Source organism: Chionomys nivalis, chromosome 1, assembly GCF_950005125.1.
Source record: "Chionomys nivalis chromosome 1, mChiNiv1.1, whole genome shotgun sequence".
Lineage (NCBI taxonomy): Eukaryota > Metazoa > Chordata > Mammalia > Rodentia > Cricetidae > Chionomys > Chionomys nivalis.
In genome coordinates, this window is record NC_080086.1 from 63,097,637 (window position 1) to 63,241,815 (window position 144,179).

The 144,179-nt window shown below is 43.6% G+C and overlaps 2 protein-coding genes across 4 annotated transcripts; both read left to right on the forward strand.

Moving 5' to 3' along the window:
• The first annotated feature begins 5,897 nt into the window (after positions 1-5,897).
• LOC130872863 (uncharacterized protein FLJ43738-like) lies at positions 5,898-25,605 on the forward strand. The gene is made up of 7 exons (XM_057767239.1): positions 5,898-5,915; positions 6,988-7,892; positions 11,435-11,629; positions 17,216-17,513; positions 23,670-23,834; positions 24,946-25,102; positions 25,589-25,605. Exons 1-7 carry the CDS (start codon positions 5,898-5,900, stop codon positions 25,603-25,605), a joined length of 1,755 nt encoding a protein of 584 aa, XP_057623222.1.
• A 25,489-nt stretch (positions 25,606-51,094) lies between these two features.
• On the forward strand, positions 51,095-105,436 carry Aplf (aprataxin and PNKP like factor). 3 transcript variants are annotated; one of them, XM_057771790.1, is made up of 11 exons: positions 51,095-51,389; positions 54,112-54,183; positions 65,526-65,698; positions 70,552-70,699; positions 70,999-71,131; positions 76,451-76,638; positions 87,195-87,547; positions 92,555-92,680; positions 96,691-96,737; positions 101,857-101,887; positions 104,169-104,246. In XM_057771790.1, the coding sequence occupies exons 1-10, from the start codon at positions 51,294-51,296 to the stop codon at positions 101,883-101,885; spliced, it is 1,365 nt and encodes a 454-aa protein (XP_057627773.1). In that variant the 5' UTR covers positions 51,095-51,293; the 3' UTR covers positions 101,886-101,887; positions 104,169-104,246. The 3 variants fall into 3 exon arrangements, with proteins under 3 accessions (XP_057627773.1, XP_057627762.1, XP_057627782.1); XM_057771779.1 differs by lacking the exon at positions 101,857-101,887 and having other exon boundaries at positions 104,169-105,436; XM_057771799.1 differs by lacking the exons at positions 51,095-51,389; positions 101,857-101,887 and adding an exon at positions 52,722-52,774 and having other exon boundaries at positions 104,169-105,436.
• Positions 105,437-144,179: the final 38,743 nt, after the last annotated feature.

Below are 144,179 nucleotides of genomic sequence, written 5' to 3' on the forward strand. Positions count from 1 at the left end.
TCTTTAAGTTTTTTATCTCCTTGAGCCCTGGACTTTTCTCCATTACACTTTCTGGAGTTCTTTTTCTCCTCAAACTGTGTATTTTATATTTCTTCTTGTCTTGTTTGCTCCTTTTCATTGTAGATTTGTATTAAAAGTGACCACTAGCAAAAACATGACACAGTCAATAAATACTAGGTTGTCTTGAAGTCTCCTCTATTAAAGCCATTAATCCAAAACCTTTCAATTTATCTTCAGGACAAGAGCAAAAAAGCAGCCACATTCTTTGCTAAAATATCACAAGAATAGTCTCTAGGCTACTTACTAATATTCTTCCCCTCTGAAACTTCTTGAGCTGAGCTGTTATAATTTACATTATAAATTTACATTATACTGTCTTCTAGGCTCCTACAAGTAAGTACCATTTAAAATGTTCAACTGCTTTTCTAATCTAAAGTCCCTAAGTTCACATTCCACCAACAAGCAGCATGGTCAGGCCTTTCACAGCAGTACCCTGCTCCCTGGTACCAGCTTCTGTGTTGGTACTGTTCTATTGATGTGAAGAGACACCATGACTAAGGCAACTCTTATGAAAAAAGCATTTAATTGGGGGCTTATTTAAGGTTTCAGAGGCTTAGTCCATTATCATCATGGCAAGAAGGATGGTGCTGGAGCAGTAGCCAAGTGCTACATCCTGATCCACAGTGGGAGACAGAGAGAGAGAGAGAGAGAGAGAGAGAGAGAGAGAGAGAGAGAGAGAGAGAAGAGTGAGAGGACAGAAAGATCAAGCTTCCTTCTTCCATGTCCTTATATAGGCTGCCAGTAGAAGGTGTGACCCAGAGTAGAAGTGGATCTTTGCATGTCAAGTGATTTAATTAAGAAAAATAATCTCCCAGAGCTATGCCCAGCCACTTGGGTTTTAGTTAATTCCAGATGCAGTCAAAGTTGACAACCAAGAATGGCAATCTCAAGTCTGTAGGTGGAGTTTCCTGGAAGTTGCTCCCAAATAACCACTCAGAGACTTGTTACTAATTATAAATAGCTCGGTCAATTTTACAAGTTAAATGAACCCACTTTAATCTCTGTGCTTCCTCAAGGCTTTTGACCTCATCTATGAACTTCCCATGTTGCTTCTTCCATGGGTATGGCTCAAGACTCCTCAGACTTTGCCCTTCTTCTTCTTCTTCTTCTTCTTCTTCTTCTTCTTCTTCTTCTTCTTCTTCTTCTTCTTCTTCTTCTTCTTCTTCTTCCTCCTCCTCCTCCTCCTCCTCCTCCTCCTCCTCCTCCTTCTTCCCAGCATTCTCTGTGTTTTGATGTCTGCCTATACCTTCTGCCTACCTACCTCCAGTCAGTTCTTTTATTAAATCAATCAGAAGGTACCTTGGTAAAGTCATCTTCACACTGTACAAAAAGATTATTCCATAACACAAGTCTGCCCCTTGTCAACTTGAAACACAATTATATCTCTTTATGTCATGCTTAATTTCCAGATAAAAGCAATAATTAGGTCATAATTATGTCAAACATCATAAAACTGTTCCATGTACAATTGCAAACACATTATATATATATTGGTTTTTCGAGACAGGATTTCTCTATGGCTTTGGGGCCTGTCCTGGAACTAGCTCTGTAGACCAGGCTGGTCTCGAACTCACAGAGATCCGCCTGCCTCTGCCTCCCGAGTGCTGGGATTAAAGGCGTGCGCCACCATCACCCAACACATTATATATTTAACCATAATTATACCTAATATGATGTAACTATCACATGTACAACTACAAATGCATTATATATTTAATCAGATCATTTTTCTAACTTAATATAACTATCCCATGTACAACTGAAAACGCATTATAAATTTTAAATAGATGGCAATGTCTCTTGAGGGACATTCTTTTAGTATCTCAAACTTACATATGATATCATCTTAATTGATGTTACATTGCATGATAATGAAGTCAAGGGAAGAAAACATAAATATCTGTGTTGTAGGAGACTGCTTGTTCATTTCCCAGCTGTCCAGACTCCCGAAATAATCACACAGAAACTATATTATTTAAATCACTGCTTGGCCAATCACTTAAACATATTGATAGCTAGCTATTTTATCTTTGGTTAACCCATTTCTATTATTTTATATTTTACCATGAGGCTCATGGCCTACCACAAGGTTTTCTCCTTTGGCGACTCTATGGTGCCTCACCACTCCACCTTCTTTCTCCCAGAATTCAGTTTAGTTTTCCCCGCCTACCTCTATTTCCTGCACAGGCCTAAGACAGTTTCTTTATTAACCAATGATATTCACAGCACACAGAGGAGAAGCCCACATCAGAGCTGTACAAGCACATTCTTTACAAAATACATACATGCCCTTTATAATCCTCTTTTCTGCCACTGGCTGTGAGGCCCCAACTGCTATTTATAACTACCTTTCTCTGCTACCCATTCCTCCACCCTCAGCAAACACCTCAGCAGGTCTTAGCTGTTTTTTTGGAAGAGTGGCCCATACCTTCACTCCTGAAGGGTCTTGTCTGTACCCCTTGTCATTCTGCCTGGATTAGGTTGTTGTGGTTTCTCATTTCCAATCCCCATGTCTCATCAAAAGGACATGGTAGCCCTAAAAGATCTGCACTCCAGACATAATCTTTCTGACCTCCACTGTGGAGAAGCAATCCAATTTTCCCTTGGTGATCTGGATCAGTACACTTCCTAACACTGTTATTTCTTTCTTAGCTTGCTGGCTTAAGGCCATTAGAGGCCCAGAGTGGCCTTGGTGGGGGTGTGAGGGTGGTGTCTGAGCTTCCAGTTCAAAGGAATGTTGTGTCTCCTGCCAATCGTGCCAGAATAATGGTATTTCGTCTTATCCTCGCCCCGGGTTATCTAGTCTCAGGTTCTTGGCTACCCAAGTAGCATTAGGTATAGGTTCCATCTCACGGAGTGTACCTTAAATCAGATGTTGGTTGGTTACTTCTCCAAGCTTTGTGCCACTATTGCATTAGCATATCTTACAGGTAGACCACCATTGTAAATCAAAGGTTTTGAAGCTGGGTTGGTGTTTGTGTTTCTCTTCTGGTAGCCTGCAGAGTACCTTCCTGTACCGAAGATGCCAGCTCCCCTTGTAGTTGTGAATGTTCCGTCAGCTCTTGTCAGGTTTCTGATGAGAACCTGCTTCTAACTGTTGTGGGCTAAAGCTGTGTATGTTTCCTTCTAGGCTGGCAAACGGTCATCAGCCGGGGCAGTGAAAAGTCTGCCAACATTTTAGATTGCTTTTTGACTTTAAAAACAGAAGTTCCTATCATGACTGAAGAGCAAAAGCAGGACTTGAACCCCCTGACCATAAAGATCAGGTCTGCTTCCTGCCTTCCCACCCAGCCGGTATCTATTCATGACCTGGAGGTAAGAATGAACCCCTGCCTTTCCCATTAAGAGCACCTCCTTATCCCACCCAGGTGGCTACTGTGTGTCATCACAGTACGACTTCCCATTTCAGATTCTGTCGGGAGACATGAAAGAGACGAGGTTCCTGGGAGTAGGAGCCACCAAACCTGAGGGTTTTCACTTCTCCCCAAGTGTGCTGCAAATAGAGATCGCTGGCCTGCTCAGAAATGTGTGGGCTTCCTCGTCACAGCAGCAGCACCCAGATGTGTACTTGCAGCTATAAACCCTCCAGGCTCTGAGCTACTGTGTATCCTAGGAGTTCCCTCTTTCTTCTCTGGATCATTGTTCCAGGACTGCTTTCCTGTTCTTCTATTTGCTCTTTGGTTTTGCTGAAACGCATCCTTTAGTAGATATTCCCCCCTCCACATTATTTCATGTTCTACAAATATCTGTATTTCATATTCTCATACTTGGAAAACTGGTTGGTGTCTTAGTTTGCTTTCTAGTGCTGTGACAAAACACTGAGTAAATCCAATCTGGGGATGAGGAGGGTTTATTACATCTTATGGTTTAGAGTCCATCATCAAGGGAAACCTGGGAAGGAGCTCAACTAGGAACCTGGAGGCAGGAACCAAAGCAGAGGCCACAGAGGAACACTGCTTGCTGACTTGTTCTCCATGCCTTGCTCAGCCCGATTCCTTTATTGTTTTCTTTTCTTTTATTATGTTTGAGACAGGGTCTCTCTGTGTAGCCCTGGCTGTCCTGGAACTCTCTATGTAGACCAGGAGGTCTCAGCCTGCTTTCTTGTATAACACAGGACCACCCACAATAGGCTTAGATTGGGTCCTCCTGCTCCAATCATCTTGTCCACAGGCCAATCTGATAGAAGAAAGTCCTCAACTGACCTTTCACCTCCCCAGATGACTTCAGTTTGTGTCAAATTGACTGAACCCAAAAGAAACCGAACCAAAACAACTAGCCAACACATTTGGAACTTACTGGTTAAAAATCAATGTTCAGTGTTTTGAAGACATTGTTGCTTTCCTCAAAGCTTGTAGGATCTTTTTGCCTTGTGAAACTATATGTGTAGTGATTTGAATGAATGCCTCCCATAGTCTCAAAAAGTACAGTGCTTGGTTTCTGCTGGGGGTTCTGCTTGAGGAGGCTTGAGAGACATGGAGGAAGTACATGGCTGTGGGTGGGCCAAAGACCCCACGCCATTCCCAGTTCACCCTTCCTGCTTCCTGTTTACGGTTTATATGTGAACTCCCAGCTTGCTGTTTCTGTCACCACGCCTACCTGATGCCGAGCTTCCCTGTCTGTCATGATAACGCTGGGCTCCTGTCCCTCTGGAGCTGTGATCTCTAACCATCCCTTCTAGAAGTTGCCTTACTCATGAGGTTTTATCACAGCAATGGAAAATTGGCACATGCTGTATCTTAGTGTGAGTAAATTCACATATATACATATTCTTCTAAAAAATAAATCCACATACATTATACATTTATTTTGAAATCAGTTTATATAAAATTGTCAGACTAAGTTTAAGAAATAATTTTCACTGAAATAGAGCATGAAAACCACAGGTCTTTCTTTCTTCCTTATTTTTGATGATATTTTTTAGTGAAAATCTTTTTTATTGGTTTTATTGTGCTATACATTTTTCTCTGATTCCCTCTTTACATCCTGTCTTCCTTTTTACCCTCTTCCATGACCCCTATGCTCCCAATTTACTCAGGAGATCTTGTCTTTTTCTCTTTCCTATGTAGATCCATGTATGTCTCTCAGGATCCTCTTTGTTGACTACGTTCTCTGGGATTGTGAACTGTAGGCTGGTTTTTCTTTGCTTTATGTCTAAGAGTGACTTATGAGTGAGTACATATAATATTTGTTTTTCTGGGTCTGGGTTCCCTCACTTAATATGTTATTTTTACAGATCCATCCATTTGCCTGCAAATTTCAAGATGCCATTCTTTTTTTCTTTTTTTCTTTCTTTCTTTCTTTCTTTCTTTCTTTCTTTCTTTTTTTTTTTACTGTTGAGTAGTACTCCATTGTGTAAATGTACATTTTCTTTATTCTTTCTTTGGTTGAGGGGCATTTAGATTGTTTCCGGGTTCTGGCTATTACAAATAATACTGCTATGAACATAGTTGAACACATGTCCTTGTGGTAAGAATGAGCTTCCTTTGGGTATTGCTGGATCTTGAGGTTGATTACTTCCTAATTTTCTGAGAAATCGCCACACTCACAAGCCTTTCTATGCCAGTTGAAATGTCTAACCCTGCCTCATTCTGGGACTTTGTACTCAGCACCAAGTTCCCAGAAAAGACAGATTCATCCTCCATCTTTGTATTTGCTGGGACGTCTTACAGGTGGAAGCTACACTAGTAATCTTTTAAAGCACGGCCACTAGGAACAGATTGTCTTGGTTTTCTTCTCAGTGAACAAGTATCCACTTCATGTCATGCCTGGGATGCATCTACAGTGGTTTAGTATTCTAAGCTGATGATTCCGTCTTTTAGCCTCTCTTCTTGCCCTCCATGACGGCTCGTCTCCTGGTATGACAGGCCTTTTCCTTGCTGCTTTTAAGATGTTCTTGCCCCTTCCTTTTGAAAATAGAAGTAAATAGAGCAAAACAGTTAAGTGAGGATGTGTCTAGATGTGGGCTTTTTGAGTTAAGCCTGATTGGTGGACTGAGTGTCTTGAGCCTGTGAGATTACGCCTTTTTCAAAGCGAGGCAATCTCCGTGCATTCTTCCTTTTGATAGCTTTCTATGTCCTTTCTGCTCTCTTCCCAGGACTCTCATGGTACAAATGTTATTGCAATTGTCTCACGGAATTCTTTCCTTTTCTTTGTCTGTCTTTCATAGTTCTGTGCTCTCTCTTTAAGTTCACCTCTTTCTCCTTTGCTGTCTCCATTTTGTTTTTAAGACTATCTAGTGAAATTTTTATCTCTTGTTTGGTTTCTGTTGTTTCTTCATTGTACTTTCGGCCAAGGCAGGTGACCTTTACAGATGCTCTGAAGAGAGGCCATGGTTACTTCTTGTGGTGTGGCCATAACAGCAGACTTGAAACCCTCACATTTCCAACCTGAGTCATCTTAGAGTTGGCTTCTGTCAATCTTCTCTTTCTTGACTTTTTGTGTGTTGTATAATTCTGCATTGTGTCTTAGAGATTTTTTGAGTGTTATAAGACTCTGGGTCTTGTCTGAGTCTTTGGAGAATACTGGCATTTTTCACTGTTTTATTATAAAATGTTTCTGACTAGAGTCAAGCTGAAAATCCAATTCACCTGCACACAAGTGGAGTGTTCCCTGCTGCCCTTGCTCTCTTGTAGAGTCCAGGCACACAGGTGGTGTGTACCATGCTGCCCCTGCTCCCTCGTGGAGTCTGGGCACACAGGTGGAGTGTTCTCTGCTGCCCCTGCTCCCTTGTGGAGGCTGGGCACATGGTAGAGTGTGCCCTGCGGCCCCGCTCTCTTGTGGCTGGGCACACGGGTGGAGTGCGCCCCGCGGCCCTGCTCCCTTTTGGAGTCTGGGCACACAGGTGGAGTGCGCCCGGCGGCCCTGCTCTCTTGTGGAGGCTGGGCACACAGGTGGAGTGTAACTTATCATTTTCCTGCTCTCTTGTAGAGGCTCTGCACCCCTGTGTACTGCAGATACCAGTTCCACAATACTCCAGTTCATGAGACCAAGGGGGAGCCCCATGGGACTCATATATTTTTCCAGGATATTAATGTCATCTTCCTTGGGGCCATGCACCCTAGTGACCTGAGGGAGTACCTCGAAGGGCCCCCTATGGTGGTTGAAGTCCATGACAGGGACCGGAAGTCAGAGGAGTATACCCGGAAACCTACCCTGTTTGGAGAGGACCCTGTGGATTCGTACTTCAATCTCCAAGCTTTCATCTCTTCCAAAGACACCGAGAATAACCCCTTTGAGTCCCAGAACAAGATATGGGATCCTTATGGGGTTGCCCGGGTCAGTTTTGCTGACCTCCTTCTTGGTCATAAATACTTGAACCTGGTTGTCCCCATCCATAACTGTGAGCCAAAGTCTGCTGGCCGGAGCCAGGATAGCAGGAACAGGAAGTTTGTAGGGTTCCGGGCCCCCATGGATGTCCTCCAGCATAGCTCAATGCCCACAGGCAACTACCTGGAGGCCAACTCTCTACTCAAGCTCCGAGTGGACATTGCCGTGCCCCTGAGTGCTTGGCTCACAGCTCCTGAGCTTGACTTCATGGGGACCCAGTTCGGCCGCATCATTTTTGTGTTCAAAACCAAGAAGCTGGTCCTCCTACAGAACCTGCTGCAGGACATCACCATGATCAATGCCAAAGCCCTGGACTTGGACAGTCATTCCATCCAGAACATCCAGCAAATCCTGTCGGCCTTCAAGGTACGTGTGAAGATCCAAGAGCAGCAGTGCCTGGATGTGCTCACTGGCTTCCATCTGCTGGACGGAAAGATCCACCTTTTTATTCTGGAAGGCTTGGCAGAACACGGCTTGAGGCAACTGTGGGAGAGTTACCAGAGCAGGTAAGTTGACTTTGCCACATTCAAAGTGAAGCCATGGAAAATCATATACAGTTCCTCTGTATGGAGCAGGGGATTCAAAGTCAAGGGCAGATTCAGTGTCCTCTAGACACTGAGAACAGGCAGACCTAGATGTCCTAGAAGAAAGGGGGAATTTGGGATTGGGATGGTAAGATGCCTAGTAATATGTGTATTTTCTGTGCACTCCTGGTGCCCCAGTAAAACCCACAGAACTCACATAAAGGCAAAAGGAATAACGTTGTCCACTGATCTCCATGCGTTGTCATGCCAAGGTGCACACACGTAATAATGCATTAACAGTTCTTTTTTCTTGATTTTTTGAGACAGGGTTACTTTGTGGAACAGTCCTGGCTATCCTGGAACTCACTCTGTTGACCAGGCCGGCCTTGAACTCAGAGCTCCTCCTGCCTCTGCCTTCCAAGTGCTGGGAGTAAAGGTGTGCACCACCACTCCACAATGCTTAAACATTTTTAAAGGAAACAAAATTTAGGGTGATTTAGAATATGGTACATATAGAGGTCTCCCCTAAGTTTAGAGGTTTAGCTTGTTGAAGAATAGGATCCTTATTTAGTGGGAGGGCATATTTCATGGCCCCAAACCTCAATCTCATGTACTAACAGCAGGAGGGCAGAAGTTGTTTCTCTCTACCAAAGAGGGAATTGTACCCCCGTGGGGCCTGTCCTGATGTGCTGACAAGCTGAGAGACACCAGAGAGATGCATGACTTCTTTTTTTAGATGTATATGTAAGACAATCAAAAACTTATATCCACGCCAAGGTCAATCAGTAAATGAATGTATAGTGTATACTAGTCAAAAAATAGAAACCAAATGTCCTTCAACTGATCATCAAAATGTGGACTGTAGTGTGCTATGCAATAAGATATGTAATGTGGTTACAGAGCAAGATTCTATTTTCCACACACACACACACACACACACACACATATATATATATATATATTTGATTTTTATTGAGCTCTACACTTTTCTCTGCTCCCCTCTCTGCCTCCCCCCTTCCCTTCAACCCTCTCCCAAGGTCCCCATGCTCCCAATTTACTCAGGAGATCTTGTCTTTTTCTACTTCCCATGTAGATTAGATTCATGTATGTCTCTCTTAGGGTCCTCATTTTTGCCTAGGTTCTCTGGGATTGTGATTTGTAGGCTGGTGTTTTGTTTTATGTTTAAAAACCACTTATGAGTGAGTTCATATGATAATTGTCTTTCTGGGTCTGGGTTACCTCATTCAAAATGTTTTCTAGATCCCATCCATTTTCCTGCAAATTTCAAGATGTCATTATTTTTTTCTGCTGTGTAGTACTCCATTGTGTAAATGTACCACATTTTCTTTATCCATTCTTTGGTCCAGGGGCATTTAGGTTGTTTCCAGGTTCTGGCTATGACAAACAATGATGCTATGAACATAGCTGAGCTCATGTCCTTGTGGCACAGTTGAGCATCCTTTGTTTATATACTCAAAAGTGGTATTGCTGGGGCAAGACTCTACTTTAAAAAGAAAAAAAATAGATAATTTTTGTCTGTAGTAGACAAAAATAGTAGAAAAGGGTATTTTTCAATAAATGATATTTGGACAAATTTTCCCCCATAGGAAAAAAAAGTAAATCCCTTTCAAGTCATTAATATAAACAAATTCAGCTATTTAAAGAGAAAAACCTAAGATGGGCCATGGTGGCACATGCCTTAATCACAGCACTTGGGAGGTAGAGGCAGGTGGGTCTCTGAGTTTGAGGCCAGCCTGGTCTACAGAGAGAGTTCCAGAATAGCCAAGGCTACACAGAGGAAACTGTCTTGAAAAACAAAAACAATGAACAACAACAGCAAAAACAAACAAGAAAAAATTTTCATATAGTTTTAAAAGATGACTTAATATTTTTATTAAATTTATTTTATTTCATTTTATGTGTACGAGTGTTTTACCTGCATGCCTCTCTATGCACCCTGTGTGTGCAGCGCCCATGGAGGACAGAAGAGGGCGCTGGATCCTTTAGAACTGGAGTTCCCGGTGTTTGAGAGTCAGCATGTGGACTCTGGGAACCAAACTCTCATCCTCTGCAAGATCAGTGAGCGCCTTAACTCCTGAGCCATCTCTCTGACCCCTCTGTGGGTTTTAAACTCTTCCTTTTGCAGTAATTTTATATTAACAAGACACTATAAACTATGCCCAAGAGGTCCTTTGTACCCCCTACAAGCTTCGTTCTGATGGGGTAGCTAACCAGGTTTCTGACAGCGCCATGTGGGCATGCATTGCACCGAAGTCTGTCACACAGGAATTGTGCAACCACCCTCCTGTTGCCATGGCAACCAAGCCTACCCTCTTTAGCTGTCCCTAATTCCCAGCAGCCACAAATGTGCTCTCTCTATACTTTTGTTATTTCGAGAAATCTACACTAAATTTCAGGTGCCAAATATTCTTGGATCATTTACAGAAGCATAACTGATTTTCATAAGCTCATAAATCAACTCATTGAATGAAGGAGTTGTCTTTATCCTGGTAAATTCCTTGGTGTTTTCTACATAGGCTATCATGTAAAGAGAGATGGCTTCTCCCCCTTTTCAGTCTGTGGGATTTTGTTTTCAGGGGTGCTGGGTGGGATCTGTGTGGTACTTTTCTTCTGCGATCGATAAACACAACTAGCTAGACTATCATGGTCTGCTATCTCAAGCATTTTTTTTTCTTAGAGAAAAAGTTTGATTTTGGAACCCAGGCTGTTCTGGAACTCAGTAGCTTAGGCCTGTTTTAGGACTCTGTAAATTTCCTTGCCTCAGCTTTCTGAGTCCAGGGGTTGCAAGTGTAAACCATCATGCTCATATTTTTAAAAATCTATTTTTGAAAAATTTAGATGACATTAGAGTAGAGAAAAATTTCTCCAATAAGACACAAAGAATAGAGAGAATGATACATTTTTGGCTACATTAAAAGGAGTAATGTTTGTTCAACAAAACATTATAAATTTTTGAAGATAAAAGCAACAAACCAAAATATTTACAACGTATGGAACAAAGTTGGCAATATTGACTGCATAAAAGAATCCCACGTTAAGCATGGTGTGCATGTGGTCAGTGGTGCCAGCACTCAGGAGGGGCATGAGGAGGCCATCCTGCCAAGACAGACTGGAAATGTAAGCTCTTTGAGTCAGTATGATAGCAATAACAGCGTCTATGTGGACATCTTGACAAATGACCCAACTGCTTCACAAAAGAGGAACTACAGTGACCAAGGAGAGGTTCCCGAGGGCACAGGAGAATGGGCACAGACCTCACCAGGTTTCAGGGCACTGGTAGCCGGGCTGTATTTAGGAACCCTGCCAGGTTGCTACTGCTGGAGTACCAAGGTCAGGGACGGACAAAGAAGCAGGAATGGGGGCAGCTGGCCTCAGCCACTACAGCTTTCAGGGTCCCAGGCTGGGTCTAGTCTACCAAGAACAAAGGAAAACCCCTGCTGGACAGAGCGAAGGCATGAAGTCTTCTCAGGACCCACAGCAACACTGATGCTCCTTCCTCCTAGGGTTACTACCTCCAATCGTGTAGCGTGCAAGGTGCTGTATGACTCCAGGTTGCTCTTCCGCCATCGCCTGTACGCTGACCTGGAGACCATTCTGTACCATGTACATTTGTTCAGGCCCGTGTCGCTGCTCCTGCGCTACCCAGCGCTCTATGTTCGTGGGGCTGTGCCACGCATGGCCTTTCAGGCACTGACCAGGTGAGTGTGGATGGGACAGGAGGGGCATCCCACTCTCTGGAGGTCAGGTAGGCCATGGGGCAGCAGACAAGAATGCCCTGCATTTCCCAGGGTTCTCCTGAGATGTATGAGCACATGTTAGCGGGAAGAGGACAGGCCTCTAGACTGAGCAGCTCTGCTCAGTCTGCTCCCCTGGGAACATTCTAGAAGGATCTGAGGAGCGAGCAGCCAAAGCATAATTTCCAGTGAGAACCCGGAATGTAGACCGCAACATCAGCTACAACCTTTCCTCTGACCTGATGCTTCCCTTGGTTTCTGTCCTGAGCCCCGTCCTATACTCCCTCTCTACTGCTGAGAAAACCATTGCAGAGTCAGCTCTTGCATTAGGTGTCCATTTGCTAGGTATGCCCTGCCTGTCAGCCTTTGTTCCAGTGTCCTGAGGGTTTCACCCTCCCTCTGTAGACCAGCTTTGGCTGAGAGGTGCTGGAACCTGGCAAGATCCCAGTTCAGAAGGAACTGGGCATGAGGATCAAGTGATGAGGGGTGCTGCATGGGCAGTCCAGTGATACGGGGTGCCATGTGTGCAGTCCAGTGATGCGCGGGTGCTGCATGGGCAGTTCATGATGAGGGGTGCTGCATGGGCAGTCCAGTGACATGGGGTGCCATGTGTGCAGTCCAGTGATGTGGGGTGATGTGTGGGCAATCCAGTGATGCAGGGGTGCTGTGAGGGCAGTCCAGTGATGTGGGGTGCCATGTGGGCAGTCCAGTGATGCAGGGGTGCTGTGAGGGCAGTCCAGTGATGTGGGGTGCCATGTGGGCAGTCCAGTGATGCGGGGTGATGTGTGGGCAATCCAGTGATGTGGGGTGCCATGTGGGCAGTCCAGTGATGCGGTGGTGCTGCATGGGCAGTCCAGTGATGCGGGGTGATGTGTGGACAATCCAGTGATGCGGGGTGATGTGTGGGAAGTCCTTGTGCATCCCTTGAGGCCCAAAAGAGCAGTAGGGCATCAGGGAAGGCAAGACTGATCTTGAGGAGTCCTTGACCGTTACACTGCCAGCCTCTCCCAAGCATGGGGTAGGCTGTTATCCCTATCTTTTTATTTTTAGGAAGATCTGACCTCAGCTAGTGCTGTTGAATTAGTGAGGCAGAAGAAGGGGAATAAAGGGTTAAGGGAGTACAAATTCAGGAAGAAGAGCAATGGGACTGGAACTCAGGACAGAGGAGGCTTTCACCTTCTTCCTTCAGTCAGGGAAGAGTCTGTGATGCTTCAGTATTTGGTATTAGTTGCAAAGGCTAGAGTGTTTATTTTGGTAGGTGATACAATAAAGTTGGGGACTCTATAGTGGAGGGAACCACTGTTCACAAAATACATTTTGTATTAGGTGCTTGTGGTGGTTTGTTTATATATATATATATATATATATATATATTTTTTTTTTTTTTTTTTTTTTTTTTTTTTTTGAGACAGGGTGTCTCTATGTGGTCCTGGCTGTCATCCTGGAACTCACTATGTTTGACCAGTCTGGCCATAAACTCAGAGATCCATTTGTTTCTGCCTTTCAAATGCTAGGATTAAAGGTGTTTGCCATGTGATGGTTGATGTTAATTCTCAACTTTGGTAAACTTTAGAATCACTGTGGAAACACCTCTGGGTGTGCCTAGTTAGGTGTTTTCAGATAGGTTAGCTGATCATGGATGACATGCCCTGAATGTGGCCTGTAGCACCTCATGGGCTATGGGCTCAGAATGGACAGAGACGAGAAAGGTACTGTTGACAGAGTTTTCTGTCCTGCCTGATCCTGCAGCCGTTCAGCCTCAAAGAAACACACAGAGGTCTGCATTAATTATAAACTGGTTGGCCTTTACCTCAGGTTTCTTATTAATTCTTACATCTTAAATTAGCCCATCATTCTTGTCTGTGTTAGCCACATGGCTTGGTACCTTTTATCAGTGAGGCATTATCATTTTGCTTCCTCTGTGTCTGGCTTCCTTTGTGTTGACTGCAGACTGAGACTTTCCTCTTCCCAGAATTTTCCTGTTCTGGTCGCTCTGCCTATACTTCCTGCCTGGCTACTGGCCAATCAGCATTTTATTAAAATACAAGTGAAAAATCCTTACAAAGTACAAGACCATTGTCCCACAGCACCCCCTGTCCCCTGCTTCTTCAAAACAAGAACTCTGAATTGAATCTCTGTTTAGCTTTTTTCCTGACCATTATCCATAACAACTTACAACTAACAATCTAAACAAAGACAAACATACATAATCCAGTTTTTGGGAACGTGGGTATAGTTTTCTAGGCTACTTCCTGCTGATTGGGGGTGCTGATAATTTTATGGGGACCTACAGAAAATTGAGAATTATGATCAAGTCCTGACTGGAGTATTCTTTTTTTTTTTTTTTCTGACTGGAGTATTCTGTGAGTATTCAGCCAGCAGTCTTGAAACTGTTCTGGATGTAGAACTCAGAGGAAACTACAACAGAGGTCCTCTGAAATGTTGGATCATCTGGAACATCCATTCATAACAGAGATTCTTCGGGGGGGGGTATTTCTTGATAAAACCTGATTTTTCTTAACCCAGAATGAATCTTCTCATTTCTTGTGGAAACAAAAACAAAACCTCTTCTCCAAAGTAACATATCTTTTGACTTAAATTTTGAAGTCAAAGCATTTTTAAAATATTGTATGTTGTATTAATTCTGCAGCATTTGTAATCAAATGTCTTTTAGCCGCAGTTGTTCCTTCCTCAGCCATCAAACCATTTAAGGACAACACAATAACATTCAGTATCCAGACTCTCTGTGTATTTTCCATCTTTATGTGGCTTTATTTTAAACTTTATTTTTTCTTTTTAATTTTTGAGTTTTGAGACAGGGTTTCTCTATGTATTTCTGAATGTCATGGCACTCACTCTGTAGACCAGGTTGTCCTTGAACTCACAGACATCTGCCTGCCTCTGCCCCTTAAGTGTTGGGATTAAAGGTGTATGCCATCATACCCAATTACTCTCTTTCTTTCTTTTTAAAGGACTATATTCTTTTTCTTTTTTCTCCCAAGCCTACATATATTTTAAAACACACCGTAAACCATTTAGAGGTTTTCTTTATCTGAATCTATCTTTACTGTATATCTCTCTTGAGGTTGAATTTAAAAAGTGATGGGCTACTTTGATTGACAGAGGAAAACCCAGGATGGGATGGTATCCAGGTTGTGCTGTAGTTACTGCTTCTGTTCTGATTTGGATCAACACTGAGAGAGAGCAACAAGCTGGGCAGAAAGATGAAAACGTGCTGTTCGGTATGGGAAAGGGACTGGCAGGCAGGGTGGCTGAGAAAACAGCTGTAATTATTAACGATTAGCCCCATTACAGAGAAACCCTGTGTTCAATAGGAAAGGTGCCAGAGGGCCAGACCCACCCCCTAGAAGGTCCATCTTGTGAAAATGTAGAGCTGTTTGAAAGGAGGAGGCCTAGTCTGAGAATACCGCTGAAGGGCTGTTCAGGGTAGTGTTGCCCAGCAGCCTCAGCAAATAGAGGCCAATGCAGCTGTGGTCTTGAACTGATGGTAGAACTTGGCAGCAGAACTTGGTTTTGCAGGCACTAAGGACACAAGAGTAACAGAGTCATGGAGGCTTGTACTAAGATTCTTGAAATCCAGCAAGGCCAGAAAGTATGCGGCAGGGTTGGAGTTCCTGCAAGCACATCCTGAAAGGCCACTGCATGAAGCTGTGAAGGTGAGGTCCGAGTTTTGGTGGAGACCTTGGGATGTTGGGGATGTCAAGACCACAGTATGGCAACTAGGAAAGTTCTCGGTGCAGAGTGGACTTGATCCAAGAACGCTAATGTGCCAGAGTGCTTGCTGAGTGCAGGGTTTGGAGCCCAGACGATCTGTCACAAGTTTCAGATGCTGGATATGGAGCCTCAGGCTTTGATGTTTGTCCTACTGGGTTTGGGCTTGCTTTGGTCTGGTCCCATCCTTTGGGGATGGGCATATTCTTCCGTGTCATTATGTATTTGATTCATGTGGCTTCTTTTTTATTGTTAAGGAGCTCAAAGTTGAGAGATTGCCTCACGTCTCAGAAAAGGCTTTGGGTTTTGGACTGTTGAATAATTCTAGGACTGTTAAACACTTTTGTGTTTAATGGAGGCTTTTAGAATTGGACTAAATGTATTTTGGATTATGAGATAAAATAAGACTTTAGAATCAAGAGGTTGGAATGTTATAATTTCTAAGTGATGTGTTTAGTGGTCAAGTTTGAAAGGGTTAGACTTATGATGGTTAATTTTGATTGTCTATGTATTGGTGTTTAGAATCATCAGGTAAACATATCTTTTGGTGTGTTTGTGATGGTCTTTCCCAAAAGATTAACTGAGCAAGGAAGACTTGCCCTGAATGCAGCTGGTACCACCCCATGGAGTGGGATCATGGACTGGCTAAAAAGAAGAGAGAAAGCTTGTGCTATCGTTCATTCCTTTCTGTGTCCTGCCTGTGGATGCAGCATGACCTCCTGCTAGCTATGCCTTCTCAGCCACAGGGACTGTATTCCCTCACACTAAAGGCCAAACCAACTCCTCTGCCTTTAAGTTGCTTCTTGTTAGGTATTTGATAACAGCAACAACACAGTGCTACAACCATAGCAACTGTGCCTTTGCTTTGATTCTGATGGTTGAGGAAGCAGAGATCCAGAAAGGCCAAGCAAGAGGCAGGTCCACAGGTTCAGCCATATACTTCACTTCAGACTTGGGAAACAGTGGGGGCAGTGAGGAGCACACTGAAGTTCCCAGATGGTGTCAGTGTGTATCCTCTGTCCACTGCAGGGCAACATAGATGTGGTCCACTGCCACCAACAGGAAGTCCTGGGGCTGGGGAGGGAGGACTACTCCTCAGACCTCAAACTCTGTGCAGGAGTGAGCTGTGTAGGCATCGTCCTCTCTGGTGCAGAAGGACCCTGAGATCTACCTGCTGAGGGCTAACTAGCATGTTAGCGTGGTTCCCTAGTGGGGTGTGGGGCTGAGGAAGACCATGGACTGTTGAAGGAGCAGCGGGCTGCATTCCTGCCACCCAGCTCCCGGCCGCCTGGCTAGCTGATGCCCCAAAATAACAACACACACACTGTATTCATATAAACACTGCTTGGTCCATTTCTATTAACGTGTGTAGCACCACAAGATGGTGACGTATCAGGGATATCCTAGCCTACATCCATCTTGGGTCGGAGCTTCATCGCGTCTGCCCTGCAGAGGAGAGGCATGGCATCTGCCTCACTTCCTCTTCCTCCCAGCATTCTGTTCTGTTTACTCCACCCACCTATGTTCTAACATATCAGGCCAAGCAGTTTCTTTATTAATTAACCAATGAAAGCAACAGATTGGTATATGACACTCCCACATCAATGAACAGACCCACAGTCACAGAAAAATATCCAGGGTATATCGTGGACAGTCCCTAACTTTAGCAGGCTTGGAGGAAAGGAACATACATCAACAACTTAGCCAACTAAACCAGCTCCGACCCAGCACCTCTGGCCAACCTGAAGTTTCATTTCTGCTGTGAAATGCAGATGGTTATGCAGGTGAGACTGAGTGGCTGGCCGTTCTTCATTTCAGGATCCACGACATCTGCCACAACAGCACCAGGCTCAGGGAGGTGATTATGAGAGACCTGCTCCCCTCCTCCTCCATGGTTAAAGACCTGAGCCAAGAGTTTGGGATACCCATTACCCAGGAAGAACTCACAGATGCAAAACTGTTAGCCACGTCTCCCCAGCCCACTCCCAATGACACGAACATCCAGCGTCAGACTTCTACCCTCCCAGAGGAGATCCAGACCCACCAGGAGAAGTACCTGCAGTGGAGGAACAACATGCTGCTGAAGAATCAAGACCACAGGGATAGCCTTGTCCAGGTGGGCGTTCTTTCTCCCCTCTGTGCTGAGGCTCCCCAATTTCCTGCATCTTCTAGTAACCAGTAAGAGATACAGGCTACTTGCTCTTCTGGTTTGGGACACTGGGGGACAGTTCAGCAGTATGAGAGGCAGGGCTGAATTATGCTGGAGTATTTGTTTCCAGTCCCCTCACCTTGACCATCCTCCTTAAATATGAAACGGAGTGAGCTCAGGCACAGGGCACTTACCACAGTCTTAGTGTTTATCTTAGGAGAAGACTGTTAAGGGGGTAACATCCTGCTTGAAAGGCATGGGTATCCTAAGTTGTCTAAGCAGCATAGAAAGTAAGCTGGCTTGTAGGAGAAACCATGGAGAGGAGACAAAAGAAGATGGAGAAGCTGGTAAGGTGATCAAAGATCAGTGCTGTGTGGCCTGGATGGCCAAGGATATTGCCTTTCCCAAAGTCAGCCGCAATGTCTTGGAAACACAGATATTTAAAGTGTGACTTGAATCTGCTCATGATCTCTCTTTGTGAGGTCCCACCCCATCCCCTGCCTCTGTGCCCCACTTCTAGTCTCCAAGTTCCCCTTCTTCTGTTCTGTGTCATTATTTACTCGTTGGTGGTCATTTGTATCATTTCTTAACTTTTGAAATTTAAAGGTATTCTAACTCTATGCCAAGACATTTTCTGCTAAATTTATGCAGTTGTTTTCTAGGAGATAACACTTAGGATTAGAATTTTTGAATGTTAGTTCTATTGCCTAGATGATATATTATTTTCCAAAATGATTATGCCAATGTAAGCATCCTTATCTTGTGCAGGAAATTCCATTTTGTATATCCATGCTATGTGCTGCAAGTTGGATTTAGAGATATTTAATTCCTGATGTTCAGCAGTTTTTAAGAGAGGCTTTAAGTTTCACTATTTACTGACGAAGCCTGATATATCTTCAGATATTTTTTGATTATTTTGCCCATATTTGGGCAATATTTTATCTTGAAATTCTCAAAACAACCCAGTAGCATTAATTTTGTGTGTGTGTGTTCAAGACAGGGTTTCTCTGTGTTGTCTTGGCTACCCTGGAACTCACTCTGTAGACCAGACTGGCCTTAAACTCACAGAGATCCACCTGCCTCTGCCTCCTGAGTTCTGGGATTAAAGGCGTGTGCCACCACTGCCCAGCTAGTAGCATTAAATTTTAAATTTTGATTTTGATATTTTTTGAAGCAGGATTAACTATGTAGCCCTGACTGCCCTGGAACTCCCTATGTAGACCAGGTTGGCCCCTAGCTCACATCGATTCACCTGTCTCTGCCTCCCAAGTGCTGGGATTGGAGGCGTGTGTCACCACAGTTGGCTCCTCTTCACTCTTTCAAGGCATCTTTAGCAGAAGTTATTTTTAAACTTAGTATTTTTTTGCATTTTTCACATTGTTTTTGCTTTATTTTAGAAACCTTTTTCTACTCCAAGATCATAAATCTATATTCTTCTTTGAAATGTTTGTTTGTTTTGAAGTTGGGGTGTCCTAGAGTCTTGTATATGATAGGCAAGGACTCTACCACTGAACTGCATTCATAATCCTGATTCAGATATTGTATTTTAACTTAAATTGAGCTGGGATTTTTTTCTTTGAGGTAGGTTCTTGCTATACAGTTCCGGCTGACTTGACACCTACTGTTTAGTTGAGGCTAGCCTTTAACTTAGGGGCCGTACTTCTGCCTCTGCCTATTGACTATGGGGTTACAGGTTGGGTCACCACACTCAGTTGGGGTTTATTCCTGCATGAGGGTAGAATCTGATTTCTTTTCCTCCATGGATGATGAGTGGCCCAGTGTTCTTAGTCTATAGTTACCCCCAGTGATTTGTACAATCAAATCAGTCTGACCAAGTAGCCACTGGACCACTTCATGGTGGTTGGGATCATTACTGAAGTCAAATATATACCGTTATTAGTTTCTTCACAAAGCCAGCAATTTGCTTTCTTGGTTTCCATATAATATATTTCTTTGATATCTGATTGTAATTTTTACAATATTTGGGCTTAATTTCTTTTTCTGAATTCAGATGGAAGTTTAGATGACTGGTATTTTATGAAATCATCTTTATGGAATCACATAAAAAATGTACTGTAAACACCAAGCATGTCTCATGATTTTTTTGGATTTATCTATTTTTTAATCTATATCTATTTATTTGTTCATTTATTTATTCTGCATGTATGTGTACATGCATGTGTGTGTCTGAGTGTGTGTGTGTATGTATGCACACATGGGAATGCACTTTATTGAGGTCAGAGGGCAACTTTTTGGAGTTGATTTTCTCCTCCCACCATATGGGTTCCTGGGATTCAATTCAGGTCATCAGTCTTGGCCGCAGGTTACTTTATCCACTGAGCCATCTTGCCTGCTCTGCTCCAGTGGCTTATAAAGTTTATTATTTTTATTTATGTGTGTGTGAGTAGGGGGGATCAGAAGAGGACATCAGGTCTCTTATTGGTGGAGTTCCAGGAAGATGTGTCCTGTGGGATAATGCTCTTGTACACTGCAAAGATTTGTCACTTGGTTTAATAAAATGCTGATTGGCCAGTTGCCAGGCAGGAAGTATAGGTGGGGAAACCAGACTAGGAGAATTCTGGGAAGAGGAAAGGCAGAGATGCAGTCACCAGACAGATGAAGAAGAAGGTGAGAACGCCTCACTGAGAAAAGGTACCAAGCTACATGGCTAAACATAGATAAGAATTATGGGTTAATTTAAGTTATAAGAGCTAGTTAATAATAAATCTGAACTAACAGGCCAAACAATTATAATTTACATAAGCCTCTGTGTTTCTTTGGGACTGAACAACTGCAAGACCAGTTGGCACAGAAACTTCCGTCTACAGATGGGTTCTAAAACCAGACTCAGGTCCTCTGGAAGAGCAGCAAGAACTCTTGATGGCTGAGCCATCTCTCCAGCCCAGAGCATATATTAGTTTTATTTCATGTGTATGGGTCTTGCCTGCAGGTATATTTGTGCACTGTGACTTGGTAGCTGAGGAGGCCAGAAGAGGGCATTGGATCTCCTGGAACTGGAGTACAGATTGTTGTGTGGGCACTGGAATAAAATCCAGGTCCTCTGGAAGAGCAACGAGTGCTCTTGACCTCTGAGCTATCTCTCCAGCCTCTTAAAATATTTTTATAATTTGTGTTTCTCCATATATTCTGGCTATTGGGTTCAACCTTAATTTAACTGACATAAGTGAGTATATTCTGTGTCATTTCCACTGTTGAGACTGGCTTCACAGGTCCGTCTCTTGGCTTTCGGGCATGCTCCAGGGTCTGTGAAAACAACGTGCGTCCTGCAGTTACTTGTCAACTGCTGTGCATGTGTCTGATATGGCAGCTTGGTAATTTGTCAGGTTCCCTACATCCCTACATCTGCTTTTTTTCAAAAGCAGAGTCATAGTTTATTAAAATGGATTTTTAATGCAGATTTAAGTAGGGGGCATTAGTGAGCACACAGGGAAAGAGCCAGACATACCCAAGTGTGGGTAAAAGCTTCTCAAGACAGTTACCTAATTATTTTTTTTTGTTATTTTTTGTTTTTCAAGACAGGTTTTCTCTGTGTAGCCCTGACTGTCCTAGAACTCACTCTGTAGACCAGACTGACCTCAAACTCAGAGATCTACCCGCCTTTGCCTCCTGAGTGCTGGAACTAACTACATGCGTCACCACCACCCGGCTAGACTGATTTATGAAAGAGTCTATGAGACATTCTGCAGGACACAGCAGATAGTGACTGAACTGTCTTTGAAATTTCCTGCTTCACGGAAATGTCTGCTGAATACTATGGCCTGTGGGCTAAAGATGGATGCCCCAATGGTACAAAAGAACTTTGGGTGACTGTCCAGGCAGCGAGATGTCTCTGTCATTTCTAGAGCTTTGGATTTCTTGTTTGCTTAGGTAATATTATATCCTTCTGGAGTCTTTAATGGAGTTGAAAAATGGACACATAGTTGTAGTTTTCCTTAGTTATGATAAAAGATAAAATAGATATAAATATTATAACTATAATTCTTGCTTGATAACTGTTTTGCTATATGTAATCTTACTATGTTAAAGTGAAAGCCTTTCTTTTTTGTTTAAACAGAAAAAGGGGAAATGATGGAAGTGGGTCTTGTATTAATCTGTTGCTTTCATTGGTTAATTAATAAAGAAACTGCCTAGGCCCATTTGATAGGCCAACCCTTAGGTGGGTGGAGTAAACAGAACAGAATGCTGGGAGAAAAAGGCCGAGTGAGTGAGTCGCCATGATTCTCCCACTCCAGACAGACACAGGTTAAGATCTTTCCTGGTAAGGCAGCTCATGGTGCTACACAGAATATTAGAAATGGGTTAGATTAATATGTAAGAGCTAGCCAATAAGAGGCTGGAACTAATGGGCCAGGCAGTGTTCAAAAGAATACAGTTTCCGTGTAATTATTTCAGGGCATAAGCTAGCCATGCGGGCGGCCGGGTGTCGGAGATGCAGCCCCGCCGCTCTTATTACAACATTTTATTTTATTTATTTTATTACTCCTGTAATGTATTTCATGTGCTCATTTTTTATTATTTCAAATATTTTTGTACCCAGTATTTTTCTTTATGTGTGTTTCTGTTACATATATTTTGATATCTTTGCTTCTTTTAAGATTTTTTTTGTATCTACCTTAAAATCTAGCCCATGTCTCCCCATTTTCACCTCCAGATGTTCAGTGTAGGTTTTCTTCTCTTACCTCATGTGTTGCTATTTTGATTGTGAGTCAGATTTTTCCTCAGGTCTTAGAGAATACGAGGTATCCAGAGTACCTGGTGACCAAGGCTTGATTTTTTTCACCAAGAGGCTTTTTTGGTTAGAATGTTGACTTTAGTGTAATGGAAATAGCACAGGCGGATCTGCCTGACTGGGCCATGACCCCCCTGCTCAGGGATGGGAGGAACAGGAAACTGAGGAACACAGATTTAACCTTCTAAGGATAAGAGGGAACAGAAAAATAATGAAATGTTCTGATGTGTGGTCCAAACGGGCCATGACCAGATCCAATGGTGCCTCTAGCACGATCTTGCTGTGTAACAACCCTTGATCTGCCTTGGCTCTGTTGCTCAAAGCCACAGTAACTGTATCTTGACTACATGGGTGCCTTCCTTGTGCATGTGTGTGTGTGTGTGTGTGCAACAATTGCAACCCTTCTTCTCATTGCGTCATGCTCCTCCTCAGGACTCTAGCCAAGCCATCAGTTTATGTTTAGGTAACCATCTGGATCTTAAATATTTTTTTAAGTGAAAGGTAGTTATTTTTCCAAATTCAGGAGGCAAATAAAGGGCAAGGTAACAATGTGGCGTGGCGCCTCTTCTTCAGGTCCCAGCCACGTTATTTCCATTTTATCTTTTATTTCCGTTGCTCAGCCAATCTCCTCTCTTTTTTTTTCTATCTCCTTTTCATTTTTTTTTTCTTGGTGTTCCTACTGATTTAACCCAGGGCCTCACACATACGAGGCAATGACTGTACCACTGAGCTATATACCCAGACCTTGTTTTGTTTTTGCTTTAGATAGGGTCTCTATGTAACTCAGGCTGGCCTTGAATCCACGATCCTCCTGCCTTAGCCTTTCAAGTGATGACTTTGCAGTTATTTTGCTTTTATTCCCCTAGGAAATCCACAAGCAAAGTCCCGTTACTTCTTTAGCATCCTTTCTGAGGAGGGAACAGTCCTCATTTCCTTACTAGGCCTGCTGGAGAATCCCCTACCCCCTGCCGTACCTCATGTAATATAGCGCTGAAAGTCAGCCATGGCTATGATGCCCATCCCTGCTGCCTTAGGACATGGTGTCCCCTATACACACCACGAAAGTGTCTCGCTCTCCTCACCATTTGAACTGTACATTTTATTCTTCGCTACTAGGTAGATGAAAGAATAGTGGCTTGGTGTATGATGTAGTTAGTGTCCTTGGGAAGCCTCAAGATTTCACTCCTTCAAATTCCACTTTGGATAGTGACATCCTGGATTAGATGGCCTTTTGTCATGGCTGTGTGATTATAAACTCTATTGGTATTCAAGAATTTTTTAAATCAGTTTTTACACCATGGCTCTGTGTCAGAGAACATCTACTGCACACAGGAAAGGCCCGGTGTGGGTAACAATTGCCACCCTCTCTTCAGAAAAATATCACAGAAGCCTACCAGCTCACCAAAAAGCCTCTGAAGTCAATGGCGAAGACAATTAGAATTGCCATTCCTGAGAACAAAGCTGTCCACAACTACAGTATCCAGAGCCTGAACTCCACAGAGCTTGCAAAGAAGGAGATGTTCAAAGAGATGGCCAAGGTGAGTGGCAAGGCAGCTGACACCTCTCAGTGACTGTTCTACTGCTGAGGAGAGACACCATGAGCAAGGCAACTCTTAGAAAAGAAGGCATTTAACTGAGGGTGAGAGTTAGTCCATGGTCATCATGGCGAGGGGAGCAGGCAGACGTGGTGCTGGAGCAGTAGCTGAGAGCCTTACATCCTGATCCCCAGGCAGCCTCAGGCAGAGGGAAAGAGTTGTTGAGCTTGGTGTGGTCTTTTGAAACCTCCAAGTACAACTCCCAGTGGCACACATCCTCCAACAAGGCCACACCTCCTTATCCTTCCTAAACATTCAAATATCTGAGCTTATGGGAACCATTTTCATTCAAACCACCACGCATATGAGCTTTTCTTTCTCTGACCAAGAGTAATCAAGGGCCTTGGGTGAAGGGACATCTAGGGACAGGGGACAAGGGATCAGCTGATGGGGGAAGAGTGTGACTTCACCGTGCTCTAGAGAGCCAGAGGTGCTCAGTACATGCTCAGATACATTTGGTTGAGAACAGTGCAGAAGCTGTTCTTCTGGGGAGCATTGTGTTGCTATGGAGACATCTGTTAGCCCTAAGAAAATCCTTGGTTTAGGCTTTTAGCATTCATTACATGTAGAAAATGGATTTCTCTGTCAAAGGAGGCAATGATGTGACGCTTGTAGGGCTGTCTTAATGTTTAGTTACTGTGAGTGCATTATAGTGTCAGGATCCCGTGTCCCCAGATGCTTCTGATACCTGCGTGGAACCCTGAGGGTGACTGGGCCTTATCCAATACTGTTCTTAGCAGATGTGTGTCTCCGCACTTCTAGGAGCCAAGGAAGAGATTCACATATTCCCAGAGATACTTCTCAGCAATGGTGGAGCCTCGGGACCCAAAGGAAGAGGAGAAGAAAGCCCAGAAGAAGTCCCGCCAGGCCTGGCTCACAGCTGGTGGGTTTCAAGTGTGGGGTCTTCAGAGCACCACTGGAAGCTTCCAGCAGGACCTTAGACTGCCACCCATCAGAAAGATAAATGAGGTCTTCAGGAAGGAGTAGGGCCTCATGTGGGGGGGTTCTGAGGGATGGCCTCCCATCTCACTCACTCGCTCCTCTTATTATTTAGGAATGGCAAGAAAACGCTCTGTTCGCTAACGTGCTGAAGCCCGTGTTGGATCGGGATAGGTGGAGCTGGAGCCAGCGACACCTGGACTTTGACCTGTACAAGAAGCCACCACTTTACCTTGAACTGCCCCCTCTTCCAGCTCCTAAGTCTGCAACTGGTAAGATAGCTCCTCCCTGAGCCACGCCTCCGGGTACTGCAGGCAGGCAGAACGCTGGCCGTCTTGGCTCTCTAGCACCATCTGCTGGTTTTGCATCACAGCCGTAAATTCTAGGTTAGGAAAGCAGGGTTCAGGATGGGCCTGGTATACAGCCTGATGTAGGGCTGGAACTCAGGATCCCTGGCTTCTGGGCTAGGTGTGGGTGCTTGTTGCATGCTTTTAGACAAGTCTCTTTGTTCTGGGCTGGTTTCTGGGCTATAAAATGGGGGATTGGAAGGTACTTAGTGGCTTTTGGAGGTTTAGTACTACTGTTACCGAGGGCTAACCTCCTCCACTGCCTGTCCCAGGGCAGAGACCTCATGGGGAATATCTAACTCCATTTTAGCTCTAGTTGCGGCTCGACTTACCTGGGGGAGGTGAGGAGTGTCAGAGGCATACCTCTTGTTTAACCAGTCTCCCCAAGTCCTCTTTTCTCCCCCTTCACAGCTGTTTATGAAGACTAACACATATCTGTTGGTGAAAAGAGGCAGACTTTGTTCAGGGAGAGCACACAAATTTATCTAGCAGCGGGCTTTGTCAGAAAAGAAAAGCCAGAGAAAGCTAGATTCAATAAGTAAGGGGTTCTTGCCTCCTGACTCCTGAGGACAGCTCATTATATGGGAACAGTCTCCCAAAACAGGAATTGCTGGCAACTTGGCTGGCTGTTGTTTCCCCCCCAAGTGTGGATTCTGCTCCTGCACTCCCAGCTAAGCCCCTGTCCTTCTGAGACTGGAGAGAACCTGTGTGCAGTTGCCCCAGGTTCAGAGTCAGTGGTACTGTCGGTAAGGCTCCAGGGGAGTGACCTGTGCAGCCCAGAATGTGAGGCTCGCCTCTGGACTCCACTGCTGGCCTTCCCAGCTGAGCTCCTCTGGTCTGTTTGCCTGTGAAGACAAGAAGCTCAGGTTAGGGCTTAGCTACTCCCATCAAGTTCAAGAAAACCTTGACTATACCGAGGAGGACCAAACTAGTGGCCTCTGGAATCCAAATGGATGAGGGACCGCCTGGTGCAACAGCCCATACAAGCCCACACATCCCACGGGGCTGCTGAGAACAGGGGTCTCCTGGCCTTTCTCAAGTTCCCTTCTGGAGAGTATTTTTCCATGCAGCTTCTTGTTCCTGGTTCTATAAAGGTGTGTACAGTCTGCTTATACAAAGTCCCCCCCTTTGTTAATTTTTAGCCAACTAACTAATATCTGGGAAATTATTTTCTAAGTCACAGCCCTGTTAGGATGCTCAGGTCAGCCTAGCTCTCACAGTGTCCATTTCAAGAATCCAAGATAAGACAGGTGTTGGTGGCACACACCTTTAATCCCAGCACTTGGGAGGCAGGGGCAGGCGAATCTCTGTGAGTTCGAGGCCAGCCTGTTCTACAAGAGCTAGTTCCAGGACAGGCTCCAAAGCTACAGAGAAACCCTGTCTCAAAAAACCAGAAAAAAAAAAAAGAATCCAAGATAAGCAGAGAAATAGAGTTTCATCTCCTGTGCTCCCAAGAGCCCCAAACCAGGCAGAAACTTAAAATCGGGCAATCAAGGAATACTAGGACACTGGGTGACCTGTGTATCAGCAGAGAAGAACCTGGAGAAGACCAGCTTGCCAGTGACACATAGATGCATCTTGTCCTCTGCAACCATGAAGGACAATCCTTGCAGAGAAACGAGAAGCCTTATATGAGAATAGGCACACACAGTCCAAGGTGGTGCTGTTTACCCCCTGGTGGGGAAGCATTACAGATGAGAACGACTGTTGTGAGCATCGGGGCTGGAGGGAGGGCACCATCCATGGGCTCTAGGACCTCATCTCCCATAGTGAGACCAAAGGGCCCAGAAACCATCAACGGGGGTGGGGGATCATGAGTGAAAAGCTGGTTCAGAGGAGTAATGGGACCGGAACATGAAGTCTAAAAGGGACACAATTTTTGATCTTTTATATTCTTTTGTTGATAAGTGGTTCTGACACATGTTGTAAGTGCATTTTGTTTTGAATTCCAGTGAGTAATATGGACAGCGCTATACAGCTATTTCTGATTTTGTGATCTAGTAGAAATGACTGCCCCCGCCTCAGTTCCCTGTGAGCCTTAAATGACAGTATGATAGCTGTAGGGCCTTAGGTCAAAGCTAGCTGCGGCTTCTTAAGGGAGGAGAAAGCCCTTGAGTGCCTGCAAGTGAGAGAAGGTATCCTGGATGGTTCCAAGTTCTCCACTTCATCTTTCTCTTTTTAGTCAGGGTTTCACATTGCCTAGGCTGGCCTTGAACTTGCTGTGTAGCTGAGGCTGACTTTGTACACCTGATCCTCATGCCTCTACCTCTTGAGTGCGGGCATTACAAGCATGGGCCAGTCCCTAGCTGCTTTGTGCAAAGGCTGATGCTACCATGGCCGGGGACAGAGTACAGCGACACCATCCTTCACGTGTCCCATCTAGAGGAAGACACAGATGAGGGTGTGCTTCCAATGGACCGTTTAGGACATGTTTTTTTTCTGCAAGGAAAAAGCAGGTGTGATCTTTCTACACCGCAATCATACACATGGACTGAAGGGGGCGTGTTTTCAACAGTTCCCCGACCCCCATCCCAGCAAGCAGCCTCCAAGTGAACTCTCCTCAAAACCCCAAGATCTTATGAAAGAAGAGGGGGGAAAGCCCTGAACAGTAATTGGACCCTGGAGAGAGAAGCCATTTTGTTATCACCTGTGGCATGACAGAGTCCTCTAGGCAATGTTGTACCTTATCTGGTTTCCAGAGTGGCGGCAAACCACATTTCTCTCTTCTCAGTTGGGCCTGGTACCCTCCCTATTATTACTGACAATAGGGCGGGGCCATGCCGGCCACTAAGTCAAGCAGACCCTGGATACACTTTATAAAATATGGCAAGGGGCTATGGATGAGGAAGAACATTCCAGATAGAGATGTGGTTCCAAAGTCCCATATTCCCCTTGGACAAGACCTGTACCTTCTGCAGAAAGTAGCAAGTTCACATAAACTGCAGTTCAGGGGTTAATGAAGAGGCAAAAGGCCCATCTTCTACCTAACCTCCGCTGGGTAGGCATCAGCAGGGCCTACAGAGGGTGTTTCCATCTGTAGCGCTGGTTCTCAGCATGTGGGTCACGACCCCCAAAACTATTGGAAAACACAGATATTTACATTACGATTCATAACGGTAGCAAAATTACAGTTAATGAAGTAGCAACAAAAGTAATTTTATGGTTGGGGTCACCATGGCTGTGGTGTGCTAAACACGTCTGTGTTAGGGTCACAGCATTAGGAAGGTTGAAAACCACTGGTCTATAGAAGTGGGCTTGAGCTGCTTGGCCTCACTGTGTGGCCACGACTGCTCTCCTGGCAATGAGCTCTGGGAGCAGGTCTGGAGCAACCTCCACAGGTCGTGCCTGGACTGGAGCCCTCTGCCCTCTCGTGTGCCACCTCACTCACACTTGTTTGACTGGGACACAGAGAAGAGATTCTGGAAGCAGCCTTCCCTCTGGACGCGGGCTGAGGTCAGAAAGGATGAGCACTGGGTACTCTGATGATGGCTTCTGAACACAGGGCATGGTTGCTGGGTCAGAGTGCTGGGCTCACAAGATGCACAATACCCCGACAGAGCTTCCTTTGCTTCAAGGAACAAGTTGCTTAACATCTGTGAGACATTTCCTACTCTGAGGTGGGCACCTGTTGGCTCTTCTGGGATGATCCGTGAAGAGCCTGCTCCACCATAGGTGCTAGAGACTACCTGGCCTCCTTGGCAGGGTGAGGAACATACAGACGAGCCATGGGTTTATGTGATTGGTTCATGGGTCCGCCACTCACCCTGTCTTCTCTCAGGTAGGAGACAGAAGGCAAGCATCCAGTCTTCTAAACAGCGCAGATACAGTCAAGACCCAGCAAACTCACCTAGTTCCCATGAAAGTCTCCCTGTGAATCTTCAAGACTTCATCTCTGTCAGTGACCATCATCTGGTACTACGGACCCTGTCTCAGGCAGCCCCTACTTCCCATGAATCTTCGATGGCAGCACATCACGCGAGCTCTTCCTTTCCCAGCCGCTGGCTTCATTAAAGTGTAATATGAAGGAAGGACTTAACCCAGGCGTCACCACCCTGTGCAAATGTACTCTGGTTCCAAGAGCAAGCTGTTCAGTGTGTCTGGCCTGTTTTTTCAGATGGGTCCATATGGGGCTCCCTGGTGATCATGGTTCCAGAGCCCAGAGTGGATGGAGCAACTGGCCTGGGATACACGGCTTTTATGCCCTGTAAGTGGATGAGGACGTTGGTCATCCACTTCAGTACCACCCGTCTCTCCACAGTGATCTGGAGATGCTCAGAGCAGACACCTGCTCCCATCCGTGGCCCTCCCAGACCTACACCTTTGCTGTTTCAGTCACCCTGTGATCTTCAGCAGCTTGGGACCAAGGGCCCCTTTTCCTCGGTGTAGGGGAGTCTCATGTCAGTTGCCTGTTTCCCCTCCTTTATGTGGCAGTTGTCAAGGCAAGACCGAGACCCAGAAATCTGTCTAAAATCCGAGGCCAGCACTCAGCTGGCTCAGTGCTACCTTCAGTAACAAGATCCCTATAAGGCAGCCCCCCTACGTCTAGCTGCTGGGTTTCCTCTTTATTCCAGGGAGCTTTGCTCTACCAGTAGACGTCCACAGAAGCCTCAACCTGCAGGACTCCCATGCAGGTGCTGCAGGTCAGCCGCTCCAAACCACGGCAATCAAGGTTTCTGTTGTAGGTGGGCAGCGAAGGACGTTAGGCACAAATAGTCCTGTGGCTGTTGGTGGGCAGGTGCTGTGGGTACTGTTTCCCAGGCCAGCAGGTCACATTTATTTTCCAAAATGGAATAGCAACTTCTCAACAGTTTGACAAAATTAATACACCTTCACTCCCAGCTTGCTCACACTGTCCTTACAGGACAGAAAACAGTTAGATCTCTCCTACTTCACCCACCTGACACAGCCGGGGCCCTAGGAAGACAGGGAAGAGATGGAGTGGGCACTAAAGTACTCTCCAACTGTCCCTGGTGAAGTCTAGAGGTTAGCCATACCCCCCCCCCATAGTAGAAATACCAGAAGGGAGTCCAAATGTGGGTGGCACGTGTGCTGTGCCTACTCACCCCAAGGTGGAGGTTTACAGAGAAGACTGCCTCTCACTTCAGGCTTGTGATCCATCCTAGCAAGTCCCACAGCCTCCAGGCTATGGTTTCTGGGGTCACTTTGCCTCCTTTAAGCTCACTGCAGGAAGTTCACAGTGCTGTAACTTAAGGCCTGGCAGCATGGAGCTCTGTCTTCGCCTGTGGCTGGGCACGTGGGTTGCTTGTGTGTGGCATGGTTCTCTCGGCCTGTTGGGGAGTGACCAGCCGTGTGGGATATATGGGGCATATCTGGAACAAAAAGCAGTCAATGAGGCCTTCCGCTGGGGAAGCAGCGTTGGGACAAAACCAAGAACACGAGGATGTCTGTCGTTCTATACCAGCTGTTCAGCTCACCCCCCTCTATGTTTGAGTCTCTGACAGCTGCATGCTCCATGACAACTGTCGAATCAGCCCATCTTGTTTCTAGTCCCCGCTCCCAATAGGCATGCCCTAAGTCAAGCCAATTCATGCTTAAAACTCCTGTGGCTTCCCAAAGTCCTGTGTCACTGGAGCTTTTCCTTAGTCTGGTTCTTTTCCTAACTGAACAGCCTCATTCACCTTTTGTGTCTCTGTTCTTACCCTGTTCTGCCAAATGTGCCAGTCCACAAGCAGGCCAGACAGACAAGCCCAGAAAAGGTTCCTTACTCCATTTTGACTTAGTGTTAACCATGGTGTGTAGTTGGGTGACTCACCAACTGCCAGTTAGGGTTAAGGGTTAAGGTCTGAATCATGGACAGGGCTGGGGTAAGAACAAGGGGTTATGGTTAGAGTTCTAGTTAGATTTTTTTTTTTGCCAACTTAAAGTTAGGTTCACCTAGGAAGAGGAAATTTCAATGAGAAAATGCGTCTATCAGATAGACTCACAAGCAAGTCTGTGGAGGTATTTTTTTGATTAGTGATGTATGTGGCTTGCAAGCTGTGAGAACTAAACCAGAAAGCAGCGTTCTTTCATAGCCTCTGCATCAATTCCTGCCTTCATGTATCTGGAGTTCTTGTCCTGACATCCCTTCATGACAGCTACAAATACAAGCTGAGGCAAACCCTTTTGATGGCAAAAGTCACAAAATTATCCCACACTAGTTCATAATTATGAATAATAAAGGGTTATTTATTTAGGGGAGACTTACAGATCACTGTCCTAGACAACAATCCCCGACACAAACAGGGAACAGGAACAGAGTCTAGCAGCTGGAAGCGAGAGCGGCAAGCAAGAGAGCTTGTGCACACTTTACAACTGCTTTTACAGTATAAGAGACCACGCCCAAGTGGGCTGGTATCTTAAAGGCTATTGGCTGAAGGAGCTAAACATACTCCCACAGCATCCTTTCCTTTCCAACTTGATTTTGGCCATGATGTTTCATCACGTCAAGAGAACAGAAATTGGTGCCAGGTTTGTGGGATGCTGTCGTGATAGACCTGACAGCATTGTTTTGGGGAGAGCTGTAACTTTGGGCTGGAAAAAGTGTTGGATGCTTAGAGTATGATAGACTGTTCTGGGAGAACTAGAGGGTAATCCTGAGAGCAGTGCAGATGATGGAGGTCTGACTTAAGTTCACAGGGAAGCAAAGACTATCATGGCAGTTTATGTGCTATTGGGTATTAAGAATCTGTAGTTTATGGTCAATTGGAACTAAAGATCAGTTGTGATTAACAGGAGACCAGTAGCACCAAAGACAAGCCTTTGCATTGCTGGGATAATCAATAATGGTTAGCTGGAGCTAAGATATTAACAGTGAATAAGAAGAGACCAGCATCATTGAGGTCAAGTCTTCTGTGAGAATTCCCTCAGGATCAGCACATGGAAGCTGTGGTTCAGAGGGACCAAAGTTGCATCTCAAGCTGTTAGCTGATGTTGGTAATGTGTAAGAGTTACCCAGATAGTACTGATTTTGAAGTCATGGCGGGATCACAGAGGCAGCAGAGGCCCAATTGGTACTGTGAATGGCTAAGTGAAGCCACTGGGGAAAGTGTAGCTCATTTGCAGTAAAGACCCCTGGCGTAAGTGGCCATGCAGAGAAGCTGAAGTTTCAGGAGAGACCATTGGCGAAAGATTAGGGTTAAGATTAATGTTGGAGTTGCACAAGTACACACACACACACACACACACACAGACACACACCTGCCTGTCAAACCAGTTTCAACAAAAATGCTGCACTGCTACAAACTGTCATTCCTCTGGCTCCAGAAGCTTCATTCCATCAAGACTCAGGAAGTCAGGTAGATTGACAATATTCCTTCCTCCTTGGTATTAACTGACAAGTCTGTCCCACCAGGTCAAGAGAACACTCGTACAGTGTGGGGATGCATACCACATTCATCTTCATATACCACAGTAGCAGCATCTAGAGCCAATTTCTTGGGTGTTTTGTTTGGTTTGTTGTATAGCTAACCCTAACTCTACTTGTCTTAGTTAGCGTTTCTATTGCTGTGAAGAGCCACCATGACCACGGCAACTCATATAAAGGAAAACATTTCACTGAGGTGGTGGCTGACAGTTTCAGAGGCTTAGACCATTATCATCATGGCAGGGAGCACAGCAGCTGGGAGTAAGGAAGCATGCAGGTGGACGTGGTGCTGGAGAAGGAGATGAGAACTCTACATCTTGATCCAAGGCAACATCCACACAAGGTGACCCTAAAGGAGTGGGGGTGGGGACCATCTTCACAAGGTGCATGGAGCAGGCTCAACTGTGTGATACCTAACAAAGTCATTCTGAACCACTGGGGTTGGGTTGAGCATATGAGAACTTAAAGCCCGCCTCTAATGACACACTTCCTGCAACGAGGCTACACCCACTCCAACAAAGCCACACCTCCTAATAGTGTAACTCTCTTTGGGGGGCCGTTTTTTTTCAAACCGTCACACTGCTTCTTTAACTCCCTAACACTAACTCCCCAAATCCTAACCACCACCCTAACTCCCTAACTCCTAAACCTCTAACCCTAACCCTAACCCTGTAACTCCAACTCTTTTCTTTTTCCCAAGACACGGTTTTTATGTGTAGTCTTGACTGTCTTGGAATTTGCTCTGTAGACCAGGCTGGTCCCAAACTCAGACCTGTATCTGCTTTCTGAGTGCTGGGATTAAAGGCTTACGCCACCACTTCCCTTAGTTAACTCTAACTCTTAAGCAGTAAATCCTAACCTTAATCCTAACATTAGCCTCTCATCCTAACCTTAAAACTTTATTTATTTTGGTTTTTTGAGACAGGGTTTCTCTGTAGCTTTGGAACCTGTCCTGGAACTAGCTCTTGTAGACCAGGCTGGCCTCAAACTCACAGAGATCTGCCTGCTTCTGCCTCCCAAGTGCTGGGATTAAAGGCATGCACTACCACCTCCCAGCCCTAAAACCTTACTCTTTTAACCCTGTATTACCCTAACTCTTTTACCCCTAACCCAAGCCATGTCCTGGTCCTAACCCAATAGCTCTTACTCTAAGCCCCTAACCCAGTCCTACACTCCTGCTTAGGCCTCATCCCTAACCATGTTTCTAGCTCTCCAGTCTGAACAGAATGTTCTCATAGTACATTCAGAAGAGAAGTAGATGCATCCAGGACCCATTTCAAAGTCGTCATAGTGGCTTTATAGATTTCTTTGATGGGAAGTGATCTTTACAGTACAGGGGAGTCTTTGGGAACCCTGAATTATCTAATGGGTAGATAACTTGATTTCTTGTTTAGTCTCTAAACCAATAGGTAAAGATGAGAGAATGGAATAACAGACAATGAATTCTGAGTTACTTGAGAACTAACACAGCAAGATTTGTGTTGAGCTGGAGTTCACAGGGAAAACGTGAGTCTTTGTTAGGTTTTAATGACTGACCAGCAGTTTACAAATGATTGAAGAACACAAAGGACAGGAAGGTTCACAAAATCTCCAGTGCACTTTGCTGTGGAGGAAAGAGGTGTTCTGGAATAAGAACCAACCAACTGCTCCTCTGACAGATTGGCCAAGTTTGTCTATGAGTTAGAGCCATATTGTTGCAATTTAAAAATGCCATGAAGAGAAGTCACGCCATACAACAAGGCTCTTGTAGGAGGTTTATTGGAAGAGGAGAGAAAAGGGGCAGAGAAGGGGGCAGAGAAGAGACCAGTCCCTGGGGACAAGAGTGGTGCAAGAGAAAGAAACAGAAAGAGGGAGAGGGAGAGAGAGAGGGAGAGAGAGAGAGAGAGTGAGAGAGAGAGAGAGAGAGAGAGAGAGAGAGAGAGAGAGAGAGAGGAGGAGGTAGCCAAGCCCACCTTTTAAAAGGAGCACAGGAGCTATTCTTAGTGGCTGCAGCTGAGAATGAATCCTTTCAGGACCCTAAGGGCAGGCCAATACAGAGGCCTAAATACCAACACATACATGGTGACCAGAGGCCTCACGTCAGATTACAGATTCACAGTCATACTATCAATGTGCAATGTAAAATACATCATATTTTTGTTCTCATAATCTTGGTGTAAACTGGAGTTGAGGGTGTCTTAGTTCACAGCTACCCCAAAGCACGGGACAACAGTGGGTCAATGTAGAGATAAAACAGCACAGGTAAGTAAGGCTGTGGTGGTCTGGATGGAAACGGCCCCATGGACTCAGCGAGTGGCACTATTGGAGGTGAGGCCTTGTCGGAGGAACTGTATCATAGCGGGTGAGCTTTGAGGTTTCAGATGCTCAAGTCATTCTCTCTTCCTGCTGCCTGCTGATCCAGGTGTAGAACTCTCGGCTCCTTCTCCTGCACCACGTCTGCCTTCATGCCGTCATGATGACAATGGACTAAACCTCTGAACTGTAAAGCCGGCCCCAACTAAATGTTTTCTTTTATAAGACTTGCTGTGGTCATGGTGTCTCTTCACAGCAATAGAAATCCTAAGTAAGACCAAGGACCAAGTTTGTCCTAAGGGTGGGCAATTATCCCATCCACGAGTACTTCTCTACTTCAAGGGAATCGCGGGAATATGGCCAGCCTCTGAGTGTTTCACATATTTAGGAAACATAGAGGACCACTTAAAGGGGATGGGAGATGAACCAAAACAAGGTGCCTCCACAAAAGATTGTCACATACCCTAACTCTAGCCTTAGCCGTAAATACTGGCCCTATCCTCATCCAGTTCCATCCAGGCCACACAACTGTGAAGGTCACCAGTGTGCAAGGCTCTCACTGCAAGCTGGCTTGTGACAGTCTTCTGATGGGAGGAAATGAAAATCCTCCTGCTTCAGGTGTAGCTATCATGCTGCTCAGAGCCAAGACATCTCTCTAGGCCTTCAAGTTTGGAGGTTCTTGCTGGCAGCCAGGCTATAATTTGAGCAATCACAGGAAGCACACATGCATTCTGGGATTGGTAGTTTTTTCATTTGCACATGAGTTTCATGGACTACAAGGTTCAGAGTGCTTTGCCCTAGACTGGCGCTAGGAAGGTATAGGGTGGAGGTGGGGGGGGGGGTTGGAGAGAAGAAGATGGCTTCAGATTGAAAGGGGATGTTCCAGTGTAAGTGCTGGCTGGGACGGAGTCTGTGTGGCAAAAGCCTGGACAGAGGTGATCAAAGAAGAGACTTGGTGCTTGTTTGCTCTTGCATGGACCTGCCCTGGGAGTCTGTAAGTGGCAGCTGTGGGGCATCTCATGACCACAAATGATGCTCAGCCCCTTGTCATGTGAGATTCAAGTTGCAGCAACCATGTGTGACTCCACTGGGTCTGATAGCCAAGAGTATTGTTGGAAGCCTCTTGTTCATCCTGGCTACCCAGACTCAAAATAACCACTCAGAAACTATATTATTTGAATCACTGTTTGACCAATAGCTCAAGCATACTTTTAGCTAGCTCTTATATCCTGAACTAACCCATCTCCATTCATCTGTGTATTGCCACGTGACTGTGGTTTACCAGGTAAAGTTTTGTCCAGCGTTTGTCTCTGGCAGTAACTACATGGCTTCTTGCAACCCCGCCTTCTTCCTCCCAGCATTCAGTTTACTTTTCCCTGCCTAGCTCTACTCTGCCCTATCACAGGCCAAGGAAGCTTCTTTATGTATTAACTATTCATTAACCAATAAAAGCAACACATACAAAAGAACTTCCCACATGACAAGATGTGGGAACTGGCTGCAAGGCCACTATTAGAAATGTGTGTTAACCCATGCTTATGTAATGCAGAACTCTAAAATAACTCTAAAGTCATTTCTGACAACTCTGAGGCCTCTCAGCAGTAGTGCTCCCCCTTCCCTGGGAACCAGGAATCTAACAATTAGTCTTTGTGAATGTTCTCCAGAAACTGGGGCAAGATAACCTTTAAGGTGTTGACTCAGTTCCTGATGTATGTGCCAGGTGGGAGGCCTCCCGGAGACTTGATTTGACTCAGCCCCTGGGAAAGGGGTCAAAGTGACCTTCAGATGTTCCCTCTTACCTGGCAACCGCTCTCCAGCCAATTATTGGTAATAGCCCTTTTGAATAAGCCAATTATAATAGTCAAAGAACAACCCCCAGACACACCCTTGCTTCTTGCTTCCATTAAAAGTAGCCTGTACCAGCTATTCGGGGTCTTTCTGGCCTCTAATGATGAAAGACACTGTCATGACAGAATTAATAAAATCCTCATGTTTTACATCAGCTGTGGTGTGAGAGGTGGTCTCTTGGGGCGACTCCTCCTCAGTGTTTGGACTCTAGGGTCCAACACTTCCAGGCATCTTGACTCCATGACAAGCCAATGATGGTTTCTTGTAAGAATGTTCAGGTTTAGGACAGCACATTTCCCATCAGCTTTGGTTAATTCACATTTCTTTACATGCCCAGGCTGTGTTATCTCCATTATCAACCTGGTTGGCAAACTAGGACCCAACCAAATGTGGTTTTATGTGGGCCCATAAAACTAAGAATGATTCTTCAATTTTGACATGTGAAGTGTAAAAACTATTAGATTTCAGGATGAGTAGTTATACATAGGGTCAAGCCTAAGATAAGATGTAGATGCCCCTTTCTAGAAAAAGTTTGTCAACAAGGTGAGCTTGTTCCTATATTAATTCTTTGTATGCTCTAGCCTCTTATGCAGGGTTAGGTGAGCCCTTGTTTTTACAATGGTATTTCTAATATCAGTAATTAATCACTAAGTAGTATGGGTGGTGAACCAGCTACTGACCCAAGGAGACTTTATTTATTTATTTATTTATTTATTTATTTATTTATTTATTTATGAGACAGGATTTCTCTGTATAGCTTTGGTGTCTGTCCTGGAACTAGCTCTTGTAGACCAGGCTGACCTTGAACTCACAGAGATCCGCCTGCCTCTGTCTCCCTGAATGCTGGGATTAAAGGCGTGAGCCACTGCCACCTCCCAGCCCAATTTAATGCTTTGAAAACCTTGCATCATGAGCTTTTATTATCATTCTTCAGATGAGAAAGTTGGGTCATAAATTCATTATTAAAAATGATACGTATGCCTATGGCCACTAAACTATATTCTCTATCCTCTTTGGGAAGATTACAAATTGGAAAAATTTCAGATTTCACTGAGGAATTGTATAATAATTGTGTTGAGTTGGAGTTCCTAGGGGAAAATTAATAAAAAAGCCAAATGTTGTGTTTGTGAGTCTTTGGAAGGTTTTAAGGCTTGGACAACAAATTCACCAATGAATAGAAGAAACCAAAGATAGAAAGGGTCAAACAATCTCCAGTGAAGCCTCGGCTATGTGGAAAGGAGATATTCTGGGATGGGAACCACCCAAGATGTTCCTCTGATAAGGTGACCAAGGTTGCCTGCAAGTGAGAGCCATACTTGGCCAGGGACATCATGTTGAAGTCCAGACTAATTAGCACCCTATTAATACTTGGGGCTTTGGTGGATACAGAGTTTGAAAGGACTTTAATTCATAACAACCCAAAGTGTCAGGGACAGCTGGCAACAGTGGATAGACACGTGGACAAAACAATACAGCAAAAAGAACCGAACAGACCTAGGAGTGGTCAGTCTCCCAATGAACAGTATAGGGTGCATTGTTTCTCCACGTTGGGAGAACATTCTAGGGGTGGGTGTATCACTGAGACACATCCCACACGCCACCACTGGGGAGTTTCACCTGATGGTGCAAACTGTGAGGGCAGTCATTTGTGAGTGGCAGAAACGGGAACCTGGAAAGCTTCCTCTCCCCAGTAAGGTGGGGAATATTAAACGTCAAGAGTGCCATCAGCTGTGGCAGCTGCATAAAGTGCCAAGGAGTCAGCAAAGGTGGAGTCAGCAAAGGTGGAGTCACTTCCTCACACCAGAAGACTGCCACAAGCCATCTTGCAGTGACAGCCTAGCACACTGGTGACCTTCACAGTTGTGTTCACTGGACTCTGCAGCTTCAACTCCCATAGATGAACTCCACATACATGGGTAAGTGGCCTGGATGAAGCTGGATGGGGACAGGGTCAGTGTCTACGGCTAGGGTTAGAGTTAGTGTTTTGTGACAATCGTTTCTGAAGGCACCTTGTATAGATTCATCTCCCATCTTCTTTAAGTGGACTTCTATGTTTTTTGTTTGTTTGTTTGTTTGTTTTTGATTTCAAACCATTTCAAAAGCCCAGTATAGCCTGTGCAAAAGCCAGGTGGCCCCTAGAGTGTTGGGGACCTTGAGTATCAGCCTCAGCACCCCCACATGGTCCAGCTAAGATTCTCTATGGCAGGCAAAAACTGGCTGGGGAAAGAACAGACTGACTGATTTGGGCACATTCCTCTTGCATGTTTTTTTATTCCCTGGGGGAAGGAAGGGAAGAAAAGAAAAAGGGAAGAAGGACCATTCTCCACAAAGCTCTCAGCTTATATAGGCACACAGACAAGTTGCAACTCCATAGATGGTAACAATAGTATCAATCATGCATTTCCACAGAGTCACAAAAAATAGTGACTCTGACAAGGAGGTGCCTTATGTCTCAGAGGGGGCATTATGTGAAGCTTCCTACCGGATATAGGGAGGATCAATTAAGAATGGGTCTTTGCTTTTGACTCCAGCAGGGTACCCAAGTGAGAATTATTTCTGAAGCTAGTTTTAGTGACTCGGGCCTTTTTCCTGTGTGACAGTTAGTTTTTTTGGGCTATGATCGTATGTTAATTGAACCAAGGTAAAGGATATTAATAGCTCGTGGGTTAGAACGAAGGGCCAGCAGATTACTCTGTCCTGAGTCTGCTGTTAGAGCGAACATACTCCCTCCTATTAATAAAGTTGAGGGGGCCTAGTTTCATGTAAATTTTGGTTATGAGAACAAAGGTTTGGCTGAGTGAATGCTTTCACACCAGGGCTTCACTGTGTGGGGAGGTATCTGGTTGCTATACAGGAAAAGTCAGGCTTATACACTGCTTGGAGACTATAGAAGGGAGAAATGTCATGATTTCACAGGATTACAGAACTGACAATGACTTATCCAGAAGATAGGGTTTCCTCAGCTCTGCCAGACAGGTTTCTCCATGTGAATGTGGATGTCGCACTTCCTGTGGATTAGTCTGACAGATCTGCCAGCTGCGCATTTGCTGTACTCTTGCGGGCTCACCACACTGGAGAATGGCAGTGGATTATGGAGCTAGACAGCTTCTCCCACTTACACCTCTATGTTCAGCATTGTTGTTTTGACTGAACAACTACGTCAGGATTAGGGTCTTTCCATGCTGTATACACCTTGATAATATGTTTTTTTCATATTCTTTTGGATTTTAGATCCTAAGACCAATTGGCATTTACATGAAACAGTCAAGGATGGGCCTTCAGAGTTCTTTCCCAAGGTTCTTCTCATGGTGTTTGTAATGGGATGGTGACCTCGGGCTCTGCTTTTACTTGTTTTGTTGTTTGAGACAGGGTTTCTCTATGTGGCTTTGGACCCTCTCCTGAAACTCGCTCTGTAGACCAGGCTGGCCTCAAACTCATGAAATCTACCTGCCTCTGCATCCTGAGTTCTGGGATTAAAGGCATGTGCCACCGCTGTCCAGTTTGGGCCCTGCTTTCTAAAGGTCTATAGGAAGGTTTCATTAGCTAGATTACATCAAGATAAACCTCAGAGCAGTTTATAGATTTAGATAAGTATCTAAAAACAAATAGATGACCCTAGAGGAATGGAGGTGGGGACCATCCACACAAGGTGACCCTAAAGGAGTGGGGGTGGGGACCATCCACACAAGGTGACCCTAAAGAAGTAGGTGTAGGGACTATCCACACAAGGTGACCTTAAAGGAATGGGGGTGGAAGCCAGTCCACACAAGGTGCGTGGAGCAGGCTCAGCTGTGTGATACCTAACAAAGTCATTTTGAAAAATTGTACAACTTGTGCCTGTAAACTGCCCCAGGTATACTTGGTCTCCTGGGTTACTAGCAAATTTTTACACCCCAGCTCACCCAAATTGTCTGCTGTGTGTATACTTGACCAAGATGGGCTCCATGTCGGGTTTGGATAAAAAGGTTCAAGAAGGTTTTGGACAGGCTAAGCATATCCCATGACACTAATGTCCTTCCATGTTATAAATCAGTAGAAATTCAGAAGCTATGTATCCCAGGGCTGGGGACTATGGCACACAAAAATAAAAATAAAAAATGAGAAAATGGCTCCAGTGGGGTTTTGCTCTTTTTCATGGGAAGGGACAGGAAGTCAGTGTATGTGCTAGGTTAGCAACTGCCCATAACATGGAAAGCATTATAGCAGACAGAATAATCACCGGCCCTACCTCAGTCACAGAAAAGGCAGGATTAAAGGCCTTCAGGCCAAGCCTCTTTCTCTTTCTGGTGTGCACAAAATGAGTCCCTATATGTGACAATCATAGTCACAACAACATGGTGTGATGTCTAAAGGAATTGTCACTATAGTCTCCCAGTGATGCCCTATACAGTATAAATAGCGGCCTGCTCATGTCTCCCCTCACCACATGGGATCCCACAACAACCGCTAGCCATAACCCCAACTCTAACTCCTAACATTAGCCTTAACCTCCGACCCACCCGGTCCCTTCCAACTATGTATCTGTGTGCTCAGGGTGGGTTTACTCCCAGGAACCATCCACATCAGAAAACATAATCGTGCAGGCGACTGGTGCTCAGGGCCATTGCTGGAAGCAGGCTCTGACGGGTCCCAGTCCCCTGTGCTTCCACTGAGAAGAGGAGATTCTCTCCTGCAGGTCCAAAGGTGACTTAAGATCCTTTCATCTGAGCTCCTGAGAGGACTAGAAGGAAGGCTCCCAGGACTCCTAGGCCAGTGCTCCCTGCCCCTGCCCCCTTGGAGCAGTCATTTAGCTTTATGTAGCCTCTGGCCAGGGTGGAAGAACTCAGCACCCGCCTTAGAGGAGAGTTTGGTTCTCCTCACTGAGGTGACTGTGGAAGACCAGCAGGTCTGGAGGTGGGCCGGGTGGCAGGGCATCCCTTGGCGAAGGCTCCCTGCCTGTTCTCAAGCTCTGTCCTGGAGCCCAGGAGAATCTGATTGGCCACAACAGGCGATTAACCCAAGGCTATTGGTGGTCTGCCATGATTGGCTGTGACTGCTGGCTCTCTTGAAGCCAAGGTGGCTCCTAACCACGTTGATCCTGTCAGGATTTTTTGTTTGAAGGAGTACATTTTCAGTTTTAGTTCGCTGATAACATCAGCTTTATGTTGCCCCTAAAAAGTCCTAACTATTATCACTGCCATCTTGGCAGGGCTAAATTCAAGCTGGTTTTGTGTGGGTTAACTATAACCTAAAAGTGTTATTAAACAACAACCATTAGCTTCCATGGCAAATTACTAGGGCTACAGCCTTGGCATACCAAGTCTGACTGTAACAAAATAGCTCTTTACAGAAGGTGGTCAACCCAGGGATCTTACCTCCCTGCTATTTCTTTCTAGTCTCTTCTGCAGAGCTGAGTGAACCTTATTGTTAGGTTTCAAACCCTGGACAAATGGCTGAGGTGTGATGCCTGTTTAACATATCAAAGTGAACCTGGCTTTGAGGTTCCCTCTGCATCCCTCAGTCCCTACCTGTTAAAGGATCCTCCTGGTTGGCATATCTGCCCTTGACCTTACACTCTCTAGCCCAGAGACTTGGCTCCTCTTCCCTATATAATCCAAGTATTTTGGTTACCCGCTCTTTTTGTCTTTTTGTACATTTGGGCCTCCTGGCTGCTACAACTTGTTCTTCTCTCTCTTCCCCTCTCTTCCTCCCAACATGGCTCAGGGTCATGTACAGGCTGGACTTGACCAGAGATCCCTGCCCCTCACTGTATTCTCCTACATATCTGCAATCTATCTTCTCCTCCATCATGTCTAGCAGCAGCTATGTTTGCTTTTCTTTCTTTTTTTTTCACTTTTATTAAAAGTTTTTTCTTTTTCATTGATTTTTTTCATTGATCTTTAAATGATATGATTGTGGTATGATCCTTAAATGGTTGTGGGCCAATAATTTACCTAAGGAAGTGTAGTGGGAGCTGCAGGCTTTGTTCCTGCCGCCCCAGCTCCTGGTAGCCTGGCTAGCTTATGCCCCAAAATAACAACACACAAACTATTCATTTAAACACTGCTTGACCCATTTCTGTTCATGTGTGTAGCACCCCAAGGTGCGCTTACCGGGAAGATTCTAGCCTACGTCCATCCTGGGTTAGGGCTTCATCGCATCTGCTCTGGAGAGGAGAGCATGGCGTCTGTCTCTCAGAGGAGCTGCCCTGCATCTGAGCTCACTTCCTCTTCCTCCCAGCCTTCTGTTCTGTTTACTCCACCCACCTATGTTCTAACCTATGAGGGCCAAGCAGTTTATTTTTAACCAATGACCTTCCTCCATCATTTCCCCTTTTTCTGTTTAAACAAAAAAAAAGGAAGGCTTTAACTTTAACATAGCAAAATTACATATAACAAAACAGTTATCAAGTAAAAATTACAATATCTACATCTATTTTATCTTTATCATAACTAAGGAAAACTATAACTATAACTATCTATTCTTCAACTCCATCAAAGACTCAAGAAGTTTACAATATCACCCAAGCAAACAAAAAATAAGCAACTTTCAAACTCTAGAAATGACAGAGACATCTCGCTGCCTTGACAGTCACCCAAAGTTTCTCTGTACCGTTGGGGCATCCATCTTCGGCCTACAGGCCCATAGTTTTCAGCAGACATTTCCATGAAGCAGGAAATTTCAAAGGCAGTTCAGTCACTATCTGCTGTGTCCTGCAGAATGTCTCGTAGACTCTTTCATGAATCAGGAACCCCGAAAGATAATCTCACCTTTAGGCAAGTTCAGTAGTCCTCTCTCTGTGGGTTCTCTGTGTCCAGTTTATACAATAGTCCAGGCAAGAGCAGTTTCTTGCCCAAATGGCTATCAAACTTCATAAGGTGCCTCTTCGATGCCCATCTTCTTTCTTCTTGAAGTAGATTGGTGCTGCCAGGAGCAGACGTGTCTCATTGTCATGAAAAACCCTAAGTTATTAAAACACTTAAAATGCCATATTTTATAATCTTTGAAAGATATGAAGAATGCCTATCTAAAATATATCTATGTACATCTAGAAAATCTAACTAACATGACTACAAGCTTGACTATTATTGATAATTATCCATTAACAACCTATATACATTACATTTTTAAGTGAACTTCACAATCACAATACCTTAATCAATATCAGAAATACATATACATATAATAAAATTGACCTTAAATTAATATCAGTAAACCAAGATTCATATCAATGCAAATTATTCACATCTATATCATCTCCCCCTTTAAATGTAAAAGAACATTTATAAACAATATATGGGAACATGGGTGCAGTTTTTTCTCTCCAAACTGCTTCCTGCTGAATGGGGGCGCTGTTATTCGGGTCTTTTATGGGATAACCTGTCTGCTAGGTTCATCTCAGTTGGCAGGTGAGCGAAGCAATTTTTTAAGGGTGTTCACAGCAACCCTTCAGGAGGGCGTGGTCTATCATACCATATTGGGATCGAAGAAGCAATCCATAGAGTCTCATTCTCTGTGAAAACAAAAGAAGAATCTCTTTTCCAAAGTATCATATCCTTAGATCCAAATTCTGAAGTCAAGGTATTTTGAAAATATCTATCTTGGATTAGTTCAGCAGCATTTTTTTTTTTTTTTTTTTTTTTTTTTTTTTGGTTTTTCAAGACAGGGTTTCTCTGTGGTTTTGGAGCCTGTCCTGGAACTAGCTCTGTAGACCAGGCTGGTCTCGAACTCACAGAGATCCGCCTGCCTCTGCCTCCCAAGTGCTGGGATTAAAGGCGTGCGCCACCACCGCCCGGCATTTCAGCAGCATTTATAAACAAATATCTTTTAGCATCTGTTGCTCCTTCCTCAGCATTCAAACAATTCAAACAGAGCATAATAGCATATAGTATCAAGATTCTCATTGTATTTTCCATCTTTGTGCGGCTTTATTTTAACCTCTATTTCGTTTACTTTTACTTTTATTTTATATTTTCTGTATATCTTAGTCCTGGAATAACTCTTTAGACCAGACTGTCCTTGAACTCTCAGAGATCCTTCTGTCTCTGCCTTCCAGGCATTGGGATTAAAGGCGTGTGCTACCACACCTTGAAGTCACAGAGGTAAATCTCCCTCTGCCTCCCAAGTGTTGGGATTAAAGGTGTGTACTACCACACCCAACTACTTTCTTTCTTCCTTATTTTTGTTTTTCTTTTTTACTTTTAAGAACTTTAACATTTAGCCTTCATATATTTTTAAGTACACTGTAAATCATTTAAAGGTTTTCTTTGTCTTTGAATCTCTCTTTATTGTATCTCTCTTTCTCTGACCACACGAGCCTTGAAATTACTGAGCAATATGGGTAGGTTTAAAGCTGTGGCTTTGATGACTGGATCCAGCCCATTCCTTAGCTTTCCAGCCTCATGGCTGAGGTACCGGCTGTAGCCATGTTTATCACCACAACTCTGTGGCGTTTCAAGGTCCTTGCCAGCAAACAAGCTACAACACTCAAATGCTCTCTCTGTAGCTGATCTCCTGCCTCAAAGAGTCAGAGTTTGCCCTGGCAGGACAGACCAGAAAACCATCATTTTAAATAAAACAGCACAACTTTTTTCCTGCTACAGCTGAAAACAAACAAGCATGCAGTCAACTTTTATCATACCATTTAAGTGTTTCGTGGCAGGACCTCTTAATGAGCTGCAGGATTTTGCAGCTAAAGCTGAGTCAGGAAGCCTCTCTTAGATGAGAGCGCTTGCTTGCCTCTAGCAAGCAGAGCAAACCCGAGAAATTGTTGCTATCAAGAAAACACGCTTTACTCTATTCTTTCCCAAGCTTTCTCAGGCTTTCTGTGGATGCAGTTATCCACGTGGGTGCCATTCTGTAGTGGGAGCTGCGGGCTGTGTTCCTGCCGCCCCAGCTCCTGGTAGCCTGGCTAGCTTATGCCCCAAAATAACAACACACAAACTATTCATTTAAACACTGCTTGACCCATTTCTGTTCATGTGTGTAGCACCCCAAGGTGTGCTTACCGGGAAGATTCTAGCCTATGTCCATCCTGGGTCAGGGCTTCATCGCATCTGCTCTGGAGAGGAGAGCATGGCGTCTGTCTCTCAGAGGAGCTGCCCTGCATCTGAGCTCACTTCCTCTTCCTCCCAGCATTCTGTTCTGTTTACTCAACCCACCTATGTTCTAACCTATGAGGGCCAAGCAGTTTCTTTATTTTTAACCAATGACCTTCCTCCATCAAGGAAGCTGTATAATTTAATATTTTCAAATTTTTCTCAGATATTCTTTATTATTTTTGTTCACATGAAAACAATCGGACTACAAGCAGACTATTAAAGAATAAAAACCCTGGATGTGGTAGCACATGCCTTTAATCGCAGCACTCAGGACGCAGGCAGATTTCTGTGAGTTTGACGTCAGCCTGGTCTGCATAGTGAGTTTCAGGACATCCAGGACTACAGAGACACTGTTGCTAATCACCACCACCACACCCCATATATCTTCAGCTACTAAACTGTATATTCTCTACCCTTTTCGGGAAGATTAGAAGCTTGAAGATTGGCTGGAGAAATAGCTCAGTGGTTAAGAGTTCTGACTCTTCTCCCAGAGGACCCAGGTTCAAATCTCAGCACCCACATGGTGGCTCACAACTGCCTGTAGCTCTCAGGTTCTCAAGTTCTCCTTAACTCAAGGGAACCTAACACACTCACGTAGACTTACATGCAGGCAAAACATCAATGCACATAAAATAAGATTAAATAAGCTATGTATAAAAAGCAGTTTGAAGATTTTCAGATTTCATTATATAAAGTATTTGTTTATTCCAAAGTACATCTGTGATTGTCTCATCCCCATTCAGCATTTCTGTAGTGTCCACGTACGCCCAGTGTTCTGCAGATGCTAGCTCTGTGGTCCAGAGAGATAAATAAGGCCTGTATCTCACACTGTAAGGATGTTCTTCCTCTTGGACTGGTGGGATAGACTTTCATCAGCTGATACTAAGGGGTAAGGAGTATTAATGGCCATTCTAGTTAATGCCAGAGTCTTTTATTAAAAAAAAAATTCATCTGTTTATTATGTATATAGTGTTTTGCCTGAGTGTATGCCTGAACACCAGAAGAGGGCACCAAATCTCATTATAGGTTGTTGTGTCCCTCCATATAGTTGCTGGGAATTGAACTCAAGTCCTCTGGAATAGCAGCCAGTGCTCTTAACCTCTCAGCCATCTCTCCAGCCCCAAAGTCTTAATGGAACTATTGGTATTAGGATTATGAATCTTTTGGGAGTAAGAAGATTGATAATTTGCAGTAATCTTGTGGAAATTGTCACTCCAGGTGTGTGTGTGTGTGTGTGTGTGTAACCCTAATGCTAGCCTTTCACCAGTGGCTCTCCTGGGCCCATGCCTCAGTTGCTCTTCATGATACCTTAATGCCTTCAAGACTAGCAGTCTGGCTGATAGCATGAGAATCAGCCTTGGCCCTCTCTGGACCACAGCTTCTGTGCGCTGACCCTGAGGAAATACTCCCAGAGTTCACTGTAGGAGGAGGGCCGGCTTCTTTGTTCCAGCCACCCAGCTGGCTTAGCCTCGAAATAACCACATAGAAATTGTATTAATTAAAACACTGCTTGGCCCGTTATCTCTAGCTTCTTACTGGCTAAGTCTTACATCTTAATTTAACCCATTTCTATTAATCTGTGTATCACCACGTGACAATAGCTTACTGGCAAAGCATGCCTATCTCCAATAGCGGATCCATGGGTGTCTCCTCACTCTGCTTTCTTCCTCCCAGAATTCAGTTCTGTCTCCTCTGCCTACCTAAGTTCTGCCCTATCAGGCCAAGGCAGTTTCTTTATTCATTAACCAATATAAGCAACACATAGAGGGGACTCCCACATCAGTTCACCTCAGTGATGCTGGTCTCTTCTTCCTGTTAATGTCTCAGCTCCTGCTAAGCAGCATTGATTGCCCCAGCAAAGCAAAGGCTTCCCTTTAGTGCTGCTGGTTTCCTGTTAATCACAGCTGGTGTTTGGCTCCAGCTGACCATAGACTGCAGATTCTTAATAATATCACATAAACAGCCATGATAGTCTTTGGTTCCCTCTGAAGCTGAGCAAGCCCGGCGCCCCTCAGCTTCAGTGCTCTCAGCATTGTCTCCCAAGTTCCCCCAGAACACCCCAGTAAAGCTCTATACATTCAGCCTTCTTTCAGTCCCATAGCCCAAAGTCTCAAAAACAACATGGTCAGGTCTGTCACTGCAACGTCCCAAGAACCTAGTACCAGTTTCTGTTCTACTTTAGGTTTATATTGCTGTGATAACCCCACAACCAAAGGAAATGTGGGCAGGAGAGGGTTTATGTCAGCTTGACATTGTAATCCATCATAATATAACAGGCCCCCAGACCTTAGTACAACAGATGCTGTGATGGAGTGCCATACAGGCCTCGGAGCCCAGCATGTAGGCAGCAACACCTGCCAAGGCAAGGATGAAGACCTCATCTATCTAAGTCCATAGTGTGGGAAAGTCCTGAAATGGTAAACTTGCTTTTTGGCTTCCATAGTGCTGATTCAGGCTAATGGAAGTATGTCAACCCAGGATGAGTGTTTAAAAATTGTTTTTATTGAGCTATTTATTTTTCCCTGCTCCCCTCCCTTTCTCTCCCCTCTCCTCCTACCCTCTCGCATGATCCCCATGCTCCCAATTTACTCAAAAGATCTTGTTTTTTTCTACTTCCCATGTAGATTAGATCAATGTATGTCTCTCTTAGGGTCCTCTTTGTTGTCTTGCTTCTCTGGGAATGTGAACTGCAGGCTGGCTTTTCTTTACTTTGTCTAAAAGCCACTTATGAGTGAGTACATATGATATTTGTCTTTCTGGGTCTGGGTTATGTCACTCAATATGATGTTTTCTAGATCCATCCATTTGCCCAAAAGTTTCAAGATGTCATTATTTTTTCAATATGAGTTTTTTTTTTTTTTTTTTTTTTTTTTTTTTTTTTTTTTTTTTTTTTTTTTTTTTTTTGTGTGTGTGTGTGTGCTTAAAAAAATCACCCCAACCAAGAAAGGCTCAGGACTGCACTCTGTCCCGATCACCAAGGTGGCCAGTTGGCTAAAAGACTTCCTATCGGCTTGAACCCATGCCCAAGTGGTCTTCTCTGGTGGATCCCTTACACCTCATATGAAGGCACATCAGTGCCAGAACTTGAGGCAAGAACTGAAGCAGAGAGCATGGAGGATCACTCACTCACCGGCTAGCTTGCTCAGCCTTCCTTTTATTTTTTTTTTTTTTGTTGTTGTTGATTTTGAGACAGGTCTCACTATGTAGCTATGGCTGTCCTAGAACTCATGGTGTAGACCAGAGTGGCACCAAATTCCTAAAGCTCCACCTGCTTCTGCATTGTAAGTGCCGGGAAATTCCACTACATGTGACTCAGCCTACTTTCTTCTACAACCATGATCACCTGCGCAGGAGTGGTACTGTATCAGTGGGGGCCTTCCAAAATCAGTCATTAATCAAGAAAATGTCCCACAGGCCAAACTGATAGTGATTTTTATACAAGTAGGAGTTATGGATCTAGTTTCATTCTTCTATGTGCAGGCCATTAGTTTTCCAGGCATCATTTGTTTCAGAGACCAAAGGTTAGGTTCGCTCCACGTTTCCTCCTGGGTCCTCTCTTTTACCCCATTACTCTATGTATGCACTTTTTATACCAATGCCATACTGCTTTTATTACTATAGCTCTGTTGTATAATTTGAAATCAGATACTGTGGTAACACCATTTCTTTCTTTCCTTTAGGATTGCTTTGACCCACTTGGGGGTCTTTTGTGTCTCCATATTAATGTTTAAACTGTTTTTCCTAGTTCTGTGAAAAATTTCATTGGATGTCTGATTAGGAGGAGGGTCAAAGAGCTCCAGTGACCTTCAAGTCCATCTTCAGTTTCCTACTGCAAGGCCAAGGTTTAAATAAAGGGCCAAATATATAAATATCTGAGCAGTCTCCAGTCAAGGTGTGGCCCTGCCCATTACTGGCGGTACTGTAGTTGCTCCAGCAAGGCATTCTGACAAGTTGACCAGACTGTGTGAAATCTTCTCTGAGGGAAAGTCTGTCCTCTGGCTAGTTCAGGCTTTAGGCTATTTCTTATGTTTATTTATTTATTTATTTATTTATTTATTTATTTATTTATTTATTTATTTTGTTTTTGTTTCTGTTTTTCGAGACAGGGTTTCTCTGTAGCTTTGGTTCCTGTCCTGGAACTAGCTCTTGTAGACCAGGTTGGCCTCGAACTCACAAGATCTGCCTGTCTCTGCCTTCTGAGTGCTGGGATTAAAGGCGTGTGCCACCACTGCCCGGGGCTTTCTGTTTCTTCATACAACATGATTTTACTGGGGGAAAATTTCAGTCTCTTAGGGCCTATTGTTCTGATAGCTCAAGCAGAGACACAAGTGTCTCTTTAGATTATCTTCATCCCTATCAAGCAGGTTAGGAGGTGGAGAGAAGACCTTGTGCCTCAGGGATGCATTGGGCATTCTTACTCCAACTCTGTGGCAGGGAGACCTCCTTTGGTAGAGCCCTGCCTGTAGTGCAGGCCGGGATATGGAAGGGAAACCCTCCTGACACAGGGCCTTGCTGAGTCTGCTTCGTCTTAGCCACAAGAAAGGAGAAGATCCTAGCACGGCAATGCCAAACTCTGGCCCAGACTTCCTGCAAAGAGAAAGTTCCCTCTAGCTGGGAGCCCTGAGCTTATATATAGCACATGGTTTCTCCATAGGAAAGATCGCCCCCCCCCCCCATATATTCGCTTCCCCCAAGTAAGGTCTCCCCCGTTTCTTTTTGGTGCCCAGCCAGAGAACAGTCCTCCTCTATTATAGAGAAGGAAGATTCTCCAGCTCCATGGGCCAAGCGCCTAAGCTAGGCTTCTGCCTTAAAGAATAGAAGACCCACTGGCTGCAGATCTCTGACTGAGCATGGGGCTCCTGCACAGCAGAGACAAGACCCTCCTGAGGCTGAACCCTAAAATCTAGTTCAGACATCCTCCTTGGGGTAGGGAAAACACTCTTGCCACTGAGGTCTTATTCTAGCCCAAGCCTCCTCTTTATGTAAAGGAAGGGGAAGAAACACACAGACCACACTCCACTGGGAAAAGAACGTCCCCCTGTCGGGAGGTCACAGGGCCACCAGGTCAGCGCTGTGGCTATTTAAACACTCAGTTGGAACCTCTCCACGGGTCTTGACATCAGGACTACTCCAGCCCAATCCCTCGTCCCACAACTCGAATCTGCACAGGCGCAGAGATGCGCGCGTTACCTTCTGGGTTTGGTAGTTTTTCCATGAGGCCTGAGCTCTGGAACGGAGCGGAAGGGAGGTGTCAGGGACTACAAGACCCAGCATTCCAAGAGTCCTGTGGGAGGAAGGTCCGGGAAGTTGTGGGTGTGAGCCCCAGTTTTAAAGAAGTAGTTTGGCAACGAGCTGACTCGGAATTCCTGCTGGAGTTACTGGCCCACGTGGAGTGGTGATTCCGGAAAGAGAGGAAGCACCCTCACCAGTGAAGGAGCCTCCTGTTTCACACCCCTCCGGGACATGCCCCGAGTGTCTGACGGAGGTGGCTGCGAGGCATCTCCCGGCGAAGGAACCTGCTGTCACCCCCATGTCTTTGGACTTCTTTCTGCAGCCTCTGGACGGCGGTCCCCCAGTGCCCGTGGGACCCGGGCAGACGGTGATAGGCCGCGGGCCTCTGCTGGGAGTAAGTGTGCGAGGTGTCCGGGCAGCCGCAGTTGGCTCGACTGAGGCTGTCTCCTGTCCTAGGGAACTCCACGGCTTGGTTCTGCTTGTCAAGATTTTACAGTTTGGGGGCAGTACGTTTTCAGTCAACGTTAGTCAACTCACAGACATTTCTTTTTGGTGCCCGTAAAAAAGTACTGAGTGTGTTAACATCATTATCATCCTATCCAGCTGACAAACTAGGGTCAAATCCAGGCTGAGCTAAGTTCGATTATGAGATGTAAAATGCAAACAGACCAAAACAAACGAACAAAAAACCTCTATTATCTTTTAAGGGCGAATTGTTACTCTAAGGGTTAGCATATGGCTTGTTGACCTACAAAGCTTACAGTATTTGCTGCACTGTATGGTCCGTTACAGAAAAGGTTGGTCAATCCAGTGCCCCTCCCCCACACCCCAGGTTAATTCTTTTATCCCCTGGTCTCTTACCTGATAATAGCAGTCCTTTGGGTAATATCAGTAGCCAACCCTTAAGTAGTCTGGGTAGCAAATGAGTATGAGTCATTGGCTAAAGAGATATTCTAATTTAATCCTTTCAAAGCTTTTGAGTCAGTCTCTTTTTATTAGCCTGGTTCAGATGAGAAAGCTGGACTATAAACTGGTCATTAAAAGTTGATACACACACACACACACACACACAAATGGCCACTAAGCTCTATATTCTGTACCCTCTTTGGGAAGATTAGGAACCAGACATTTGCAGATTGCACTATGAAGTCGTATTTGGTAGCATTCAACCATTTGGCTGTTGCTGTCTTTCTCCAGCATGTTAGCTAAAGGGTTTTGGAATCTCTGTTTTCTGGTTGTTGATATGTTTTTTTTTTTTTTTTTTTTTTTTTTTTTTTTTTTTTTTCCTTCTAGCTGTTGATCTCTTTGACTTTTTGGAGGATGTGTTTCGAATTTAGGTTATTTCAAATGAATTTGTTTTTAAAGACAGGATCTCACTACATAGCCCAGCCTGCCCTTAAACTTACAATTTTCCTGCCTCACTCCCAAGAGCTGGGGTTACAGGCATGCAGCTCTGTACCCAAAAAAACTTTTTTTAAGCCAAGAGACGTTTGTAATGGAATAAACCATGTGCCCACTAGAGGTCACACTATACTTTTGTATTATTCAAAATAGCCCATTCTTCCTAGAGTTTAGCCTGGAAGATCCGTTCCTGCTGATGGATGGTGTAAAAAGAGGAGCAGCCTTGGTGGATTCCTAGAGGAACCTTCCTTGTGGTTTTCTCACGACATCCCCCCGACAGCTAGAGTCCATCTGTGTGATGAGATCTTGATCCTCACAATAAAAACAGGAAGTAGTTTGCATTGCTGTGACTGCTTCTGAATGTATGATTTTATTTAGGTATTGTCATATGCCATTTTTTCCTCTCATTTTTATTAGTAAGAGTAAGGACTTTGAACACTGCACGCTCTGAGTCTCTTAAAGCCCCTGGCTTTCAGTACCCAGGTAGCAGAGTGAATAAGAGCTTCAGTAGCACACGGCGAGTCCCGGTGTGGAGCCCTGCATGTAGCTTAGCATTTGAACTGCTGCTGGTTCTGTCCACTCGGACACGTCACAAACCATGGCGGAGTCTCTAAACTTCTATTTTTTTTTTTTAATTAGGATATTTGCTTCTTTGAAATAGCCATATTTTAAATGAGGTTTTGGAGATATTTTTCCTAGAGTTTTTTTTAAATGAACTCTTTTCCGGAATAATCACTTGTTGTGGGCCTCACTCTGGCGTGGCCCTGTACGTTCAGAGTCGTGTCATCAGCGTGGAAGTGCTACATGATTTTAAAGAATGAGTACTGATTGGTGACAGTTTGAATGGCTTTGCAGGCTCAATGGGTTTAATTTTATCTATACATTGCTATAGCATGCTCAGAGGGATAATGTTGATCCTGCTATATGTAATGCTAGACCTCAAGTATTTGATAATAGGTAATCTAATCGTAAGACAGGTCATATGATTGTAATGTTGTCTAGTTGTTGCTTAGAATGTTTTTTATCGTGTACCAGTTAGGGATAAACAAGTTATTCTCAACTATTATGTTTACAGTGAGGTGAGAAGGAGGATCATTTGAGCATTTACGATAGAAGTAGTTTTGAACTTTGGTGTGGGTAAATAGTTGTGAGTGTAAATTGACCATTGTTAACTCCAAACAGGAAGTAATTGTACTGAAGACATAGATGCAGATCTCTTCTTCACTGTGAATGTTTGGCTGGGGCTGCTTCCCTTCTGCCTTCTTATTGTTCAACTGCCGCACATGGCCCCAGAACAGGAATGCAGGTTGTCTGATCTGTGTCTGCCTAAATTGTGGCCACACCCTTCACATTTATCACTTAACATATATGACAAGCTGAATTTTTATGTTTGAAATATTTCCTAACTGGTACATTTTTCTTATTTGTTAGATTTTACTGGTAGGAATCCTTTCTAGGTAGGTTTCATGTGTAGGAATTGGGAGGGTTTGGGGATATGTAGATTCCAGGCTTTTTTGGTAGTCATTTACTCTTTCCTGACTTTGCTAAGTCCCTTCTTCTCTTCACTGTTTGTGTTAAATGAGAGCAGGTATCTGACAAGTAGTTATTGAGTTAATAATATATTTGATATCTAGCTTACTGACTTCATAGGTGTTGCTAAGGGTTTTGTTTATCTTTTCAGAAGGTGGCTAAATTTGACATGTTTTTCCTTGTAGATAACAGACAAAAGAGTTTCCAGAAGACATGCCATTCTAGAGGTGGTGGATAATCAGCTTCGAATCAAACCAGTGAGTTTATTGATCCATTTTAACCCTTTGCCTCTTGCCTTCTAACATCTGGTTAGAGATTCCTGTTTAAGGTTTGGAAATAGAGAATTTATGTCAGAACCCATTTGTCTTATACTTGCAAGGGAAATCTAAATAGTAAACTGTGTTTCTCGTAGCACAGAGCTGAATTTGAGTGGTTAGAGTTAATGGAAGATGACTGCCTGTGTGTAAATTGTACTTTTGTTCATAACTGGAGATGCCGAGTAATTCCCATAGAAATACCTGTAACATGAATAATGAGGAACACTTCCTGTGTGAGAGCCTGAGCTCTGATTCCTAGTGCACACCTGAAAGGCTATGTGTGGTGGTTTGAAAGGAAATGGCCCCTAAAAATGGCACTATTAGGAGGTGTGGTCTTGTTGGAGTAGTGTAGTCTTGTTGGAGGAAGTATGTCGCTGCATAGGCAGGCTTTGAGGTCTCATATATGCTCAAGATACCGTTCAGGTCTCAGTCTACGTCCTGTTGCCTGCATATCAACATGTAGCAGCTCCTTTTCCAGCACCATGTCTGCCTGCATGCTACCATGCTCCCCACTACGATGATAATGAATGGAACCTCTGAACTGTAAGCTGCCACCTCAGTTAAATGTTTTCCTTTATAAGAGTTATGATCATGGTGGCCCTTCACAGCAATAGAAAGCCTAACTAAGAGATCATGAATGTCTGTAACCATAGTATACCCGCTGCTTGCTGGCCAGCTGGCCTAGCTAAAAATGCATGAGTCCTAGTGAGAGACTCTATCTCAAGAGAATAGAGAAGAATGTGATAAGACACCTGAGGTCTTCCTCCTGCCTCCAAGGGACGTGTGCAGTATTCCCATCTCCCAAACCAAAGAATGCCTGTAACTATATAATGTGCAGTTATATGGGGACAGAAGAGGTAGTAAGTAAATTCACTCAATGTTAGATGATTTTTATCAACACATTTCTATGGTTCTTTGTATAGAAGTGAGTATTTGTAAATTGTAGAATTTATTCTATTTCATTTGAAGCATTAATCCTTTGCTGTACAGCCTGAGCATCAGTGTTTTGCTGGGGTGATCTTGAGACTCTGTAACTATTCTCTTTCAGTTGCAAACTCCATCATATAGGAGAATGAGTTGCGTGTATGAGGCCCCATTTACTTTGGAGTATTTTATTTGTGGTGAAATAAATATTATGGAATTAAATCCACTGACTTACGACACTTAAGCCATTTTGTATTTTCACCCCCATCTAGCTTGTGCTCTGCTTCTGAGCTATACCCTATCCCTGTGATCTCTGTATTACTGTTGTTGTGTAAGTCATTGCTTCAACTTATACAGGTTTTAAAAAAATACTATTTCCTTCTATTATTCTATGGTGAACTGTTGTGGCAATATTAGCCTTTTAAATTTAGTAATGGGAAAACTTTTAAGTAGAACTGAATTCACCCCATCTCAAACCTGAATAAATAACATTTTAAAGCTTTGCATGTTCTCATGTTGGGCTGAGTGCCATGAGAATGTGTCAGGGTCACAGTCAGCCCTCTGGGGCGCAGCAGTCTTGCGTCTCTGGATCTTTGCTTTCTTATTTTCCTTAGTTGAGATCACTTAAGCTCATTGAATATGAGGAGTTGGACTCACTTTGTGTCTCTGGTATTTACTGTAATGCTGTGTCAGGTTCTTAGCAGAGTTGAATGCATGAGTCAGTGCTGTGATGAGAAATACAATGTGGAATTTCTGGAAATGGATATATCATGGGTTTTTATAAAAGTACTTATTTTTAGTACCCAATTTCTAATGCCCTTTTAATGAACTACCATGACCCAGAATAAAGCAGTTTGCTGTTCCTGAAGCACCTCTAGGGAAGAAGTAAGGGGTATGTTCGTTCCTGTTTCTGTAGAATGTTATTTGTTTAGGTTATTAAAACATCTTAAATGCTATATCCTGTAGATCTCTGAAGTGTTTGAAGACCATCTGTCTAAGATATCTCTGTTTGACCTTAAAAACATACTTAATATGACTATAAGTTAGATTGGTATAGATAGCTAACTGCTAACTGCATTTCTGTATCATCCTAAATTGTTTTTAATAATAGCTTTCAGTGACTAGAACTTTACATTTTTAACTGAGCTGCGTAGGTATAATACCTTAAACAAGAGTAGAAACATATATACAGTATATTGTAACAAAATAACCTTAAATTTCTATCAATATACAAAAACACATTAAGAGTAGAAGCATAGTATAGCATGTCGTGACAAAAATAACAAATTTATATCAATATACCAAAATCCATACCAGTATAAAATATTTACGATTAATAGTTGTTTATTAATTTAAAAGTAGATTCAGTAATCTGCCCTTTTATCTTATCGTTCCTATATCCCCCTTTTAAAACCTTCTAGAAAGAGATCCCTTAATCTGACTTCCTTGCTTTAGTTTCCTTCCTTTCCAATAACAACTTGTAACCAACCCCCCAAACAGCGATCCATAATCCACTGAATGGCCGAAAACCACCCACCCCACCTCTTGGGAATGTGGGCATCATGTTCTTAGAATTACTTCCTATGGTCTGGGGCGGGGGAATGTCTGTGTGACAGCATCTTTGGAGGACCCTGAGAAACTGAGGTAATGGAAGTCCTGGGAGAGCTAGCTGCTGTCCAGTCCCAGTGTGATGGGAAAGTGCAGGGCTTCCATTGAGAGGTCAGCACATCTTTGAAATAAATTGGTTGATTTAGTTCAGCAGACTTTTCCATTATCCAATGTCTTTCTGCTGCTGTCGTTCCTTTCTCATTAGCATTAAGAAAATTCAAGGTCAATAAAGCATTATGTAATCTATTTCTGGGGGTATTTTCGGTCCCATCCTTTATAGTATGATTTGATCTTTCTATAACTGTCTGACCTGTAGGATTATTTGGTATACCTGTAATGTGTTTTATATTATAATAAGCAAAAAAGCGTTTCATTTTCTTAGATACATATGCTGGACCATTGTCTGTCTTTATTTGTGCAGGTATTCCCATGATGGCCATAACTTCCAATAGATGTGTGATTACTGAATCAGCCTTTTCTGAGCTCAGGGCAGTAGCCCATTGAAAACCTGAATACGTGTCTATGGTGTGGTGTACATATTTTAATTTACCAAATTCCATAAAGTGGAACACATCCATCTGCCAGATTTCATTTCTCTTAGTACCCTTTGGGTTACTCCCTGCAGGCAACGGTGTTTGATTATAGAAAGAACAAGTAGGACATCTCTTTATAATGTCCTTAGCTTGTTGCCATGTAATGGAAAATTCTTTCTTTAGGCCTTTACTATTGACATGATGCTTCTTATGAAATTCTGAGGCCTGCAACACACTCCCAATCAATAATTGATCAATCTCAGCATTGCCTTGTGCTAGAGGACCAGGCAGACCTGTATGGGACCAGATGTGTGTTATGTACATCGGACAAAGCCTGTTCCTGATTATGTCTTGTACCTGGATAAACAATGAAGTCAACTCTGTGTCATCTGGTATAAATTCAGTGGTTTCAATATGCAAGATAACTCTTTCTGCATATTGTGAATCTGTACTATATTAAGACGTTCTTTAAAATCCCTTAGCATCATAAGAATGGGATATAATTCTGCCTTCTGGACAGAATTATAAGGGCTTTGTTCTACCTTACTCAATTCATCTGACTTATAACCTGCTTTCCCTGATTTATTTGCATCATTATAGAACTTATGGGCTCCAGTTATTGGAGCATCATGTACAATTCTAGGAAGAATCCAAGAAGTTCTCTTTATGAGGTTAAGTCTACCACTTTTGGGTTAGTTGCTATTAATTTCTCCCAAAAAATTAGCACAAGCTCTTTGCCATGGTTCATTGTCTTCCCATAACTTTTTTATTTCTTCAGTAGTAAAAGGCACTATAATTTCTGCTGGGTCTATACCTGCTAGTTGACGAAGTCTCAGCTTACCTTTTATAATTAATTCAGAGACTTTTTCCACATAAGTTTTTAATTTTTTACTTGGTTTATTAGGTATAAATATCCACTCTAAAATAATATCTTCCCTCTGCATTAGAATCCCTGTAGGAGAAATTCTGGAAGGCAATATGACTAGGATGCAGCTAAGATTTGGGTTCACCCTATCCACATGTGCCTCCTGTAATTTTTCCTCAATCATTGTCAGTTCCTTTTCTGCTTCAGCTGTCAGTTTTCTTGGATATTCAAATCTTTATCACCATCTAAGGTTTTGTTTAAATGAACTATTAGATCAGGTGTTATCCCAACAGCTGGTCGTAGACTGGAAATGTCTCCTAACAATCTTTGGAAGTCATTAAGAGTCTTTAACCGGTCTCACCTAATTTGTGCCTTTTGCGTTTTAATTTTCTCTAACCCTATTCTGTAACCTAGGTAATTAATAGAATTTCCTCTTTGAATCTTTTCAGGGGCAATTCGTAATCCCCACCTAGGCAAGACTTTCTTTACTTCTTCAAACATCCTTTCTAAAGTATCTTTATTTGAATCAGATAACAAGATGTCATCCATGTAATGATAATTATGGACTTGGGGAATTGTTTACGAATTATTTCCAATGGCTTACTTACAAAATATTGGCACAATGTAGGACTATTGAGCATACCCTGTGGGAGGATAGTCCATTGATATCTCCTATTAGGCTGAGAATTATTATAAGTAGGCACTGTGAAGGCAAATTTTTCTCTATCCTTTTCTTGTAACGGTATAGTGAAAAAAACAATCTTTCAAATCAATAACTATAAGAGGCCATCCTTTTGGTAATAGAGAAGGCAAAAGAATTCCAGATTGTAGTGGGCCCATAGGTTGAATTACCTTGTTGACAGCTCTTAAATCTGTCACCATTCTCCATTTACCAGATTTCTTTTTTACAACAAACACAGGAGAATTCCAAGGGCTGGTTGATTCTTCAATATGGTGAGCATCTAGTTGCTCTTGCACCAGCTGTTCCAATGCCTGTAATTTATCTTCAGCTAGAGGCCACTGTTTGATCCATATTGGTTTCTCAGTTAGCCATTTTAAAGGTAGGGCTGTTGGTACCTCTAAAGGTTTGGTATTTGCTGTATGTTCTTGTACAGCCTGAATGGCTGGTGACCTTTTTCCGTAATATCTCATTATATCCTTCCCAGAATTATGAGTTCCTGGAACTACAGGAATGTTAATCTGGGTATTCCATTGCTGTAGCAGGTCACGGCCCCATAAATTTATTGCAATATTGGCAATATATGGCCTTAGTCTTCCTATTTGCCCTTCATGCCCTATGCATTCAACCCATCTTGTACTTTGTTTTACACGAGATAGGGTTCCAATTCTCAGGAACTGAACATCTACCTCTTGAAGAGGTTAATTCGGATGCCAAGATTCTGGAGTAATGATACTTACATCCGCACCTGTGTCTAATAAGCCTTCAATAAAAGTGCCATTTATACAGACTCTTAGCTTTGGTCTTTGATCATTAATAGAAGTCTGCCAAAATATACGTTTACTCTGTCCTACTGGGTTTTTTGACTCATCCTCCATGCGTAATTCATCATTTAGACCAGTAATATTTTTTACAGCAGAAATTGGAGCTTTTAATTTTCTTGGTGAGGCACGTTCTCCACTGTGACTGGGAATGACTGGGCCACTGTTGGTTTGGGGACCTGCGAGAGGCCCCTCAAGGAGTTTCCCGATGGTATCGGGTTGCCTTGTCTGTCTGTTGTGGACCTGCATTCGTTGGACCAATGTCGGCCTTTACCGCATCTCCTACATATACCTGAAGGCCGAGGTCTCCTATTTTTGTCATTCCCAGAAGGGATATTTTTCCTAGAAATCCTTTGCCTGCAATCCCTTTTCAGATGTCCTAATTTACCACAATTAAAACATCTGGCATTTTGATGTCTCCTCATTGCTTTGGAAATCGCTTCACCTACCCAAGATTCATCATTATAGCTAAACGTCTCAACATTCATTGTATGCTGAGTCCATTCATCTATAGGTGCTGATCTAAACTTTAAAGGCCCAATTATCTTTTTGCATTCTATGTTTGCATTCTCAAAAGCTAGAGATTCAAGAAGTAGTCGTCTAGCTTCTGGGTCTGTTACCCCTATGACCAGAGCTTTAATTACTCTTTGCAAAAAGTCAATAAAGAGTTCTCTCTGTCCCTGCCTAATTCTGGTATATGATTCAACCCTTTTTGCTGGATCTTGTAGCCTATTCCAAGCATTTAAAGCTGCTTGGTGACATAGACACAGTACTTCATCATCATAAAGAGCTTGGACCTGTGGATCAGCATATTCTCCTGCACCAAGAATATGATCTTGGGAAACCTCCACACCTTTTGCTCTTCCTTGCTGTTCCATATGTTTGGATTCTTCTCTGAAATAGATTCCAAACATCAAGGAAGGTCCATTATCTAAAACTGCAGACACTAACTGATGGAAATCGTGGGGGGTAACTCTAGCATTAGAAGCCCAAGTCCTTATCATTTCCTTAACATATGCAGAGTGCAAGCCAAAGGTAACAATAGCTTGCTTAATTTCTTTTAGATCATTCATTGCTATTGGCATCCATCTAGCTTCTCTGACTCCCTTTGAGCCTTTAGAAGTTGACACTTTGTCAGAATGAATTACAGGGTATGTCGCTAAAACCCTGGGTAAGCCAGTTCTAATAGCTGGTGGTGGCATTGTATCCTGTCCTTGTGCCTTCTTACTCTGTTCACCAGCTCCAATAATTTCTTCAATCATTTCAAGTCTTTTTATTATTGTATCTTTTGAATCCTGAATCTCCTGACCTGCATGAATTTCTAGTAAAGATTGTATGGTTCTTAGGAGTGCCATAATCTTCCTAAATGATAGAATATGCAAAAGAATACTGAAACCTAGTAACCAGTAAATTAATTTATTCCCATAGTAATATAAACCTTGCATGATATAACCCATTGTTTTGGTAACCAAAACAGTAAAATTCGTGTTGGAAACGAAAACTGCCATATTACCTATTTTCCAGCAGGTGGCGCTGTTGCCAACTCGAGACGAAAACGGGGTCCTGTTTCAGTGTCCGCCTAGTATTTGTTAAAAACTGGGAAATGCAAGTTGCTCAACAAAGTAAATGTAATTAAATCAATTCCGTACACGGAACCATAAACCCATAATCCAGGGGTAGAGAAGAGTAACCCGGAAGCCGTGTATGCCTCCACGTGACAGAGTCGTCCCGAGGGGTTGCAGCTTTCGGCAACCGGTAACCGCGTGCTCTGGTTCGCGCCGCTTAAGAGCTGCACTTGCAAGGGAGATTTGAAAACGACTCAGAAAAGAGCAAACCACGCGGGCAGAGACTACATGGGCCTGTGGAGTTTAAATCCATGTAGGGAGGCAAACGATAGGCTGCATGGGGACTTGAAGTCAATCTTAGGTGTCTAAAGGGAAAATATAAAGAACTGCAGCAAGAAAAACCACTGTGTAATGATTTATGTTAAACTGCTGGCTTCATGCACAAGGCACAGGCCGCAAGGCACAGGCCGCGGCCAAACTGGCGGCAGGCAGCCGAGCGGGGGAAGGAGGGGTCCTAAAACCAAACGTTGGGTTCCAGATCAAGGCGTAAGTCATAAACAATCCCACACCAGTCTGGAATTATGATTAATAGGGTGGTATTTATTTAAAGGGGAAAAAACTTACAGATCACCGTCTGCGCAATTAGGAAGAAGTCTAGTCACCGGAACCGGAGCAGGAAGTAAAGAGAGCGAGGAGGGAAGTAGCCGCTTTTTTAAAGGGAAAGAGACCATGCCCCAATGGGCTGGTATCTCAGCGGCTATTGGCTGGAGGAGTGGAAGGACCTCCTGCAACAGAAGTAGAAGATGTTACTGGAAAAATTTTCTCTTTGACTCAAAGAGAAAATTTTTCCAGGACTTATATTTCTGCAAGGATTCATTGATATTCGGTTAAAATGGTTTCCTTTGGAGACTCACTTCACTATCCCTGGGTCATTAATTATACTGTATTCCGATCATAAAGCAACTGTGTGTGACCTTTCTAGTACCTTTAGAACACTAGCCTGTACTAGATACACTAGAAACTAGAACAAGACTTCTCTGGGACCAAGGAGGCAGCTGGTTTGGTAGGTAAATAGTTCAGTGATGTGCACCTGTAATCTGAATGCTTCTGCAGAAAAATGAGAGCAGCCGAAACATGAATACACTGTGCACAAACAAGGAATGCTATCTCAGAAGCTGGAAAGTGGAGCTAACTTCCATGCGTATTGTAGCAATGTCTAACCCTCTCGATACAGGAAATAAAATTTGAAAAATAAAGATTATAGATAGGAAACTCGAGTTTAAAATAGTAAAGCATTTTAATTATAACTATACTTATGTTTATCTTTTAAATTTTACTTAATATATATTTTTAGGAATTTTCCAGTAAATGTGACCCTTAGACCCAGGAGAAAGGAAAGTTTATTTTTACTCTACTCTTGGTATTGTTTTTAGAAACTTGACATTGTGTTTAACAGCTTGCAGTGTCAAGGTTCTTGAAAGGCATGATCTTATATAGACAGCGACTTTTCAAGTAGGAATTAGAGTCTCAGATCTTTTAATCATATGGAGTAATTTTTTCTCCATTTTATCATTTCTGATTTATGATTCTATAACAGGTATTTTCTTTAAAATTGTTGTTTTTTTTGGGGGAGGGTGCTAAAACTGCTGATTTGCCTTAAAGAGTTTTAATGATTTAGTTGAATAAAATTTTAGATTATAAAGAACCTTAGATCCATATATCTAACTTTGATTTAGGACAGAGATGGTATTGTGTATGGGGCAGGGATGCCTCTTACTCTTAGACTCTTTCCCATTCCTCTTTTGCATCGAGCCTTGGGGGTTTGATAAAGGTTTCCATTTAGGACTGAGCCTACGAAGTCTCCCACTTTCTCCATATGGTTCAGCTGTGGATTTTGATAATTACTGTCTACTTCACGAAGAAGCTTCTCCAGTGAGGGTTGAGTGTGCTCTGCTCTGTGGCTGTAGCATATAACATCAGGAATCATTTCCTTGCTGTGTTCCTTTCCTACAGCAGTTCTCACTTCCTAACGCTGTGACTCTTCAGTTCAGTTCCTCATGTTGTGGTGACCCCCAGCCATAAAATTATTTTGTTGCTACTTCATAGTTGTAATTTTGCTACTGTTATAAATTATAATATAAATATCTATCTGATATGCAGTATATCTGATTTGCAACCCCCAAAGGGATCACAACCACTGCTTTAGCAGAATAGTAGCAGTAGGCTCCCCCTGGGCCCACGCTCTCTTTAGTCTCAGGTTCTTGTCTGCTGTAGCAGTGCCAGGCATGAGTTCATCTCATGGAACAGGCCTTAAATCTTATTTTTAAAAAAGTGGTTGGTTTCTCCCATAACATTTATGCCACGTTTTACTGCTTTATCCTGTAGGCCAGTCTTTGCTGTAGGCCCCAGGATTTGTAACTAAGTAAATTGTTCATTATTTTTCTTCTCTGGTCACATGCAAAATACATTTCAGCACCATGAATGTTAGTCAGTATGGGTGAAACTTTTAATTGGGCACCAGCTCCATGTTGCTTATCAAGGAACATTAATTCTCTGTTTTTGTGGGTGGATTTGATAGCTGCTTGATGATTTGATGTTTTAAACCAATCTTTTATAATTCCTTAGAATGTGTTATTGCCTAAAAAATGATATTCTCCGTTCTTAGTTAGTCATATTGATCAATAAAAAATGCTGAGTGATTAAGTTGGTACACTAGGGAAATTGTTGATTTCTCTAGATAAAATAATTTAGTAAATGTAACAGAGGAAAGGTCACAGGGAGAGTTGTTCTGTATTAGAATCTATTGAAAAAAATCACAGATTTTACATTGCTTTGTTTGCATTATCATATATTAAGTTCTTATACAGTAAGGCTTCTTTATTTCAAAACCTAATAGTAATAATAAGAGAAATAGCCAGTTTTACCTTGATTACATTTAAATTTTTTTTATTACTGTTTGTGTGTGTTGTGTGTGTGTGTGTGTGTGTGTGTGTGTGAGAGAGAGAGAGAGAGAGAGAGAGAGAGAGAGAGAGAGAGAGAGAGCGAGCGAGCAGAGGACATCTTGCTGAAATTGGTTCTGGGGATCGAGTTCAGGTCCTCAAGTACAGTGGCAGGCATCTTTACCTGCGAAGACTGTTAACCAGCTCATATCTGCAAACTTTGAAGTTTCTTTTAATAGGTCTTTTAAAAATTACTCTTGAGAAAACTAATTATCTTTGCTAATATGGAGGCAGTCAGTGGAATAATATAATCCAAAATAGTTAATGCAGTAATAGTTTTGTTTTTGATATGTGTTAATTACTTGTGATTTCAATCTAAATGATATTCATGGAAGGGGTTTTATTTAAAAGTAGAATTATTCTTCACTACAGCTAGAAAGAAAGCAGTAGTCCTTGAGATATTTGAACACATCTCCTGCCTCATGGTTTTTCATTTTTAAATTTTGTCAGAAATTATTAGGAAAAATAAATAGCAAAGAAGTGCTGTTGCCAGGGGACAAGTGTGTTTTGGATTAACAATGGGGACCATTCCCATACTGAGAATTATTTTTTTCACCTTTCTTATCCATTGAGCGGTTTATTTAACTAATCAATTGATTTTGCTTGCTATTTTGGATTCCTTTAGGAATGGGAGGTAGAACCTGTTGTGATATTATCTTTGTTCCGTAACAGATAAAGCTTGCCTGAAGATCAGAGAAGCAGAGCAGCCAGCCATTAGTTCTTACCTCTACGACATTCAGACCAAATGGGCTATCCTGTCTCTACAAGTCCTCAGACTGAATGCTGTCTCTATAAAACATCAGACTGAAATCTGTGCTCCTGTCTCTTCCCACCTTATATTTCTCTCTCTGCCCAGCCATCTCACTTACCATCTCTACCTCCCTAGTGCTGGGATTAAAGGTGTGAGCCACCACCTCTTGGCTCTGTTTCTTTTTTAGACTGATTCAACCTCATGTAGCACAGGGTGGCCTTGAACTCACAGAGATCCATCTGCCTCAGTCTCTTGAGTGTTGGGATTAAAGGTGCATGTTGCCACTTCCTGGCCTCTATGGCTAACTAGTGTGGCTAGCTCCCCACTCTGATCCTCAGGTGAGCTTTATTTGTTAGAGCACAAACAAAATATCACAGGAACCTATTTTTCATTTGCAAATGATTATGGTGCTAGGTGCCAGGCTTACTAAACTTTCAAGAGTAATTTTATACTTAATTGTTTTGATACCAAAATTGGGGATCATTTCATATTTAGTTGTATTTTTTCTGTTGCACACTGTGTTCTCTTATTGATTAGATCCATACGAATCCGTGTTTCCAACATTCCTCTGAGGAGAGCCAGCTCTTGCCAATGAAGACACATGTGTGGTGCTGGCTGAATCCTGGGGATAGCTTCTCCTTGTTACTCAACAAGTACTCTTTCCGTGTTTTCTCTACACAAGCTGAAGAGGAACTGGAGTGCACTTTAAGGTGAGTTTTTGAGTAATGGTGTTTGAATCTGATTTCACCACTTCCACAAATGCCTCACTGAAAATCATTCTAGGTTTGAGTCATATTTGGGCTGCAGTAGCCATATAATTTGTGTTTCTGGAAAACATCTGACTTTGGGAATGTATGCCTCATGGTGTGCTCCGGTATGCGCTGTTCTTTACCTTTGTGTTCCTGATGTTTCCACCAGACAAAACTAAGTATATGTTTTCTTGGATTTTTAACTTTATTAAAAATTTTAAGGTATTCTGACTTATATCACTGACTTACCTTATAATGACATCATAAAGTGCAGAGCTGGGGAACTGAAGAAGTTAGGTAGAAGGACGAGAGCATTGAATTTGGTATAGAGTTCACATTCACAACTAGTTTCTGAGCCAGTTGCCAGGCAGAGTTGCTGGGCTTTGTTTCTGCCTCTAACTGGCTGAGTTCAAACACTAGACCTCTAGAACTAATTGGAGATACTGACATATACATTAGACTGTTCTTGATATCATTGAGGTTTTTAGGTATTTTAGAACCACCTCTATTTTACATTGTTTACCACATCAAAAATTTAAGTTTGTTGTTAGTCCCGTGTTCATCTGCTCACACTGGAGGCCAACACATGGTAGAGAAGAGCACACTCAAGAGCAGCCACCCTAAAAAGTAGAGGGAGCTTTCTTCTCCCCAGAAGACCATCTTGGGGAGCTAAGTGCAGAAAGGGCTTTTATAGAGATGAAGAGGAGGTGCACTTCTGTGCTGGACAGGTCTTAAGGCAGCATCTTCATCATTAGCCATGGGCTTTTTCTTTGTCTTGCTCTTCTAACTGGAAACGAGCAGCTCCCAGGGCTAATTCCTTTAGATAAGCAGATTATTTTTCTGCAAGCTGCCCACCCTGGCAGTTCACATGCTTGGTGTTAGTTGATGTTCCAGACACAGGATAAGGAGAGATGTCATGTTTCTAATGTTATCTGAGGGTTGCCAGATGGTCGGGATTTTAAAGAAAGATTGTATAGCAGTTACTCATCTAGGTGTTTGTATAGAAAGTAGAACAGTGAGCAAAGGAAGGGAAGTAAATGGAACTGCCAGACACAGCTCCTAGGAGTAGCCACTGTTCATTATGGCATAAGCTTCATTTTTTGAGCAATGAGACTTCGTAACATTGAGTGGGAGGGATTCACACTACGAATATCTCCATGTTGCAGTCGAAGGAAGACAGAGGTTTGAGACTTGCCTAGTGTTGCATAACAGGTCCAGATTCCAGACCCGAGTCCGCTGTTTCCAGAATAATGTTCTTACAGACCACTACCCAGCACTGCACCAGAATGCCTGCCCTCATACCTGGAGGATGGCAGAATCAACCTGGAATGGTCATGGAATGGGAAGAAAGAGGGAGGGAGAGAGAGAGGGAGAGTGGAGAGAGGGAAAGAGAGAGAGAGGGAGAGAGAGAAAGGGAGAGTGGAGAGAGGGAGAGAGAGAGAGAGAGGGAGGGAGAGAGAGAAAGGGAGAGTGGAGAGAAGGAGGGAGAGAGAGAGAGGGAGAGAGAGAAAGGGAAGGAGAGGGAATGAGGGAGGAAGGGAAGGAGAGAGGAGGGAGAGCCTCATTAAAACCTGGGCAAATCTCTATGATATTGAGGTAAAAATTACAAGTATAAAAAGTATATACCATTTCTATCAAATAATAGATGCATTCATATAATGAAGTTATAAAGACATTATATTCAGTCATTTAGGGATGGAATGGAAGGGAGAGGAACAAATTTGAGTTTGTGTGCTGAGTGAGCTTTGATTGTTTTTAACTGGAGCAAATACGACAAGGTACTCTCATTGAAACAGTGTGCATGTATTAGTATTTGTAGACAGGGAGACAGGGTGTGCTCTCATTGCTGCCTGCTTAGCTCTGTAGTTTAGAGAGATGGGAGAGGATCCTCTCCAGATAGCACTTTGTTGCCGTTGTTAGAGTCTTCTAACGTGTCATATTTTTCTTTCAAGTGATTGGATATTTAAGAAAAGAACCCAAACAACAAAATAACAGTTAAAATAAGAAAACAAAGCCCCTGGTCGGTTCTCATTCTGCTTTTGTGCACATATTTTTCAGTGTCTTAGGATTGTGTAGTGTCATCCACAGCCTACAGTGGGAGCACGTGGCTGCACAGCGCCTCTGAGTTTTCATTTTCACTTGATTTTACATATCTCTGAAATTATTCCGCTAGAAATTCCAGTGCTTACACTTTTCTTTTGAGAAACCATAGAGAAATCCAAATGAGGAAAAATATACCTGGTTTTGTATTTAAATAGTTAAATAATACACACGGGAGAAGGGTGACTTTTTCATTCCTGATGTGTCTCCAGTATGGCATGCAGAGTGCGTGCTGGCTCCTTGGGTCTCAGACTGAGTGATGCTGTCATGGGAGTAGGACCTTGTTTTTATGGCTAAACTTTGTTGTGGATGAGGAGGTCACACAGTTTCACCCCGGGGAGATTTTCTTAAACATTGTCTCAAGGAAACTACCGTAAATTGATGCATGATTCATAAGAACTCAGAGTCAGATGTTGGGATTCCACCTGAAGATCCTGAAGATCCGAAAAGCAAAGCAGCCAGCCTCCAAAAATGTCAGGATGAGACTGAGACCGAGAGCTGTCTCCTCCCGCTTTACAATCCTCCCTAGGGCTGGGATTAAAGGCGTGTGTTACCACTGCCTGGTCTGCAAGGCTGACCGGTTTTACTCTCTGATCTTCAGACAAGCTTTATTTATTAAAATCAAATAAAATGCCACCACAGTAAACTTATTTTTTTCCAAACTATCATAGTTCTTAACACTTAGGTTCTGTGTAAATAGCTGCTAGTTTCAAGCACTAACTCTGAACAAAGCAATACAGTGTTGAAAATCTCATTATAATGTGACAGCAAATAACTTTAAAACTCATTTGTGATTCCAGAAAGGGTGTGGAGCTGGATGGGAAAGGAACTGGGAGGCTTTTGGAGGAGTTGGGGAGGAGAACCATAATCATATATATTGCATGAAAAAAACTCTTTTTAATAAAAGAAAAATGAAAGGAAAATTAGAAATTTCATTTGTAATTATTTCTGTCAGCTCATTTGTATTAGTAGTATATTTTATATTAAAAATATAAAAATAGGTAACATATTTGAATATAACTTAGACTATATTTTGAGCCCTTAAGGGTAACTTAACTGCTCAAACAATCTTAAATATGAAGAATATTACTATAGAACTCACATCTCCCAATTTTAAAACCTGCCATGAAGCACAGTCATCAAGACAGTGTGGTCCTGGCAGAAGGACAGAAACGAGTCCTTACATTTACGGTCTTTACTGTTGATAGGGCCCCCAATACTGGTTAAACAGGGTAAAGTCAAATGTCAGAAAGTACTGGAACAGCTAATATCCACAGGGAAAATGTGGAGTTAGGCTTTTGCTTTATATCACGTAAGACTCAAAATGGATCAGAGACCTAACTGTAAAGAGGGTGAGCATAGGTGTAAATCTTTACCACCCTGCTTCAGGTATAACTTTACGAGTCTAACATCAAAGCACAGCACAGACAGGAGCTCTGGAGAAATTGGGTTTTCTCCCATATGAAGATATGTATGCTTATAAGAGCACAGTCCAGAAACACACAGGACAAGTGAATGACAGAAATTTGTACATCACGTATGTCTATAACATACTTACAGATTATATAAGCAGTTATAATTCAACAACATAAGGTCAACCCGTTTTAAAATGCACAACTGATTAGAAAAATATTTTCTTATAATAACATGAAAAGATAGCATCATTAGTCATTGGGATTTAAGTCAAATCTATAATGAGAAACTTTTAATGATTTGAAACAAATGCTCATGAAGCTACCAGGCAGCCGTAAGCAAAGACATTAGTGAATGTTGTTATTAGCGTACGGAGAAACCATAGCTCCCATATACTGTGTGCTATTATGAAACAGTACATTCTCCTTGGAATGCCCATATTCTGATAAGCTTTTAGACATTTAGAAATATAAACAGCTGTGTGCCCTGGCACTCTCCCTCTTGGGTTTATGCCCCCAAATTGAAAACATATTCACACGAAGCCTTATACATGCAATCACAGGTAACATTATTCATAATAGTCCAAGTGGGGAAAGATGCCCACCAGCTTCTGAGTTAGTAAACAAATATAGAGTAATCTTGTATGGAATATAGTTCCTGCCGTTTATTATGATTCCTGCCATTGAACTTCAAGTCTCCTTGAAAGAGATAATTCTTTATTTTAAAGCCACTAAAAGAACATTTCAAAACTGCGAGTCGGCCTCTTCAGCTGCCCATTTCTGAAATCCCTTATCTTCATTTTTAAAGGTGTATTCATTTTTATTTTATATGTGTGCATGTTTGCTTGGATGTGTGTGTGTGTGTGTGTGTGTGTGTGTGTAATTGCACCATATATATGCCTCTGACCACAGAGGCCAGAAGAGGGCATTGGATCTGGAGTAACAGACGGTTGTGAGCCTTCTGTGGGTACTGGGTCCTAAACCTAGGTCTACAGCAAGTGCTCTCAACCGCTGCTCCGTCTCTCAGGCCTCGCCCATGAGTTCGAAAGACGAGTGCACGCTGTGATAATATATTATATATATAAAATATATGATATATGTGATAATATATGTGGCCAGAGGTAAAAACCAAACAGAAACAACCCTTCTACTATAGTAGAAACTGTGTTTTTAGTTTTTTTAACCTTGACAGAGGAGCCCAGTACCGCAGTGAGAGTCCTCAGAGGTGCAGAACTGACCAGCGTCAGGTACCACCAGAAGTGTTGTAAATGATAGAAAACCAAGTTCTGTTTTATTTTCTAGGAACAGTCAAACTCTTGATGAAGAGGATGTGTTGAGTGACATGCAGAAGTCCCCTGTGATTAATCCACCCGATAAGACAGCTGGTGCTTCGCAGCTGCAAGGAAGCCCTGGAATACCCAAGACCAAGTGTACTGCCCTAGAGCCTATGGTGAGAGACTTAAGAAGCCCCTTCCTAACATGGTCTTTATCTCACGGAAAGACAGCTGAAATCATGCATATGTTAACACCTGCAGCATTGATCTGCATCCATTGTTTTTAAGTCTGTAGAGAATGTCACACTAGGCTGACAAAACCAATAGGAATGAATTTCCTGTTGGAAATTTGACTAATTTAGTCTACAGTAGTGGGTCGCTCTGTTAGTGGTAATTTTCTCCAAAGTAAATCATTTTACGAATTCACTAAGGATGCATGACACCTTTAGGAATTAGTTCATGGATATTCTTTTAGTCCTCCTCAGATGCTCCGAGTGGTGTCAGTGAGCACCATCCACACCCTGCCCAGAGGAAAAGAATCCTCCCAGCTTGGATGTTAGCAGAAGATTTAAGTGGTCAAAGCCTTGCAGTTCCTGTCAAGGGTGGAGGTAGGTTTTTGTTTTTGCTGATGTTGAGTTTCAAGGAAGCATTAAAGACAATTAAGAAGTTTCTCTGAACAAATAGGTATAGAGTTGTGGTCACACATGGTATGGGTTAACCTGAGACTTTAAATTCTATTCTATTCTGTTTATTTTGAGACATGATCTTATACTTGTCTCCTGAGTGCTGGGGTTGCAGTTACGGGCTGCTATGCCCGCTAAACTGAAATTTACTTTTAGATGTGTGTGGAATATAATTCAAAACATAAACTATTGCTTTATGGCTTTTCTCAAACAGCATTCTATCTATTGATACCTTGTTGAGCATGTGATATTCCTCTTATTGTTAGAAATACTTTGATATATACATATATATATGTGTATATATATATATACATATAGTCTCAGGTGAGCATGTTGGTGTCATATCTGAGATGAAAGAACACCACAACCAAAATATTTAAAAATAATTAGATAAAATAATGCCATGTTCACAATGTGTGTGCTACGAGATTCAAGAACACTTGGCTCTTGTCCTGACTCAGCTTACTGTCATGGCAGACACCTCAGTGATTTATATCTTTCTGCTGGGCATCCATTGCTTCATCATTGTTTGTTTGTGTGTCTGTTTTCCTCCCATATACTACATCCCTACTGAAGTTCCCCCTCCCTCCACCCCCCCCCCTTCTCCTCTCCTATAGTTCCACTGTGTTTCCTTTCAGAAAAGGGCAGGCCTCCCAGTGATATCAACCAAACATAGCATATCAAGTTGCAATAAGATTAGGCCCCTCCCCTCATATTAAGGCTGGATGAGAAAACCCAATAGAAGGAAAGGGTCCCAAAAGTAGGCAAAAGAGTCAGACAGCTCTCACTCCACTGTACGAACCCCACAAGAGGACCAAGCTGCACAGCCATGACATATGCAGAGGGCCTGGTCAGACCCATGCAGACTCCCTGACTGTCAGTTCAGTCTCTGTGAGCCCCTATGAACCCAGGTTAGTGATTCTGTGTGTTTTTTTATTTTATTTTATGTTATTTGTGGTGTCCTTTGTAGTGGGAGCTGCGGACTGTGTTTTTGCCACCCCAGCTTCTGGTTGCCTGGCTAGCTTATGCCCCGAAATAACAACTCACAAGCTGTATTCTTTTAAACACTGCCTGGCCCATTTCTATTCATGTGTGTAGCACCTTGAGGTGCGCTTACCAGGAAGATTCTAGCCTACGTCCATCCTGGGCTGGAGCTTCATCGTGTCTGCTCTGGAGCACAGCGGCATGGCGTCTGCCCCAGAGAGAAGAGGAAATGGCGTCTGAGCCTACTTCCTCTTCCTCCCAGCATTCTGTTCTGTTTACTCCACCTACCTATGTTCTAACCTATGAGGGCCAAGCAGTTTCTTTATTATTTAACCAATGACCTTCCTCCATCAGTCCTTGACCCCTCTGGTTCCTATAATCCTTCCTCCCTCTCTTCCTCAGGATTTCTCGACCTCCACCTAACGTTTGACTGTGGGCCTCTGCATCTGTTCCCATCAGTTGGCTGCAGGAAGCCTCTCTGATGACGATTATGCTACACTCCAGTCTAGGAGTATAGCAGAGTATTATTAGCAATCATTTCATTGACTTTTTTCTTTTGCTGGTCATGTTTGGCTCTAGCCTAGTTCTTTTCTGTCTGTGATTTTTCTTAAGGTTTTTGTTTAGCAAATTTTAAGAGTTAAGTGTCGTTCCTATACATCAGTAGGATTTGATATCAAATGCCTTTCCTGTGCATTGTGGGATTTTATACTAAATCAGCCTTGCATTCTTTTTTTTTTTGGTTTTTCGAGACAGGGTTTCTCTGTGGTTTTGGTGCCTGTCCCGGAACTAGCTCTTGTAGACCAGGCTGGCCTCGAACTCCCAGAGATCCGCCTGCCTCTGCCTCTCGAGTGCTGGGATTAAAGGCGTGCGCCACCACCGCCCGGCCAGCCTTGCATTCTTAATAAACCTCTTTGACTCTTGGGTTCTTTTGTTTACTTTTAAATTCTGGGAATCGAACTTAGGGCCTCACTTGCTGAACAAAGTCTACCTCAGCTGATTTTTTCTCTTTTTTATGTCTCTTTTAGTTTTTAAGGAATTTTAAATGATTGTTTTAAGTGGTGTTGGGCTATGATTTTATTTTAGTGTAAAGTGTTGTGAGGGGTTTTAATGTAATGGCTGGCCTGGTAAAACGCATTGAGAAGTTTATGCCTCTCTGTTATCTGAGAAAGGTTACCCTAGTTCTGCCCACTGTAACAGGGTACGGTAGCCTAAATGTCCTATGTGATGTTTACTTTCTCACAGTTCTGGAGGCCAGAGATCCAATGCCAAGGTTTCAGCATTGATAGTGGTCTTCTCTATGTATTCTCTCTCTCTCTCTCTCTCTCTCTCTCTCTCTCTCTCTCTCTCTCTCTCCCCCCACCCTTGCCCCTTCTCTCTTCCCCCCCTCTCTTGCCCCCCCTTGCCTTCTCTCTCTTGCCCCCTTGCTCCCCCCCCATACATACACTCACACACACGAATGATTTTGAGATGTTGCAAACATTCCATTTGCAGCAATTTTCCAGTGTCTCTATTCTGTGCTTTGGAGACATTTGGATAAATAATGCTTGCTTGACTGCAAGCGCTGCAGCACAGCAGCTGGTCTAATAAGGAAGACACACTAGTCTGAGTGTGCTAGAGACTTCTGTTTACAAAAGGAACAGTGCGGCGAACTCCCTGACCAGCAGGAAAAGACAATCACCAGACGAGGATTCTTCCCAAATCACGCTTTATTGGAGCCTCTTGGTTGAAGGGAGAGCGGAAGCGAGGGGCCCCGAGCGCCAAACGGCAGCTGCTTATATAGGGGGTAAGGGAACGAGTCGTGCCTGGATTGGCCGATGCGCGCCTGCCGATGCTCCTGGCCACGGGATTGGCCCTAAGCACATCATCGTCACTGCACATACAAGAGGCACGGTTCCACTGCATTGCCTAATATGGAGCTGTCCAGCAAGCAAGGCCGGGGCCAAGCGCCATCTTGTAATGGCGGCCACTCGAATCGGCTCCCAGCAGAACAGGATCGTGAGATCCATTGTACTACTTAGAAGAACATGCACTTTAAATGGATGAACTCTATTTCTGGAACTTTCCATGATTGACAGTAATGAAACGGGGAAATGACTGAATGAAAGGTGACAACTCTGTATTACTCCTGCTTTGGTGCAATGGATAGTTCTGTTGATATGTAGACAGTTGTTGAATGCTGCACACCTCAGGGATGAACCTGACTGGGATGGTGAGGAAAAATGAAGAAAATATAAACACATGGAAACAGAAACACAGAAAATCCCAGATTGAGTAGACTGGGCTCTCAGATGGAAAAACTGCAGCACCCTGGAAACTCAGCATGCCTTTGTGTGTGTGTGTGTGTGTATGCAGCTGAGTGTATATATATAGTTTAACAGGACAAGGAGTCAGGGTCATTGTATACAGCTGAACAGGAGGCCGGTTTATAATGTATAGCTAAACAAGGAGGCAGGCTTAGTCAATCTCAGTAGGAACTGTCTCTATGGCAGTGGTCTTCAGGCCATAAATGTCCTTGGGGAGGGAGCTGTGGTGGATATTTTCTGCACACATTGTCAGCATCTACACTCAGACTCCTGTGGAAGGTTATCCCGTGGGGCTGAGACATTGCAGTTCTCAACATGGCTGTGCCCATGTCAACAGCACATTTGTTTGCTGAGCGCTTCCTCTGCTCTCCACAGCCATGCTCCAGTGGAGTTTATTCCCTGAACTGCTCTAGACCCTTTGGGTGTCCTTCAGAATAAGGCTAAGTGACTGATGCCCATAGGCCAGATGTGGCCACTGCCCTTTTTTGTGAGTAAACTTGTACTGGAGTGCAGTGGTGCTCACCAGTCTATCTGATGACGCCTTCTGTTGAGAAGGCAGCGTTGAATGGCTGCAGCGGTGCTCACCAGTCTATCTGATGACGCCCTCTGTTGGGAAGGCAGAGCTGAGTGACTGCAGTGGTGCTCACCAGTCTATCTGATGATGCCCTCTGTTGGGAAGGCAGAGCTGAGTGGCTGCAGCCGACATCCTGTAGCCCTCTACAGAACTTCATATTCTTTGTCTTTTTCTAGAAGAATGTTACTAAACTCTGTCTTAGAATGACAGCGACTACAGATGGTTTACACACCTCCATCCTAGCTCTCCAGGGAATCTTCAGACACTTTGTGGTTATATTCATAATTCACTCAGTCAAAAATCTTGAGCACTAGTTTTATCTGAGGCACATTTCTGGTCCTGCAGACCTTCCCCGAGGGGAGAATAGGAAGCAAGGTCCATGGAGTCTTTGCCCTCGGGAGCTCCCGCTGCAGAGTAGAGGACACAATTAACCATGCATGTTTTTCTCCCGCAGTACACAGACTGGTTCATCTTTTCTGATTAGATGATTATGAATTTGTTAACAAATGGGATCCTGACTAAGGTTCACCAACTATATTGAACTTTGGATAATATATGGGATACAGTGACCATTGTTATGAGATTTCTTTACAGTCTACAGAGGGTGTTCTCTTTCTGGGGTTTTGGAGGTTTTTTTTACATATATCTTAATAATTTAGGCTGGATTTCTAACTTGCTGGTAGGCTTTCAGGACATAAAATTCATCGTGCTATTCTGTCAGCTTTTCTCAGAGAAAATTATTGCTAGAATTTAAGAAACTGTAGCAGATATGTCAGATTCTCTCTTATTTCATTTACTTCTAATGACTCCACGAGTTCTTACGATTGCCGCTTTGCGGATGCAAACGAAAGACGGAGTTGGAGTGAACTGTTAAAGTGCCCAGTGTCTCTGAGCCTGCTGCTCTCAGGGTTGGAGTTCTTGGCCACTGTGCCGCTAATGCTGTCTGAGATGTGTGACTAAGTATTTCCCCGTGGACTTTACTGCAGTGAAGTCTGGATTCTGCTGGTGACCATCTCTATTACTCTGGGCCGTAACCCCTCAAGATAGGATCTCTCTCACCAGATCTGGAGCGTGGTGGGGTTTGGCTCCACTGGCCAGCATCAACCCAACTGATCTTTAACTTTGTTGCCCGCCCCCCAAGTGTTGGGGTTACAGGCCCACAGAACTCTACTCCCGCCTTTTTTTTTCTTTTTCTCGTGTTGGTGCTGGATATCCAAACTCAGATTTTTTAGTTTGCACAGCAATTATCTTACCCACTGAGCCACAGCCTGTGAGTCATTGCTATTTTATCCTCTTTAGTCATATGGAGTATTGACCTTTGAAGATACAGGAAGTCATTTTCTTCTTGTTCTTTGTATGTGTCTGTTTGTGTGTGTGTGTTAGATAAGGATGCTGCCGTCCAGAGGAGTGGAAAAGAAGGAGCCTGCAAAGATAAAGCCCCAGTAAACATAACGTGCCATGGGAGAAAGCGATTAATTCCGCCAGGAAATTCAGAAAGTGTGTCAGCAGAACAGGATCCCGGGAAAAAATGTAAAAGTTCTGATCAAGAAGGACCAGTTGTTTCATCTGAGGTGATTAAAACGTGTATTGTTTATTTTCTTTGTCTGATATTTGAGACAGTAATTAGTTCCTTTCAGCCATTTGGATAAGATCAAGTGATGGTAATGAATTATGTGCTGATTTACCAAACTAAGCTGCCCCCTTCTTTGAGTTTATATAGATTAAAAACTTGCGCTCTCTCTCTCTCTCTCTCTCTCTCTCTCTCTCTCTATATATATATATATATATATATATATATATAAAATATAAATATGTATATATATTTTAAAGAGGGCACCAGATTCCCCTGGAAGTGTAGTTACAGACCCTCGTGAGCTGACATGTGGGTGCTGGGAGTTGAACCTGGGTCCTCTGGAAGAACAAGCAGTCAGTGTTCTTAACTGCTGAGCCATCTCTCCTACCCCTATTTTTTGCTTTATTAAAATTAATTGTTAATGTAGAGGGAGAATTTGCATTGTAGAATATATCTCAGAGTAGAAAGGGTAGAGACCACTTGGTTCTGGTCTTAGTTTGGCCTTTGTTCTGAGCGCCTGGCTGCTGTCGTGTGTGGACCTCATGTAACCACTGTGACCGAGGCCGACGAGAAGAGCGAATGGTGGGTCGGGTGTCACAGTGCCCAAGGGTCACTCTGCTATGGCTCTTCAGGGATTGCAGACCTTTGGTTCCTCTTCCTGTTTGTACCAATCCTCCAGAATGGTTTGGCTGAATTGACATTTCTTGATGGTGGATATTTAAAATAAATGAGGCCTGTTTATTACATGAAGTTTTCATTATTTTAACTTGGAAGTTGTAACATATTAACATAAGCCAGACTTTTAAAAAAGAAATCAATAATTGTATTTATTCTTTGGGAATTTTGTATCCCTCAACTCCTCCCATAATCACATTCTCCACTCTTCTACTTCCGCCTGCATAGCTGAGTTTTCTCTCCCGCAGTCCATCAGGTCCGCTTCGTGTCGTCTCAGGAGTGAAGGCTGCCTGGATGTGTGACTGATTTGCCAGGGGTCACATCCTTGACCAAAACGGCCCCCTTTCCCAGCAGTTAGCAGATGCTGTGAGCGCCTCAGTTAGTGGGAAATCATGCTTACCTGTTCCTTCTAGCTGGATTCTCTGGAGCCTGAGCTTGCATGGGGCTTGTGCATCCTGAGGCATCTTAACAGGCATCAATAGCAGTGGCCCCAGGCCTTTTTCCTTTGCCGGTGGTTGCTGAAGGTGACAGTTTTCCTGGCCCTGCAGGCTCTGGCTGAGCTCTTCTGTGGGCCTCTTACTCTCAGGAAGCCAGGCAGGTCCTGCCCTGGTGGAGAGTACACTGGGTCAGTGAAATGTCACCAGCTTCCCAGAGGTCAGACTCATACAGCACCTTCCCTAGGGAGAGAGCAGACTCTCCCTAGCCACTTTCCCCGCCAGAGAAGTGGATCTGTTCTCTAAGACTCAAGGTCTTTGTTTACTAACGGAGTCAAGTGTAAGAAATCAAAACAAGGTGAATTCTGGCTCATATATATTTGCTGTTAAATCTTCTAAAATGCAGCTTGTCTTATATAAACTTTTAGTATTCATATATTTTGAACAGTGAGCATACCAATTCACTTTTCCTATTTTACGAGAAATATTTAGATTCAAAGAGATGTTTTAATATGTTTCATACTGACTAAGTTTGATAATTATAAGAAAACCTTAAGAAATATCTTGTTAGCTAATAAGCAGTAAGCAGATCCCAGTTAGTTAAGGCGTTTGTGAGGTTTTGATGACATCAAGAGCGCATAATAGATACAAGAGGAACTGTAAGCTCTACAGTTGTTCTTCCTGTGAGGGTCCTGAGGGAGCTTTACTTTCTTTGTTTAGTAGAGAAGAGGCCCAAACTGTCATAACCTCTGTGCTGGGCTCTAGTAAAGTTGAGCCAGAGGACAAGGCTGAAGCTGAAGACCCAAGCCAGACTTGGCCAAGCTCACCCTCTATGTGTGCCCTGTTTCTGTCTTAGTTCTTAGCCCTGGGGAGCATCCAATCTTGATGGGCTAGCACAGTGAAGAACAGGGAGACAAGTTCATCGTGAGAAAACAAAAGGTTGGCTGGCCCGTCTAGTCTATGCGGAGCTGCCTTACAAGATCACAGTCCAGAACTGAAGACATTTCCCCAAGGAAGGCTGGAAAATGAAGTGGAGAGAATGGGCAGAAATCCTTCCTGACCCCTTTCCTGAGATCTGACTCATGTAGTCCATGGCCTGTGTATAATTAGTGCTTTACGTGTACTCCTGCGATTTGAACAAGCCCTCAAGGAGAGCTGTTGATGCACCAGCCATCCTTCTGCACCTCGAGGAAACTGAAGCCCAACGTCACGCTGCTCAGGAGCTCTGGCGCCCAAAGTGGATGCTTTTGTGTGCAGTGGGTTTTCCTGCTGTGTGCGTTAGGCTGTGAGCGAGTTTTGTGGCTAGTACTTCTCTCTTCACGACACTAATTGTTTATGGTCCAGGACTTTGTCAGTCCTCATGGGTTTGCTGCATCCTTACAGGCTGTGCATCTGTCCAGCTTATGGCCAGAGTGAGGGATCCTGAGTCAATGAAAAGGACACTGCTATGGTTTGGACCTTATGTCTCCTATAAAATTCTGTATTGATACCTAAATCTAAAAATCGTACTCTCCCTGTGCAGTTGTATTAGCAGGTGCTTGATCAGTAGGCTCCACGCTCGTGAGTGAACTCACATTGCTAGACAAGCCCACAGGAGCCGGTACACTCTCTGCCCTTCTGTCACAAGAGGACGCAAGTGCCCATCCTGCTGTGCCTCCGTCAGAACACATTTGTCCTCCCTTCTCTTCTGTCCTGTGAGGACAGAGTAGGAATTCCCATATCAGATGCCGCAGCTTACCCTGGCCTTCTGGTACTCCAAACCCAGAGAATACATTCTGTGGTTTATACATGGCCTGGGCTGTGACTCTGTTACAAAAGCACAGACACCGAGAGAATACATTCTGTGGTTTATACATGGCCTGGGCTGTGACTCTGTTACAAAAGCACAGACACCGAGAGAATACATTCTGTGGTTTATACATGGTCTGGGCTGAGATACTCTGTCCCAATAGCACAGACACCGAGAGAATACATTCTGTGGTTTATACATGGCCTAGGCTGAGATACTCTGTTCCAATAGCACAGACACCGAGAGAATACATTCTGTGGTTTATACATGGCCTAGGTTGAGATACTCTGTCCCAATAGCACAGACACCGAGAGAATACATTCTGTGGTTTATACATGGCCTAGGTTGAGATACTCTGTTCCAATAGCACAGACACCGAGAGAATACATTCTGTGGTTTATACATGGCCTGGGCTGAGATACTCTGTCCCAATAGCACAGACACCGAGAGAATACATTCTGTGGTTTATACATGGCCTGGGCTGAGATACTCTGTCCCAATAGCACAGACACCGAGAGAATACATTCTGTGGTTTATACATGGCCTAGGCTGAGATACTCTGTTCCAATAGCACAGACACCGAGAGAATACATTCTGTGGTTTATACATGGCCTAGGTTGAGATACTCTGTCCCAATAGCACAGACACCGAGAGAATACATTCTGTGGTTTATACATGGCCTAGGTTGAGATACTCTGTCCCAATAGCACAGACACCGAGAGAATACATTCTGTGGTTTATACATGGCCTGGGCTGAGATACTCTGTCCCAATAGCACAGACACCGAGAGAATACATTCTGTGGTTTATACATGGCCTGGGCTGAGATACTCTGTCCCAATAGCACAGACACCGAGAGAATACATTCTGTGGTTTATACATGGCCTAGGTTGAGATACTCTGTTCCAATAGCACAGACACCGAGAGAATACATTCTGTGGTTTATACATGGCCTAGGTTGAGATACTCTGTTCCAATAGCACAGACACCGAGAGAATACATTCTGTGGTTTATACATGGCCTAGGTTGAGATACTCTGTTCCAATAGCACAGACACCGAGAGAATACATTCTGTGGTTTATACATGGCCTGGGCTGAGATACTCTGTCCCAATAGCACAGACACCGAGAGAATACATTCTGTGGTTTATACATGGCCTGGGCTGTGACTCTGTCCCAATAGCACAGACACCGAGACAGCAGTGTTTCTTTTATGTTGTCTAATTGGAACTGTCACAAAAGGAAGCACAGCCAAAACAACTTCTGCAAAATACTATCATAAAATTATAAGTTATCTCTTGCTGTAATCAAAGCAAGCCCTACACTTAATCACTTAGCACAATGACTTATTATTTCACACAATTCTGAGTTGGCTGGGCTTGGTGGGACACCTCTTTTATGACACATTTTTAGTATTAGCAGAGGTGGGTTCATTCCAAGTGACCTTGCTGCCCTGAATGGTGCCTCTACAAGGACTGACGGACTATGTGGAAGCTGGCTGGGCCCTCCTCCCTCTAGTTACCATAGGCAGTTGAGACTGAATACCTTTACCTGACAGCTGAATTCCAAGAGGGTAAAATTAAAAGCTGCCAGATCTTTTAAGGCCCAGGGCTAAAATTGGTCATTTTTACTGTACTTTTTGGTCATAGAAAGTTACAAGGTCCCAGGTAGATGACAGGCTAAGTATGAAAGCAAGGAAGAGCAAATACATATTGGAAATCCTTAATCCCAAAGTAAAAAAAAAAATTGAAACTTTTTCCATACTGACAAGATTCTCAACTCACTTGGGACTTCGGATAATTTCAGATATTGATGCTCAACTGTAAATCTTTACAAGTACTTCAAAAACTCAGAAATCTTAAGCATTTCTGGTCTTAAACATTTTGAATAAGGGACAGTCAGACAAATGTTGTCCTCAGAAATTTGGATACAAGGAAGGGCATTCATTGAAAATTGAAGCCAGTAGTAGAGACCTTCACAGCAAGAGGGACTAAAAATGCATTGGCCACTGAGGTCCTTTTAGCTTTCTAGAGAGATATTGGAAGAGGCAGGGTAAAATGACGATTGTATTGACAAGATTAGGAAATGCAGAGACTTTGAGCCACTTAAGGACAGAGAGACATTGCATTGGGAAAGCATCTAGGATGCAGAACTTCAGTGCTCATTGTCTGGACACTGGATCAGGAGAAAGGATGAGGCATGAAAGACAGGTTCCCGTTTCCAGCTGGGATAGATAGATAATGTGTAGGGAGAAAGTACGGTAGAGAGCTCACAGGCAGGATCTCAGTTGTTAGGTTTTCAGTTTCAGGGAATGGACCTTTGGAAGCAGTAGTTCTCTAGTGCTTGAACTCTCAGTCTGAGACTTGGGTATGAGGCTGGGGTTTTTCCATTATTCTCCCAGAAATGTTAATGGGATTGATACAGGACTTTTAGGCACCTTATCAGCACAGACGTTCCTGCCAAGAGCATCTTGGAAACAGCAGCTCAACCCTGCTGGATTTATGTTAGAGGGCAGTTCTTTATCCTACCTCTTACAATACATTAAAGCTTCAGATGACCGAGGGCAGGGAAGTGCTTACTAGACAAGTTGCCGAGCTATTTTAATAATAGTCTTAAATTGAGTCTCTGTCTCTACCTCGATCCATCGCCAGATGAAGGTTCTAAGGTGATATGTAAGATATTCATCAGTATAGGATAGGGTCATTTCAGGTTCCCTCTCCTCAGTTGCCCAAGGTACCAGCTGGGGACATCTCCCTGGACACCTGTGAACCCCTCTAGAGTCAAGTCTCTTGCCAACCCTAAGATGGCTCCCTTAGTTAGGATATATACTTCGCTGCTCCCGTATCCACCCTTCCTATATCCCAACCATCCTATTCCCCCAAGCTCCTCCCATCCTCCCCTTCTCACGTTTCTCATCCCAATTCCCCTTTGCCCCATGCCACCTCACCCGCAAGTTCCCAGTTTTTGCCCTGCAATCTTGTCTACTTCCCCTATCCAGGCAGCTGACTGTACGATTTTCTTTGGGTTCACTTTCTTATTTAGCTTCTCTAGGATCACAAATTCTATGCTCAATGTCCTTTATTTATGGCTAGAAACCGATTATGAGTGAGTACATCCCATGTTCCTCTTTTTGGGTCTGGGATACCTCACTCAATTTGGAGCAACGGTCTGAGCTCTTAAGGTCCAAATGAGGAGCAGAAGGAGGGAGAACATGAGCAAGGAAATCAGGACCACGAGGGGTGCACCCATCCACTGTGACAGTGGAACTGATTTATTGGGAGCCCACCAAGGCCAGCTGGTCTGGGACTGAATAAGCATGGGTTGAAACTGGACTCTCTGAGCATGGCGGGCAATGAAGGCTGATGAGAAGCCAAGGACAATGGCACTAGGTTTTGATCCTAATACATGAACTGGCTTTGTGGGAGCTTAGCTTGTTTAGACGCTCACCTTCCTGGACGTAGATAGAAGACCTTCGTCTTCCCGCAGGGCAGGGAATTTGGACTGCTCTTCAGTATCGAGAGGGAGGAGGAATGGTGTGGGGGGAGAAGAGGAGTGGGGATAGGGGGAGGGGAGTGGGGGGAGGGGCAATATTTGGGAGGAGGGGAGGGAAATGGGAAACGGGGAGCAGGTGGAAATCTTAATTTAAAAAGAATAAAAATAAAAAAAATAAAAAATAAAATAAAAAAAAGTTAAAAAAAATAATAATAGTCTTAAGAGTACATTCTGTCTTCCTCAAAGGACCACTAGCCCCAGGATCTCCAGTCTCAAGCACATAGTCTTTTACTTTGTAGGTGATCTTTCTACTGTTACCATGACTCTCCAGCTTCCCATACCTAATCCTTTACGTGTCCATCAAATCTTAGTGAACAGCGAGGGATGCGAGGTAAAACTGAAGTTCTCATTCTCCTACTTGCCATAGGCGCACCTTCCATTTTTCCTGTTCCCTTACCCCCACCCCCACCCCAGGTACTGTAAGCCCATGAGCTTTGGAATTGGCACATTTCAAATTTATGTATCAGCAGACTTAAAAATTACTGTGTGTAATGGATTTTGGGGATCATTTATAAATAATTGAAACCAAGAATGTTAAATTCTTGAATGCCAAGGCTGCTATATATTAATATTGCATGAGTTCCATAAAGAGCATTACGATTTCCAACTTTCATGTCTCATTTGATTTTTTTGGGGGACGGGGTATCTCGGGTCTCCCCCTATATAACCCTGACTGTCCTATAACTCACAATGTAGATCAGGCTGGCCTCGAATTCAAAGAGATCTGCCTGCCTCTACTTCCCAAGTGCTGGGATTAAAGGTGTATGCCACCATGCCCAGCTATCTTATTTGGAATCCCCTCATTGACAATATTGACACCCGTGATTTTAATGTTCCTTTCTCTCTAAATCAGAACGTGTGCATGTTCCTGGTGAGGAACTAAAGTTTACTTTTCAGTAAAACAGATTCTTCTTTGTTTCTTAGAACTACAGAAAGTTGAACTATATTATACATTTCATTCTCTTTAGTTTTTCATTTTTAAATAGCAGAATAATACATGCTTATTACCAAAATAGAATGTCCAGAAGCATATATATTAAAGATGAAGACTTCCATGTGCCTCGTCCTTCAGTTCTATTGTTGTACTGACTTTTGTAGCCTTACAAAATATTCATCGGGATTTACATAGGCAAATGCTCACACATGCATATATAGAGATGCTGTATTCGTTTCTGACACAGTTTTGCTCTGTAACTTAGCTTGGCTTGTAACTTGGTCCCTCTGCCACAGCCTCCGAGGACTAGGATGACAGGTGTGTGTGACTGCTCTTGGCTAAGAGAATTTTTTTAATTTTAATTTTTTGAGAGTTTAATACTTGAGTACGTATTTCCATCCCTTCCCCCACTCCCACTTAAATTTATGACCCCTTCCTCTTTAATTTTCTTCGTTAAACTCTTAGGCACACACACAACCTACTGAGTCCACCCCATGCTGCCTATGTGTTCATGTGTTTAAGGCTGGCCCTTTGGGACTGGGTGACCTGTCAGAGGACTCATCCTGGAGAAAGCGGAGTCTCCCTCTCTCAGTGGCAGTTGATTGTGGCAGCTCTTTATCTAGGGGTGGGGTCTTGTTAGATGTCCTTCATCTGTGTTGGCATATCAAATGGTGTTTTCATTATACAGATCTCATTTAGACTACATTGTTGAGGTTTGGTGGGTACAGCCTCCCTGCCATGTCTAGAAGACATTGTCTTACAGCAGATGTTTTGGTTTCCTCGCTCTTAAAGGCTTTCTGCCCCCTCTTCCATGGCTTACCCTGAGTCTTCAGGTTAGGAGTGGGGTTTGGGCACCCACTGTCCTTTGCTCTCTGCATTTGACTGACTGTGGATCTCTGGAATAATCATTATCTGCATCAAAATCTTTGATAAGAGGTGGCGTGAGAGAATACGTAAACTTTAAACGTCGTCGTAGAATAACGCTGTTTTTTAGTTAACAGCGTCCTGGGGGCAAGGAAGAAGCCTCAGTGGGTAAGAACACTTACCATGAAAGCACGAGAACCTAAGTTCACATCTCCAGTACCCACATGAAAAGCCAAACACGGCCTCACTTGCCTGTGACCCCAGTATTGGAGGGAGGAGGCAGGCAGATCTGGAAAGTTCTCTGGCCAGCCAGCCTAGTCTATAAGATCCTGTTTTGAGCCCTAGTGTGAAGACTAAGAGAGAACCACATCCTCTATCTTGCTCTGACCTCTGTGTATGTATATGTGGACATGCAAGCACCCCACCTACACTACATAAATAAACCCCTTTAATAGCAGCCCTTAGTCATGCCACTTTCAGGTGAACATCTTTACAATGAACATCTCTACAATGTTTTATAGAAAGGATGTATTCTAATTGATTTTATCACTTTCCAATGTATCTCTTTGTTCTGAAATAAATTGGCTAAGAAAATGAGTAGGATTGTTTTCCCCAAGCTTTGCTGTGGCTGGATGCTGGAACAATACTATGAATATCCCGTGTTTGAAGGAACCCTAGCAGTGAGAATGCCCCTTTCCTGTGGGGCTTGTTGAAAGGTGTGAGAATCATCTGCTCTTTCACCCCCAGGCTTTGCACAAAGATACTTGAGAAGGGAAGTGTGGTGTTTCTGAGGAGTCACGTCCTTCCTTTCTAAGGATGGAAAATGACCTGTAGAGCCTAGAAATACCACAGGAACAATAATCTAACACAGTTTTGGCTATTCGCTCAGCTGGCAGACTCCTCACCCACTGCTGAACAGGAATGAAGGAAATCGGGGAGAGCTGTCGAGTGGGCTGGTAGGATCAGGACTTCTCGGCTCCTGTCCCTGAGTTCCAGCGTTGGCTGTGCCTGTTGGTCCTGTTGGAAGGGGATGGGATTGGGGTGTGGTAGAGAGGCATGGGAACAATGTATGGTGTAGAGGGACGTAGCCTAAACGCCACCCTCCAAGTGCAAGTTACAAGAGACAGCAAGTGACTGCTTTCCCTAGACCGTCTGCTGGTGTGCAGAGCCGTGATAAGACCGCATTCCGTGGAGAACATAGTTAGCCAGAATGGATAATATTTCCAAGTTACAGTTTCTTTTAAAAAATATTGAGCCATTTAAATAAGTAGTCTAAAAGAAGTCATGTGAAAATGTCAAGAAGTTTGAACTATTAGCTATCTATTAGTGCTAAAATGAGCTTCCACCAGATGGCAGCCAACAGACCCCTCCCCTTCCTTAGAAATGGAGGTGAGAACATTCATGTCTGTCTGCTTGTGTTCCTCGTATCTGTGACTTGGCTAACAAGGACACTTGAGTTTAGATTAGCAATGTTTCTACTCCCCAGGAAGAGGAGTACTTAAGTGATTGTTTGCTAAGATGAGGCCTACTCTTCATGCTGGTGGCCAGTACAAGTTAAAAAGGCATACAGGAGTGATTAGAATATCCCCTTGGTGCAGCGTTCCTGTACTTTGGGTGCAGGGACCGTGTGGTAGCTCTCCGTGGGTGCAGCGTTCCTGTACTTTGGGTGCAGGGACCGTGTGGTAGCTCTCCGTGGGTGCAGTGTTCCTGTGCTTTGGGTGCAGGGACCGTGTGGTAGCTCTCCCGTTTAAGGTTGGGCTCTCCACAGTCGCTTATTCTCTGCTTCCTGACCATTTGTAGTTCTCTGTGAAAAGAAGCCGCTTTGCTGAGAGGTGAGGGCACAGTCATCTATGGGTGTAGAAGATCAGTATCAGAGGGCGGCTGTCTGTTTCCTCCTTTAACAAGATGGTGGTTGTCAGATCTCTAGGGCTTACTTGGCTGAACCGACACAAGACCATCTCAAAGGAAAGTTGCCTGCTTTCTCCAATTGGTGATAGCAGACACGAACCAGCTTGACCATTCTGCCATGTGGAAAGTTCCATTATTTAGGGAGAAGTATCACATTTAAGAGCTTTTTGAGTTAGATTATGTGACAGGAAAGAGAATAATATCCTTATAGCTATAAATTGATACTGTAAGAACTACAAATTGTTAAAAAGTTTCTAAACTAAAACCAGAAAATGGTGTCTTCAGTAACTTTTTGTATCGTAGAACTTGTGTTTTCGTCATCTTAAACTTTAATTTTTATATATATATTTTTTAAAGTTCTCTTTTTTTAACTGATGCCTTTTCTGGATTTCTTTTACAGGAAGTCCCAGAGTCATTGTCTTCAGTCACATCAAGTGACACAGATACACATACTGTGAAGACGAACGAACCGAGCAACGCGATCTCGGTAGAGGAACTTGGTGAGGTCTCCAGACACAAAGCCTTCAGCAAAACAGCAGCCAGTGACGAGGGAGAGACATTGAGCCATCCTGAGAGTCACACGAGCGTCCAGAGGAAGGCACTCCCTGAGACGTCGCCAGGACTCCATCCGGAGTCCAGCTCTGCTCCCGGCAGTCCTGGGGCTTCGCACACCATGGCTGCTGACTTTGTAGGCTGCTCAGAAGAAAGCAAGGTCCGGAGGACGTCCTGCATGTACGGGGCTAACTGCTACAGGTACGGGGCAACCTCCAGGGTCATTTCAGCCCAATGCTTCAGTGCTGGTGTGTAAACCGTTGCCTTAGGGTGGGGTGCTTCAGTGCTGGTGTGTAAGAGTTTAGTAAACCCTTGCCTTAGGGTGGGGCGCTTCAGCGCTGGTGTGTAAACCATTGCCGTAGGGTGGGGCGCTTCAGCGGTTGGTGTAAGAGTTTAGTAAACCCTTGCCTTAGGGTGGGGTGCTTCAGTGCTGGTGTAAGAGTTTAGTAAACCCTTGCCTTAGGGTGGGGTGCTTCAGTGCAGTTCTACCGACTTGCACTTTCCCACTGTGCATTCTGGCAAATCCTGCCAGGAGCTTTTAAGATATACAGCGGGGAATTAAATGTTTTATGTGTAGACATGCTGACTAATGCAAGGGCCTGAATACCAGGGAATCCAGACTTAAAAACTGAATCGCACAGACTTAAATACTGCTTATTTAATGTCTTAATTTTAAAGAGATAATTTTAAAATAGTTATTGTACCCATCTACTCAGATAATTTTAGATTGTGTTTAGGCATTGTGTTATATGTCTATTTACATTTTTCTGCAAAGTAGAAAATTTTCTACTTTGAAAATTAGGAAAGTGAAATTTTTATGAGTTCATATTTCATGCATTTAAATTATAATCTTAGTTTTAGACCATGGGTTTATAGCAGCACTTGCTAATCAGTCTGTTTCTGTTGTTAGCCATTCCTCTTGTCAGTCTGTGCCTGTGTACTGCGTCCCCATGCTGTGTGCACAGAGTGCACACACTGCACACTCTGTTCACCTCACACTCTGGTTACTCCTCCTTAAAACACACTGCCATTTTAGCATTAGAGTAACGATATTTTAGCATTAGAGTAATGATATTTTTCAGTTTCAACAGCTCCGAGTTTTAAATTTAGACATGATGTTATTGTCTGTGGGATATCCTTAAGTCTAGAACACAGTGTAAAAATCTACAGCAAAATGCAAGCTATCTATTACTTTGAATTTTGAAAGATACTATTCTGTGCCTGCGTTAGTTGGCTAAGGCAGCCGTAACACAATCCTGCAGACGGGCTTGCTTTAGTAACAGATTTACCTTCTCTCAGTTCTGGACACTAGAAGTGCTAGACTTCAGAGTCTGCAGGCCTGGCTTCTCTTCTTGCTGTGAAGGTGGTTGTTTTCTTGGTGCTTTTTCTCTGTAGGCCGTTTTCCTGGTGGTGTCTCTTCCTCACCTAGGCAGATACCAATCAGTTTGTGTCAGAGCCCAGCATTATGGCCTCACTTAACCTTCCTTATCTCTCTCACAGGGATATCCGAGATTAGTGTAGGAGATTTGAAGGGGACATAATTCAGTGAATGGCAGTATCCAACACTGTCATTTCCTTTCATTAAAAGGAATAATAATTCATTCACTTGTACTTTATAATGGTATGTTAGTTGTAATCACTCAGCTTTAGGCAGTAACTATTAATTTTGAAATAAAGAATGTCTGAAAAATATTTAAATCAAAATATATTTGTAACAGAGAGGAGATGCTTACGTTTATAAAGAAGAGGGAAGAATGGCATAGTGAGTTTGAGATAAACTCACATAGCCACAGATCCATATCTATAAAGTCATCAGAAGTCTAGCTTTTCTTCAGCCTCTTTAACCGCTCCACTCTCTCAAGTGGATAATATGCCAAGTCTCTATATTTTTTAAGTTTTCGTTCCTCTTTGTTTTGTGTTTCAATTTTTAAAATATATGCAAAGTAATGGATTTTATTATAATATTTTCATATATCTGTTAGTATAATTTATTCTAATTTATCCTCTTCTGTTGTCTTCCATGCACTTTTTTTGTTTTTTGAGACAGGATCTCCCTGGATATAGAATAGCCCTGCTTGTCCTGGAACTTGCTATGTAGACCAGCCTGCCCTCAAACTCACAGAGATCCTCCTGCCTCTGTCTCCTGAGTGCTGGAATTAAAGGTGTGTGCCCATGTCTGGCTCTCTGTGTTCCTTTTACACCTTCCCCCAACTGGCTGATTCCCTTTCCTTCCCAAACAACCCATGTCTCACACTCCTCTGGCATTTAGTAAGTTACTGTCTCTCTTTCCCCTTCCCCCTTTGAGATCTAGCGCCCTCTTTCTGCCCTTTGTCATTTAATGACCTCCTCCCTGCCGACTCTAGGACATACAGAGGAGAAAGAGCAGCATTTGTTCCCTGTCCCCACTCTAGGATGCACATAGGAGAAAGGGCAGCATTTGTTCCCTGCCTGACTCTAGGATGCACAGAGGAGAAAGGGCAGCATTTGTTCCCTGCCCAACTCTAGGATGCACAGAGGAGAAAGGGCAGCATTTGTTCCCTGTCCCCACTCTAGGATGCACATAGGAGAAAGGGCAGCATTTGTTCCCTGCCCGACTCTAGGATGCACATAGGAGAAAGGGCAGCATTTGTTCCTCTGGGTCTAGCTCTCTCACTGAACATGGTTTGCAGTTCATCCATTTTTCTGAAATATTACGATATTTAGAATGTAATTATCATAAGCACACAGTAGAGTTCCCTAGAGACCACAGAGCATTGTTGTTACTACTGATCAGATACAGAACAAGGAAGAAAAGCCAGATGCACAAATTTTATATGTGAGCTAAGCAGTTATTTAAGGGTCAGTGAAGGCTAAGGCGTAAGTCACAAACAATCTCACACCAGTTTGGAATTATGATTAATAGAATGGTTATTTATTTAAAAGGGGAAAAACTTACAGATCACCGTCACAGACAACAGCCCTCTGTGCAATCAGGAAGGGAGTCTAGTCGACGGGAGCAGAGCAGGAAGTAAGAGAGCGAGGAGGGAAGTGGCCACTTTTTTAAAGGGAGAGAGACCACGCCCCAATGGGCTGGTATCTCAGCAGCTATTGGCTGGAGGAGCGGAAGGACCTCCCGCAACAGGTCAGTGGGATGTGTCAGTGGCTGTGCTGGATGGTTGTTTATTATTATTATTATTTTGTCAACTTGGCACAAGCTAGAATCATCTGAGAGTAGAGAACCTCAGTTGGAAAAAAAGAAATACTTCCGTGAGGTTGGACTGTAGGCAGGCCTATGGGACATTGTCTTGACTGATTGATGTGGGAAGGCCCAGCACATTGTGGGCAGTGTCAACCCTGAGTAGGTGGTCTTGAGTTGTACAAGAAAGCAGGCTGAGCAAGCCTTGAGGAGTGAGCAACCCAGCAAGAGCGTCCTTCATGGCCTCTAATCCAGGTTCTGCCTCCAGGTTCCTGTCCCAGCCTCACTCAGCGATGGAGTGTAACCTGAGTTGTGAGTGGGAACAAACCCTGTTTTCCCCAGGTTGCTTTTCATCATAGTGGTTGGCCACAGCAACAGAGAGCTAACCAAGACAGTGGGCACAGGCTCTTGCCACCAAGCTTAATGACCTGGTTAGATCCCTAAAACAACACATAGGCAAAGGAAAGAATGAACTCCCACAAGTTGTCCTCTGAGCTCCACATGTGTGCCATTGTTTATACACACACACATACACACAACACACACAAATAAAAATATAAAGGTGAGTTTTTAAAAGCTGTTAAACGATGTTATTTGTAAAACGTGAAAAGGTATATTACTATTGTTTTAAATAAACAAATGTACTTTTCTTGTTTCTCACTTTACATTTCTACCAGGGAGGACACACGTGAAGAGATGGCTCTCCTACTCTGGTAATACATCTAAGAGCAGAGGAGAAGCCTGAACTAAAGAGATCGGCTGCCTTTAGAAGACAGAACAGAATACTTCACGTAGTCAAATGAGATTAATGATTAGAAAGGAAACACGGGTCTCTCTGGAGTGGTGGTAATGCGTTTATCTTAGCAGAGGATTCAGAAACCTTCAAAGGCCATAGATGCTTGTATTTGTTGTATACCTATGTGAATGATGTAATGTTCATAAAATGCCATTTTGTACACGACTTGTCATGTGACACTAGGAACTGATGTTTCCCTGGGAGTCCTGTGCTGACTAGCTGTCACCACTCTAGAGGCCATGGGACCTGGGAGAACAGAGCCAATAAATGAGGTGACATAAAGTCTCGTGCAATAGCCAGCCTTATTCAGAGCCCCAGACAGTCTGTACTCTGAGGGTTAAGAAAGGTCACCTGAGTAAAGTTCCATGCATTCAAGCTGTGTACAGATACAAGGACAAGCCACACATGGAAACACGTTTTCATAGAGGCATAGAAAGGATAGAGTAAACATCTAATTAAATGGCAGCAATAATGAGTAAATTGAAGTAGACTTGCTCCTGTCTGTGCCCCTGGGAGGAACGTGAAAACACATTCCAAGACCAATTCTGTTTTTGAAGAAACTGAAGTCACAAGACTCTTGTCTTGTTTTCTTGGGGTTTTCTCACAAGCACCCAGAATTCTCTTCACAGGACTCCATTCTGTAGGAGGAGCTGCAGGCCGCTTCCTGCCACCCAGCTCCCGGCCGCCTGGCTAGCTTATGCCCCAAAATAACAACACACAAACTGTATTCATATAAACACTGCTTGGCCCATTTCTATTCATGTGTGTAGCACCATGAGGTGATGACTTATCTTGCCTAACCCATATTTAGTAATCTGTGTAGCACCAGTCTTACCGGGAAAGATTCAGCATGTCTGACCTGGCGGCTTGCTTCATCACATCTGCCCTAGAGAAGAGCGGCATGGCATCTGTCTGAGGCGTCTTACCTCACTTCCTCTTCCTCCCAGCATTCTGTTCTGTTCACTCCACCCACCTATGTTCTAACCTACCAGGGCCAAGCAGTTTCTTTATTAATTAACCAATGACCTTCCTCCATCACCATTCCTGGATCATTTCCCAACAACTCTGCCAAGTTGTTCACCCACATGGCATGGAGGTGTCTTCTGTGTTTACATCAGTGCCATAGGCTTTGGTTCCCTTCTGGAATAATCCGGCATTGCTTGGTTTCACTACAGCGACTACAGACCCATAACCTGCTGTGATTTTTTCTTCTGACAGCGTGTTTATCCCCTCACAGGAAGAACCCTCTCCATTTTCAACACTTCAGCCACCCTGGTGATAGTGATTATGGAGACGTCCAAGACACAGATGGGGGTGTAGCTGGTGACAGGCCTGAGTGTCCCTACGGAGCATCTTGTTACAGGTAAGGAAACAGCCTGTGGCCGCCCTCCTCCCTCCTCCCTCAGCGCTTCTCAGCCAGGTGAGACCGAGTGACTGGAACGGCTCTCCGTCTTAAGCCTGCAGCATAGTTTTCATTAAATTTATGTAGAACACAGGTTTTCTTTCTGATAATTCTAAATTGTTATCAATTTTATAAGTAACTGAAGCTTTTCTGTATTTCTGTCTAAAAATACACAGATGTATTTATAAGATACTCCAATACATACTCTGTGAAGAGTCTGAGGTGTGATATATAAGTGGATTGGGGATGTTATCTCTGCTTCTGTCTGCTTCCTCAGCTCCCACTAATCCACCCCTCTTGGCAATGCCCAGAACTCAGTGGCAGCTGAAGAACATGAGAGCCTTCCTTCTGCACATCCACATTGCTGTTCCCCCTCCCCGTGTCAGGCAGAGCCTCCCCCTGCATGTCCACACTGTCTTTCTCCCCCGTGTCAGGAGAGCCTCCCCCTGCATGTCCACACTGTCTTTCTCCCCGTGTCAGGAGAGCCTCCCCCTGCATGTCCACACTGTCTTTCTCCCCGTGTCAGGAGAGCCTCCCCCCCTGCACGTCCACACTGTCTTTCTCCCCCGTGTCAGGCAGAGCCTCCCCCCTGCATGTCCACACTGTCACCCTCCCCCTGTGTCAGGCAGAGCCTCCCCCCTGCATGTCCACACTGTTGCCCTCCCCCTGTGTCAGGCAGAGTAGACCTGTCCATACCACAGTCTGTCTTTATCAGAATGTCTCCCCAACCAGGCAGCAAGCGTATTACATTGACAGAAAAGATTGTTGGTATTTTGAAACCTGGTTTAGTGAGTGAGTAGACTTGAATTTAACTAAAGTACAGAAGAAAGTAATCCCGAACCCAGCGAGCTTTAGTGCTCTGAATGCATGGCCCCTGGAGTTGCCGCCCGTGCCCATTGTTACTGAACACACCAGGGCGCTTGTTTGCATCTGCAGATGCTCCAGCTAGTTCCTCTGTTGTCTGATCATGTGATGTGCTGTCCAGATTGTTTCAGCAACAAAAATTCTTCCGAATTTTTAAACCTCTTAACTTGTATGTTTGTCTTTTTTCTTTAATCCTGTCAGTTTTTTTCTGTCTTAAAAACTTAAGTCTTTCCTCACTGGAAAAGCCCTAAAGTCCGTTTACGTGAGAGCTGTCTGCCTCTCCACACTGGGGCTGTTTCTCACTTTCCACCGCTGCTGTGCGTGGGCTATCTCCCGTCTTCTTTCTCTGCAGGGCCGCTTTTGGTGTGGAAAGCTACTCTTCTTATGTCTGCCAGTTTGCTGAAACTGCCCATTGTGAGTCTTCTGCTGGAGGTGTAGGGCTTCTTAAAGAGAGGCCGTGTCACTTACAAGAGGGGCAGTTTGACTTCTCCTCCCTATGTGTGTCCCATTTATTCCTTTGCTTTACGGCTCCGAGATGTTACAAACGAAATGGACAAGATTTGAGACTGAGCAGCCTTTCTTGTTTCCTCAGTCACCTTGATGTTAGTTACCCTTGGGTCACAGAGGACTCAATACCGAGCGGCCTTCATTTAACCAGACATAGGACTTGGAGCCCACGCAGCATGCAGGTGCCGGGGAAGCCGTCTCCCTGGCAGTGGCTCATGTCCCAGCGCTTAGAGGGGTAGGGTCATTGGAAAGTTTCTGTTTGAGTCTGCGGCTTTAGGAGTCACAGATCCCTGTGCTGTCCTGTCTCCAGGAACCCACTAGAAAAATCAGTGCAGAACCCCTGGGTGTTGGCCTGCAGCATTGGTCAAGCTACCAGAAAAGGAGTTTGTGTTATAACTGCAGAGAGCCCTCTGAAGATAGCCAGGTTGGAGAGGAAACCAAAGCTGCTCCTCAGAGCCAGCAGTAGAGAGGCCCAGGGAAGGGAGGATGGCCGAAGTGACCAGATGCAGGAGAGATTGCGGAGCCACAGTGCTGGTCACTGCACCCTGTCTTATGACCCTGCATCTTCGCCTTCCGTTTGAAAGTGGCAATCCTGTTCACCTCTTGGCCTGCCAGCCCGTGTCAGGCAGCCTGTAGCTTTAGGTTCACCTGTACCACTTGTTGTAAAGCCCAACAGTTACATACTCGGAATTTCTAAGCCGAATGCTGAAGGACACTCAAATGATAAACAACGAAGACTGTGTTTAACTTTCCAGTGATCTTGCTCAACTGTTATTAAGAGGGGAGACGGACTGGACATGTTCATGGAAAAAGAAAAAAAACCCTCCAAGTTTCAAGTGACTCCAGAAAATAATAAAATAATAAGTGATCTATGTAGAAAATAGTACCAGTCAGGGTTGTAGTTCAGTGGTTAGAGTACTTGTCTGGCATGCTCAAGTCCCTGGGCTCGATCCCTAGTACTTCTAAAAAAGATGAAGGGAGGGAGGGAAGGAGAGACAGAGGGGACAGAAGGGGATGATAAGAGAGGAGAGGAATATTTGTCGGTGGCTTATTCTTATTTTAGTAGGATTGAATTTTTTAAAATAAAAACCGGCAGAACTCCTGAGCTGCCAGAATCTCTTTCCCTGATGAAGGAGGAAGCTCTTCGTGTCAGTGCCTTGTTTCCGTTCCTCGTCCCTGATGCTCGGCACTGACTGTCCTTCTAAGGAGAACTGAGTCTACAAGTTGGTCACGTGCGCCAGCGTGCTCAGTGGGGAGGCCCGCTGAGGCTTTGCGTGTATAGCTCCTGGAGCACAGGGCAGTGGTCTCATTCTTCTTTCATCAAGCTTAAACTTTCCATTCCGGCAGAAGGTCAGGTTTAGGTTAATTACCCTAACTACGCGGTCTTGGGGAGACTCGTTTCCAGCCCTCAAGCCTGTGGAGTTTCGGCCCTAATTAGCTGTACAGTCACGCACTTACACTGTTTGATACTCACCTGCAGGAACAGTGTGGAAAGGAGCTATTAGCATCAAGGAAATGGCGCAGACACCTGGCACAGGGCTGGCCTGCAGAGGACTACGCTTCTGCCTGATGCTGGAACTGATCCCGGCAGTGCCTCTCCGCCCTCCAAGCTCAGCTCTGTTGTCAGTCTTCAGACAGGGAAACTGAGGCTTAGGTGGTCAGAGGGTGTGTGGGCCAGGATTCTGAGTGGGTGTTCCTCGTGGTAGTCCCTACCCTTCTTTCAATAGTGACATTCCTGTCTACAGAGGTTTTACTTTTCTTAAGAATCCATAGAGGATGTCTTATGGTGGGAGTTTAAATTGCTCTTGAGTGGGCAGGGTACTGTGTTTTTTTTCTTTTCTTTCTTTTTTTTTTAATTTGTGTTGTTCAATATGCTAGTCAAGTTAGCTATAATTTAACTAAGTGACCTAAAATCAAATAGAACTCATTATAACTTACATGCAATGACATTGTAGTTTTCTAAATCTCATTACTTAATAATGACTTCCAATTGTGTGGAATAAGGAAAATGCTTGGAACAAACATAAAATATTAGGTAATGCTAAAAACCAGGAAACAACTGTTTATAAATCAGATGGTTCCATATAATTAGAAATTATTTATTTTAGTAATTTCAGAGGCACAGAAGAGAAAAATCATAGTCCTTTAAAGATATAACTTTATTATGGAATATTTTTACAAAGTGTACAGGTTTTAGCTGATATAAAAGAACATTTTTACACTGGTGCTATATCTTATAGGTAGAAGATTTAATTATCTGATTATTATAAAGCCCTTAAATCTAGTTTATTACTTTGTCCGCCCTCTCTCTATACTGTCGACTCTTGAGTTCAGAGGTGTTAACCCGGCGTGGGATGCACACAGTAAGTACTGTAATGAAAAGGCAAATCCTGCTGGGCCGAGTGGCGCACGCCTGGTACCGAAGGGGATGGAGGAAGCAGAGGAAAGGGAAGAAGGGAGGAGGGAGCAGGGGATGGCGACACATCCTTTCGTAAGATGCTCTTGGGCCCTAACTTTATCTGCAGGGTACAGGGCATGCTGCTTTATTCTCAGAGCGCTCCCCGTCTCTGGAGAACTCTGTCCTATCTTTTCTGTTTCAGGAAGAACCCCCAGCACAAGATGGAATACAGACACAGTGCACTTCCGGGTGAGTAACTGTGCTTCAGTAAACTCCACAGAGACCTGTGAGTAATTCTGATTGTTGCTGCTTTGGATAATTTCTCTTAGGTTATTTTTTTATGAGTTTTTAGTTGATTTTTTAAAAAATGAACTTTTAGAAGCTGAGTATGTTAACTCATAACTGAAATCCCAACACTTGGGAGGCTGAGGCAGGATCAGCCTGGGCAGCACAGCAATTCCCAATCCCAAATAAATGAAAGAATCACAAGCATATATATAGCAAATGCCTTTCCCGATCATAGCCCAGCAGTATATGGCTTCCCGCGTCTGCCAGGCATCTTTTGTTTTTAAGCATGTGAGGACAGAAGGGCGCAGTGGGCTGAGCAGGGATGAAAGCGTATCGCTGCAGCGGACCGCCTGAACGGGGGCTGGCTGTGGACAGCGCCTACTGTGTTGGCTCCTTATTACTGTGAGTGGTGTTTCCCGTTTCTGTCACCATTCTGTCGTAGAGGGCTCTTCCTTATTAAGCTGGGACAGAATCGGCGCTGACATCTGAGGAAAGAATGAATAACTTTTGACTCACGATTCTTAGAAAGGATGAGTTTCCCTCCTTCAACTAGCCTAGACCAGATTCTCCCCTTTGGACCAATCACTGTAGCTTGTGATTATTCTGAACCAGAGAACTAATCTTTTCCAGTACCACTGGGACTGTGGGCATCCCTATAGTGTAAGCCATCCAGTACCACTGGGACTGTGGGCATCCCTATAGTGTAAGCCATCCAGTACCACTGGGACTGTGGGCATCCCTATAGTGTAAGCCATCCAGTACCACTGGGACTGTGGGCATCCCTATAGTGTAAGCCATCCAGTACCACTGGGACTGTGGGCATCCCTATAGTGTAAGCCATCCAGTACCACTGGGACTGTGGGCATCCCTATAGTGTAAACCATCCAGTACCACCAGGACTGTGGGCATCCCTATAGTGTAAACCTTTAACTGCCCAGTTGATCTTTCTCTTACCTGTTTTTGAGCTCTTTATGAGTTTTCCTAGGAAAAAGAAGAATTTTCCTTTCAGTAAACCTCAGCTTCTTTGGTTGTGTATTTAATCAAAGACCGCATCAGTAAATGCTACCCCTGCCCCGAGGGGAGAGAATAAGGCACTGGCTGTCTGGGATGTGCTAGTACCTGTATCTGCATGTGTAAACAAGCTGAGACAAAGCTGTGAAGATAACTCACAGAGATCAGCAAGAATCGCTTTCTTACTGACCGCTTCAGTGCCTTAGTACTCTAGGCATAAATGGACCCCTTTGTCTTGACTGGCCGGGTCTCGGGGCTGTTACATGACAGAATTCTTTACTGGGTTGGATTTAATGATTTTCTAGCAATAATGCAATGTTTTATTTAAATGTATTTTATTGGGAAATTATGCAGGTATATTATCCCATATAAAGACATTGTTTATCTTTATAGAAATAGGAGCTATTTACCTAAAAGCTGTCAATATGCATCATATAGCATAGTTTAAAATATCTGGGTAGTTTTTACAAAGTTTGTTGGGATTTGTTAAAGTGTTTTCTAAATGAATATACTTTATAACTATGAACTTAAAATATTTTTTAAGATTATAATATAATTACAACATTCAACAGTGAATGTTTAAAGAAGTTTTTTTATACAGGCATCACTTTTTCTTATTAGCAGCACGACATCACATACATGGAGCACTTTTAACCAGGTAGCCTCAGTGTCTCAGTATTGCTTCCCACTGTTCAGTTACAGCAAACGGAAAAGTCCCCAGATAGGTAGCTCATAAGCTTTAACTATTGCTGTTTATTTCATTATTGTTGCTATTAATCCCTTACTGTGCCCAGTTACAAACAGGGTTTTATCCTGGTGTGTGTGTGTGTGTGTGTGTGTGTGTTTGAGAGAGAGAGAGAGAGAGAGAGAGAGAGAGAGAGAGAGAGAGAGAGAGAGAGAGCACGAGCTGGCTTCGGGCTCCCAGTGGAGCTCCTAGAACGGTGTAGTAGGAGCAGCTCTGTGAGCTCTGGGGTCGCTCTGTGTGCTGATGTAATCAGAACATCTTTCCTCCTCCAAAACTTGTAGGTCTGGATACTTTAAATGTTAAATTAAATGTTAGGGTCTCATATTTCCTAATTTAGGTATATCTAAGACAGAATTCTGACAGTTGTTTTTCTCATCTCCCAAATGTTTAATATTTATCATCACCCAGATCCTTATCTCATATTTGTATAGATTCATTTCCTCACATACTCATTTTTTTCCTGTGTCATGTGTCTTCTGTGTGGGAAGGGTCACAGGGATGTGAGAAGTGCCCCAAAGTCAAGAGCTCTTGAGAGAATCGATAGACTTGCCAGCTGATGTGCATGGATGGAGGCCAGCAGGAGGGCTAGGAAACAGCAGTGCCTTGGACGGTGGTTCAGGTGATGAGGAGAATGGAGATGACATCACACATAGGAGAAGCAAGGAGAAAGCCAGGCCCTTGTCGGTTTCTTTGTAAACATGTTGCATTTGAGGTGGACACTCATGCCCACATAAGGTAATACAGTAGCACAGGATCAGTAAGGAGGCAGTCACACTAGACTCTGGGTGTAACTTCTCACTTAGCCCCTCCTGAAATGCAGGCTCCACAGAGTTTTCTACCTGTCGCTGCTAAGGGGTTGCATTGCTTGTTCTCTTACCATTCGCCATGTTTCTTCTCTCTCTAGCTAGCTAGAGCTCTTACTAGCTTTCCACACATTTTCACAGTGTTAGAGCTTTGGCACAAGATAGTGGATGCAAGAGAAATAAGTGCCAGGAAAATTTTGTCGTATACTTTGCTTGCTGTCTGCCCTCTTGATGGCATCTAAAGGCAGTTATTGCCAGCATTCACTTCTGACTAGTGGAGCTGTTCTCTCAAGCTCCTTGCTGTGCAGTATCATCCTTACTATGTGGTATTCATCCTTCCAGGCAACTGATGCTGTTGCAAGAACTCAGAAGGATCATTGAGAACTGCTTTAAAGCTTCTAAATTTCTGCAGTGATGTATACATACTGATATACCCTCCCTTTCCCCCAAGAAACAGAATCTAGATAAGAAAGAAAGTGTTTAAAGAAGAGTAACAAGGCTTACCTGAGATTCAAGCTGCTACTTAGGTGGGAAGAGCTGAGAGAATGCAGGAGTGTGGACTGTCGGAGACCTGATGCAGGAGTGTGGGCTGTCGGAGACCTGATGTAGGAGTGTGGACTGTCGGAGACCTGATGATGCAGGAGTGTGGGCTGTCGGAGACCTGATGATGCAGGAGTGTGGGCTGTCGGAGACCTGATGATGCAGGAGTGTGGGCTGTCGGAGACCTGATGATGCAGGAGTGTGGGCTGTCGGAGACCTGATGATGCAGGAGTGTGGGCTGTCGGAGACCTGATGATGCAGGAGTGTGGGCTGTCGGAGACCTGATGATGCAGGAGTGTGGACTGTCGGAGACCTGATGATGCAGGAGTGTGGGCTGTCGGAGACCTGATGCAGTGGTGGGATACAGTACAGCAGACATTTACAAGCTGCTTTACTACATGTGAAAACCCACTACCATCTTGGTACATTAAAAAGCAAAAGAAAACAAAACAAACTAACCTGGGCAGTAGTAATCCCAGCACTTGGGAGGCAAAGGCAGGAAGACCTCTTGAGTTTGAGACCAGCCTTGTCTACACGGCGAGTTCCAGGATAGCCAGAACTGTTACACAGAGAAACCCTATCTCAGAAAGCAAAAACTAACAAACAATCAAACAAAAAAGAAAAGAAAAAAACTAGTCTTTGGTTGTAAGATGAAACATTCTTAAAAATATTATAGTGTATAATACATTTTCTTTCTCTAGAGGTATTGTACCAAATAATATTTATGGAAAGAAAAAGGAAAATAAAACCTGAAGAGCTAAGCTATTAATCAGCTCTGAGGCACATATAACAGCAGTTTGGAATGATTCTCCTCGGAAACTCACCCAGTAGTTTGTGCTAGGCAAGAGCTCTGCCGCAGAGCTGTGTCCCAGCCCCAGAACTGTCACTCTGCTGTTGTATATAATTCTTATGTTGTGTTGGTCTTACAGCTTCCTCTGCAGAGTTAGAGAAGGCCAGCATGGCCACATCTTAATACTGTGGACAGTAGGTGAGGTCAAACCTCTAGTTTATTGCTTTTTCTAAAAGCTGTTTTCACCACTACGGTAGATAAGTGTTTTCCATCAGTTTGTAAAAATAAATGACAGCTTATTTCTGCAGTTCTGTCTTCAGGTAGCGAAGCTGTCAGGCCGTTTTCACAGTTCACATAGTTACACTTATCTGTAGAGATGTTGAAAAGCCCTATTTTGACTTTAAAATGAATATTTTAGAGTTATAGAGGATCTTTGAGACAACTTAATTGCTTTATAGATAAAAAAATATTTAATTCCATTAGATAAAATTCATCATTGTCTTGGTTAGTTGTATTGTCAGCTTGACACAAACTGAGTCCCCAGGGAAGAGGAATCCATAATTAAGGAATTACCCAAATCAGCCTGGCCAGTGGGCATGTTTGTAGGTCATTTTCTTGACTGTTAATTGATGTAGTGGGGCCTAGCCCAGTATGGGTGGTAACATCCCTAGACATGTAGGTCTGGACTGGAAAAGAAGAAAGGGTAGCTAAGTGTGAAGCAGAGAGCAAGCCAGTAAACAGCCTGAGTTCCTGCCCTGACTTCATTCAATGATAGACTGTAACCGGTCAAATGAAATCAACCCTGCCCTCCCTAGGTTGCTTTGGTCACGGTGTTTATCACAGCAGTAGAAAGCATTGACTTGCTTACAACACAGGTGTCTCGACTCAGATACTTACTGTTTCTCATAAACCATGCCGATTTTTGCAAGACTTTTTTGGGACGGAGTGAATGACCAACCATAAAAATTAGAGTAACTAGTGATAAAACAAACAAACAAGCCTGTAAGCATTATTGGGGAAAGCTGCAAAAGAAAAATAATTTTTATATTCACCTTACTTTGTAGTAAACAAGCTCACTTTGATTTTACAGGTATACTCAGAAATTATGTTTTAAATAAACTGAATCTAATACAAGAAAACACTGTGAGCTCTTAATTTAAAGTATGTTATGCTCTTGAATCCCGTGCACAGCTGCTGGGAGTCACGACTATGAAAACTGAAGGTACCGAATCGTGTGCTGTCACTGATTTCACAAACCGGACATCCACTGCTGGGCGCCTGTCACTTTGCTGCTGCAAGCTTTTCACTGGCGTGGCATTCTCTGCACCGTGCGGAGTCTGGCTTTGGAGTCTGTGGTTTGACCCGAACAGTTTTCCAAATTCTCCAATTGAGAATTCCCTTGTATAAGAAAGTTTCTCTACAGTTCACAAGCAGCGAGTTTTATTCCAAGTTGTATGGAAACTTTCCTGGTTCATCATTTAAATCGAGACACCGCAGTTCCCCTTGAATCACATGTGCAGCAGAGGGCTTCTTGCCGTGTTCTCTAAATCTCTTTGCTTATAAACATTGACTTTTATGGGCAGAGATAACTTATTCCTGGGTTATGTGTGAAGTTTCAATACCTCTGTGGCCCATTCACACAGAAAGACAGAAACCGGCATTTCTGGAAACACCTTCAGAACACTGAAGAACAGTGGAAGCAAAGGAAACGCCAATCTAAATGATGTTTACATTATTTAATACTTAAATTTGCTAATTGAATCTATTGTTAGAGTGTCTATTAATTGGCTCTATAGAGATAGTTGCTTGTCAGGATCAGTAAGATGGTTCAGCACATACAGCTGCTTGCTGGCGGGCCTGATGAGAGAGGTAAGGGAGAAGAACACCAGCTCCCACGATTGTTCCCTAACCTCTGACCTTCTCATGTACACCATTGCACCTATTGCACACACGTGTGCACACACACATACACAACAAACAAATACATAAAACCATTTAAAACCATGTTAACACACGTCTAGCCAGTCTGTAACCTAAGCACTCTGGAGGCTGAAGCAGAAGAATTATACTTTTGAAGCCAGCCTGGGCTACACAGCAAAATCCTGTCTCCCAAGGGGAAAACAAAGTGTCTGCGGGGCACTGTTAGCCACCCTTAGTCTTGAGCTCCAGAGCACAGGGCACTCGTGTGGTGCAGTGACGGCTCCTCAGTCAGAGCGTTAGTAACACACCGTGCCTGGGAGATGTTCTGGTAGGTTCCAGGCCTCCCGGTAAAGAAGCACAAACATGAATGTAGAATGTGAGTGATGTAAACAGTCTTTTTGAGAAAGAAAATAAAATCCTTGTGACGACTATGACTCACTGCCTCAGTAAACCTGAAATAAAGCCCTGCACTTGTGGGGTTTTGCAATGATGGCTAGTGTATGTCTGAACATACGTGCATTATGTGATGTCAGATGCTAGAGCACTAACGGAAAGAGAAGAAAAGTCTGTCTAAGAGCACACATGGGCCTGGGCAAGGGTGCCCGTCCATGACAATGCGAGTCGTGTTCTAATGTCAGGTCTGCAACGGGAGAAAACCGAGTGAGTTCAGAAGCCTACCAGCGGCCATGCTTGGACTCCTCTGGGACCCCACGGCTGGAGAACTGAACAGAGAGACGTTAGCTGTGTGGGATAACTAGCTGCGCGCCTGCGCCCTAGCACTTGTACAGCAAGTTCAGCCAGCCTGGGCTTCCATCATGAGACCTTGCCTTAGGAGAGAGAGCAGAGTGATGTGCACTGAGATCAGAATAACCGACGTCAAAGAGATTGGAGAGTAGTGAAGAGCTGGCAAGCAAAGAGAAGTCAAGATCCAGACAGCAGAAACCCTGAGCCATCCTCTCCAGAGAGTGTGATCTGCTCTGAAAATTAGTCTCTTCTTTGTTAGATCAGTTAGAAAGAGTGAGAACACACTTGATGAATCTGACAGAAAAACATTCCCTATAGCAGGTTGGGGTCCAGGATCAGAGGAAAGGTAGATGGGACCTGGGACAGTCTGGGCAGAACCCAAGTCTGACAGGGCTTTCCTGGGCTCCCATTGCTCAGGGGATTGCCCTCTGCCACCGAGGTTTCCAGAGACAAAGCTTCCCAGCTGTCTCTTGGTTTCCAGGCATCTACTTACAAGTGGTACATGCTGCTGCCACTTCTGTCTTTGACCAGGTTAGCGGGGATGGAAGAGCAGTCCTATCAGGAAGGGACGGGACATAGCATAGCTGGGGTAAAGGGCTGGAGAACATGGTGTTTACTATGGACCATTGCTTTGATGTCATGGACCAGGTTAGTCCAGGGCTCTCCAGTGTGGGGGGAAAATAATAATAAATAAACGATCACTTTAGTGCCTTCTGAAACTTAAAGTAGTAAGCTGTATATCAATTACTTCTTGCTGCAGGGAGACATTTTACAACAGATATCCCTAACCCCGGGTCGAATAGCGATTGATGTGTTGTTTGCAATGTTCTGTTTCTCAGTCAGAGTTGCTCTGGATGAAGATAGTGATGACGCTGGGCACCTCGGTGAGAACGACCCAAATGACAGCTTCCCAGAGGATGAGGATGAGGAAGAGTATGAGCCGACAGATGAGGATTCTGACTGGCAGCCAGGAAAGGACGAGGAAGAGAAGGAAGACGTGGAAGAGCTTTTGAAAGAAGCAAAAAGGTTTATGAAGAGGAAAAAATAGCTTTTCTGCAATAATGTAAAACCCCTGCTTGCGTTTTCCTTACGGGAAACGTCCAGAAACTGAGTGGCACTCCTGTACTCGTTCTCTCCTTTCTGTGGTTCTTTGCACGTGTGACACTGAAGCGCCAGCCTTCAGTGAAATAGGCGAACTCTGCTATTGCCTATTATGGTGCTATTTAATTCTTTGTCAGAGGAAGCAGGCAAAGAGCTTAGGTAGGGCCCGATATTGTTCATGTACTTTCCATACTGCTAAGAAAAGCCATAGGTCATACAGACCTTTGCTCTTTGTAGTGCACTGTGCAAGCTTACAGGATGCTGGGAGGAAGTCGTCTACACTGCTGCCTGAAGAGCCCCTCCTGAAGCTAGACTTGAACAAAATGACAGCCAGCGCAGTGTCTGTTATTTTTCTAATGCATTAGATGTGGCTTTGTGATTCCATTTACTGCCTTTGTCCTTCGAATCCTGGGGAAATTTTTAAGAAACAGACGCTGCAAAAGGTCCTGTTGGTGTATAGAGAAGGGATGCTCTCCTTGCAAGGGAATTTTTTTGCACATCCCACAACTATGGTTGTCTTCACGTCATGCATTTCCTTGATTACCTCACGTGCACTGTGTAGCTTTACACTTAGCATGCAGAGAAGCTTCCAGCCATAGTTTTCTCAGAGGGTCTCCTCAGTGAGAGGCGGGTAAAATTCTCTCCCCTGGCTAGGGTTCTGGCCTCTGAAGAAGCCCCTGCTCCGAGTTAAAGAGGTTCATCTCCTCACTCCTCTTCTTGAACCAGGCTCTCAGTAACTCTCTGTGTTAGGCAGCTTAGAGTTTTTAGGAGCTCAGTGTTCACTGTGTGCATTCTGAGCACTGAGCTGGGTGCATCAGATCATGAAGCAGCAAGCTGGTAGCGCCTTGGCATTCCGTAAGAGGAAAGAAGGGATGCAAGGGTATCACACCTGATTTATCTTAGAACAAAAGGTGTTGACTCTGTTTTCTTATTCTCTCCATGTAATTGTACAGTGTGAAATTTTACTTAAACTGAAGAAAGACAAAATAAATATTTCTCTATACTATTATCAGTTCCTTTGACTTCTTTGCAAAGTTGTTTTCCCCTTTTGTGTTTGGTTCTTTAGAAGAACAGAACGAATAGGAAATATGCTGCAGGGGGATTTATTACATTGGCTGCCATGGTGAGGGTTGGGTAGTCCACATGGCAGTCTTCACCCTGGAGAGACAGAGGACCAGAAGCTGCCTAGTCCATAGGCTGGGTGAGGTCCTCAGCAGTCCGAATCTGGCACCCATGGCCTAGAGGACTCGGGAGAGCCGATGATCCTTGCTGCACTTTGGAAGGCTAAAGAGCGAGGCTCCAGTGTTGGGAAAGGATGCCTGCTGCAGAGGCAGGTAGGGGCTGACCTGCTCACCAGCAGGGGATGGGTGGGTGCCAGAGCAGCATCACTTTTTCCCCACATGGGTAACTTTTGGTTGGCAGCCCCCTGAGGGGAGGATCTCTGTTCCTCTCCCAGATACCCTTGCACGCCTTAGCTAACCCCAGATCCAATCAAGTTGACAAACTAAGATTAACACTCACACCTTCCATTGGCTCTTTGTTCTTGAGGGTCTTGGATATAGCATTTTTTCCCTTCATTCCATGGATATTGGGTTTATAGGTATGTCCCATCACACCTGATTTATGCAGTGCTGGGAATTAAATCCTGGGTCCTATGCAGATATTCTACCAGCTGAGCCACATCCCTAGCTCAAAAGCAATATTTTAAAACTTGGCTTACCTATCCACCTACCTACCTACATATCTTCTATCTATCTGAGACTGAGTCTTTCTATATAACTCTGGCTGTCTCAGAACTCGCTCTGTATACCAGGCTGATCTTGAACTCACAGAGATCTCCCTGCCTTTGCCTTCTAAGTGCTGAAATTAAAGGCGTGCACCACTACTGAAAGGCTAAGACAATTAATTCTTAAAAGCAAAAACTCAAAAAGCTAAAAAGAAAGAAAAAATAGTTGTCCAATGCTCTGTGTTAACAATAACCCTGTGTAATATAATAATTAGTAATAAACTGTGTCCCGGCCTTGATCACAGTAAGAATTGTTTCCTGTGCATGTCACTTAGGTTTAATTTTTGTAAGACCTGGGGAAGCTGGAGATGAGAATATGGGAGATACTTGGGTATTAGAACATTGTCTCTGGGTTTGAGATGGCTTTCTTCATTCAAGATTTTTTCCTAAAGATAGTGATTTCGAGCATTTACTGTAACAGAAACATATAGGTTGTGAGCACAGAATGTCATGCAAAGCTAAGAACAAGCGGATGGCGCCTTTGTTTCCATTAGTCTGCAGAGTGCAGTCTGCACCATGAAGGGGGAGCCACACCTGCAGGCTGCATCCAGCCCTTCTCTATGAATTTCTCCTTGTTGGTTAGGAATCTCATGAGGGAATGAGTTTTTCTGCTACTCCACCAAACCTGTGAAGTTCCACTTCTAAACATGTAGAAAGAAAGGGGATAATGATTGTGATGGTGATGCTAACATTTGCTTTCCTGATGTAATGTGCATAATAAATATCCTACTGTGCTGTGCTGTGTTCTAGACCTTGTCTCCGATGCTAACAGTACGGTAAGAATGCAGCGGTGCTGGTTCTGATGTGTGTACAAGCTTCCTGGATATTCATTCACCTCCTCAAATTTGCCTGAACACCTGATGCCCTCACGAGCCACCCAGTCTAAGTATTCTGCACCCACTACCTGACTCTCCTGATCCCCTCCTTACACTCAGTTTTTCTTTAACACTGATTCTTTCCAAAGTGTGTAATTTATGTTTTCTCCATTAGGATGTGAGCGCCATTAGACAGAGGTTTTTATCCATGTCTACCACTACCAGTATTTAAGAACCTGAAAGACAATGGCGTATGATGTGCTATTTTTTTGAACAGACTTGAAGTTATTGAGACATTAAGGGTCGTGTCAGAAAGTAGTACAGTGTGGACAGGAGCAGGAGGGCAGAGAGTCCAGGATCCAGTGGTGGAGAGAAAACCGAGGCGTTGATTGTGTACTGAGAAGCTCAGAGATAATGAAAGCCGGGGGCGTTTGTCTTGTCGCATTGTGGTGATGAGCAGGGACTGGGGGAAAGGGAGATTTTAAAAGATGTGATTGTCAAGGAATGAGTATTTGTACAGTAGTTAGTATTTATTTAAATTTAATTTTCTCTTAAAATATAATTACATAATTGTGATGGGTTGAATGAGAATGGCCTCATAAGCTCACATGTTTGAATACTTGGTCCTTAGTTGGCGAACTGTTTGGGACAGATGAGAAGGTGTGGTCTTGCTGGAGGAGATCTGTTGCTAGAGGTGGGCTTTGAGGAGGAGATCTGTTGCTAGGGGTGGGCTTTGAGGAGGAGATCTGTTGCTAGGGGTGGGCTTTGAGGCTTCAAAAGCCTTCTGCCATCCCCAGGGTGTTTCCTGCTTCCTGTTTGTGGGTCTGGAGGTGAGTGGTCGGGTGCCTGCTCCCCTGCTCCCTTTCATGGTGGTGATGGACTCTTACCCTCTGGACCATAAGTTCAAATAAACCCTTCCTTCCGTAAACTGCCTTTGTCATTGTGGTGGTTTGACTATAGGAATCCCCCCCCCCCACTCATGGGTTTGAATGCTTGGTCCACAGGGAGTGGCACTGTTAGGAGGTGTGGCCTTGTTGGAGAAGGGCTTTGGGATCTCATGCTCAAGCTAGGCCTAGTGGCTGTCTCCTTTCGCTGCCTGCGGATGGTGATGTAGAACTCAGCTCCTTCTCCAGCATCACAATGGGCTGAAACTCTGAAACTCTGAGCCAGCCTCAATTAAATGTTTTCCTTTCTAAGAGTTGCCATGGTCATTGTGTCTCTTAACAGCAGTAGAAACCTAACTAAGATAGTCATGGTGTTTTTATCATAGCAAGAGAAAAATTCTTAATGTGATTCCCGCCTCCCCCTTTCCCCCTGCAACTCTATGTACTGTGCCCCTGCTCTCTCAAATTCATGACTTTTTAAATTGTTATTATGTATATATTTTAATTTACATTTATTGAAACTGATTTTCAACTTGATTGTACCTTAGAATTCATTCTGAAAATCTTTTATAAAGTAAGTGCTGGGCTTCATCACAGACCTGCTGGCTCAGAATTTCTGAGATGAGCAGCAGTACTAGTGCCAGACAAATAGAACTTCCCACTGTCGTCTGGCAGCAAGGATGAGATGCTGTTGAAGGGGAGAGGGCAGCCAGTGTGAGCCTCTTCTCTGGGTCCCCAGTGAGCAGCCCAGCTCCAGCAGCGAGGACCAGACACCTTAAAGGAAGATGATAGCAAAGCTGAGGACTAGTCTGTGAGACATTCATTTTCATGATAAAGATAGGAACAGTAGCAAATACTCTTTGAAATCAAACTGCAAGTTCAAGGCTTCCATCAGCATCCTATATTAATCTTTATATTTTAAATTCCATTAGGTATGAGCTCAGCTTCTCACACTAAGCTAGCTATGGCCAGAGAGCTCAGACGTGGGGAGGATCAGATCCATGGAGCCATGAGGAAGACCTGTAGTAACACACACCTAGAGGACAAGAAAAATCAACCCAACTGCCTTAATGCCATCTTCTGTTGCTGTGATAAAGTCCTAAGGACACAAGCTACTTAAAAAGAGCAAGGTTTGCTCTGGCTCGCAGTTCCGGAGCACACAGTCCATCATTGCAGAGAAATTGGGGCCGCAGGAGCTGATCTCATTGTATCCACAGGGACTCAAGAAGCAGAAAGTGATGGATGCTTGTCTTACTCTCTCCGTTTCTCCATGGCAGGAGTCCCTGCCTGGGGATGGAAGGCAGGGAGGGAAAGAGGGGAATTCCAGTTTCTCATTAACCACCACCACACTAACAAATGTGAAATTTTAATCTGAATAAAATTGTCTTTGTGGAAAAAATATCAGATGGAGACTAGAAGTTAGAAATAAACAATGATAACATTGTGTGATGTACAGATATATGCTTGGTGAATATTTTGTTTTAAATGTGTAGGGTAAAAGTTTAAAAATATATGAACTAGGTGTTTTACCCTCAAATCCAGACAGAGGTATTTATATAAAACTAGGAAAAGCAGGCTATAATAAAGTAAAAATCTTAAGATGAAGGACTAAAAAAGCAGTAGACTTGATTAATAAAGCAAAAAAATAGTCTGAAATGATCAATAAAACTGAAACTCTTCCCCAGAGAAAGACAGGAATTAGAGATGGGAAGGGTTCCCACTGCAAATATGGACATTTTACATTTTGTAAAGGGGTATGCATAATTTTCTGTCAATTTGCAGATCGGCATGAATATGACTTTAAGAAAAATACAATTTATTAAAATTTACTTCTAGAGAGATTTTTAAATCTTAGTAGATCTGAAGAATAGAAAGTATTCAGAGGTCAACTCCTAGCTCACCAAATCCCTGGCTTTACATGTAAAGTCCACCAAACCTTAATTCATGAAATGACTTTCCTGCTGGAAATCTCAGGATGTGGGAAAACATGGGGCCTTGCAGTTCTTTAAGTCATCTGAAGACAGCGCTGAATAACTTCAAAGCTGATCTCAGTGTGAGCACAGTGAGTCCTAATGGCTGGTTGGTTGCCCCTGCACAAGGGACTTCAGTGCCAGGGATGATCCCTGTACCCCATCATGTAACGACAGGTTTTATATGAAGCCGGATTCCAGCAGTGCCAACAAGCCATGCTTAGGCACCTGTCCCTTTATCCAATTACAGAATTCCAGCAAAAACCAGGAAAAGATTTATTCAGTGTGGCCACACTGGGGAGAGGGACAAAGGGATCCAGTAGCACCAAGTGCAGACATAAGGGAAACCTTTTAGATATAGGCACTTAGAATTTTCCCTGATAAGTACTAATTGGCCAGGTCTTTCTAGAAGTCAATTTAGTCCTAGCTATTAATATCAAAAATCTTTGACTCAGCTATTCCTACTTTAGGAAACTGTCCTCCAGACACATTTGAACCTCACTATGAAGGTGGATATATCAGGACATATGGCTCCATCTGTACCAAGAGGAAAGGAGGGATTGAGAGATGGCTGCTCTGTCTGCTCTTCCAAAGCTCTTGAGTTCAATTCCCAGCAGCCATATGGTCGCTGACAACCATCTGTAATAGGATCTGATGCCCCCTTTTGGCCTGCAGGTGTGTATGCAGAGCTCTTACACATAAAATATAAGTAAGTTTTTTAAAACAAGGAAAGGAAAGCAAGCAAGCAATGAAGTAATACACAGGGAATCAAACCTACAGCATCTTTCAGTGGGGGTGGGGTCAACCTACTGCGTCCTTCAGTGGGGGTGGGAATCAAACTACAGAGTCCTTCAGTGGGGGTGGGGTCAACCTACAGAGTCCTTCAGTGGGGGTGGGGTCAACCTACAGAGTCCTTCAGTGGGGGTGGGGTCAACCTACAGAGTCCTTCAGTGGGGGTGGGGTCAACCTACAGCGTCCTTCAGTGGGGGTGGAGTCAACCTACTGCGTCCTTCAGTGGGGGTGGGGTCAACCTACTGCATCCTTCAGTGGGGTGGGATCAGTTATGTATAAAATGATAGTGCCAACTCATGGCTCTAAGGTGAATAATGAGCCCAGCATAATTACGTGCAGAACAGTTATGTGCATATGTATTTACATATAAATAGAAAATGAAAGACGACATCAGTAACTGCTGTAGTACCATCCTCCAAATAAGAATGACCGTGACCTTAGGAAGGACAGGGTCGTAGAAGTGAGCTGTCAAATTCAGTGTACATCTAGTATTCTGCCTGAATAATATCAAAGATGGGTTTGAGTAACATTTGTGCCACAAATACATGTTTCTGGCCATTGCATTTGATTCTGGGAGTGAAAAGGACAGCAGGTGATCTCAAGATGAAGCCCCTGGAGGCCAGAGAACTGTTAGTGCCAGCTCCACAGAGTTGTTTCTAGCAAACTGTTTTGCTAAGTGGTAACCTTCACCCTAAGCCCCAGCCATTGCCTGTGGAGTTCTGCTAAAATATAAAACAAAAACTGCTTAGCTGCTAGGATTTTAGGAGACTACAGATTCCAGGCATATTCCTTGTTACAGGTTAAACGATGAATGCCCCGGCCCACATTTGATGCCTGGACTTTCCTCATATTCCCCAAATTCTGGAACTTTCATCATAGCCTTGTAAGGCAACAGGGGTGGGGGATAAAAATGAGGTAAAGGATGAGCACATTGAGTTATGACATCTTTACCCAGAAGGCACTGCACCTTCTGGAGATTTGCTGACATTCTGTGCTGATCCGTCCCCATGATGGTACTGACGATCTGGCTTCTCCTGGATGTCTGGGGTAAGGACTCTGCCCCAGTGTTTATGTCGCTGGGTTGGCAGTGGGTATGGAGAGCTGCTCTTCTGTGGAGGATGGCTGGGAAGAGGGTAGGCAGGAGATATCTGAGCTGAAGAACCCGGACTGGTGTGGACCCCGCACCACAGCCTCATCCCGTGCTCAGGTGGGTGGTGCAGAATCGTCTCTAATTGTCTTAACACTGGTTTAACGAAAGGTTATCTTTGGAACTCATCTCTTTGGCTTTAAAAGACAAGTTATTTGTTCCAAAATGGAGATTAAGCAAAACATATACCAAGCATCCTTGATTACCCGTTGGAGAAATTTACCTCTTTCACCTGTGTTGAAAGGTACGTGCTAATTGACAGGAGATAGAATTCAGTTGCTCGGTAGGTCTAATTAGGAGCCCCAGATCATGCCTGACAGTTTTCATAAATCCAGTCCTTGTTCCTAAATAGCAGCTGACAGCTCAAGATGCTGCTAATCACTACGTCTAAACATGAGCCGTGCCACCTGGAAGAGATGGTACTCTCATGGCTTAGCTGGTCTCCATTCTGTAATAAACCAGCATCTGGGTGCTGGCAATCTGGATTGCCTAGCCAGGGTACACGCTTGTTCCTGAGGTAAAGTTAACAGGATCTGACTAAGTCTACGTGATGGTCTGGCTATTTACTGAGACAATGTCTGGGAATTTATATGATTATGCAGGCGCTTTGTCAATATTCTGCCTGAATTCTAGACACATACAGGAACTTCGTAAGGAGAAGTTCCTTGGCTCTCCAGAGCCCTCTGCTCAGCATGCCGCCCAGTGTGTTCAGCTTGTTACAGAGTCCTGTACATCTGGAAGCTGCAGCTGTTCGAGGGGAGTTTTGGATGAAGCCCATTTTGCAAGTAAAGGAAAGCTTGGCTCTGAAGGCAGGAAGCGGAGCAGAGGCTGCACAAGTTACGCTTCTTGGCGAGATGAGCCTTTCTCAAGAGATGGCCTTGATACCTCCAAAAAGACACACGTGGGACAGGCTACGACAGCACACGCTGGCGACAGGACAGTGATTCTGCCCTTCCATCGCTTCCGGTTCCTGTTGCTTCCTTTCTGTCATATGAACTTGGCTCTGCACAAGTCCCCTCCTGGGTTTGTTCTAAACCGACCTAAATTGACAGGGGGTGTCGCTGTCTCTCGCCAGCCTGGGAACTGCTGCTTTTCAACCATGCTGTCTGTAAAGGTGCAGTGATACTCTTGGGCCAGCGCCAGATTCAAACCCTGACACTGGAATTTCTCAGGGTAGACAACTCAGAGGGAGGGTCAAGGGAAGTTCCAAGCAGTGGAGAGAAATGTCTCCACAAATAGTTTGTATGTATGGTATACATGGGAGAATTCAGGTTTTTAGCTGGTCGGTGGTGGCGCACACCTTTAATCCTAGCACGCGGGAGGCAGGGGAAGGCAGATCTCTGTGAGTTGGAGACCAGTTTGGTCTATAGAGTGAGTTCTAGGACAGCTAGGGCTACACAGAGAAACCCTGTCTCAAAAAACAAACAACAACAACAACAAAAAACCAAAAAAAAAACAAAACCTTTTTTTGAAAAAGGAAAGAGATACATTAAAAACAAAAGCAAAAGCAGCCTTGTCTGTTCTCTCTGATGGCAACACAGACATGCAATACAGCTTACCATCAAATGCAGGGAGCCAGCATTTCATCACCCAGCATGGCATGCAGTTTTATGACATCCAGTTTGGATGATGCATAGACTAGGAAGGGAGACAGACCAGGGTGTGATGGGTTAATATTTGCTGTCCACTTGACAGGGTCTAGCATTGCCTAGGAGGTCAGCCTCTAGGCATGCCTGTGAGCGATTATCCTAACTAGAGTAGCTGAGGTGAGAAGACTCACCCTAAATACGGGCAGCAGCATCACCTCGGCTAGTGTTCTAGATCACATAGAAGGAAAAATCATACTGAACACCAGGAGTGCTCTGCTTCTTGACTGAAGATGCAGTGAGGCCCAATAACTCATCTTCTTGATGCTATGACTTCTCTGGCCTAGCAGACTGAACTCTGTGCTATGTGATACTGTTCCAGGGAGACATGAACAATCCCCCCGCCCCCACCACCACCACACACACACACACACAGGGAATCCACAGTGGCCCGAAGTCGGCAAACCATGAGTGAGGGTTTCTCATAGGATCTGGACAATTCTGGCTCACCAGGAGCATACATTAGCAGGAGTGCTTACTTAGCTCACCTAGAACCCTGCACACTGCAGACTTGCAGGCAGCTTGACGGTCCCAAGAGTCTCTTCAACAGTCCTGCTGCTTATATATCCTTGGAGGAGGAGGAGCCTGTGAGTCAGGGAAGATTCCAGAATTTCCTTAGACCAGAGTTATTCTCTTCTTAATGAGTCTCCTTTACCTCAGTGTAGAGAAAATTGGTATGCAAGACCCTGAAGTGTGAACGGAAACGAACCTTTCCTTCCTTAAGCTGCCTTGGACGATTTTGTGTTAAGTAACGGAGTGAATGTTGGTGCTGAGAACGGGGGACAGCACTGTGATGAACCAGACCATGTGGTTCTTAGGCCCTCGGAACTGCTTTGTGGGGAAAGGTGGAAGTGTTTGCAGCTTTGGGTTAGAACAGTTCCTTGATGCTTTAGGCAGAACTTACTGGGTCATTCTGGAGGGGCTTGGAAAACCAGAAGACAGGAAAATGCAGAAGCCAGGTTCATGGGCTTCGGGGGAATCGGGAGCCTATCAGGAACTGGGCTAGAGTCCCAGCTTACTGAGCCCTTGCCTATGGCTGTCTGGGAGCTGCAGGGTTTGCTGCATTCCCGCTGTAGTTCAGTCTTGACTTGGTGTAACCATTCCTTGCTGCGCCTATTCTCCTCTTGGAATGACAATGTTTACTCGGCACTCTTGTGTATTGGAACCATGGGACTTCCCGTTGATGTTAAACATGTTAAGAGATGGCTTTGGGTTGTTAATCACAGTTGCAGTTCTTAAAGGTTACCAGGACTTTTGGAATTAGACTGAATGCATTCTGCTTTTTATGAGATGTCCATGAGTCTGTGAAGACAAGGGGTGAACAGTTATGACTTAAAAGTGATAATTTGGGGTGTCAGGTTGACAAGAGATGTGTCTGTGGTGGTCAGCATCAACTTGACAGGGTCTGGAATCTTTAGGAGGCAGGCATACTCTTGAGGTATTATCTTGACAGGGTAGTGAAGATGGGAAGAAGACCCACTGTGAAGATGAGAGGTACCGTTCCATGGCTGGAGGTCTGCATGGCACACACACACACACACACACACACACACACAAAACAGCTAGCTAAGCACATCTCCAGCTCTCTGTCTCCTGGCTGTGAAGGCTCTGCGACCTAACTGCGTCGGGCTCCTGCACCAGGGCTCCTCTGCTCTGATGGACTGAGCCCTAACAACTGGAGCCAAAGCGAACCCTTTCTTCCCAAGTTGTTTTAATAGGATATTTTATCGTAACAACTTACAAAATAACTGGGGTTGGGGGAATAGTTTTGGAGGGACAGCTCAGAGTAAAATAGTGTTGTAGAAAGATTCCTGCCGCCTGTAGGAGTCAGGCCTGCTGTCAGACTGACTTCCTCATTGTGGCTCTGTTAGCAACAAAAACCAAGAGACTACCAGGATGTCGTGTTTCTCTTTTCTCAGAGAGCTTAGACTGCCGAGAGTGGGGTCTGTTCCTGGTCTAGAAATGTGAAAACAAATGGCAGAAGTGAGAAGGGAAGGGGCGCAGGGAGCTGCCTGGAGGTCACTCCTAAATATGCCCAGCAGATTGTCATGTCTAACTGTGGACTTGCTCAAGAAATTGTCATTCTCTAGGATATTTAGAAGTGGGTGCAAAGGGAGAACTTTGCAAAGTGCGCGATCCAGCTGGGTTCTCATTCTGAGGCATGCCATTGGCTGTTAGAAATGAGTGTGTAATGTGAATCTTTGACACCAAGAACAAAGCATAAGAACCACCGAGGACGTTGGCTGACCTTTGGGAGTCCTGATTTCCAGAGGGGCCTGACCCACAGGGGAAGGCTGGTTGGCCACACTACGTGTATCACCAATGCTCTAGTTTTCCTGAAGGCTGTCTTTATGCTTACACAATGCTTAGTCCTGTGATGTGTACAGAGCCTATTCACAGCCAACAAAATCCAGGTCCCTCTTAACTAAGTGGTAGGTTATGGAACACTATAAACATTTCCATCATAACTACCTGTGACACCTGAATTATGCAATGTTAAAAACAAACTCCATTGGAGATACTGAACAGCTCGTATGCGTGGTGATGAGGTGTGTTTTCAGGTATGCCTGCAGTGTGCAGGAGAGGAGGAGTAGACCCCAGCCCTTCCGAGGTTTTAGGTGTGTGCTTGGCTATTTTATTTAAGTTTCAAGGCTTTTCACTTTTATTTGTAAAGTATTATTGTGTTTATGTAATTCAAGCTAATTTAGAAAAGTCAGTTTCTTCTCTATCCTCATCACTGTATCTGATGTTATTAAAACTGTATACTAAAAGCGGTTGAAAATGTGATTGATCATGCCATAAGTGATTTATTAAATCCATTAAAGGCTAGCTCATTTTCCCGGACTTTCCTGTATAAGTCAGTAGCTGTCAGTGAGACATCAGCCGCAGAAGGTGTTTCTGTTCCCCTGTGGTGACGAAAGATGTGTTGGGAAGAGTGGTAAGGATGTCGCTGATTGAAGGACTGTGATGGGCGGTCCCTCTAATGACATCCTGTAGAAACCATCTTCAGAAACTATGTCACTCACCAAACAACCAGCTTGAGTTTTGTTCTTCAGCACCAGACGGTAGAAGGAGAGGACCAACTCCCAAAAGTTGTCCTCTGACTGTTGCATGTGGAATGTACACCACACACACACACAAATGGATAAATTAAAACTGTGAAAAGTATAGAAGGATATTTGTTACAGAATCATACAACAGAATGATGGAGGTGGGTCATCTTTCTATCTGTTGTTTCATTGGTTAAGTAATAAAGAAACTGCCTTGGCCCCTTTAATAGGACAGAAAATTAGGTAGGCGGAGTAGACAGAACAGAATGCTGGGAGAAAGAAGCCGAGTCAGGAGTCGCCATGATTCTCCCATTCCAGACAGACGCAGGTTAAGATCTTCCCTGGTAAGCCAGCTCATGGTGCTACACAGAATATTAGAAATGGGTTAGATCAATATGTAAGAGCTAGCCAATAAGAGGTTGGAACTAATGGGCCAGGCAGTGTTCAAAAGAATACAGTTTCCGTGTAATTATTTCGGGGCATAAGCTAGCCATGTGGGTGGCCGGGTGCTGGAGACGCAGCCCTGCCGCTCTTATTACAACAACAGAATACTAAGGAAACTGTAACATGTAATAGTGAAAGGACATTTGAATTTTATAATAAAGTAACGATTTCTTTTCTGTAAAGTCAGAAATAACAGGGAAGGGAAACAAACAGCATGCAGACCATGTACAGCTCCTGCCACTGCCAACCCACTCCCGGCAGCTCCTCTTGGTGTAGCCTAGTCCTGTTTCACAGTAGGCAAGTTAGATTTGTGTGAAATGAACTCACCAAAGATACAAGGGAAACGTAGTAGCAGTGACTGGGTAAGAAGGGAGCCACGTGACCATGACTCCCTCCCTCACAGGCTCCATAGCAGCCCCCATGGCTTACCTGTCACCCTGGACAACTCTCACAGGTCCTTTTCAGCTTCTGAATGGGGGTCCGGTTAGCGATGCGGTCAGGAATGGAGTTGGTACTCTCACATATGCTACAGCCTCTGGCGCCTCAACTTACAAAGTTTGTGAGGTTTCATTTTTATCTTGTGCTTTGATTTTGCTTTTAGGCCCCACTGAAATCACCTTCACGCAGAACTGGCATCTTGTTTGCTAGATTTGCTACTGAGAAGAGTAAGTCGCCATAGAATGGCCAGATGGGTGCCCACTTGGCATCATCCCTCCAACTACAAATGAGGTATTTTGAAAGAAGAAATTCTAATTAGAGACACAAAGACCACATTTTGCCAATTGTAGCTGATTTCCTACATCAAATGGCTTCCTGCTTCCGTTACTGGCAGTGAATGATTGACAGCTAACTCAATCAAACTCAAGCGCTGTTCGCTCTTCTTGACCTTTACCGAGAAACAATTTTTTGAGCGCTGGACATAAATGGGGTGTTTAATGTAGGGAAGATAATGTGTACATCACTCTTGGCAACAAGGGGACCCGATTAGCTGTGCCATCTCTATCCCACTCCAGAGTGAGATGGGTTTGCTGTAGGTCTCATCCAAGCTAGGGCATGCTGGTTTCCGGTTGAGTTAAGGAGGCTTCTCGCTAACCACGGCTCCCAAGCCCATTTATTTGAAACATTCTGCTTGGTTACAGTTTTCTTTTCGCTGGTTGAGTTGAACAAAATTGTTACCTTTTGAGTTTTTTCTGCTTCCATGTGTGCTCTCCACGCCCTCTCCTGGGCAGACTGAGTAGTGCAGCAGCTGATTCGCCATCCCCTCTGAGGTGTGGACTGCAGGTCACTTCACATGGAGTGTTGCAAGGACCTTCCATGTGTCCAGCATCTGCTTCGTACCTGCTGTGGCGGACATGGCACTCCAGCTTTTCCCTGTATACCCAAAGTCATCCTATGACACTTCTTTCACGTACATACTTTCCGACATATTTTCTAAAACCCTTCATAGAAAATTGCCTGGGAGAAAATTTCCTTTCCACGCTTGGATTAGTTTGGCTATTCCAGAACCAGCTGGGGCATTTTCTCTTCCTGGTTATCATCTATTTTGACATCTCCTCAGTCCTCTCCTGGCACTGGTGAGCTCAGTCTGTGTGTGGCAGCCTCCTCTGGGAACAGAGTCCAGGAAAAGTAATCACGGGTTCCGAAGCTTGTGTTCAGAGCACAGGTGTGCGCGTGATTTGTGTGCAGCCAGACTAATGTTTTAGAAGCAAATGATTTTGAAAATATGTATTCAATGACCAAAAAATTAATTATAGTCTTTTAACAATCTACAAGAGCTAGTTCCAGGACAGGAACCAAAAAAGCTACGGAGAAACCCTGTCTCGAAAATACAAAAAAAAAAAAAAAAAAAAAAAAAAAAAAAATTGTGTAAAGTGTTTTTTCAAAAATAAAAAGTTAAAGCTTAAGTATATAGATATGCATAATTTATCAAAATTGCATAATCTGAATTCCAACATTAGTATAATATTTATTCTTTGTACAGATCTTGTACTTTAGTCAGTTTGTTAGTCATTTCTGCTTTTTTTTTTTTAATTCTGTGACAGTATTCTACTGAAGAATACATTTTAAAAACATGGTCTTATTTTTATGTCTTCATAATTCCCATGTCTGGGAAATCAACCCCAAATCATTTTACTTTCCCTTGAAGAATACACAATTGTTAGTAGGTGAAGCACCTGCTATAGATGCTGAAGTATCAAGCGAGCTTAGATAAACTTTGCTAAATAGAGCTGTCCCCAAATACATTTAGTTTTGTATTGATAGGGAGCTTTGTCAACCCAATTTTTTTAGAGTCACTATTTTGTGCTTACATCAGAATTTCTTTCTAATCATCTATTTTGTACAATAGACTCATCAAATATATGTTCAGCAAAGGACTGTAGGTGCCGTTAATCACAGATCTACTCAGTCCAATCAAGTTTCAGCACTGGATGTGATTATAAGTAGGAACTCCATCAAATTCTCTTCTTGGAGGTTCCAAAGAGTTGCAGGACAAAAAAAAAAAAAAAAAAAAAAAAAAAAAAAAAAAAAAAAAACCAACAACAACAACAAAAAGGCAGCAACTATTTTCCCTGCCTACAATTATATCAACTATAAACAAGATTAAAGTCCTCTCTAAATATGGATTCACAGGTATCTCTTCATGGGATGTAGAGTCCTTTGGGTGTTTGCCTACAAGTGCTGTAGCTGGATCACATGGTAGATTTATTTCTAGCTTTTTGAAGAGGCTCTACCCAGGTCCTCACAGTGACTGAACCAGCTTGCACTCTGACCAGCAATGAACCAGAGTTCCCCTCTGTTTACAGTACCTAGGATGGGAACAGCCTGACTGTCCATCAGCTGCTAATGGAAAATAGAAATTTACACAGCAGAGTATTATTCAGCTGTTAATAAAAGTGAAATTAGGAAGTTTGCAGGTAAGTGGATCATGCTGGAAATAGTCATTCTGAGTGAGGCAACCCAGACATAGGAATATCATAAGCTTTCTCTCATTGGCAGGCATTAGCTTTGAATCTCCAGATGTGTATATTCCACTTGGAATACCCAGAAAGGTCAGGAAATTAGGGTGGGTTTTAGAGAAGAGGAGTTAGAATGAGATGATAGGAAGGGCTGACAGAGAACAGTGGATTATGAGGTGTAAATGGGGAGGGAAGTGGGAAGGCAAGGGAGAGGGGGATACAGGAAGGGGTGAATAGCATTTCAAAATGCTATTTGAATAAAAGATACTTCAAAAAGTCACATGAAAACCTATTGTTATAGAATCTTCCTAAAAGATAAAAAAGAGTTTAGATGTCGTTGCCTATAAGGCAACAGTGTCTCTACTAGACACCGTAGAACATCAAATAAAAAACCCGGTGCCTGGAATGGGTTATCTCTTCTGGAGTTGTTGGTAAGTGAAGTCCCATAGGTTTCCAGACATTGAAGACTATTGCTAATGCCATGTGTTACTCAACAGTAACACTGTATTGCTGAACTCAGCACAATACTTGGGTCATAGAACATGGAGAAATCAAGTTGGTATTGACTTGAAAGCTTCATCCCTACTGGTTAGCTTGAAGGTGCTACCCATGCTCCTGGAGGAATAAAGTCATCATCAACCTTACGCAGGTGTAAACCCTGTGAGCTTCAAAAATGTCCTGCCTGGCAATGCATGCCCCCGGTGCACCAGCGGCACCATCATCATGGGAGTAACTAACCACTTCCTGATGGGACTTAAAGCCTGCACCGCAAGATAAATCCACACCTGGCACCCTTCTCAGAGCCAGTAGCCTGTAGATAGACAGGTCATAGGTCCGAGGGGAGGGGCTGCCACTACTACTCAGCTACATAGGGATAGTAACAAATCACCCCTAGTGACATCATTACACCCATAGATTAGCGCATATTTTGACCCTCATCAGAGAAGCTTCTTTTTTATCAGTAGTCAGCAATTTACACGGAGACATAGTACTGGTCAAGGCCCAGAGCATCATAGACTGTGGGATGCTCAACCCTGATGGGACATCTGCATCACTGCCCTCCCCCAGGAACAGAAGTCATTGAGGAGGAGGGGGCAGAAGACATTAAGACCAAGACAGGGCAGTCATTAGTGATTGAGACAGTAAGGCAATGGGATCCATGCATTTAAGACTCACACGGCTCAAGGCTGACAATTCTAGCATGGAAAGTGGAGGTGGGTGCAAAGTCCTATCCATAGATAAGGAGCTATTGGCAATTGATAGCTGCAGAGAGTGAAGGATGGAACAGTTTTCTTTAAGGGTGTGACCCCTCATTGCTGATCATGCTCCAGCAAAAGCCATACCTCCCAGGGTATGTGGACAGCACAAACTGTACTGGTGGATTAAACAAAGGACAGAAATTCAGGAGGGTAGGGAAGGGGAAAGGGGACTGGGAAGTGACTGTGGCTAAAATATACTATATGAAATTTGCAAAGAACCAATAAAAAAACAAATCCCTCATCAAAATTCACTTTATGCTTAAGGACATTAAAGTGACACGATGGCTTAGTGGCAGAACACGTGCCTAGCATGTGAAAGGGCCTAGGTGTGATCTCAACATAACAAAAGTGAATAGGTAAAAATCATAAGCTTTTTAAACTTATACCACATATAACTAGCAAGTGGGTGGAGCCAATCATGAAGATTCCACACTATAAAAAGTCCAAAGTTTCCCCAATTGTAAACTCCTCCTGATACCAAACCAGACAAACACAGGAATAAAATATTTTTCTTCAATGTCCTCAATGTAGACGCAGACAGAAGAAAAATTTGACAAAACTCCATGCCATTTAAGGAAAAAGAAATCATGATAGGAGAAATAGAAGGAAATAATGTGAACATGATATAGCATACATGTTCTTAACATAGTATCCAAACTTAACATAGTATCCAAAGTAATAAAGTACTTATACATACACACACGTGGCATATGCAATGAAAGCTATAAGACATGCTGAATGAAATGAAAGAGAACAAGAGTTCACGAAAAGACATCGGAAGACCTAGATTACACAGATCTCATTACATGTCAAAGGATCTACAGATTGAACAGAAATCCTATCAAAAGTCCAGCAGTATTATTGAAGATATGATATCCCCTCACACTATTTTGGGGGAATTTAGAATAAAAAACAAAACTGAAGCTGACAAGCATTGGGAAAGATGTGGGAAAACTGGAACCTAAGTGGTGCAGCCTGGGGCTGAGCTAGAAGTAGGCTTTCTCCTTGATTCGCAATACCCCTTTGGTACACAGCCAGGAGAATGGAAAGATACATCTCAAATTCATGTTCATAGAAAGCATTATTCAAATCTCTAAAATATAGAGGAAACCTGCATGTCTACCAACAGATGTTGGAAAGGCAATAGGATCCATGCATTCAGTGGAGTCTCAGCAAAAGGAAGCGTGGACACAGGCTGCATCATGGGCGAAATTTGAGGACACTGTGCTAAGCGAAACAATCTAGTCACAAAAAGACAAGTGTAGAATTCCACAAAGGAGCTGTAGAAAACCAATTCTCAGAGGTCGAGAAACAGAATGGTGGCTATGTAAGGAGCAGAAATCGGTTAACAGTGAGTATAGAGTTGCAGTTTTGCATAAGGAGGAAGTCTGGAGGCCAGTTACTGAACAACCCAAAAGGGGATCACATCACTAAGCAGTGCACTTAAAAATAGTGAAAATGATGTTTGTTTTTGCCACATTTTAGAAAAAGATTCTTTTCACAGTAGAGATATTCCAAAGCACCATCAGAATAAACACTGTGCTGTTTGATTTTTTTCCAGTTCTTTGGCTTTTTCCAACAGGTAAATGAATGTTTCTATTTAGGGCCTTTATTTTTAATAACTTGCAATTCCTCTAAAGCTACAAAATTTAAGTAATCTTTTGTAGTCATTGAGTGATTTGACTGAAAATTTTAAACTGTTTATACTCAAGGAGAAGCCAAAATTTAGAAAAACTTAACCTTTTAATATAATTGTAAGGTACATTAGTTGAAAAATATTTCTTCCAAGATGTAAAGACTCCTAAAATCTGATTAATAATAGAGACCATGAAGTAAGTAACTGTCTTCAGTTTTGAACTTATTACTTATGTTTTAATAATAGTTACAATGATATCAAATTTTGTTAAAATCAACCTCCAGAAGCTTCACCATGACAGAGTGACCAAAATCAGTAAATTCTTTGTTAGCATCAGCTTGACAGACATTCTGTTAGGATCATCTGATTCTAATGCAATACATATGTGTATTGTGTTAGAATGTTCTAATATCTATATAAAGTGTTTCCAAAAATTTTATTTTACAAATGGAGCCAACACATCAATAATCACTGCTTCAGTTGATTGCCCACATCCCCAGTGGTGAATTAGAGTCCTTTAGTCTGGAAGACTGGCCACCTGATGTCATTTAGAGTCCTGTGTTAGACTGTATCCCATCCCAGAACATCTGAGGTGCACTCCTGGATCCCTCTGCCACCAAAAGGTCCCATGTCATGGCACTTTGGGTGCAACCCTTTTAAAGTAGCTCCTCTTGGTGGCACACACACTAATGTTATTGTGACATATTTGTGTCTTCTGGCTTCATGTACTCCTCGATGTCTTACTGTTCTGCTGGATGACCATCAGCTTCCCACAGCTGCGTGAAGTGTTTTGAGGGCCACTGCTGGCTGGCTTGCCAGCAGTCAGCACAAAGGCCCACACAGAGTGCTTTTCAGTCTCCGTTGGAAGAGCTGAAGGGGAGAGATGTCCCCTGAGTCTGTCTGCACTGCTCTTCACAGATTCACCTACGTATGTGTGACCTTCCACCTAGGCATCTGAGAATGCAACCCTGGTTCTACAATGTTTTGTTCTCTAGCCTCGCGAAAGCAGAATTTTGTTTCTAATTCTTTATTTTCTCTGGACAATTTCAAAGACCTCAGTATGCACCAACTTATGTTCTCTGTGTTCTCAGCTTCCTGTGGCAGGCAGACTCATTGGACGTTTAGCTAGTAGAAAGAGGCATAGGAATGTGAACCAAAATTCAAAATTCACATTCTGCCCAAGACTGCCTTCTACACTGAGGCCCAGCAGCGCAGAGGTGGTATAGTCACAAAACTGCTCTGTGTTGAGTCTCCCAATTCTGTACTCAGCAGCTTAGGTCTGAAGGATCACGGGGCCTCCCTTTAGGCCTGGCCTTAGCAGCTGTGGATGTAGACACATTTTTGTCATGAAATTTACATTAACAATGCTGAGAACAAATGAACAAAAAGATATATTTCAGGAGAAAGTAAATGTTAAGAAAGGAGAAGGCAAGGAAAAGAAAGATAAGTGTCAGGAGACAGCTGTTTCTGACAGAGATGTCCCAGCAGAGGAGACAGCTGCTTCTGACAGAGATGATGTCCCGGCAGAGGAGACAGCTGTTTCTGACAGAGATGATGTCCCGGCAGAGGAGACAGCTGTTTCTGACAGAGATGTCCCGGTAGAGGAGACTTGAGCAAAAGTAGGGATGAAATGGAAGCCAGGGCATCGGGGGACCTGGGGTTGTTCCAAGGATGGGGGGGGGCAACAAGTGCAAGGCTTTGAGAAGGGCATGGGTTGACATGATTTGGGAGGAGGGATAGACCATAGAGTCGGAGCCTAGAGCACAAGGACAGTACACTATGCAAGAGAACGATGGAAATCAATGGAGTGTGTGCAGCTCTTGCAGCTGCTGCTAAGGCTCAAGGATGCACTTGAGAGACACCTGCTCCACTCTAAAACCTGTGAAAATGTATTAGCTGGCTGCTTCCATCCTCCTTTCCAAATTTTCCCCTTTGTTCCTCTTTTCTCCCCTGACTTTGTTTCTTTTCTCTGCCAACAGAGGTTGGGCCATGTTCCTTACCCAAGATTAGCATAGTGACTGACACATGAAGGCACATACCCACCCATTCACACACACACACACACACACACACACACACACACACACACACACACACACACACACTTCTTTGAGTGAGGGGGAAGACTGAGACCCAGAAAGATAGAAAAACATTTTCAAGGCCGTGTGAATATTTAGTGGTAGGAGCCGAAGCCAGATCTATTTTCAGTTTGTTTCCTGCTCGTTCACCACATCAGGCACACAAATATCAAAAGCAGATCCGAAGAACTTTATAATTAGTGCAGGTGGCTTATTTCCTGTCACTGACTGTGAACGTAATTCAGAGTCACACAGTCACCCAGGCACACAGGCCATGAGCAGATGGGCGATCACCATCATCGGAAAGCGGCTGCTGATTCACTGAGCTAAGATGGCTGGTTTGGGGGTGGCTGTGAGCCTTAAAGGTGTACAGTTTTGTAAAGAATCAGAGGGCGTGCTGGTAAGAATGGGGGGACTAGCCGGGCGGTGGTGGCACAGGCCTTTAATCCCAGTACTCGGGAGGCAGAGGCAGGCGGATCTCTGTGAGTTCGAGGCCAGCCTAGTCTACAAGAGCTAGTTCCAGGACAGGAACCAAAAGCTACAAAGAAACCCTGTCTTAAAAATCAAAAAAAAAAAAAAAAAAAAAAAAAGAAAGAAAGAAAGAAAGAAAGAAAGAAAAAGAAAAAAAAGAATGGGGGGACTAGACCTTTGGTAGGGTTGGACAGAGATAGTCTGAGGGCAACTTCTCATTAAAGAAGAGATAAATGGCAAGAGGAACTAGGAAATATTGTCAAAGCAAAAATATGTAGCATTTCTAGAGGCCCGAAAGCAGCCAGAACCAGAACACAGGCAATCAAGAAAGACCCATATATTGAAAGGGTTTGGAGAGAGCGGACATCATTGTCTTGTTCCTGATGTTAGTGGAAATGCTTCATTCAGGTTCCTCTCTGTTTAGGATGATGCTGGCTGCGGGTTTCCTGTACATCACCTTTATTATGCTGAGGTATGTTCCTTATGTGCCTAGTTTCCCCAGGACCTTTTCATGAAGGACTTTTATTACAGATTTTCAACCTCTGCTCATAGGATGAAGTGGCTTTTGTCTTTCAGCCCTCTCATACGGTGGATCACATTTATTGATTTACATATGTGGAACCGCCCATGAATCTCTGTGATGGAGGCAACTTGATCAGGTGGATAATCTTTGCTGTGTTTTCTTGAATTTGGTTTGCAAGTATCTTATTGAGAATTTCAATATCTATGTTCATAAGGGATATTGCTCTATAACTTCCTTTTTGTCTTGGGTCTTTTGTGGTTTTGTAGCAGAGTAATAGTGGATTTCATAAAAAATAATCAGGAAATGTTCCTTTAGTTTATATTTTGTAGAATAATTTGAGGAGTGTTAGTATTAATTTGTCTTAAAATGTCTGGTAGAATTTTCTATCAAATTCATCTGTGATGGGCTCTTTTTAGTTGCAAGATTTAAAAAAAAATTGAGACAGGTTTTCTCTGTGTAGCCTTGGATGTCTTGGCTACAGATGTTACTCTGTAGATCAGGCTGACTTCAGTCTCAGAAAATGGCCTTCCTCTGCCTCCCAAGTGCTGGGATAAAGGTGTGTACCACCATACATGGCTCGGTTGCAAGATTTTTAATGACTGTTTCTATTTTACTAGGAAGTATGCATCTTTTTAAAAATTGTTTAGTTCATTTCTATTTCATTTTGATTGTCATATATACCAAGTAATTCATCCATTTCATTTAGGTTTTTCCAGTTTGGTGGAATACAGATTTTTAAATCATGTCCTTATGATTCTTTAAATTTCTTTGGTATTTATTATAAAGCCTTCCTTTTTGTTTCAAATTTTATTGATTTGGATCTTTTCTTTATGTCTTTTGGTTAATTTGGCTAAAGCTTTGTCAATATTTCTGTTATTCTCAAAGAACTAACTCTTTTTTTTTTTTTTTTTTTTTTTTTTGGATTTTTTCGAGACAGGGTTTCTTTGTGGTTTTTTCGTTCCTGTCCTGGAACTAGCTCTTCTAGACCAGGCTGGCCTCGAACTCACAGATATCCTCCAGCCTCTGCCTCCCGAGTGCTGGGATTAAAGGCGTGCACCACCACTGCCCAGCCAAAGAACTAACTCTTTATTTCATTGATTTCCTTTGTATTGTTTTCTTTTGTTGCTGTTTCTAGTTCACTTATTTCAGCCTTGAGTTAATTAATAAGATGACTGCAAATAGGAAAGGAAGAAGTCCTTTATTTACAGATGATATAATGCTACGCACAAAAGACCCCCAAAGACTTTACTGGGAAGCTTCTACAGCTGATAAGGCCTTTCAGCAAAAGAACAAGATACAAAATCAACACCCCAAATCAGTAGCATTCATATATGCAAATGGAAAACATACTGAGAAAATATCAGGGAAACTATCTTTCACAAAATAAAATGTCTTTGAATAAAACAAGTGAAAAACTTGTATAATAAAAACTTTAAGACATTGAAGAGATCGAAGATGTCAACAGAAGATGGAAAGATCACCATGGCCATGAACCATAGAATTAATACTGTGAAAACACCCACCCTACCAAATGTACCACCATACATGGCTCGGTTGCAAGATTTTTAATGACTGTTTCTATTTTACTAGGAAGTATGCATCTTCACTGCAATCCTCACCTAAATTTCAACACAATTCTTCACAGCAAGTGAAAAGGCAATTTTCAACTTCATATGGAAACACCAAAAACCAGGATAGGTTAAAAAAAAACCTTGAATAAGGAAAAAGATTTCTGGAGTTATCATTATCCTTGATCTCAAGCTGCAATACATAGCTGTAGTAGTGAAATCAGCCTGGCATTGGCGTGAAAACAGATATGTTGATCAATGGAATAAAGACCCAATAGAATTCCATACATCTACAGACAGCTGATTTTTGCCAAAGAGGCCAAAAATACATACTTAAAGACAGTGTCTTAAAATGGGACTGGTCAAGTAAACAGCTATGTGTAGAAGAATGCAAGTAGATTCCATACTTACAATCCTGTACAAAACTTAACTGCAGAGTTCGAGGTCAGTCTTAGGTCTTCATAATGAGTTTCAAGTCAGCCAAGACTATGTAGTGAGACCCTTCGCAAAATCAAACAAACAAACAAACAAACAAAATCCTTGCCTGTGATTTTAAGATATTGGAAGAGTTTCAATAAAAAATTCAATCAGACAGGAACAGGTCTGAGGCAGCGAACTCCACAAAAGCAGGACTGAGCCAACGACCTGGTCTGGAGAAGGCCTGGGACAGTGAACTCCATGGGAGCAGGATTGGATCCAGACTAGGGACATTTGTGGAGGCAGGACTGAGCCAGCCACTTGGGTCAGAACAGACCTGAGATAGTGAACTCTGCAGGAGCAGGTGCAGGAGAGCAACTGCTGAGTGAGTGGGACAGAGCTAGAGACCGCTGTGGATTGGGGCATGAATCTGGGACCTTCAAGGGAGTAGACCTGAGCAAAGACCCCTGCGGGTCCAGGCATGAGTCTGGTACGTCTGAGGGAGTAGGCCTGAGCCATGTCCTCTGAGGGTCCGGTCACACCTGAGTCTGAGACTTCTGAGGGAGAAGATCAGAGCCAGAGACCTTTGCAGGACCAACCCCAAGCCAGAGACCTCTGCAGGAGCAGATCCAGACCAGGGACATGTACAGAAACAGATCTGAAATAGCAACCAAGACCAGAGCAGGCCTGAGACAGAGAACTTCATGGGAGCTGAGCAAACCCCAGGAGAGCTGAGCGACCTCCAGGAGCACAGAGTTACCAATGGGGTAACTAGAACTGTGGCACTGTCTGTACCACTAGGAACAACCGTCTGAGCCTTGGATCCACTAGACCCTAGAAGATTAATCATCAGAGTCACAGACAGCCCCAGTCACACCAATTAGAGGAAAAGATGAGTAGACAAGGTAAGAACACATGCAACACCACAAGAAGCAACATGACACCAGTAAAATCTAGAGATCCCACAACAGCAAGACTTGATCAACCAAATATAGATGAAGCAGAAGAAAATGACGTAAAAAATAACTTCAGAAAATGTTTGAGGCTCTTAAAGAGGAAATGAGAAATTCCCTCAAACTAATGGAGGAAAAGACAAACAAAAAATTGGAAGACATCAGTTAATCCCTTAAAGAAAACCAAGAAAAAGCAATCAAACATATGAAAGAAAATATCCAAGGCTTGAAAACTGAAACATATACAATAAAGAAAACACAAGTCACGGGAATTATAGAAAGAGAATCATGAGAAAATAATCAGGAACCACAAATGCAAACATAAACAACAGAATACAAGAGATGGAAGAGTGAATCTTCAAGTGCTAAAGATACAATAGAGGAAATAAACTCATTGGTCAAAGAAAACATTAAATCTAACAAAAGCTTAACATAAAATCCCATCCACGAAACATGGGACACCAAGAAAAGACCAAATCAGAGAATAAAAGGTATAGAAGGAGAAGAAGTTCAACTCAAAAGCACAGAAAATATATTTAACAAAATCATAGAAGAAAACTTTCCCAACCTAAAGAAAGATATGCCTATGAAGATACAAGAAACATCCAGACCATCATAATAGATTGGATTTTAAAAAATGTCCCCTCACCACATAATAATCAAAACACTAAACATATAGAATAAAGAAAGAATATTAAGAACTGCAAAGGAAAAAGGCCAAGTAACATATAAAGGAGACCTATCAGAATTACACCTGACTTCTCATTGGAGACAATAAAAGCCAGAAGGTCATGGTCATGCATTATGCAGCCATTAAGAGACCTCAGATGCTGGCCCAGACTACTATACCAAGTAAAACTTTCAAACACCATAGAAGGACAAAACAAGATATTTCATGACAAAACCAGGCTTAACCAATACCTAGCCACAAACCCAGCCCTATACAAAGTACTATAAGGAAAACTCCTAAGGAAGTTGGCTACATCAGAAAAAAAAAAAACAGAAAAACAAACAAATAAAAAATACAACCCACAGGCAATTGATGATCTCACAACAGCAAATTCCCAAAACACATAGAATAACATCACCAACAACAAAAACTAAATTAACAGGAGATACCAATCACTGGTCATTAATATCCCTTAATATAAATGGACTCAACTCACCTATAAAAAGGCACAGGCTAACAGATTGGATATGAAAACAGAATGCATCCTTCTGCTGCATACAAGAAACACACCTTAGCCGGGCGGTGGTGGCGCACGCCTTTAATCCCAGCACTTGGGAGGCAGAGGCAGGCGGATCTCTGTGAGTTTGAGACCAGCCTGGTCTACAAGAGCTAGTTCCAGGACAGGCTCCAAAACCACAGAGAAACCCTGTCTCGAAATATCAAAAAAAAAAAAAAAAAAAAAGAAACACACCTTAACCTCAAAGGCAGACACTGTGTCAGAGTAAAGCATTGGGGAAAAAATTTCAATCAAATGGACCTAAGAAACAAGCTGGTGTAGCTATTCTAATATCTAAAAAAATACACTTCAAACTAAAATCATTCAAAAGAGACAAAGACAAAGAAGGACATTTCATATTAGTCACAGAAAAAATCCATCAAGGGGAAATCTCAATACTGAACATTTATGCCCCAAATACAAGGGCACCCTCATATGTAAAAGAAACACTTCTAAAGCTTAAATCATACATTAAACCCCACACACTAATAGTGGGAGACTTCAACACCCCCTCTCACCACTGGACAGGTCAGTCATACAAAAAATTAATAGAGAAATATGGGAACTAACAGATGTTATGACTCAAATGGACTTAACAGACATTTATAGAATATCCCATCCAAACATAAAAGAACATACCTTCTTCTCAGCACCTCATGGAACCTTCTCAAAAATTGACCACATACTCGGTAACAAAACAAACCTCAACAGATACAAAATATTGGAATAACCCAATGTATCTTATCAGATTACCATGGCTTAAAACTAGAAATCAACAGCACTACTAATTCCAGAAAGCCCACAAACACATGGAAATTAAGCAATGCTCATATGAATCATCAACAGGTCAAGGAAAAAATAAAGGGAGAAATTAAAGACTTCCTAAAATTCAGTGAAAATGACCACACAACGTATCCAAATTTATGGGACACAATGAAAGCAGTGTTAAGAGGAAAGTTCATACATAGCACTAAATGCTTATAAAAAGGAGCTGGGAAAATCCCACACTAGTGAATTAACGGAACATTTGAAAACTTTAGAACAAAAAGAAACAAACTCACCCAAGAGAACTAGACAGTAGGAAATAATCAAATTGAGAGCTGAAATCAACAAAATAGAAACAAAGGAGACAATACAAAAAAAATCAATGAGACAAAGAGTTGGTTCTTTGAGAAAATCAACAAAATAGAGAAACTTTTTTCCAAATCAACCAAAAGGCAGAGAGAATATCCAAATTAACAAAATCAGAAATGAAAAGAAGGACATAACAACAGAAATGAAGGAAATCCAGAGATGCATCAGGTCATATTATGAAAACCTGTACTCCACAAAATTGGAAAACTTAAAGGAAATGGACAACTTTCTGGATAAATATCACCTACCAAAATTAAATCAGGACCAGATAAGCCAATTAAACAGACCTATAATTGATGAAGAAATAGAAACAGTCATCAAAGGTCTCCCAACCAAAGAAAGCCCAGGACCAGATGGTTTCAGCTCAGAATTCTACAAGGTTTTCAAAGAAGACCTAATACCAATACTTCTTAAATTGTTCCATACGATAGAAACAGAAGGATCCTTGCCAAGCTCTTTCTATGAGGTTACAATTACCCTGATACCCAAACCACATAAAGACATTATTAAGAAAGAGAATTACAGACCAATCTCACTAATGAACATTGATGAAAAAAATACTCAATTAAATCCTGGCAAATCGAATCCAAAAACACATCAGAAACATTATCCACCATGATCAAGTCGGCTTCATTCCAGAGATGCAGGGATGGTTCAACATACGAAAATCTATCAATGTAATCCACCATATAAACAAACTGAAAAATAAAAACCACATGATCCTCTCATTAGATGCCAAAAGAGCTTTTGACAAAATGCAACATCCCAAGGTTGTCTACTCTCTCCATATCTATTCAACATAGTTCTTGAGGTCCTAGCTAGAGCAGTAGGACACCAAAGGGAGATCAAGGGGATACAAATTGGAAAAGAAGAAGTCAAACTCTCACTATTTGCTGATGTTATGATAGTTTACATAAGTGACCCCAAAAATTCTACCAAGGAACTTCTACAACTCATAAACACTTTCATTAATGTAGCAGGATATAAACTTAAAAAAAATCAGTAGCCCTCCTGTACACATATGATAAATGGGCTGAGAAAGAAATCAGAGAACCATCATCTATCATAATTGCCACAAATAGCATAATATATCTCAGAGTAACTAACCAAACAAGTGGAAGACCTGAATGACATGAAATTTAAATCTTTGAAGAAGAAATTGAAGAAGACACCAAAAAGTGGAAAGATCTCTTGTACTCTTGGGTAGGTAGAATTAACATAGTAAAAATGGCAATCTTACCAAAAGCAATCTACAGATTCAATGCACTGCCCATCAAAACCCCAGCAAAATTATTCACAAACCTCAGAAGACTCAACTTCATATGGAAAAGCAAAATACCCAAGATAGCCAAAACAATGCTCTACAATAAAATAACTTCTGGAGGCATCACAATCCCTGACTTCAAACTCTACTACAGAGCTACGGTACTGAAAATACTCTGGTATTGGTATAAAAACAGACAGGAGGACCAATGGAACTGAATCGAAGACCCAGATATTAATCCACACACTTTCGAACACCTGATTTTTGACAAAAAAGCAAAAAATACCAAATGGAAAAAGTAAAGCATATTTAACAATTGGTGCTGGCATAACTGAATATCAACATGTAGATGAATGAAAAAATAGATCCATATCTATCACCATGCAGATAACTCAAGTCCAAGTGGATCAAAGACCTCAACATAATGCCAGCCACACTGAACCTCACAAAAAAGAAAGTGAGAAGTACACTTGAATGCATTGGCACAGGAGAGCACTTCCTAAATATAACCCCAGTAGCACAGACACTGAGAGAAACAATTAATTAATGGGACCTCCTGAAACTGAAAAGCTTCTGTAAAGCAAAGGTCACGGTCAATAAGACAAAGCAGCAGCCTAAAGAATGGAAAAAGATCTTCACAAACCCCATGTCAGACAGAGGTCTGATCTCCAAAATACACAAAGAACTCAAGAAATTGGCCATCAAAAGGACAAGTAATCCAATAAAAAATGGAGTACAGACCTAAACAGAGAACTCTCAACAGAGGAATCTAAAATGGTTGAAAGACACTTAAGGAAATGTTCAACATCCTTAGTCATCAGAGAAATGCAAATCAAAACAACTCTGAGATTCCATCTTACACCTGTAAGAATGGCCAAGATCAAAAACACTGATGACAACTTATGCTAGAGAGGTTGTGGGGTAAAGGGAACACTCCTGCGTTGCTGGTGGGAATGCAAACTGGTACAGCCCCTTTGGATGTCAGTGTGGTAATTTCTCAGAAAATTAGGAAACAACGATCCTCAAAACCCAGTAATACCACTTTTGGGTATATATCCAAAGGACTTTGCATCTTCCTGCAGAGATACTTGCTCATCTGTATTCATTACTGCTGTATCCACCATAGTAGCCAGAAATGAGAAGCATCCCAGGTGTCCTTCAACTGAGGGATGAATAATGAAAATGTGGTACATTTACACAATGAGACATTATTCAGCTCTTAAGAAAAATGAGGTTTGCAGCTAACTGGATGGCACTGGAAACAATCATCCTGAGTGTGGTATCCCAGACCCCAAAAGACGAATATTGTCTGTTTTCTCTTATGTGTGCAAATTAGCTTTTAAGCTTTAGGTTTGTGAGTTTCAATCTAAGTAACCATAGACATTAGGTAGCTAGTGAGGGACCAGGGAGAAGGGGGATCTTCCGAGGAAGGGGAATTAGAGTAGAGAGTTATGAAGGGATAAAGGGGAAATACAATAGGTGGACTAAGTGGAGGGGCAGAATTGGACAGATTAAATGAGGGACTATGGGAACAACTAATACTAAAGGCCTTTTTAAAAGTTACTTGGATACCTAATACTATAGAAGCTTCCTAAAATACACACATATGAAAGGAATTTAAATGGAGTCATTATACAATGGGGGAAACAGACAGTGCTCCAACTAGACATCTTATGCCACAGGTAAGCTTCCAGTGGCAGGAAAAGGTTACATCTTTTAGAGTTGTTGGCTAAAGGGGTCCCAAAGGGCTATTGCCAAGGTTATTAGTTACTCTCCATAACCTGATGGTAAGTCCCTATTGTTGAAGACATAACTTACTTAAGTCATTGAACTTGGAGAAATAGAGCTGGTGTCCAACTAGAAGCTTCACTCTATGGACTAGTGTTCATGGTTCTAGAAGGTACCTTGCATGCTTCTAGTTAGGGGTGGAACTATACACCTATGTCCCCTTCTCAGGGCTGAGGCTTTGTCTCATTTGAACCCATGTAGTCTTGTGCGTGCTGTCGCGGTCTCTATGAGCACATGCGTATTATCCCTGCTGTATCTGCTGTTTCCTTGGAGTCCTCCACCGCCTCTTGCTCTAACAATCTTTCTGCTCCTGTTCCGTATAGATCCCTGAGCCTTGAGGGGAGGAGTTTCATAGAGACACCCCGTTTAGAGATGAGATGAGAAAAACAGAGGTGGGAGAAGTAATCACCAATTCCACCCAGCTGCAAACCCTGTGACCTAAACCAGTGGCTCTCAACTTATGGGTTGCCACCCCTTTGGGGGGTTGAATAACCCTTTCACAGCTGTCTCCTAAGACTATTGGAAAGCACAGATATTTACATTACAATTCATAACAGTATCACAACAGTAGCAAAATTACAGCTATGAAGTAGTAACAAAAATAGTTTTATGGTTGGGGGTCACCACAACATGTGGAACTGTATTCAAAGGTTGAGGCCTGAGGAAGGTTGAGAGCCATGGTCCTAAACAGAGAATTGCCTGCAGGCTATACCGGTGAAATGGTGGCACAATGTTACAGAAGTAACCAACCACTGTTCGGTTGGATTTAATGCCCACGCCGTCATGGAACCCATACCTGACACAGCTAAAGTGGTCAAGAACCAGGACTAGATAAGTCATGGTCATAGAGGAAACTTTTTACTATTCTGCTAAAGTAACACAGCAATAAGGTGGCTCCTGACGACATATCTCTATACCCGTAGATCAGAGCATCACCCAGAACTCATCAGAGAAGCAGCAGATGGTAATTAATACAAAGACCGGCAACTGGACAGTGTGCAGGGAGTGAGAGACTCCTGAGCACTCAACTCTAAACGTTGTGTCTTTATGAAACTCCTCCCCTCAAGGCTCAGGGATCTATACAGAACAGGAGCAGAAAGATTGTTAGAGCAAGAGGCGGTGGAGGACTCCAAGGGAACAGCAGATACAGCAGGAATAATACGCATGCGCTCATAGAGACCGCGACAGCACACACAAGGCTACATGGGTTCAAAGGAGACAAAGCCCCAGCCCTGAGAAGGGGACATAGGTGCACAGCTCCACCCCTAACGGAGGAGCTAGTTGTAATTGATACCTGCTGGGAAAGGGGAAACTGATGTTCTTCAGTGGCGTGTCCACCACACTCCAGGGCAGACCCTATGCCCAGGAGCAGCTGGCCAATGTGGAACACACTTCACGTTTGTTTATTTATTTGTGTGTGTTTGTCTTGTTTGGTACCCTTTGTCTTATCGAATTGTTTGATTTTGTTTTGGGATTATTTTTAGAGAGAGAGAAAAACATGAAGTTGGATAGGTAGGGAAGAGGGAGGAGTTGAGGGAAGGGAAAGAATATGATCAAAATATAGTATATGAAAAAATTAAGGCTAGGCGGTGGTGGCAAATGCCTTTAATCTCAGCACTCGGGAGGTAGAGGCAGGCAGATCTTTGTGAGTTCAAGGCCAGCCTAGTCTACAAGAGCGAGTTTTAGGACAGACTCCAAAGCTACAGAGAAACCCTGTCTCGAAAAACCAAATAATAAATAAATAAATACGGAAAGAAAGAAAGAAAGAAAGAAAAGAAAGAAAGGAAGGAAGGAAGGAAGGAAGGAAGAAAGAAAGAAAGAAAGAAAGAAAGAAAGAAAGAAAGAAAGAAAATGGCCCACACACTTTAGAAAGCAATAATGTGAATGAACAAGACTTGAAGCATCTCTTTCAGGGCCCTGGATGGAGGTTAACAGTGCCTCCAAAAGACATGACCTAGAGCTGACAGAAATCTGGAAAGCCAGACTGGGTGACGGAGATTGGCAGCAGCTCATCCACACCACTCCCCCATGTCAGCTAAACAGCGCCCTCGGTGGAGGAGCTTTCTTGTGGAGCAGAGATGCCAGGGCGGGTCCTCCAGTGTCTGAGACAGCCCAGGTCTCCACCTCTGCTGTGACAGTAACGCTTGCTTGGCTACTTCATGCTTCCTTCAGAAAAGGAAGCAACTGCAGTGTGCATAGAGCAGATGATTGGAAGAAAATAGCCTCCTGCAGGCCTGCAGGCAGGGCCCCAGCCCTGGCAGTACCATCCACAGACTCCAAGATGGGTACAGCACTAGGAACGTGAGGAACAATGGCTGCTCTTCCCTAATCCCCAAATCTTGAAGCCACAGAACAGATCAAGATTGGACAAACAGCCCACACAATGAAGGCGGCAAGTACTTGAAGCTTGCCAGCAGGCCAGGCTACCACGCCCAATAAGTCTTTGAAAAGAACGAGAAATCCGCCCAAACTCTTTTAGCAACAGATGAACTCGAATGGTGCCAGTGTGGAAATTTTGGGGAGCAAGGTAGGATGGGAACTGTGGAAGTTGAGGGACAACGTTAGCACAGGTACAAGGTAAAGGTGGCTGGCCTGGGTGAGGATGTGCTCTATGGACAGCTTCTCCCAAGCCGCATGTTCAGTGAGCCTGCAAGGGCTGGAGAAACGGACCAATGATCAACAACACTTCCTGCTCTTGTAGAGGACTGGGGTTCAGTTTCTAACACCCACATTGGGGCTTTTAACTATGTTCTAGGGGACCCCATGCTCTCATCTGGCCTCCTTAGACACTGTGTGCACATGGGGCACACACAAGCACAAAAGGCAAAACACTCACAGACAGAAAACATTTAAATTAGTTAGTTGCTGGCGTGGCGGTGCACACCTTTAATCCCAGAACTTGGGAGGCAGAGACAGATGCATTTCCGAGCAGAAGCTCTGGTCCCCGTGAGCATGGGCCAGTGATGTCATCACAGGAAGTACCTGGTGAGGAGGTTGAGTCAGGCAAGTCCACTCTGCAGTGTGGCCTGTGTTAGCAACTTCGGTTCTTTTCAAACATTTTTTTTAAAAAAGTAAACAGGGCTTTTATTTCTTACCTTCTTTGTAGACAGATTAGTCTTTCATGCTGCTATTTCTAGTCATTCTATTTCCCCGCAATGCTTTAATTACTGGTTAATTAACATTGAACAGGGTTTCATTGGGTCAAATCTGTTGCCCTTCCCTGGCTTTTGGTTATTAATCCATGTTGTTTTATTCTGGAATAAAAAAGGCATTAATAAGTTTTTCAACATGTGTTCCTGGGGCTTTCCTACTTTCATCTCTACCCGTCCCCCAACACACATACACTTGTGCGCACGCGTGAAACTTGAACACTGCATACATATAAGCTATGCAGAAGATTAACTCCACACTTTAAGACTCCCCCCACTCCCCGGGTGTCCTTGGAGTTCATCTCCTCTGGTGCATTTCTCTAGACCTGTGTGGGTTCTCCAACACTCCCAAGTGCTTTGAATGATGTCATCTTTCTGGCCTGGTGCCCCTGGCTGTTTGGCTACTGGCAGCAGTTGAAACAAATGTCAGGCAGACCAAGACCCAGGGGACGAGAAAGGCTGTGTGGAAAGCAGTGAACCGCCTGGACGCATTGCAGGGCCACCTGGGCAGCACTCAGTACAGACTGCAGAATCTGGGGGAGTTCAGTGTTCATTTCTAGTTTATGTTACTGTATGGTTTAGACCAGTGGTTCTCAGCTTTCCTAATGCTGTGGCCCTTTAATGCAGTTCCTCATATTGTGATAATCCCAACCATAACGTTATTTTCATGCTACTTCATAACATTTTTTGTAATTTTGCTACTGTTATGAATCATAATATAGATAACTGATATGAAGGATATCTATAGCTGGCGTATGATCCAAAGGGTTTGTGATCCACAGGTTGAGAACTGATATAAACAAATAGCAGCTTATGTTTATCGGTAGTTTTTGTTTAATCCTGTTTTGTTTTGAGGCAGTCCCCTGTATCTTAGTCTGGCCTGGACTCTTTCTGTCACTCATGCTAGTCTTCAGCAGTGGCAATCCGGAATCCCATTGCTGGGATTACACATGGGCACCACCATGCCTGATTTCTTGCTGTTTTTAATGGCACAGTTTTGGTTACTGGTGAGGATAAGCATTTTTATTATTTAACATTTGTGTTTTTTTTATTACCTATTTGAATATTTTCTAATTTTTATGTTAGGTACTAGCATTTTCTTTATTAAAATGTAATAGCATTACGTGTTTTAAGGCTCTTGCTCCTTTGTTTGCTATATTTTTCATTAGCTATTTTTCTTTCTTAGATGGTTATCTTTTAATTTGACCTATGTTTCAAGTGTTCAAATTTTATTTGTTTGTTTACTGTCTTTTTTGAGGCAGGGTTTCTCTGTATAATAGACCTGGACATCCTGGAACTTGTTTTGTAGGCCAGGCTGGCTTTGAACTCACAGAAATCCATTTGTCCCTGCCTCTGAGTGCTGGAATTAAAGTCATGCACCACCGCCTCATGGCAAGTATTTAAATTTTAATGTGGAGAAGTCTATCCATTTTTTCCTTTGGGATATTACCTCTTTGTTGTTACTGCTTAGTAAATATTTTACCACTCCGAAATCAAATATAATTTTATTAATGTTCTTTATAGCTTTGATTTTTTGCCTTAAACTCTTTTAATCGTCCCATGTTGCAATTTGGAGGGCTGTTTTCCCTCTCATCGTCTTTCTATTACTTTACTTGTTTATGAAATTTAAGCCTCCGCACAAGAACAGGAGTTCATTAAACCTCAGAGAATGTAGATAAAGAATGGAAGGGAAAACGTTTGTAGTTTCTCTCCTTTGACCTGTGCAGGCCACTTGCCTCTGTTCTCCAGATATTTCCTGCTTTGAATGTAGGCTGTGCATATTTCCCCTCCAAAAAGAACCAGATTGAGTGTGCTTTTATAACCTGATGTTTTCCACATAGTATTGTGTCCTGGCTGCTTTCCGTGCCGATCGCTACTTTCCAGCATCGAATCCTGTTTATGGAGATACACTGGCTATTCCGATAAGTACCCCTTCATCAGGGCACAGCTGGATAAACTCTTGCAAACCAAAGAGCTCATCTCAGCAGCTACCATCCAAAAATGGGGCATGGCCTGTCCCGTAAAGGCCCTGGAGCCCCCACCCGACTCCGTTCCCGCTGCCACTGTCCTTCTATCCTGTGTGTAACAGCTGCCGATTCACTTCCCATAAGCATCACTTGCTTCAGGTTGCTGTGAGGTTTCACATCCTGGACTGGTGGCTGAGGTGCCCATTTTACATATCAAAGTGCACTTGACCCCAAGGTTCTCCCTGCACTCCTCAGCCCCTACCTGTTACAAGGCCTTCCTGGCACCAACCCCATCCCCCTACCCATCTCTCTAGCCCAGGGAGCTGGGCTGCCCTTCCCTGGATAATCCAGACACTTTGGTTATGTTGTCTTTGTACCTTTGGGCCTCCTGGCTGCTGCACCTGGTTCCCCTCTGTTCCCTCTGCCCTCTCCATACATGGTACAGCTGAGTCTGGTCATGCCCACTCTGGACTCTCCAGATGTCCATCTCTGGCTATTATCTCCCACATATCTATAATAATTTCCCCTTCCACCACACCCAGGAGCAGCCCTGTTTGCCTTTTCCTTTCCTTTTCAATTTTTTCATTCTGTTGTGTTTTACCCTCCCGGAAGACCTGATGAAATCCCAAGCCAGGGCCTGAGAATGTAAGCTTTGGAAATCAAGCATTCGCTCGTGTGGTCAGCAAGTGGAATGAGGACACGACCTCATGACCTCTCCAAGGTGTGGCTGAGGAGGAGGATTTTATTGCAGACATGAGGGAAAGCATAGCCAGAAGCATCTGGAAGAGTCCAGAGCAAGGAGAGAAAGTAGTAGACTAAAGATGGAGGTAGACTGAAGTGAGCCATGGGAGGAGGAGGGAGGGAGGGAGGGAGGGAGGGAGGGAGGGAGGGAGGGAGGGAGGGAGAGAGAGAGAGAGAGAGAGAGAGAGAGAGAGAGAGAGAGAGAGAGAGAGAGAGAGAGAACGCTAAGGGAGAGGGGTCTGAAGAGGTTGTGCCAAGAGAGCATACAGCCAAAATGACAGGGTTCTCTAGCAATCAGAAGCAGAGGAAGGGAAGCAAAACTCACCGGCTGGAGAGGTTTAGGGTGGTGGGGGCGTGAGAAGAGCTGAGAGGAATCCCAGGGACTAGGTGAGCCTGGGGGCCAGTATTCATTTTGGGATGTTACTAGCCACCACAGCCATCTGTCCTGAGTTTCTTTGGGATCTGACAGTGAGGTGAAGATGAAGCCCTTAGAGTGGACTTTGACCTAATGTGACCGATGTCAACCCAGAGACATGGAGTGACCAGGTGACAACAGAGGAGCCAAGCAGCTGCAAGCCCCTGGTTACCATGAGCAATGGCCGCCACAAGTAAGCCAGAAAAGGTTCAGTCCCTAGCTCAGGGGAGTGTGACTGAGACTCCTGACTTGCTTTGGGACTTTAGCCTCTAGAACGAAGAGATTAAATCTCTGTTGTTTGTGACACTTCCTTGTTGTGACGACCCTAGGAAACTGCAGCAATCTGATTTCCAATGACTCCAAGTTCCCTATCATTCTACAGCCTTTATAGGGTTATGCATGAATATTTCTTTCACCTTCTTTTTCTCAGAAGACAGCGTTGGTGTGAATTCTCTACATAAAGACAACTAGTGTGAGCCACCACACCTCACCTCCCAGGGCCACATTTGAAGTGCAGAGGCTGAGCCTATGCAGTCTCAGCTGCCTGCAGCTGTCCTGTTCCCCTGCCTGTGGCGATGCAGCCGCCTCCATCTAACTCAGGCAGAAAATCGGCGCCTCAAGTCTGAGCTCGAGAGGGACTGATTTCTCATATTCTTTATCCACTCCACCTGTCAACACATCTCCCTAAAATAAATGTTTGGGGTGCCCCGCCTCAGGCTGCAGATCTCTCCCAGAGAGAACTTGCTTCCCTGTTCCGCACCAGAGGCCCCCAAACAGGGTCCCCTGTCCTCCTTTTCCCAGGGGGAGTCACAGGCAGAGTCCGTGTGAGGACTCTGTCCCCGCCGTTCTCCTTCTCCCTCCACCGATCCGTGTAAGAAGTTATTTCACAAAATTGACACACAGGTATGTGCTGAGCCCGTGTTCCAGCTCAAGGTCACCCCACTGATGCTTAAACAGCCATAATATTCCGATATTAAAAAGACAAATTTCTTTTTGTTGCACTTAAGAAAGTATTTGCTTGCTATTTCTGTTTATTCTTCCAAATAACTGTAGAATCAGTTTCTCCACCTTCTGAAAGAGTCCCTCGAAGAATCTGAAGATATTAAAGGAGTGAGATTAATAAAAAGCATCGCTGTTCTTTGCATGTCTGGGCTTCTGTGCCAGGGCCTGTCTCTTCATCCATCTGCATCTCCTTCCACACCCCCTCCAGCTAGGCTCAGGGAGTGGGGGAAGCCGGCAGTCCAAAGAACCTGCTGAGTGGGCTTTAGGGAGGCACTCAAGCCTAGCTGGCTCGCTGGCTCGCATTCTAGAGAGGTAATTGGAACAGGAGGCAGGATGAGCTCTGAGCCAGCTCTGGACAAGGGTGTGCTGAGCACAAATCTAATGAAAGCAGAAAAGGAGCTGATTTAGTACATTTGCCAGACAGAAAGAACTCAGGCGGGCCCCTGGAGCCAGGGAAGGTGGTGGGAAGGGCCAACAGAGCAGGTGGAGACCGAGCAGGCAGGGCAGACAGGAGAGGCCAATCATTGGCCAACACTGGATGGGGGCGGGACTTGTTAACGGCGCGAAAGAGTCCACAGGAGAAGCACTTTTTTGTTTGTTTGTTTGTTTGTTTTGTTTTTCAAGGCAGGGTTTCTCTGTAGTTTTGAAGCCTGTCCTGGACTTAGCTCTTGTAGACCAGGCTGGCCTCAAACTCACAGAGATCTACCTGCCTCTGCCTCCTGAGTGCTGGGATTAAAGGCTTGCGCCACCACTGCCCGGCTGTGAAGCACTTTTAAAAACTTGTCAGAAGACAGTTTGCTGTCTCAAGTGCCCACTGTGGTGCATTAAATACATTGACAATGTTTAGCCATTGTCACTATTCATTTCCAGGACCTTTTCATCTTATCCAATAGAAAGTCAACAACATCATCATTCTCTTCTCTGCCTTCCCCTTCCTGATACTTGGCTCATCTTCACACATGTGGAATGATATAGTGTTTTGAGGCTTTGTGACCAAATGATTTCACACAGTGATGTTTTCACCTATGTAATAGCTTAAGTCAGTAATTCATTTCCTCCACTTCCTATTCAAAAAGTACGGAAAAATTGCAGGCCATGGTGGTGCACACACATTTAATCCTAGCCCTCAGGAGGCAGAGGCAGGAGGAATCTCTGTGAGTTTGAAACCAGCCTAATCTACATATGGTGTTGTTTCAGGCCAGGCATTAAGACAAGACTCCATAGTGAGACACACAAGAGAGGGAGAGAGAGAGAGAGAGAGAGAGAGAGAGAGAGAGAGAGAGAGAGAGAGAGAGAGAGAGAGAGAGAGAGAGGAAAGAGAATCATTTTGCAGAGGACCTGAGTTCAATTCCTAGCGTCCACATCAGGTGATTCATAACCACCCATAAATTCTCTTCTGGCCACTGTAGTCACCTGCTTACACACACTGCACATACATGTACTCAGGTACACATGCACATAAAGTAAATAAATAAATAAATGACAGTTTTAAAATGTGGAAATAAGAGAGAGAGAGACAGAGAGAGAGAGACTCAGGTCTGGTAGCGCCCACCTTTAATCTCAGCACATGAGACGGGGAGGCAGGTAGATCTCTGTGAGTTTGGTGTCAGCCTGGCCTACACAGTGAGTTCCAGGACCACCAGAGATACAAGGAGAGACCATGTCTTCAAAAACTCAAATTGTGGGGCACACACATTTTCTGTTATAATCATTCTAAGTTGACCAGTCGGCGATATTAAGCAATTCTCACTGCTGCCTTCCCCTTTCCCACTCATCTTCAGAGCTCATTCTGTGAAGTTAAAATTCTGTACCCATTCATCAATAACACCTTCTATTACCTGTCACTGTAGTCGTCTCATTAACTTTAAAAAGAAAAATTTGCCATGACTCACTATTTCTCAGGTTCAGCCAGAGACCAACTGGCTCTTCTGCTTTGGGGCCTGTGGTGAAGCCAGAACATCACAGGGGAAGCTTGGTCAGGCGAAGCTGCTAGGAACCAAAGCAGAAGAGGGGCGGAGTCCCAAAGTCTACCTCAAGCTCAGCCCAATAACTTAACTTCTTATAAGGAAGCCATACCTCTTAAAGACCACACCTTGTTTTCATAGTAACACAGGCTGCTGCCAAGCTTTTCCTAGACTTTTATTTTTTTTGGGGGGGGGGTGAGGGAGAAGACATTTAACTTCCAGCCATAACATACTCCAGCTCCCCACTTTTCCACGTTTCTGTCTCTACCATTTTACTTCTTCCTCCATGAGTTGACTCCTCTTGGTAACTCGTGTAAGTGGAGTCCTACAGTCTTTGTCTCTTTTGGGAACCTGCCACCCAACTCCCAAATAATCACATACATGGAGACTTCATTATTACTTAAGAAAGCCCAGGCTTAAGCTTGCTTGTTTCTTGCCAGCCTTTCTTAAATTAGCCTTCTACATTTTGCCTCAGGGCTTTTATCTTTCTCTATTCTATATACCTTTCTTTCTTCCTCCCCCCTCTTCCTTCCTTCCTTCCTTCCTTCCTTCCTTCCTTCCTTCCTTCCTTCCTCCCTCCCTCCCTCCCTCCCTCCCTCCCTCCCTCCCTCCCTTCCTTCCTTCCTTCCTTCCTTTCTTCCTTCCTTCCTCCTTTCTCCATCGCTGGTTGTGTAGCTGGGTGGCTGGCTCCTGATGTTCTCCT

Excerpts from the sequence above, each read along its gene's own strand:
- Aplf (XM_057771779.1), top strand. The coding sequence starts at position 51,294 with ATGTCTTTGGACTTCTTTCTGCAGCCTCTGGACGGCGGTCCCCCAGTG. Across the intron at positions 71,132-76,450 it reads AGTTCCTGTCAAGGGTGGAG|ATAAGGATGCTGCCGTCCAG; the intron begins GTAGGTTTTTGT and ends TGTGTGTGTTAG. Across the intron at positions 96,738-104,168 it reads CAGACACAGTGCACTTCCGG|TCAGAGTTGCTCTGGATGAA; the intron begins GTGAGTAACTGT and ends TCTGTTTCTCAG.
- LOC130872863 (XM_057767239.1), top strand. Across the intron at positions 11,630-17,215 it reads GCCTTTCAGGCACTGACCAG|GATCCACGACATCTGCCACA; the intron begins GTGAGTGTGGAT and ends TCTTCATTTCAG. Across the intron at positions 23,835-24,945 it reads TGTTCAAAGAGATGGCCAAG|GAATGGCAAGAAAACGCTCT; the intron begins GTGAGTGGCAAG and ends CTTATTATTTAG.